The sequence below is a fragment of the Culicoides brevitarsis genome, chromosome 3 (genome assembly GCF_036172545.1).
Source record: "Culicoides brevitarsis isolate CSIRO-B50_1 chromosome 3, AGI_CSIRO_Cbre_v1, whole genome shotgun sequence".
In the NCBI taxonomy this organism is placed as follows: Eukaryota; Metazoa; Arthropoda; class Insecta; order Diptera; family Ceratopogonidae; genus Culicoides; species Culicoides brevitarsis.
This window is the reverse complement of record NC_087087.1, coordinates 10,040,271-10,168,065: the sequence shown is the minus strand read 5'-3', so window position 1 is coordinate 10,168,065 and position 127,795 is coordinate 10,040,271. Positions and strand designations below refer to the sequence as shown.

At 27.6% G+C, this 127,795-nt stretch overlaps 15 protein-coding genes and 1 long non-coding RNA gene across 25 annotated transcripts; 9 read left to right on the top strand and 7 right to left on the bottom strand.

Moving 5' to 3' along the window:
- Positions 1 to 5,271: 5,271 nt before the first annotated feature.
- LOC134835176 (protein FAM161A) lies at positions 5,272 to 7,388 on the top strand. The gene is made up of 3 exons (XM_063850047.1): positions 5,272 to 5,942; positions 6,005 to 6,178; positions 6,236 to 7,388. The coding sequence occupies exons 1-3, from the start codon at positions 5,272 to 5,274 to the stop codon at positions 7,386 to 7,388; spliced, it is 1,998 nt and encodes a 665-aa protein (XP_063706117.1).
- A 1,494-nt stretch (positions 7,389 to 8,882) lies between these two features.
- On the bottom strand, positions 8,883 to 11,155 carry LOC134834611 (transmembrane protein 192). Its single transcript, XM_063849344.1, has 3 exons — positions 10,835 to 11,155; positions 10,616 to 10,748; positions 8,883 to 9,697 (listed from the first exon to the last, which is right to left on the bottom strand). Exons 1-3 carry the CDS (start codon positions 10,909 to 10,911, stop codon positions 9,182 to 9,184), a joined length of 726 nt encoding a protein of 241 aa, XP_063705414.1. The 5' UTR covers positions 10,912 to 11,155; the 3' UTR covers positions 8,883 to 9,181.
- Positions 11,156 to 11,233: 78 nt separating this feature from the next.
- On the bottom strand, positions 11,234 to 11,940 carry LOC134834612 (large ribosomal subunit protein uL23m). The gene has a single exon (XM_063849345.1). The coding sequence runs from the start codon at positions 11,758 to 11,760 to the stop codon at positions 11,302 to 11,304; it is 459 nt and encodes a 152-aa protein (XP_063705415.1). The 5' UTR covers positions 11,761 to 11,940; the 3' UTR covers positions 11,234 to 11,301.
- A 1,060-nt stretch (positions 11,941 to 13,000) lies between these two features.
- On the top strand, positions 13,001 to 15,893 carry LOC134834845 (synaptic vesicular amine transporter). Its single transcript, XM_063849637.1, has 3 exons — positions 13,001 to 13,723; positions 14,854 to 15,681; positions 15,737 to 15,893. Exons 1-3 carry the CDS (start codon positions 13,151 to 13,153, stop codon positions 15,827 to 15,829), a joined length of 1,494 nt encoding a protein of 497 aa, XP_063705707.1. The 5' UTR covers positions 13,001 to 13,150; the 3' UTR covers positions 15,830 to 15,893.
- Positions 15,894 to 18,008: 2,115 nt separating this feature from the next.
- On the bottom strand, positions 18,009 to 51,985 carry LOC134833392 (uncharacterized). The gene is made up of 4 exons (XM_063847701.1): positions 51,514 to 51,985; positions 22,716 to 22,782; positions 19,828 to 20,068; positions 18,009 to 19,205 (listed from the first exon to the last, which is right to left on the bottom strand). Exons 1-4 carry the CDS (start codon positions 51,820 to 51,822, stop codon positions 18,938 to 18,940), a joined length of 885 nt encoding a protein of 294 aa, XP_063703771.1. The 5' UTR covers positions 51,823 to 51,985; the 3' UTR covers positions 18,009 to 18,937.
- LOC134834470 (zinc finger protein 846-like) lies at positions 44,504 to 47,752 on the top strand. The gene is made up of 2 exons (XM_063849166.1): positions 44,504 to 45,385; positions 46,386 to 47,752. The coding sequence occupies exons 1-2, from the start codon at positions 44,753 to 44,755 to the stop codon at positions 47,310 to 47,312; spliced, it is 1,560 nt and encodes a 519-aa protein (XP_063705236.1). The 5' UTR covers positions 44,504 to 44,752; the 3' UTR covers positions 47,313 to 47,752.
- On the top strand, positions 48,820 to 51,146 carry LOC134833678 (probable cytochrome P450 6a14). Its single transcript, XM_063848086.1, has 2 exons — positions 48,820 to 49,961; positions 50,651 to 51,146. The coding sequence occupies exons 1-2, from the start codon at positions 48,860 to 48,862 to the stop codon at positions 51,064 to 51,066; spliced, it is 1,518 nt and encodes a 505-aa protein (XP_063704156.1). The 5' UTR covers positions 48,820 to 48,859; the 3' UTR covers positions 51,067 to 51,146.
- A 1,556-nt stretch (positions 51,986 to 53,541) lies between the features above and the next one.
- LOC134834040 (peroxisomal acyl-coenzyme A oxidase 3) lies at positions 53,542 to 57,935 on the top strand. Of its 2 annotated transcripts, XM_063848555.1 has the most exons (7): positions 53,542 to 53,859; positions 53,921 to 54,207; positions 54,261 to 54,305; positions 54,820 to 54,933; positions 54,993 to 55,738; positions 55,804 to 55,848; positions 56,834 to 57,935. In XM_063848555.1, exons 1-7 carry the CDS (start codon positions 53,783 to 53,785, stop codon positions 57,599 to 57,601), a joined length of 2,082 nt encoding a protein of 693 aa, XP_063704625.1. In that variant the 5' UTR covers positions 53,542 to 53,782; the 3' UTR covers positions 57,602 to 57,935. The 2 variants fall into 2 exon arrangements, with proteins under 2 accessions (XP_063704625.1, XP_063704626.1); XM_063848556.1 differs by lacking the exon at positions 54,261 to 54,305.
- A 319-nt stretch (positions 57,936 to 58,254) lies between these two features.
- On the bottom strand, positions 58,255 to 63,568 carry LOC134833259 (sodium-independent sulfate anion transporter-like). 2 transcript variants are annotated; one of them, XM_063847522.1, is made up of 12 exons: positions 63,459 to 63,568; positions 62,518 to 62,666; positions 62,270 to 62,461; positions 62,160 to 62,209; positions 61,147 to 61,560; positions 60,169 to 60,538; positions 59,857 to 60,107; positions 59,296 to 59,347; positions 59,166 to 59,228; positions 59,015 to 59,097; positions 58,690 to 58,813; positions 58,255 to 58,633 (listed from the first exon to the last, which is right to left on the bottom strand). In XM_063847522.1, the coding sequence occupies exons 2-12, from the start codon at positions 62,639 to 62,641 to the stop codon at positions 58,407 to 58,409; spliced, it is 1,950 nt and encodes a 649-aa protein (XP_063703592.1). In that variant the 5' UTR covers positions 62,642 to 62,666; positions 63,459 to 63,568; the 3' UTR covers positions 58,255 to 58,406. The 2 variants fall into 2 exon arrangements, with proteins under 2 accessions (XP_063703592.1, XP_063703593.1); XM_063847523.1 differs by having other exon boundaries at positions 62,518 to 62,661; positions 63,459 to 63,560.
- A 1,946-nt stretch (positions 63,569 to 65,514) lies between these two features.
- LOC134835175 (nucleosome assembly protein 1-like 1) lies at positions 65,515 to 66,661 on the top strand. The gene is made up of 3 exons (XM_063850046.1): positions 65,515 to 65,878; positions 65,951 to 66,399; positions 66,461 to 66,661. Exons 1-3 carry the CDS (start codon positions 65,515 to 65,517, stop codon positions 66,659 to 66,661), a joined length of 1,014 nt encoding a protein of 337 aa, XP_063706116.1.
- Positions 66,662 to 66,694: 33 nt separating this feature from the next.
- Positions 66,695 to 70,732, bottom strand: LOC134833834 (uncharacterized). Its single transcript, XM_063848292.1, has 4 exons — positions 70,371 to 70,732; positions 69,050 to 70,314; positions 67,439 to 67,526; positions 66,695 to 67,122 (listed from the first exon to the last, which is right to left on the bottom strand). The coding sequence occupies exons 1-4, from the start codon at positions 70,538 to 70,540 to the stop codon at positions 66,759 to 66,761; spliced, it is 1,887 nt and encodes a 628-aa protein (XP_063704362.1). The 5' UTR covers positions 70,541 to 70,732; the 3' UTR covers positions 66,695 to 66,758.
- Positions 70,733 to 72,946: 2,214 nt separating this feature from the next.
- Positions 72,947 to 80,257, top strand: LOC134834338 (uncharacterized). 3 transcript variants are annotated; one of them, XM_063848967.1, is made up of 4 exons: positions 72,947 to 73,074; positions 73,963 to 75,245; positions 76,531 to 77,370; positions 78,655 to 80,257. In XM_063848967.1, exons 2-4 carry the CDS (start codon positions 73,974 to 73,976, stop codon positions 79,846 to 79,848), a joined length of 3,306 nt encoding a protein of 1,101 aa, XP_063705037.1. In that variant the 5' UTR covers positions 72,947 to 73,074; positions 73,963 to 73,973; the 3' UTR covers positions 79,849 to 80,257. The 3 variants fall into 3 exon arrangements, with proteins under 3 accessions (XP_063705037.1, XP_063705040.1, XP_063705038.1); XM_063848970.1 differs by having other exon boundaries at positions 72,956 to 73,058; XM_063848968.1 differs by having other exon boundaries at positions 72,966 to 73,390.
- Positions 80,258 to 82,816: 2,559 nt separating this feature from the next.
- LOC134833644 (ras GTPase-activating protein-binding protein 2) lies at positions 82,817 to 88,806 on the bottom strand. 2 transcript variants are annotated; one of them, XM_063848041.1, is made up of 4 exons: positions 88,573 to 88,806; positions 87,894 to 88,063; positions 86,641 to 87,805; positions 82,817 to 85,202 (listed from the first exon to the last, which is right to left on the bottom strand). In XM_063848041.1, the coding sequence occupies exons 2-4, from the start codon at positions 87,986 to 87,988 to the stop codon at positions 84,816 to 84,818; spliced, it is 1,647 nt and encodes a 548-aa protein (XP_063704111.1). In that variant the 5' UTR covers positions 87,989 to 88,063; positions 88,573 to 88,806; the 3' UTR covers positions 82,817 to 84,815. The 2 variants fall into 2 exon arrangements, with proteins under 2 accessions (XP_063704111.1, XP_063704113.1); XM_063848043.1 differs by lacking the exon at positions 88,573 to 88,806 and adding an exon at positions 88,425 to 88,561.
- Positions 88,807 to 105,716: 16,910 nt separating this feature from the next.
- On the top strand, positions 105,717 to 115,108 carry LOC134833317 (ecotropic viral integration site 5 ortholog). Of its 5 annotated transcripts, XR_010162117.1 has the most exons (11): positions 105,717 to 106,265; positions 109,675 to 109,964; positions 110,036 to 110,299; positions 110,359 to 110,788; positions 111,614 to 111,774; positions 111,885 to 111,920; positions 111,997 to 112,655; positions 113,466 to 113,583; positions 113,651 to 113,752; positions 113,971 to 114,089; positions 114,309 to 114,430. XR_010162117.1 is itself a non-coding variant. In XM_063847598.1 (10 exons), the coding sequence occupies exons 1-10, from the start codon at positions 106,061 to 106,063 to the stop codon at positions 114,483 to 114,485; spliced, it is 2,442 nt and encodes an 813-aa protein (XP_063703668.1). In that variant the 5' UTR covers positions 105,717 to 106,060; the 3' UTR covers positions 114,486 to 115,108. The 5 variants fall into 5 exon arrangements, 3 of the variants coding, with proteins under 3 accessions (XP_063703668.1, XP_063703669.1, XP_063703670.1); XR_010162118.1 differs by lacking the exon at positions 111,885 to 111,920; XM_063847598.1 differs by lacking the exon at positions 113,971 to 114,089 and having other exon boundaries at positions 114,309 to 115,108.
- A 1,901-nt stretch (positions 115,109 to 117,009) lies between these two features.
- On the top strand, positions 117,010 to 119,589 carry LOC134833494 (ADP-ribosylation factor-like protein 8). Its single transcript, XM_063847817.1, has 4 exons — positions 117,010 to 117,242; positions 117,648 to 117,802; positions 117,864 to 118,025; positions 119,053 to 119,589. The coding sequence occupies exons 1-4, from the start codon at positions 117,120 to 117,122 to the stop codon at positions 119,171 to 119,173; spliced, it is 561 nt and encodes a 186-aa protein (XP_063703887.1). The 5' UTR covers positions 117,010 to 117,119; the 3' UTR covers positions 119,174 to 119,589.
- A 5,949-nt stretch (positions 119,590 to 125,538) lies between these two features.
- LOC134835770 (uncharacterized) lies at positions 125,539 to 126,004 on the bottom strand. Its single transcript, XR_010162226.1, has 3 exons — positions 125,901 to 126,004; positions 125,790 to 125,840; positions 125,539 to 125,729 (listed from the first exon to the last, which is right to left on the bottom strand). It is a non-coding gene; the product is annotated as an uncharacterized LOC134835770 (long non-coding RNA).
- Positions 126,005 to 127,795: the final 1,791 nt, after the last annotated feature.

Below are 127,795 nucleotides of genomic sequence, written 5' to 3'. Positions count from 1 at the left end.
AAAATTAAGATTTGAACGGGTTGATATTTTGTAAAAAAAAAGTCCTTTATAAAAGCAATTTTTCGAGTAAAACACTCTTGGTAATAGAAAAAATCAATCATTTAGAACATTTTATACTAAATTTATATGTGTCAGAGGAAAATGTAGATTGCCTTCATACAAAATATTCTTGCTACGTCACTGCAAAAATTCTAAAAGCTTAATTGAGCTTCTATTCCAACTTATTAATCAGCAATAAGTTTTCAAGAATCTTTATATGATTTTTTTTAAATCTTTTTTAATAGGCGAACAGCTTGTAAAATAATTTTTATTTAATTTTATACGATTGTTGTAACGAAATCCATAAATATATCAAACGTAATTTTAAATGAAAATTATTTCATCAATATTAGTCAAATTGACTTTTTCCTTCATTTTTCTTGCCTTAATTAAATTATGAGGCACATTTTTCACTGATGATCCTTTTTTATATTTTTTGTAAATTTTGTCACGTAATTCATTAATATATTATAAAATATTTCAATTTTTTCCTTATTTTTTAATAAATTATTAAGGATTTGTTTGACTTTCACTTCATTTAATTTCTAACTAATTTTTTAGTATTATAAATTAATTTTTTATTCAGTTCAATTTTTTTTTATTTCATTCCCGACCGAATTCAGCGACAAACTAAAGTAAAGTTGCTCAATTTTCCACATATTTCCAATATATTTTTGCCTAATTAAATTAGTGGCGATTTTCAGTTTGACCCATACTCGAACACTCACGAACACACACGGGCAATCATAATCCATCAGACATGATATAATATGGAAAAGAAAAGTAAATAAATGTAAAAATACATCCGTTGGGTGACAAATAATCGAAAAAAGTTTACATTTTGTACATTTTTGTCTCGTCGACGTCGTCGTTCAGTTACATAATTAGCGAGTTCATTGCTTCCCTGGTTTTTCTTCCACAATAAAATAGTGACACATTGTCGATGTGATTGTTCTGATGATCCAATTAATTGAAGTGTTTTCGATATCTGTCGACTCGAGTGTTTAATTGTGATCAAAGTTGTTCCATTTCGTGTCTGTCTTTTAGTTTTGCACTTTTTAATTGAATTAAAGGAGCAGAGAACGGGAATTAAAGAGAAATATTTTCTCATCGTCACAAAATACAGACAACGACGACAATGGTAAATAGTGCGAAAGGTAATAATAGGGACAAGAGCATGTTTGAAGCATGCATCAAACAAACATCGTTTCGCTTGTAATAATAATCCATAAAGTTTAAATGATGATCGCGAAAACGTGTCATCTTCATTGCTGTTGTGGCATGTTTTTTTTTTGTTCGTCGAGATGAACATGTCTCGCATTGATGCTCGTGTCCTTTGACATGACGTGGGCTTCAAATGTGGAAAGAGAGAAAAGTTTGTTGTTGTTTGGCGAAGATTAGATGTTGTGACGTCTGTTTTTATATGTTCGTATCAGATAAAAGGACGTCATAAAATGTTTTATCAAAGTTTAAAAGTTGTATTTTTTGATACGAAAATGCGTAAATATGAAAATACTCTTTGTTTTTCACTTAAAATATTAATTAATAAGAACCTTAAGAATAGTTTTTATATGTCAAAATTGTTAAACATATCTAAAAAATAGAAAAAGTAGTCGTCTAAAGAACGACATTTATTTTAATTTTTTCGAATTTTTTTTCGTACTTTTTTTTTCAAGTTTTCAACCAAATTTTGATGGGTTTCATTTCGATTTTTGATCGATATCTGTCGACTCGAGTGTTTAATTGTGATCAAAGTTGTTCCATTTCGTGTCTGTCTTTTAGTTTTGCACTTTTTAATTGAATTTTTTGAAGGAGCAGAGAACGGGAATTAAAGAGAAATATTTTCTCATCGTCACAAAATACAGACATATGAGGAGCAAAAATCGTACTTTTTTTCTCACGACAATGGTAAATAGTGCGAAAGGTAATAATAGGGACAAGAGCATGTTTGAAGCATGCATCAAACAAACATCGTTTCGCTTGTAATAATAATCCATAAAGTTTAAATGATGATCGCGAAAACGTGTCATCTTCATTGCTGTTGTGGCATGTTTTTTTTTTTCGTTCGTCGAGATGAACATGTCTCGCATTGATGCTCGTGTCCTTTGACATGACGTGGGCTTCAAATGTGGAAAGAGAGAAAAGTTTGTTGTTGTTTGGCGAAGATTCAATTTTCAACCAACTTTTGAATTTAATGATCGATTTTTGATCAAATAAAAAAAAGTAGATGTTGTGACGTCTGTTTTTATATGTTCGTATCAGATAAAAGGACGTCATAAGTTGATTTTCATTGATATCTGATCGATTTTTGATATAAAAAAAAGTTTTTATCATATGAGGAGCAAAAATCGTATTTTTTTCTCAAGTCAATTTTCAACCAACTTTTGATGGGTTTCAAAGCTAAAATTTAATAAATATTCATTCTAAAGTTGATTTCCATTGATTTTCATTGATATCTGATTGATTTTTGATCAAATAAAAAAAAGTACGATTTTACCATTTGAGGAGCAAAAATCGTACTTTTTTTTTCTCAAGTCAATTTTTATATGTCAAAATTGTTAAACATTTTATCATATGATCGGTCAATTTTCAACCAACTTTTGATTGGTTTCAAAGCTAAAATTTAATAAATATTCATTCTAAAGTTGATTTTCATTGATATCTGATCGATTTTTGATCAAATAAAAAAAAGTACGATTTTATCATATGAGGAGCAAAAATCGTACTTTTTTTCTCAAGTCAATTTTCAACCAACTTTTGATGGGTTTCAAAGCTAAAATTTAATAAATATTCATTCTAAAGTAAATATCTTTTTTGATCATAAAAAAAAGTACGATTGGGTTTCAAAGTCTAAAAAAAAAAAATTTAATAAATATTCATTCTAAAGTTGATTTTCATTGATATCTGATCGATTTTTGATCAAATAAAAAAAAGTACGATTTTATCATATGAGGAGCAAAAATCGTACTTTTTTTGTCAAGTCAATTTTCAACCAACTTTTGATGGGTTTCAAAGCTAAAATTTAATAAATATTCATTCTAAAGTTGATTTTCATTGATATCTGATCGATTTTTGATCAAATAAAAAAAAGTACGATTTTATCATATGAGGAGCAAAAATCGTACTTTTTTCTCAAGTCAATTTTCAACCAACTTTTGATGGGTTTCAAAGCTAAAATTTAATAAATATTCATTCTAAAGTTGATTTCCATTGATATCTGATCGATTTTTGATCAAATAAAAAAAAGTACGATTCGTACTTTTTTTCTCAAGTCAATTTTCAACCAACTTTTGATGGGTTTCAAAGCTAAAATTTAATAAATATTCATTCTAAAGTTGATTTTCATTGATATCTGATCGATTTTTGATGAAATAAAAAAAAGTTTTTATCATATGAGGAGCAAAAATCGTACTTTTCAACCAACTTTTGATGGGTTTCAAAGCTAAAATTTAATAAATATTCATTCTAAAGTTGATTTCCATTGATATCTGATCGATTTTTGATCAAATAAAAAAAAGTACGATTTTATCATATGAGGAGCAAAAATCGTACTTTTTTCTCAAGTCAATTTTCAACCAACTTTTGATGGGTTTCAAAGCTAAAATTAATAAATATTCATTCTAAAGTTGATTTTCATTGATATCTGATCGATTTTTGATCAAATAAAAAAAAGTACGATAAAGTTGTCATTTTCAACCAACTTTTGATGGGTTTCAAAGCTAAAATCTAATAAATATTCATTCTAAAGTTGATTTTCATTGATATCTGATCGATTTTTGATGAAATAAAAAAAAGTACGATTTTATCATATGAGGAGCAAAAATCGTACTTTTTTTCTCAAGTCAATTTTCAACCAACTTTTGATCAAAGCTAAAAAATAATAAATATTCATTCTAAAGATTTTCATTGATATCTGATCGATTTTTGATCAAATAAAAAAAAGTACGATTTTATCATATGAGGAGCAAAAATCGTACTTTTTTTCTCAAGTCACTTTTCAACCAACTTTTGATGGGTTTCAAAGCTAAAATTTAATAAATATTCATTCTAAAGTCGATTTCCATCAAAATCTCCTTGATTTTTAAATAAATAAAAAAAATTTTTTTGGGGCACAGCGTCACTGACACACACACACACGACAAGTCGAATTTAATACCGCATTTTTTCTTCGAAATGCGGTAAAAAAAGGACTAAACGTATACCATTTGTTGAGGTTTTCCACTATTTTCATCAATTGTTTTTGAGCAGTTGCACTAAATTTTGTTTGTAAATGATATTTTAAGTATCAGCCGCAATTTCCAACATTTGAAAGTAAAATTGGACAATTTTGGAAAAAAATCGATTTTTTTATATAAGAGGAAAATCCTCAAATCTACACTGAATCTTCAAATGGCTCCTGTACATTGGAAACGCAAAATTTTGAAAAAGTCCAAAACAAAAGTTGTTTCTAGTGCCAAAACCTTCAATTTGAGACGGTGAACCGTGATCTAGCTTAATTTTGAAAAATTGGTATGTGAGCCCTCATAATAAGAGGATTTTCAATAATTAAAATTCTCAATAATTAAATTATCATAAATTTTTATTAAATTAGAGAAAATATTTTGATTAAAAATTATTTAAATAAATTAAAAATAAATAATTAATAATAATTAAATTGAATAATTTGAAAAAAATAAAAAAAAATAATTCAACAAAATCAAAATGGTAATAATGCTCTAAATTATTTTTTTTTAAAATAAAAAAATCTTTCATCCTTCAATTTCATGAAAAATCTAACAAAAAAATTCTTTTTCCTCGTCTTGCGTGCAAAATTCCCTCCTTTTATCCTCAAATCAGGTCAATTTTCGTGTGTGTGGAAAATCCTTTCGTTCTTCATTAAAATATGCCGTAACACGTTTCCTGTAATAACTTATTATGAGGTGTCATGGAATCCGTTTTTGTAATCAAAAATCAATCAAAATGCAACAAAATCTTGCTCGTCGTTCGTCGTTGTGCCAACATGACCTATTTAAGAAAATATTGCATTAACTGCATTTTGCGTCGTGTGCCGTTCGTTTACAAACAAAAACTCTTCCATTCATAAATTTCCGTGTAGCTCAAATCCTTTTTTACGCATGTTTTTCCCTTTTTTTTTGTCGTTACTATGGCGCCTCCAAAGTTCCAAACAAACACTTTTTTGTTTAATTTTTGGAGTGCAAAGGATTTAATTAGGGCCAAAAATTAATTTTTAAAATGTTTTCGCACAATTATTCCGTGTTTGCGAGTTCGTGTGTGAAGCCGCCGCTGCATTCGGTGACAAAACTTCCAAATCCGTCGTATCTCAAGCCAAAGTGCGTCATGAAGGAGGGAAAATCATCAAAGTCCAACTTGAAAAAATGCAAAAAATTCTCGAGTCTCTTGTCACTGACGGCAGAAAACAACAATTTTTTGTCCCTAAAAGACTTTTACGACAGCATCCCGGACTACAATGAGCTCCATCACCTGTCACAATGCGATTTTTACAAGGAAATTGACACACTGAAGCGCAAACGGAACGAATTGCGTTCTTCCATCTTTGGCGAAGACTACTTCCAGGTGTGGAATAAGGTTGAAACGCCCGAAATGACGCCTCTGCCATGCACCGAACCGCCTTCCAAGGGCTCCTCGAAGCACTTTAATGACTTTCATGCGTACAAATTTAGCGAATATTCGCCGCGCGTCACAAGTGCCGACCCAAAAATGAAGTCAAGTCGCAAGGGAAGTGCTAAAAGTGTCCGGATCGAAGCAGATCCCGTGCCTTACATCACGCCGAACGACGATAATCCGACGCGGATCTTCAAAAAAAGCCTTCGCGCCAAGTCAGCAAGTCCGGTGAGGGAAAATCCGACGATTACTGTGACGGAACCTTTTAAAATGACCCAAAGGTGAGTTTTTTTGAACCTGAAATTAGAAAAAAAAATTTTTTTTAATTTTTTTTTGCTTTTAGGGAAGATCAACAAAAGACATTTGACGATCTGTTGTTCGAAAGCAAGGAATTTTTGACACCTGAGAAGACAATTCCTAAATTTAGCTCCTCTCCGAGTCGAATAAAGGCGAATCCAGTCCCAATTACGTCAAAAATCCCGCTTTTTAAGCAAATTATGGAAGATAAGGAACACAAGTTAGTTCAAAAATTAAATTTTTCCTCATTTTTTGTTAAAATTTTACCTTTTTTTAGGAGTCAACTCGCGAAATTAGACTCTGCGATGGAGTTAAATGCCCAAATCAAGCCCTTTGGATTCGATAACGGGCCCGATCGACCTCATAGTCGTTGCCTAAGCCGCAGTCTTTCCTCGCCGCACATCAATTTGACGCCCGAACCACCCTCCAAACCGTTCAAAGCGAGTCCCGTGCCCAAATCCTCCTACAGCAACTATTTCCAGACGAAAATGTCCGAAGAGGAGTACTTCCGGAACATGAACAAACGCATTCGGGCCGAAGAATTACTCAAAATGGCAACGTTACCGCCCTCGATGAAGCGTCGCGAGAAAAGCGACAAAAAACGTTACGAGCATTCGTGCAGCAGTCAATCACTAAAACGCCCAAAACGGAAGCGAAAAGGCAAAAAATCGCGAATTTCCTCTTGTAGCACCACAAAAACGTCTAATAGCAGCATTTCGAAGCCCGAGGAATTTATTACGACGTGCCCGCATCCCTTTGACTTGATGACACGCAAGCGATCGGAAGCGAAAAGTGAACGTTTGAGGAAATCGACGACGACACCGACAACAACTTCGTCAAAAAGTTCGTTTGATTTCCTGAAAACGACGCAACCAAGTCCCCTTTATCCCGTGAATCGACCGAATCTCGCGGCGACACTTCGTTACGAGCACAGCAGGCATAAAATCCAGGAGCTGCAGGAACGGGCGACATCTTCGTTGTCCGGAAGCACTGTCCGTCCGTACCGATGGAACGTTCAAAAGACGCCGGGATGGCAATCGCTCGCGATGGATCCAACGCATGCCGAGGAGCTTCAATTGCGTCTTGCGACGAGACGCGCCGAGCAAAAATTGCGGCAAGAAGAGTACAAAATGTCGAAGGAGCTGATGATTCAGAGGGTGAAAGCGGCGCCATTGTTGCTTGAAGGTCCCTCGCATTGGGGTCCAAAAGTGGGGCAATTGTCGCATCATTGCGGCACGGAAAATTCTGAGCGAAACAGGAGGGCAGGAAGTGCCGCACGGAGACCAACGTCAAGTAAAATGAGCAATTATTCGAGCACGAATAGCAAAGCGTCGTCGAGTCAAACAGCGACGAAAGTAAATTTGAATTTGAACGGGAAAAGTGAATTTGACGATGATTTTTACGATAATAGCAATAGTGAGATTGAATAACGTAGGAGTAAAAAGTAAGGGATGAAGTCTATAAAGTAATTTTGACAGTTAAAAATTTGACAATTATGAAATTTGAAAGTTAAAAGTTTGACAGTTGAATATTTTTTTGTATGATTTCGATTTTTACGAGATTTGAATCGATTATACAAACAAAAGTCTTAAAAATTATCAACAAAAAGGTTAAAATTTTAAATTTAAGCAAAAATTATGACAGCTGTCAAACTTGATTTGTTCAAAAAAATTATGACAAGTGTCACGAGTTTCGCTAAAATTTCAAATATCAGTCTTAAAAAAGTCTTAAAGAATTTTTCGAATAAAATGTTCAGTAAATGTTACGAAAATTTATCAAAAGTTAATTTTTGAATTTAAATTGACTGATGTCGCAATTTTTGTTATGAACTAAAAATTTTGACAGGTGTCAAAATTTTAAAATTTACTTATGAAAATCAACTCAAAATGTAGAAATTTAACTAAAAATAGCTAATGAAGTAAGGTTTGAATATATATTTTTAAAATTATTCGAAAATCAATCATTCGAGCAAAATGTCATATTGACAGATGTCAAAATTTTTGTTAAAAATTTCTTATTTTTCTTAAATTTCTTATTTAACTTAAATTTCTTAAAATTTACGTTCAAATATTAAAACAAGTTCAAATATCACTCTCATAAACTCTCATGTTCAAATAAACTCTCATTTTAAAACATTTGACAGCTGTCACAATGTTCACTACTTAAAATCTAAAATTTTGAGAAAAAATTTTTTTAAAGAATTTTAATATTTTGAAAAATAACGATTATAACCTTAAAATTTTAAATAAATTTAACTAATAATTAATATTTTATCAAAAATTTTGACAGATATTAAAAAAAAATTGACAGCTGTCAAAATTTCTGCTGAGCTCTTAAATTTCAGCAGTATGATTTTTTTTTGTTTCATCAAGATTGAATCAAAATGAAGATCTAAGAAAATAAAAATGACAGCTGTCATATTTTATAATATGAACAAATTTGACAGCTGTCAAATTGTTATTAAAATATGACATGTAAGTTACAAAACATAACAAAACAGTCTTTTTTTAACAAATTTTTACTAAAATGAGCTTAAAATTGATCAAAAATGAGATTTACAAAGAAATGTAAAAAAAAAATATAATGACAGCTGTCAAAATTTTAATTAAAATCCAAAATTTAGAGCAATTTAAGGCAAATTTAAAATAAAAAATGCTATAAATTTTTACTTTGAGTTAAATTTGATAAAAAATTTGTCAATTAACAAAATCTTCTATGTCAAAATTTTTAAAAAATCTCCTTGTTCATGAGTAAAAATGTCTAAAAATCAAACTTTTAACCAATTTTATCTCAAAAAATAATTTAAATTTCTGAAAAAAAAATTAAATTTCATATTTTTACCTTGTCAAAATTATTTTAAGACTTGTTCAGTTAGAATTAGGAAAGTAGGAAAAAATAAGAAGAAGGTAGACACCGAATTTATATCTAAATATTTAACATTTATTTAACTCTTTCTCTCTTTTTCTCATACTTAATAAAGTCTTTAACCTTCGGTTTTGATTCTCCAACATTTAACTTGAGGAATTTAGTCTATGTGTTATCAAAAAGGGAAACATTTTGTAATAATATTAAGCAATATTCATCGAAATAATAAAAAAAAAATAGTTAATGACACTCCACATTTTGTATGATACAAAAATAAATCGTGTAAATCAAAATTCATGATTAATTAATTACTTTTTCTCTCACAGCTCGTTTCTCTCCAAAAAAAAAATTATTTTTTTTAAATCTGTTGCGGCGGCAAATGAACTGTTTGCACTTGCGACGTGAGCTGCAACAATTTCTGGCTGAGTCGAATGTTGTGATCTTTCAAGTAATTTATGAGATCCGCTTGTTTCTCGAGCAATTCCATCGTGTCGGCATGCGAATGGGTCAAGCCGACTAATCCTTCGCCCGATAAATGTCTGCCGCGGAGAGCATCCGGTTGGGGCTTGGCATTATTGAATTTGGTGACGCGACAGATGTACGACGTATGAACGATGCCCAAAATGAAGGTTTCGACGATGGAGAATGCCGTGGCGTAAATGACGGGCGACAAGAAACCCACAAAGAGACACTTGATCCAAAAGTCTTCGCCGTACATTTCGTGCATGAGCGTTTGAACGCCGAGGAAAATTGCGCTCCAGGCACTCACGAGATAGAAAGCGACGGATTTTTGGAGATGTGTGGCACGATGGAAGTCGTGATAGCCGTTCATGCGGAGGCGATCGTGATGTTGACGGACAAAGTAGTCAAATATCTAAAAATAAAAATAATTTTTAATTAAAAAAAAAGTAAGAAAAAATTTAAAATCAGAGCGCTTTTAATTTTTTTTTAATTATAATAAGTTAATTAGAATTTAATTTTTAATTAATTATTAAATAATTTTAAATTTATTTTATTTATTTAATTTATATTTAAATTAGTAAAAAAATTAAAAATTACCTTGAGTTTTGAGTTTCTGATAACTTTTCAAAAATATTTTTAAAAAATTGTCTTTAATTTTTTTTAATTATAAAAATATTATTTTGCAAGGATTCAAAAATTTCTCTAAATTTTTTAAATAATTTAATTTTTGTAATTTTTTTTTATTAATTTTTTTAATTTGAATATTTTTTTAAATAAATTTATTTTTTTTAATTAATTAATTGTTTCAATATTAATTTAAAAATTTTTATCATTAATTTTTCATATGAAATAATTAAAATTAAAACGATTTTTGAGAATTTTTTAAATTTTTTGTTGATTTTAAAACTTCTACATTAAATTTTGAAAATTTCAAATTAATTTAAAAAAAAAAATTTAATAAAATTCAAAATTTAAAAACTTTTGAAAAATTAAAAAAAATCAAAGGAAATTTATTTAAGAATTTTTTCATAAATGCTCACTAATAATTTAAAAAAAATATTTTTTTAAACCGAAATTATATCAAAATTTCAAATTATATCAAAATATAATTTTTTTTACCAAAATTTTCTCAAAATCAACTTTAAAAAAAAAAAACTTGACAAAATTCCAAAAAACGGCAATTTTTAATGAAAATTTTAACTTTTTTCATATTTTACCTCATTAAATTTTAATTTTTTCAAGAAAAAAATATCAAATAAAATTAAAATATTTTTTTCTTGAAAATCGGCATTTTTTTTACTAAAAAACCCAAAAAATAATAAAAACTTACAAAAGTGATCACCCAAAAAGCGACCCTTAAATAGACCATGACAAAATAAGCCTTGCATCGATCCTTATCCTTCCACGTAGCAGCCAAAACGACACCCGTAAACGAAATTATCGTCGAAATAAGCAAATGAAAGCTGCAAAAAAAAGAGGAAACAATTGTCAAAAAATGACCTTTTGGGTTATCATCACTCGTTTGAAGCGCAAAAAATCGCATGTTTACCTGAACAAAGGGACCGTTCGCAACTTTTTGAAGGAAGTATCTGCCTCGGCAGACAATATTGGCTCTCCATCCGACATAATTTACTTTTTTTTTGGGTTTTATGTAAACAAAGGACTGCGACGATGATTCACTCGAATTTTGTTGTTGACAATTTTTACAAATTTTATTGTTGATATTTCGATTTTTTTATAGTTTTTGGCTTTTTTGAGACAATTTATTAATTAATTTTTGATTTTGAAGCAATTTACGTGATAAATTGATGAAAAAACACAAATTTTGTATCGAAAATTAGCAAATTAGTTTTTTGCTGCGGAGTTTTGTTTTGTTCCGTTTTCTGTCTGTTTCGCATTTCTCGTTGCACAAGAAAAAAATGCATCAGCTCGGTACTCAAAGTTCGTCTTTTCATAAAAAAAAATATTTTTTTTGCTAAAAATTATTTATTTAACTAAATTTTCGACGAAAAAGCCTCAATATGAGAACCATCCAGGCAGATTTTTGCGATCTTTTTTCGTTTCGACGTATTTTTTGTAATTATCGTTCATGTCTCTAATCGCTTTCGACTCTTCGCTGCGCTGTTCTGTCATCTTCTTTTCCGGAAAAATGTCGGGAAATTCGAATTTCATGTCTCGCGGCAGCGTCACGTACGCAAGTTTCTCGTCGTCGTCCTTGATAATCGTTCCAACGCCTTGTTGCCGACGCACTTTTCCCAACGCAATGCGGGTCCGAACGCGTTTCACCGGAACTTCGTAGATTTTCTCGAGGTAATTTTTGATGTCGTGTTTCGTCATTTCCATGCTGCACGAGAACGTCACGACATTTGGCGGTTGATCGTGTGCGGGACGCACAATTTTCATCCAAAAGTTCGGCAGGAAGACTCGGAGTTGCGGATTGCCAGCTTTGTACAGCGGGTAAAGGCGAGATGACATTTTTTTTTTTTGCTTTTTTACGGTTAGTGTCGCTGGATTTTAGGGGATTTTGTGTGTAAATTACACAAAAGGCGACGGTGAGAAGTTTTTAAGTTGATTTTTGTCTCAGAATTCAATTTTTAAAGAATTTTTTTGATTTTTTGTGAAATTGAAAATTTTCATGTGTTTTTGTTTTGACTTTTAAGCTTCGTTTTCAGTTCATTCGTTTATTTCATTTTTCATAAGTTTCAATTTTGGTCGAAAAAATTTAAATTTTACAATGGATTGAATCCGTTACATATTTTAAAGAAAATTATTTAACGGAAAGTCTCCTGATATTTCATGAAATTTAAGTTCAATTTATTCAATTTGGTTTTATGCATAAATAAAAATCTCTAAATTTATTAAATCAAATCGATAAAATTTTCAAAATGTGAACTGGGTTAAAAATTTAAAATGTGTCTTGGGATAATTTTTTAAAATATGCTCTGGGTTAGGTCACGTGGCTTAAATAATTAAAAAATATTTTTTAAACAAATTTAATTTTAATTTTTATTAGGTATTAATAAAAAAATTAAAAAAAATTCTAACTAGGTACTCAAATTTTTTAAAAAAATTAAAATAAATAAAATTTAATTATTCTTGTAAAAAAATTTAAATTATAATTCGAAAAATTTATTAAAAGAAATATAATTTAAAATGCACAAAAAGCTGAATTAATTATTAAAAAAAATTAAAAAAATTTTTTTTTTAATTTATTAAATTAAATAATAATTAAATTAAAATTAATATTTTAACAAAAAATTTAATTTTATTTAATTAATAATAAATTAAATTAATATTTTAAAAATTTTAATTATTTTTTAAATGAAATTATTTTATTTTTTAATTAAATAATTTTATTATTTTGAAATTATTTTTCAATGAAAATAAATTAATCTTTTTAAGTTTCAATAAATTATATTTGATTTAAATATATTTTTTTTAATTTAAAATAAAATTATAATAATAAATTAAAAATTTTCATCAAAAAATTACTATCAAAAATTAAAATCTTTATAATTTTTCGAAAAATCTCTGCTTTAAAACACTTTTTCTGTCATTTCCATTTCAAATTCCTTCACAGACAGTTTTCCCTACGTTTCTTTTGTTATCTCTCCATACCGCACATCAGCCGACACTCGCGCGAAAATTTTTTCTATAAAAGACGTGTCGCATTGTTTTCGTTTTTCATTCGATTTTCCACTGCGTTCGTGTTCGTTACACTTTTTTTCGTGCGTTTCAAATTTAAAAAAATCATTCATGGAAGATTTTTCATCAAAATCGCGCGTTTTTTCCAAATTTTGAGCAAAAATCGAGTAAAATTCCCGCAAATCGTGAAACTTTTCCCACCGAAAGGCGTTTTTTGAGGATGTCTCGCTTCGAATTCAGCTACAATATGTTTCAGATGAAACACGCGGAAAGTCGTCTTTTGGTCGCAATTATCGTGTACATCTCGCTTTTTCTGGACAACATCTTGCTCACGGTAATTGTGCCAATTTTGCCGGATTATTTGAGCAACGCGGAGAAACTTCCCGCCAGCGTCGTGTACAAAAATTACGACATGCATTACGTGTCGCAGGTGATGGGCGAGACAATTCTTCCCGCAGCAGCAGCAGCAACAACCAAGAATAGTTCGTTGAATCAACATATCGAGCAGGGCACGAGCAATGTCAGTATGGAGGATTTGAATGATGAAAATGCCTCGATTGGGATGCTTTTGGGCATTAAAGCAATAATTCAGTTGATTTTTAATCCGATTGTTGGAGGACTCACGACGAAATTTGGATATCGGTTGCCGTTGCTTTTTGGCACGGTGAATTTGTTGGTAGCTTCGTTGGTTTTTGCCATCGGACAGTCGTACTGGAGTTTGTTTTTTGCACGAGCTATTCAAGGAATTGGTTCGGCGTGTCTCAATGTTTGCGGAATGAGTTTGATTGCACATGTAAGTAAATTTTTAATAAATAAAAAAATTATTATTTGTGAAGTTTCGACAATTTTAATTTAAAAAAAATATTTCAAAATAATAAAAAAATTATTTATTTATTTTTTTTTTAATAATTTTTGACTATTAAATAAATAAATTATAATTTTTTCTCTTGGAAATTTAAATAATTTTTTTCTAATTATTTATTTAATTTTTAATTATATAATTAAAGTTTATTAATATTTTCAGTTTAATTTTTTTTAATATTTTTTTATTTTATTTATTTTTTATGAGTCAATTTTTTATGACTCAATTTTTAGTTTTTAAAAAATTATAAATTTATTTATTATATAAATAAATTATATAAATTTTATTTTTGTTTATTTTTAAATTTTGTTAATTGTTAATTAATGTAATTATAAATTTTCTTTATAAATTTTCACATTTTTATTTTATATATAAATTTTTATTTTATTTAAAATATTTTTTTATTTCTTATAGTTTTTATTTATTTTACATATTTTATTTATTATTATTTTAAAAATTTATCCAAACAAATTTTATTTTTGGTCAAACATAATTTAAAGTTTAATAAAATTTTTATAATTAGTTTTTAAAAATTATCAATTTTTATTTAAATTAATTTTAATTTCACTTTAATTTTATTTTATTTTAATTTTATAAAAAAATAAATTCCTTAGTCATAAGTTTAACTTTTAATCAACTTTTTTTCCCTTCTTTTTATTTTTAAAAATTTCATTTAATTTATCTTAAAATATTTTAATATTTTTTCTTTCTTTTTATTTTTTTTAAATATAAAATTAAATTTTAAATATTTTTTAAAAAATAATCTATAGCATAACGTTCAAAAATAGCAAAGAAAAATATTTTTTTAAATTAAAAAAACATCTTAAGAATTTAAAAATTTTCTTATTATTTCCTTTAAATTTTTGATTTTTTTTAAATATAAAATTTAATTAAAAATAATTTTTAAAAAATTAATCCATATTATAACTAACCTTCAAAAAACAAAAAAAAAAATTAATAAAGGATTATTCAATTCTTAAAAAAATATTATAAAAAAATATTAATTATATTTTTAAACCAAATTTTTGATAAAAAATGATTTTTTAAATTTTTATTCGCAGCTCTACCCAGAAGACGAGAAACGTTCAAAGGTAATGGGAATAATTCTCGGCAGCGTAGCGTTAGGAGTTCTCTTCGGCTACCCCTTTGGCGGCTTATTATACGATTTTGCCGGCAAATCTGTCCCATTCTACACCATCGCTGTCGTTCTCTTCCTCAATTTAGTGCTTCAAATCAACTGCATCGAGTTCCACGTTCAAACCGAGTCCGGAATTGGCGGCGAAACATCCAGTTGGTGGCCCCTGTTGTCCGATCAAACAATCACTTTAATCGCTTGCGCCATCTGGATCAGCACGTCGGCGATGGCAATACTCGAACCGTGTCTCCCAATTTGGCTCATGCAGAATTTACATCCAAAAAAGTGGCAAATTGGCACCGTTTTTGTGCCCGATTCGCTGGGTTACTTCCTCGGAACGAACTTTTGCGGGTCCTTTGCTTATCGACACGGACAAATTCGAATTGCCGTGATTTCGTTGCTCATCGTTGGATTGTCGTGCATTTTGATACCGAACGCCTCGTCAATTTCCGGCTTGTTAATTCCCCATTTTGGACTCGGATTGGGCATTGGAGCACTGGATTCGGCGCTCGTTCCGTTGCTGGCATCTGCTGTCGATGCGAAATTCACGGATAACGATTCCATTTCGAGCAATTCGATTTCGAATTATGGCGCTGTTTATGCCATTCAACAGATGGCGGTGAGTTTGGCGTATTCCGTGGCGCCCATGGTTGGCGGCGAGATGGCGAAATTGATTGGATTTCCGTGGCTCATTCGACTTATTGGCGTCATTAATCTCAGCTACGGACCATTTTTCATGTACCAAAGCTTAAAGGTAAAAATTAAAAAAAAAAAATTAAATTTTTAGTAATTTTTTAAACTTTTTTCAGGCACCTTCGATTAAAAAAACAAATCATATTTTGTTGAGATCGTCAGACGGTAGCGAAGACTCGTACAAGCGGTTTTACGATACAATCGACTAATTTTCCACATTTTCGCACAATTTCAGAGATTTATGTTGTGAAAAGTGTGTTATGGAATTAAATTTATGATGCTGTTTGAAACACGTGATTTTTTTTTTATTTTTCAATACGATGGTCTATACGTGAGTTTTTCACACAAGAATGGGCAATTTCTTATCATGCGGTGACAGTCAAGAGCAGTTTTTTAAATAAAAAGTCACATGGTTAAAGAGAAAAATGTGAGAAAACATTTTTTTCTCATGTGAAAAAATTTTTGGAAAAATAATTAAGACAGCTTTTTAAATTAATTTAAACTTAAAAAAAAATCATAAGCAAAAATTCAATTTTAAATCCAAAATAAGCAAAGTTTAGGATATTATTTTTAGCAAAAAATAGATATCACTTTTATATAATTTTTTTTTGTTCATTTTAAAAATAATATTTTTTTAGCTTTTATTTTTTTATTTTATTTTATTATTTTAAATATTTATATTAAATATTCTTTATTTTTTAGCAATATTTTTTTTATTTTTTAATTGTGTGATAATTTTTTTTAATTATTAAACAAAGTTTAAAAAAAATCAAAAAGAACTTAAGTTTTCAAAAAAAAAGATCAATTTTTAAATGTAAGAGATACAAACGAATTTTTCAAATTCATTAAAATGCGGAAAAATTTTATAATTGTTCACTGGGACTATTTATAACCTAAAAATTTCTTTACATTAAATGAAAAATTTAAAAAAGTTGGAAAAAAATTATTTAAAACAGTAAAAAAATATTTTTTAAAATTATAATTACGTGAATTTGAGCGCAATTAATCATAAATTGTTCAAGATTAGAGGAAATTCAAAGAAAAAAAGGTAAAAACTATCAAAACTAATTGGCCGGCGTTTCTTTGTTTACATTTTTTTTCTGTTTAGAAACTTGCGAATAACAATGGATCATCCCAAAAATGTCTTGATTCCAAAAAAATGTGAAAGTAAGAAGTAAATTTAAATTTTTTGTATTAAATTTTAATTTTTAACAAAATTTTTCAGCTTTGATGGACTTTTTCGAACTATTGGAGCTACGCAAATTTTTTCTTCGTCTGGATAATTTACATATCTTACAGACAAATTTTAGAAAAAAATGTAAATCTGAAAAAACTTGAAATACGATCAAGTTACGCACATTTAGGAGATGACTTAATGATTCCTTTGGAGACAAGAGGCAGTGCCCGAAGATGTACGAGATGAGAGCCTTCTTCCCGGGGGTTCCAGACGTTAATTGGAAAGCGCCAACGAATCGTGACATTTCGGCGTGGAAATTCGTAATAAATGTGGATTTGTTATGCAAATTAACCAATTTGAAAGCAATAAATTTGGTTCAAATTCAAAAACTTACAGATGCAGATGTATCAAAGCTACAAAAACTCGAAAATCTTGAATCCATAGACGTTAATTGGTTGGAAAATAGTTCAAATGTTTTTAGTTTTCCTGTAGAAAAATTGAAAACTTTGGAAATTTTCAAAACTTCAATAGGATACGAAGTGCTATACGAACATTTTTTGGATAAGAAATTCAAGGTTTGCTCAATATCTGATGGCAATCGCATCACAAACTCACAAGATGTCAATTTATTTTTGGAAAAATTAAATCAACAGAATCATATTACTCTTGAGAGTCTTGAAATTCATGAATTCACTATAAATATCGGCTTGATTTCAAAACTGCTCAATTTGAGGAAATTAGACTTGAAAGTTCAAAAACTCAAAAAAGATGATTTAATTAAATTGCAAAGCTTGGTAGGCAGCTATTTATATGCGAGTCCAATGTCCACAATAATTATTTCAGGTGTTGAACATGATGAAGTTGCTCTTCTAAGTTTACTCAAAAGCTTGGAAAAACTCATTTATTTTGAATGTGACTTACCGCTTAATACGGATTTTTTTTGATAAATTGGTTCAAAAATTGAATGAAAATCGATCGGAACACCGCCGAAAGCTAAGTGTGTGGATGTCGTGCACCGATATCGATTTCGAAGAAAATATACCAAAATTGAAAAATTGGAGTCAAAAAAATAGAGATTTAATTGAAATTTTTTTTCTTGATGGAGAATAATTTAAATCAATAAAACACAAAAAATTTACTTCTTCAAATACAACATATACTTTTTATTATGGTATTTTTCTCATACTAATCATTAATTTTTTTTTACCAGTATCATCCTAAACTTATTGAATACTTGAATATTTTTTTGTAATTTTTTTTAACCATCCTAAATATTCATTTTTAATACAATTTATTATTAATAATCGAGAATTTTATTTTTTTTTTTTGCATTTTTAAACTCCTAAGTAAGATTCTCAATAAGGTTTGTATTTGAAAAAAAAAAATTAGAACAGACACACACATTTTTTAATGGTATTTTTTTTAAATGTTTAAAGACATTACGACACAGAAAAAACTGCTTTGGGTATAAAAATATTGGTTTCTCTCTTTGTTTTCCTACGAACTATTTTTTATTTGCTTACTCGTGTAATCATTTCTTTTGTTTTTTTAAGGTCATCTCAATCATAAATGCGTCCCTAAAATTTTTATTGACGTTTTTTTTTTGAGTCTTTTAATTTTAATTTTTTTTTAGAACGAGCAAAGATAATCGAAAGTCTCTAAAATGCTATGATATTTAAATTGAGAATCTTTTTTGGCGACAAATCGCGTGTTTATTGTATAATTTCCACTTAAATATATTTTTTTTTTTGTATTTGAAAAATTCTGATCTGATATTAATTAACAAAATTATTCTAATAAAATACTTATTTCCAACATGACACTGCTTGCTTGGAATCTTCCTATCATTAAATTTATTATTTTTTTTTAATTAACTAAATTTACATTTGGAATCAGAAACTTAAAAAACAAAAAAAAAACGAAAGCTGACATCACAAAAAATTATTAAAAATTACATTAAAATTAAAACTTAAATTCTACCCTTTCTGAAAGTGGAGAAATGAAGCCGGAAGAAATTTGTGGGATATTTAAAGCATTTTTTTTAATAATTTTTTTGTTTTGCGTTCAAACAGGATTAAAAACTGCACAGCAACGCGTGTGGCGTCTTAAAATTTAAAAAACAAAAAAACCGAAAATCGACTTATTTCGTATCGATGGTGTGTTTTAGCTTTGCACGTGCATTCAAATATTCGGGACTAATGAAATGGTCGTCCAGCTCATTCTTGTTTTCCTTCTGCGAATTTTCCAATCGTTGAGCTCGTTGCATTATCACCTTTGTTAGTTCATTTTCGATGGTTTTCGGGTTGTGGTCTTCCATTTTCTTCTGTTGCTGCGCCGCAAATTGGCGTTCCTTTTGCTTCTCGAGCGCACGTTGCAACTCACTTTTTTGGTTCAAGACGTTTTTGCCACTAAAAGAGATTTGAAAAATAATTAATTGTTTTTGAAAAATTTTAAAATTAATAAAATTAAAAAAAAATAAAATAATTAAATTAAAATTAAAAAAAAATATATATTTAATTAAATAAATAAATTTAATTGTTAATAAAAAAAACTATTAAACTAAATTAAATTTATGTAAGTAAAATCAAAATAAACTTTTAAAATTTTAAATTTAATTAAAAAAAAAAATAATTAAATAAATTATTATTTTAAATTAATCAATACTAAAAAAATATTTTTAATTAATTAAAAAAATAAATTAAATTATATTTAAATAAAAATTCAAATAATAATTTGATAATTTAATTTTTTATTTATTTATTTTTTTTAAATTAATATTTATTATTAAAATTAAAATAAATTATTTTTTTTAATTCAAATTTATTTTTTTTTTTTAAATTTTATTAATTCAATATAATTCAATAATAATTTTAAAAATTAATTTAGTTTAATAAAATTTTATTTTAAATTAATTGATTTTTTTAATTAATTTTAATTCAAATAAAATTTTAAAATAATAATATTAAATAAAATTTTACCTAATTAAATTTCAAAATAAATTTAATTTTTAGATTCGAAAAAAAAACTTACACTTTTTGGTTAAACATGAGTTCGCGATGCAAACTTTGGCGATCCGTAGACTCCAAGCACGGATTCACGAGCTTCTTTGGCACGATAAGTCCTTGAGCATCGGTAATTACGTGTGGCGGTTGCGGTGAGGACATCATCTTGTTCCGATCACTTTGGTCTAAATATTCGGTAGAACTGCTCGTCGACGACGATTGGTGGTCCAATGAATTATTACTGCGTTTTGTCGATGGATCAAATTCAACTGCAAAAAAAAATAAAAAAAAAAATTAGAAATTATTCACAAAAAAAAAAATTTCCGTACTTTGCTCAAACAATTCAATTTTATCTCTTATCACAGAGCGTGTCGACGACGGCGTTTCCCTTACTGACCGAATGCCATACATTTTTTTCTTTTGTTTTTACTGAGATTCAGGCAAATCGATATCAGGAAACGCAAAATTGCGTCTTAACCCACATCCAACGAACAAAAGAAATGAAAAAATGTTAATTAAATTTGTTTATTTTTTTTTTCAATTGTCGACGAGAGAACAATGGACTCGGATGTAAACACATCGACTTTACATGAAACACTGAATTAATACTTGGCTGGCTTGACTAAATGAATTTGCGACAATGCAAATAATAATACACGGCACATGTATGACGACAATATTTATGTCATTTGTACACCTTTGTTGTTGTTGTTGTTATGATATTATTGGAAAAAATACAAAAAAATTAAATATAAAAGATTTTTGTGGGATTCAAATTTTGAGCGTATTTTTACTTGAATTTGATAAAAAAAAATAAAAAAAAAATTAAAAAAAATTTTAATTTTTTTTTTCGTTTTCAAAGCACTTTTAATTTTTTCTCGAATTAAAAAAAAATATATTAATTTTTTGAGACTCTTGAATTATTTTTTCCCGATTTTTTTTTAAATATAAATTTTTAAATATTTTTCATGAAATATTTTATTTTTTCCCATTTTCAAATTATTTTTAATTTTTTCTAATGTTTTGATTTGTTTTTAATTTTATTTTAATTTTTTATTTAAAAAAAGTTTTTTCACGTTTTTACAGATTTTTAATAATTTTTTTTTTTAAATTAAATTATTTTTTTCGAATTCTTTGTACTTTAGAATATTTTTTTTTAAATTTAATTAAAAAAATTAAAAAAAATTATACACATTTTTAAGATTTTTCAAAAGCCTTCTTCTTTTATTTTTTTTTTATAAAAATAAAATAAATAAAAAATTAAATAAAATATTTTTTTTATCCGTTCAAAATTTATTAATTTATTTATTAATTTAATTATTTTTAATTTAATTTAATAAAAATTATTATTTTTTTTAATTTTCATGATTTTTAATTTTTAATTAAATTAATTTTTTTTCGACAGACACAATTACGGGCAAAAAACTTTTTTTTTCAAAATTCTTTTAAAATCTGAAAAAAAATCTATAAAGCCCCCCTTTGAATGCACAGAATAAATTTTTTTGGACGCTGACAACACTAAATCTGATCTACAGCAATTTTGGCGATTTTATTTTTCAATTAGATTATTTTATGAGACCTTGACAAAGCATCGTGATGCGGCTTTTTTACAACAAAAATAAAAAAAACGAGGGAGATCCCTTCAAATCGTTATTTAGTGACACGTTTTTGCATAAACGACCATTCATTCATCATTATCATGCAGCGTTCAGTAGAAAAAAGAATGTTAATGATGTTAATTGGATAAGTGGATGTTTGTCTTTGCTTTGCCATGCTCGGCACACACCATTCGAGCAGTAAATAAATGAATTAGTAAATGATGAATGTTTCAAAGAGATTACGTTCGTTGGACGCAGAAGGGCCATAAAATGCTCAACTTGCAAAAAGATGTTTTTGGGGGAGACACATGTGTAAATTTGGTAAAGTTAATGCCATTGCCAAAGAAGTGCAAGAGAAGAGAGGATGAGAAGTTTTAATAGATAAAACATGTTTATTTAATTCAATTCATTAAGCACGAGAGACAATTTTTTACGGTTTTGTGTATTCTTGTTGAATGGGGAATTGACTGATTTTTGTTAGAATATTTGCAAATCATGAGCTGTTTTAAGTTAAATGGAAAAATTATTATTGAAAAAATTTTAATTAATTAAATAATTTTATTAATTTAATTTTTTAATTTTTTTTTTATTGAAAATTTTTATTTTTTAGTTAAAAGTTAAGATTTTTTTTCAACATTTACTAATTTTTTAAAAAAATATTTAATGATTTTTTTTTAATTTTCAGACGAAATTTTATTTTATATGGAAAGAAATTTTTTATTTAAATAATTTATTTTGAATTTTGTAGCAAATTATTTTCGAGCATTTATTTAAAAATAAAAAATTATTTTGGATTTGAAAAAAACTTAATTTTTCAAAAAACTTAGTGAAAACATTATTTTAAAAAAATTTAAAAATTAAAAAACAAAAAATTGAAAAATAATTTTAAATTTTTAGATGAAATTTTCACACAATATTTTTTTATCACAACAAACGAAGGATTTTCAAATTTTTATTTAATTTAAAAAAAAATTATTTGAGTTTTTATTAAAATTTAATTTAAATATTTTTTTTATATTTTAATTTTATTATATTTAAAAAAATATTAAAAATTTTAATTTTAAAAAATATATTAATTTTAATGAATTTTTTTATTATTTATTTTTTTTAATTATTAAATAATTATTTAATTAGTTTTAATTAAATTTAATTTTAAAAATGAATGAAAAATATTTTTTAAAAAATTAAAATAATATTTTAATATTTAAATTTTAATTTTTTTTTTTTTGCATTAATTTTAATAATTTTTTAATAAAAAATAAATTCTTGATAAAAATTAAATTTGACAAAATCTTAAATAAAAAAAATTAAAACTCACCTGAATTCTTCCTCAACTTCAATCGATTATGAAAGAAGTCTGCTAGATGTTTCTCAGTCTCTGTTGTCTGCAACGAAAAAACAAAACAAAGGCAAAATTTTTAGTATTTATTACTCATGTGTGAATTAATAAAAAGAAACAGTTCAATGTATTTCTCTAGACTTGTAAATTTTCTTGTATTTTAAAACAAATAATCAAAAAAAAAAATATTCCATAAATTTATCTATTCCCGAGGTTGTTACACCAAACGAACAAGAAGAACAGTAAAAATAACTGCAATTTGTTTATAAATACATAAATTTAATTATTTCTGGAATCTCGTCAAGATGCGACGTTCCTGCAGCGCAAATTAGATTTAGAAGGAGTGTTTGTTGTTTTTATGGTAATTTCATGCTAATTTTGCGAATCAATTGCACTCGTAATGCATGAGAGGCGGGCGTTTGTGTCTGTTTTGATGAAATTGAGTCATGATGCAACATTAAGTTCATTATTTTTTTTTAATTGATTTTTCACACCAAAAAAAGTAAAAAAAATCGTAATTCGTGCATTGCGGCGTTTCCGTCTCTTACGCGATGCTCTTAGCGATAACTGCCTGCCTCGATAATAATTTTAATGAGTTTTCGATCAAATTTGTGTTAAAACTCGATTAAGAGCAAGACAAAATTAGGGAAACAACTTAACATTAAAATCGCTCCATATCGTTACATAATTTTCACATGTCGATCGTTTTTCGAACGAGTTTACATGATTTGAATTACTAAATCGCCATAAATAAAAATTATTATTTAATGAAGAAAAAAAAAATAAAACCGCGTACATAAAATTTGTGTTTTTTTTTTCTATTTTGAAGTGAATATCGAGTGAAAGTGATCTCGTTACCACTTACTATGATTATTTTGTGATACATTTTTTTTCATTATTATTCGCTTGATAACGCATTTTTATCAAAGTGCTGTGAAAAATTTACATTTCGCGGATGATTTTTTTATTGAACAATTTTAAAAAATATTTATTTAATTTTTTAAAAATGTTTTTTTTTAAAAGTTTAATGAAAAGCGAATTTTTTTTAGCGAAAAAATTCATAAAATAATTTTTATGAAAAATTGAAAAATTTTAAATAAAATTTGGATCTATTTTTTATTGTAGAAAATCTTAATTAAATTAGAAAAAATCGAAAAAAATAATTTAATAAATTTATTAGTTTTTAAAAATAAATAAATGAATTAATTTTCATTAATTAAAAATAAAGAAATAAATGATTAAAAAAAATTAATTAATATTAAATACATTTTTACTTAAAATTATTGAATTTTGAAAACATTAAAATTTTATAATTAATTAACAAATTAATTTTATTTAAAAAAAATTAAAAACTCAATTAAATTATTTAGGTATTTAATAATTTTTTTATTTAATTAATAAATAATTTAATTGAGTTTTAAATTCAATTAGCAGTTTGACTTTTTTTTTGTTTTTACGAAAATTGAATTTTTAAAAAAATTCAAGTATAAAATTTATCAATTTATTTAAAAAAAAATGATAAAAAAATTTAATAAAAATAATATAAAAAAAAAATTCAAAATATTTTGAATTAAAAAATAAATAATTAAAAAATTAATTAAAATTAAAAAAAAATAAATAAAAAAAAATAATTTAAAAATTTAATAGTTAAAAAATTTTTAAAATAATTAATTTTAATTTTAAAAAAATATATTTTAATTATTTTAATTAAAAAAATAATTTTATTAATTTTTTTTTAAATTTAAAAATATTTTTAAAAAATTTAAAAATTTTACAATAATATTCTTTAAAATCGAAACAAAAAAAAATAGCAAAAAATGTTTTATAACAAAAAATAAATTTTGCACAGTCCACAGAGTCAAATTAACAACTACCAACTTGAGTGAAAACACACAAAAAAAAAGACGACGACGAGACAGACTAATTTATTTCATTTCGTGACATGAATTGACGAGGAAATGAAATTGATTAACGAACGAATAAAATTGGCGACGAAAAAGTTGACGGAAAAGCAACTGGACACAAAAGTGTGAGAAAGTGGAAAAAGGGGGAGGAGACATGCTAATTTTCCATCCAGGAAGTTGCCGTTAGCTATTAATAAGCATTTTTCGGGCGGCTTTATTAATTTTTTTTATTAATAGAATCGACCTGGATCTTATCACAATCGCATTGTATGGTAATTCTACACCTTTTTTTCGCGTAATTTCTGCGTCGTCGTTCGAACAACAATGCATTCCATTATGTAATGTGCGATAATTATCTGAAAGCGCTATTCAATTGTTGTTGTTGTTGTAATTTGGAGAGAATGAAAAACAAGTGAGTTGGACTAATTACTTCTAACGTTATGCGATACCCATTAACCTTGTCATAAAAACGTCTCTCGTTAACGTGATATGTGAAGAGCGCGCAATAACTGTATCTGATAGTCAATTGAGTGTGATGGTGAGTCAAGCCGAGCCAAGCCAACAATAACTAGCTAAAAGTTGTAAAAAATGTAAGCAATATTAATGAAGTGTATTGCAATGAGGGAATGAGTTACAGAGTGTAATGTTAGTCGGTTACGGTTATGTGACCTTTTGAGGTAATCTAGCATTTCTAGACAACATTGAGGGATTTTTTTTCGTTTCGTTTTTGAAATTTGATAAGAAATCTTGAGATTTTTGCACTTTTAAATTTTTTTCAATGAAATTTTTTTTTACCCACTTTTTAATAAGTTCCAATAAGTTAAATATAAAAATTATTTTATTTTTTTTAAATATTTTTTTTTTGTAAAGTATTTAAATAAATGAAATTATTTTTAAAATTTATTTACATTTTTTTAGTTTTTTCTTCAATTTTTATTTTTTTTAATGAGAAATTTTCTTAATTTTCTAAAAAAAAAATAAACCTTTCAAAGAATTTATTTTATATAATTTTTTTCTTATTTTTAAAAAATAATTCAATAATAATTTAATAGTAAAAAAGATTTTTTTAAATCAAATTTATTTTTATTTTATTAATATTTATTTTTATTTTATTTTATTTTAATTAAATAAAATTAAATATTTAATTAATAATAATTATTTAATAAATAATAATTAATTAATTAATAATTAAATTAATAATTTTTAATTTTATTTTAATAAAATTTATTTTTTTTTTAATTTCAGAATTTCAATGAGTTTTTGTCCATTTTATGGTTTTAAGTTTTATTCTTTTTTTTTATTTCAAAAGCACATTTTTTTCTAATTCAAAGCAAGTAAAAGAATTAAAAAAATTTATTGAAAATTAATTTTTAAAAATCTTTTATCGGTGAGAAATATTTTAAAAATTTAAAAATTTTAAATTTTAATTATAAGTTTTATATAATTTAATTTAAAATAATTTTCTTTAAAAAAGACAACCAATTTTTATTTTTTTAAATTAAATTTGACTCCCTAAAAATTCTCATAAATAATGGAAAATTGATTAAAAATATAAAAAATGATTAAAAATAAAAAAAAAATAAAATTCAAATATTTTAAATAAAATAAAATAAATAATTAAATAATTTTTTAAATAAAAATTTTTTTTTACAAAAAATGCTCCAAAATAGATTCTCCCAATTATGCAATTGTATCAAATTTGCACAAAAACCTCATAAACCACAACCCCTTCATGTTCAGTAAAATTACAATTTACATACCACGCAATAAGTGACATCATCGCCAACCCACAGAAAATCTCTTGTGACGTCATAAAGTTACTTCTTTGTTACTTTTTGTTGCGTCATTTCTTTCTTTTTGCCACCCTTGTCTATTTATTGCGCGCCTTCAAAAAGTTTTGTTTTCCTTCAAGGTCATCGAATTCCTTCTTTTCCGATACAAAAACAAACTTGCACGCGTAAATAATTGCCTTGCTCGATACTTTTTTTTTCATTGCGACGACTCGAGGTCTTCTTTAAATACCGCCATAAATTTGCACAAAAGACAATCATGAATATTTTATTTAATTTACTTTTGTTCACTTTTCGTGTTTAATTTCACGATTCGCTTATCTCCTTCGCTCATCGCCTTTGGAACGTCAACAAAGACGACGCTTATCTTTTGCGAACGAAGAAAGAATGTAAGGAATTCCGTTGAGCAAACAGTTATCTTGGTAGTACACCTGTACATCGAAATTACCGCAAAGCAAGGTCAGTGTCTCCTATATTGCGGATTATCGCAATTTCAGTGGATTTTTCGAGATTATTGCGTGTTTGGGAAACATTTCCTTGAGATTTTCTTGCAAATTGCTTTTTTTCGTCCTTTTAATGCAGAAAGATGCAATTTTCAGTCAAACACGAGCGAGAGAAAAAGAGAAAGAGAGCGACAGGGGAGTGTGGGCGATGCACAGAGTTCAATGTCATCGACAACTGCCGTTGTTTTGTTGAAGTGAAGTGCAAACTCGTGTCATGAAAAAAGCGCACGTGGAGCAACAACAACTGAAAATTGGGTCAAAGCATTCGGACAAAGAAAGTGCAACTCAGTTGCATGTCTCGAGTTGATTTGTCGAACAAAGGTCAACCGCAGATCGATATTTGTTGAATTTTTTACAATGAAAGGTCATTTTAAACAAAAAAACATGAAAAATTGGAGCACTTTTCATGGTGAAATGTTTAGTTTGTCGTGAAAAGCGAGTTCAAATGCATTTTAGAAGAACGCGGATGTAAAAAGTTAAACTTAGAAATGTTTCGAATGTTAGAAATCCACGAATAACAAACAGAAAACAGCAAATGGAAACAATTGCATCTCACATAACAGCGGCAGATGCGGGTTTTCTTTGTAATTTTAACTAATTGTTGGGAAGTGTGTCGGTTTGAAATTGTTTGACGTCGAATGAAGTCTGTCTGTTTTAATATAAATTTTATTTCTGCGAAAAAATTATCAATTTTTTAAAATTTATTAATTTTTTTCAAATTTTCTTAATTTTTTTAAAATAATTTTTTAATTTTAATTAAATTCATAAAATTAAATTAATTTATTTAATATTTATTTTTTAATTTCTGAATTTTATTTTATTTTTTATTAAGATTTATTTTATTTTTAATTATCTATTTTTTATTTTATTATTTTAAATTAATTAATTTCATTAAATTTTCAGTTTTTAAATTAAATATAAAAAAATTAAATATTAAAAATAAAAAAATATTAAATTTAAAAAAATTAAAAATTATATTAAACTTTTTTTTAATATAATTTATTTTAATTTTTTTTAATTTTATTATCTTCATTTAATTTAATTTAATTTTTTTATTAATTTTTTACTTTATTTATTAAATTTAAATTCATGAAAAATTCAGTTTTTTTAATTTTCAAGCAATATTTTATTGTTTTAAAATTTATTAAAAATATTATTGAATTTTTTTCATGATTTTTCATTACCGCATTTCGAAGAAAAAATGCGGTAATATTTATTTTTTTATGAATTTAAATAAAAAAAATTTAAAAATATAAAAAAAATTATTTAATTCTTAAAATATTTTAAAAATGACACAAAATGCGCTATACAATAAAAATAACTACCAACCCACACTTTTAATATTTATTTTTCTTTCTCTTTCATAATGAATCACTCTTCCTTTTGTTGCATTTCTCGTGAAAATGATTCAAAATAAACACAACCAGACATCGGTTCAAGTCAAAAAACCGACAAAAGTCTTGTTAGATAATAAAATGAGTAAATTGAACTTTTCGATTTCAATTATTTTCATTATTGCGGTTCAAATTATTAAAAAAAATTATCGAAAGGTGAAAATCGTCGGAATCAAACCACAAATTGATGTAATTTTTTTCCTATTAAATTGTGGTTTTTTCATTTTTTTTTTCATGTTGCACCGAGAGACGATGACATTGCCTTGCCTCGCCTTGCCTTGAAGGAAATTTACATGCGACGACACGGCATCGATCCATCTTTCATACCCGGCGGAAAATTTTATAATTTTATTAAAAAGCAATTTAATATTCTGACGAAATTTCATCTTCGAAGCAGGTTGCTGACCCAAAACGAAGAAAAAAACGTTCCACGAAGCAATAAATTGCAAATGTTTCCATTAAGAGGTCGATAAACACTCGAAAAAAAATCAAAGCAAACATTTTTTTGGCGATTTCGTTCTTTTATATTTTTTTTTAATGGAATCTATAAACAAAATAAAAAAAAATTACTGAACTGACGCAATTTTCCATGCGATGCGAAATTTTAGGCATTTACAACGAAATATTTATTGAAATATTTTTAATTACAAATCGTAATAATTTATGCGTGTAAGCAATAGTCTCTAAGTTATTGCGCGCATAAAATTACGATTATTGTGAAAGATTTATTCAGAGACATGGTTTCCATTAAATATTTTCGACATTTATAGTTCAGGGTCACCTGAACAAGAAGAACGCACGTCAAAGAAGAACGATGATGTCATTTTTAGTCCAAAAAAATTATGATTGATGGATCGTTCAACCCGAATCGTGCCTCAGGTAAGAGAAAAAAGTGTCGCCATGCGAAAGAAAATTCAATTTGACGCCAAAAATAGGCTAAATGCGTAATAATTGAAAATATTTCCGCACAAGTAAGCATTGATTTTCGATTTAAAATTGCACAACGTCGAGAAGAGGCCTTTTACGTACAAATTGCACACGTTTGGATTGGGTTATAAACATTTTTTTTAATGATTATCTGGAATATGTCGCATGTAAACATCGTTTGCACATACCGAGCATTGTGGTTGCGACACGATAGAAAAACTATTTTCATACAAATAAGGAAATGATAAACATTTTTCCAACTAGTCACCATATTTAGCAATACTACTGGAGGGATTATGGCGAAAAAAAAGTAAAGTTGCACCATGAAGTGAAAAATTTTATGACACTTGGGTAAGTTTTTAATGGATTTTGACGTCTGTCTGACAGCTGTCAAAGTTAAAATTCTACTTTAGATCTTAAGAATTTACTTCAAAATTTAAAAAAATTATTATAAAAAAATTTAAGATAAAAATTTTGACAATAATGGCTTTAAAAAATTTGACAATTGAGGTTTAAAAATTAAAAAAGATGACATTTACTGTCAAATTTTGACGTTTAAAAATTTTTTTTCACTATTTTGACATTATAAAAGTTAAAAAATTATTAAAAAAGGGAAATGTTAATAGAAACTTTACAAAAACTTGAGATTTATTTTTTTTTGACATCTGTCAACTGTCAAAATTATGACAGCTTAAGAAATTTTGTTCAAAAGTGCTTTATTAGAAATAAAATTGTTAAATTTTTATCAAACTGTTGCTCAAAAACCTTTCAATGCTAAAAAATTTTTATAAAAAATCATAAATTTTAATAAATGTCAAAATGACAGCTGTCAAAAATTTAAAAAAATTGACAAGAACTGTCACTTGAATTAAATATTTTGATATTTTTTGATTTGACATTTATTGATTTTTTGATGAATTTATAAAATTCTACTTTAATTAAAAAATTTAAATTCGAAAAAATGTCAAAATTTTGACAGCTATAATTTTTTGACATGATTTTGTCGTTTTTTTTATTTTTTTTATTAAAATTTTATTTTTAGATAAATATTTTTTTTTTTTAAATATTTTTCTCTGTGAACAAAACTTTAGAAAATAATTCAAAAAAATGTTTCAAGCTGTCAAATTTTGTAACTGTCAAAAAATTCAATTCAAATTTTTACCGTTAAATTTCGACAAATTCTCTCAACTTCCAAAGATTTCATAAAAAATGCACTTTTCAATTAAAAATTCTCATCACAGAAACTTTCTACAAAAAATTTCCAATAAAAAAATAATTTTTTAACGTGATTTGTGGCGATAATTGAACAATAACATCAGACACCGGCTCATCGATTGCAGCTGAATTGAAACGTGTTTGGCACAAAAATCACGTAACCCGTTGTTGTTTCGTTCACGGAGCCAGAAGTTTACGGAAAAACTGTTGAATCGACATCGACACGTGGTAAAATGGGGGCGAAAGTAAAAAACACACACGCAGGTGACCGATCGATTTCTTTCTAATCGACGCGTGTTTGCGTGATATTCTGATAACTTTCTTGCTTTTTTTTTTGGCGAACGATGCAATCCAATTACGCGAACATTTTTACTTAGGTGATTAAATGAGGGACCAAGTGAATGACCTACCGCCATCAAAGTTGACATGTGTCGTCGCTTTTTCTATTTTTAGAGCGGTTTTTACTACTTTTACGCGCAAATATTGACTTAGGCGTCGTTATCAGTGGTCAGTTTTCGTTTTTGACGCAAGCCCATCACGGCATGACGAAACAAATGTTTAAGTAATTGAGGAGCAAGTCCGCGCTTCATAACACAAAACGCAATATTTTTTTAATTGTTTATTTAACGCATCGTGTGTTCACTCAACATTAATGGGTTTTGACATATTGCAATTTTTTTTTGCTCACAATATTTTTGTTTACATACTTCTGGTTCGTGAAGCGCGCAATTTTTTCACAATTTTTACAATTAAACAGATGTTTTTTTTGTTTGAGGGATTTCCTGATGTTTTGTTTTGATTTACGAGCGTGTTGTAGGTCTTTGGGTCAGTAATTTGCACGAAAAAAGACAAGAAATGGGCCAAATTTCATGCAATTGTTATGAAAAAAAATCATTAAAAATTGCATAATTTTGTTTTGAAAGGTAAAAATTTGACAGTTTGATAATTTTTTGAATGAAAATTAAATTTTTAAACTGATTTTAAGAAATTTTTTCTTATTAAACTCGAAAAAAAAATTCAAAACTTTTGATTTTCATTTAAAAAAAGTAATTTTTAGAAGAAAATAAACAAATGTCAAATTTTTGACATCTGTCAAATTTTTGACAGATGTCAAAATATTTCTAAAATTGTAGATTTTTAAACAAATTTAATTATTTTTTAAAATATTGATTAAAATTTCTTTTCAAAGATTTTAAGATTTCTAAGATTTTAACAAAAAGTGTCAAAATTTGACAGATGTCAAAGTTTTTGGCAGATGTCAAAATTCTTGCTAATTGAATTCAAAATGTAACTTTTTTAAATAATTTTTAATTAACTTTCTAAAAAATATTTGACATTTGGAAAATAAATCATTTGAAGTCTAGTTTTTGACAGATGTCAAAAATTTTTCTAAAATTTATTTCTAACAAATATTTTTAAAATAACCCTAAGTTAATTTTTAAAAGAATTATGTATTTATGAAATAATTTGTTTTTTTGAAAATATGAAGTAAAACTTTTTGGAAGTTGACTTAAGTCAACTTGAATTAATAAAAATGTCAATTTTTTTTTGAATTTTTTTTTTATTTTTTTTTTATTTAAAAATAATTTTAAGTTGACTTTTGAAACTTATAGAATGTATATTTACTTAAAAAAATTCAAGAAATTATTTTTCGTTAAAACCTTTAAATTTAGGTCTCACAGACCTCCCGTACTTCAAATTTTGCCGCTAAAAATGACGTCAATCTCTTCAATTTTCTCGAGATAAACAAGATAATAACTTTTCATGTAAACGCGCCATTGTGACTCCATTTCTTGTCTCGTCTTGTCTGTTTTGATAATCACTCGCGATGTAAACAATTAAAAAAGATAAACAACACATGCATCACGACTTCATTTCATATTTTTATTTCTCATTTTATTTAAAAACAAAAAATACATTAACAATAAAATTTCCTCATTGCAATATGAAATTCTTCAAAAAAAATTACTTAATCTCTGTTTATCAATAAATTTCACGACCAACAAAACCAGTTCAACTTCGCCGTTAGAACCAGAAATCATAATTATTAATCGGTACGACGAAAAATTGCATGACTCGCGGACATTTAAAGTAACAGTTTTCATCGCAAACTTGAACTATGCATTCAACTTATCATTACACTCTTTTTCCGTTATTATTATTATTTTATTGTCAGTACACGACTTGTATGGAAGCTGTAAATAAACACATACTTTTCAATAAAAAAAAAAGTAATAATAATCTCCGTACTTGCTATTATAACGTAATAACTTGCAAAACTACTTTCATTTCAATGCAATGTGTTTTTTTTCTTCATTTTTGGAAGCTGTTTATTTCGCATTGTGTATCTAATTTGATACTTTTTATTTTATTATTTTTTGATTGTTGGAAGTTGTTTTATGTCTAAATCACATTTCCATGAATGCATAAATTCAAGTTACACAAAAAAAGTGTGAGAATGCCAGATGTTGATGACGACAAAGACGAATGACGATTAATATCGTTGCATTTCTGGTTTGCATTGTTTTTTGTGTAGATAAATTCGGATTTTGGTTCGAATGATTTTGAATAGAAGAGGAAAATAAAAGATAAGCGGTTTTATCTCTTTTTGTTGAGGTGAATTGGAATGAAAAAGCAGGTCGATTTTTCCATAGTGATTTGGAAGAAAAAAGTGAGAAAAAAAGTGAAAATGATATTTTGTACGACCTCCTGCTGGCTTTTCTATCTTTAGATAGTTGACAATAATGAATTTGATTTTGGTGAAGAAAGTTATTGTTTTGAGAAGTAAGTTTGGATTTTGATAAAAAATTTTTTCAAAAGGAGTCGAAGAGATTTCAAGTTTTGGCTTTAAGGCTCAAGTTCTGAAGAGGGATTCTTCAAAAAAGGTCGAGGTAAGTTGAAGTATAATATTTTTTCATTATTTTAAGTTATTTTTTGCCTATTTAAGAGTTCAGAGTTCAAGGACAAAATTATGTATAAAGTCTTAACATTTCATCTTTAGCTTCTTGATGTCTGAGGATCAATAGGTAAGTCTCTTTAAAACAAAAACTGTTAATTTTGATTTTTTTTAAAGCTTTAGATTTCTATGGACCCCAAATTTTGAGGATTCTGAAGAACAAATAACTAAAAGCTCTGAAAGTTCATCTGAAGGAAGAAAATGTTCTTTTATATCATTTGATCGTTCAGCTTTACTTATCAGTACAATATTTATTTAACCAGGACTTAAATTTATACAATAAATGACATCAATTAAAGGGACTTGATTACTAACTAATCATAACATTTTATACATAGAACTTAATAAATAGTAGATTTCTTCTTATTTGACGACAATTATTACATTATTGGACACACTAATAACTACTCAAATACTATAATATCACAGCTCACGGGTCTTCTCTCATTTGGCGGTTTACTCATCAGTACAAAATCTTCCAATAAATTCAGTTTTTTACAAAGGAGCATCACTTTTCAATGAATTGACTACAACTTGTGATACTTATGTATTGGCATTGACTCAACTAAAAAGGAAAACCTCATCGAAAGATTAATCAGGACTCGAAAGATTTTCAATGGACCATAACAAATCTTTGAACTGAAGCAATACCATCTTCAAATTTAACTTAATTTGAAAATTTTGATTTAAACTTCTCTAAAATGTCAACTTGAATTTTAAAACTAACTCTATTTAAGGGATAATTTATTTCCAGTAGAAAAAAAACTATGGGAATATACCTAATAGAATATAAAAGACATGCCATATGTCTACAAAGTATATCTTACACTAACTTGGCTTAGTATACCCTTATAAGAAACTTGACCAACCTTATAAAAAGTAACAATAAAACCGTCTAGAAAACTTTTAAAAGGAGCAGACTAAAAACACAAAAAAACGACCCATACAGTTAACACCCAATTATGTGACAATATTAGCCAATTTTCCAACCTTGTAAAAACAAGACATTCTCGTCACAAAAGTTTCTAGACAACTCTTGGCACGCCAAAACGGAAAACCATCCAGCCAACCAAAAGGAAGAAAACGAAATAAAAAATACGGAAATTAACACTAATTTAATACTCGAGTCTCTTAACTAAGCTACAACATGCCAGACGATGACGACTCGCAGAATGAACCGAGAAAAATAAAATCAATAAAAAATAAACAACAATGCCCTTAACAACCTGCGTCTCAATAGACGAGTTCTACGAAGTACATTCCTACAGGAATTCCTACTGCATTTTTGTGCGTTGTTGTCTCGATTGAATCAACAATTTATTCGATCCATTAAGAGACATAAAAAGATGATGAATGAAATGACAGACTGAAAGAATTCATAAACAACGACAGATGTTGCTCTTACACGAAGCAGAGAAGAAGGAAGAACTAACCTCTCTTTAACCTTGAAAATACTTTTATCCAAGTATCAAAGACGTACTAAACCAACACTGAAACCGCACCTGAACGAATGTTTTATTCATCAAATCGATTTTTTGTTGCTTTTTTTTATTACATTTACGTTAAATTACATTTTCCTCTCACACTGTTTAGGAAATGATGCTGAATGGTACGCAGCCTGCCTTCTTCCTCGTACCCCAGATTTTTCAGTTCCCGCAGACAAAAGGCATTGAACGAACATTAGTAGATGAGAGCGCTGCAGTCAATGAGCGAGTGCGAGATGAAAATTGGGGGAGGCATGTTCGGTTGGCGTATAGAAACAAATTCAAGGTCGTTGTATTGTGAGAGAGAGATTTTTTTTTGGGCAGAAGAGAACGAACGACCTTGATGAAGAGGATGTACTGTACATGCAGCGAAAGGAGTTTAAGGACAATCAACTCATTTTTAATGGATGCGGATTTTCCTCGAATCTACTCATCGTCTCATCGATAATGGATTTCCGTAAGCTTTTCACTTTTTTTTTTCATTAATGTCTTATCTCACGAGACGCATAACCATGTAATAAGAGGATGTACCAAACAAGAGACTTGAATTAAACAAGCCGTTTTGTTTGTTTGTCGTCAGGTTGTCATTATGATAAAAGGTACGAAAAATACATAATTTTAATTCCAACTTTTGAACCGTGTGAGTGAAAGAAGAAACAACAACTTTCGAACGTATTTAACAAACACACAAAAAATGACTAGATATTATTTTAAATTATGATCCGTGTATTGAATATCATATATCTGCTTGGTTGGTTCGACGCTATTATGTTATGTCTTGTCTTGTCTGTTGTTATTTTGTGCTGTATGGAAATTGAAACAATGGAAAAAATGTCGATTTCACAAAAAAAATAACATAGAGACAGTAGTAAGTAAAGTTATTTACTTCCAGAAATACAAGACGTAAGAGAAGAAGACGTTAACTAGTTTTTTACTTCTTTCAGATGCAAAGTTGTTTGTTTATCTCGTGGTTATTGTCAGTGCTTTGTGAGGTATGAAATGATATTTAATTATGATGATGATGAAGATATTGCAGCAATAGCCAGTCATCGAAAGTGCAACTCGTGTAATTGTTTCTATGAAGAAAGTCATTTTAATGGGTTTTGAGACCCAAATTGACTTCCAACGACTTTTGATGAGAATTTTGAGCTTGTGTTTTAGCTCTATTTTATGGCTGATAAAGCCAGCAAATAGTAACACAAACAGGCAGTGCCCAATTTCATGTGTTTTTTTATATGATCAAAAATCGTAGATTAAATAGTAATTGCAAGTGTATGTTACGAAACTTCCGTATCCGTGTGCCGAAATAGTGTCGATCCATTGCTTCTTGAACACACCAGGAGTGCCATCAAAGATGTTACATCCTCCAAAAAGATTGTTGTAAAGGCACATTGTTTGCTTTGATTGAACTTCAAGGAGCTTCAAATATGTGGTAATTTTTTAATTCTTCAAACTTTAATTATTCCTCAAAAACACAAACTTCAAATATTGCTTGAGCATATTGATCATATATTTAATGCTAAAGATGAGCTTCAGATATTAATTCTCTGTTTGGATGAGGGCAAGAGACAATTTCATGTATAAAGATATCATTTACGGATGTTTTATGATCCAAGTTGCAATATGGATCATTTTACTAATGATACAAATCATAGTTACTAATCACCATCAAATTACTCCAAAGCACCTTTAATGGATCAAAAATTACAATTTAACGACATTTCCCATCAACTTCTGTCGCAAAACGCCGCAACTTAGAGACAAATAGAGGAAATCCATTATCTACTTAGAAAGTACTCGTTCCAATTTCAAAGAAACAAAGCACCGACAAAACTCCAAAAATCCACTCATGTGTGTACTTGTTCCTGTTTCGAATTACCATACAACAAAAAAATGATGACCAAATATGTAATTACGACATTATATTCACGAACAAGTATTTCATGCATATGGATATCAGATATCATACCAATTACTCGTTTGTAGTGCCCATCAATTATTGCTCATAAAAACAATTCGGTAGATTTTCTTTTAGAGATTTAATCGTGACTGAAATATCGATTTTACGAGAATTTATTTGTTGATCCGCCATAAAGTCTGTCGCCGCCAGTCAGTCAAGGTTAACAAATTCGCCATTTATTTAATTACCACTCCTAGAGTTCACACCTCGGTTGGTCAAGACCAAAAGCCTCATTCACAGCGTCATTTGAATAAATTGGACTTAAGCAGGTCAGTAGTCTACATAATTATTGTTTGCTGATGATTTTAATTTATGCGATATGCGATGAGGAAAGCAAGTGCGGTAATTAAAATAATCATAATTTAAAACTTGTGAAAAAATGTTGGTTCATGCGTTGCTTGAGCATGAACAAAGACGTGCTTTCTTTGCGAAACCAGTAAGAAATTGAATTTAGTTCAATACGAAGTAAGCTTCATTCATGCAAGTTGTTGTTGTCTCGGGCGAACCCGCGTCAGACTTTAATTGAGTGACATTCAATGAAGATGTCTGTCTATTAAAGTGAATTAATTATGGGAACAGATTCAACACCATCATGCCAGTTCATTATCATGAGAATGTGTGACAATGAAAGAACAAAACGTTGTAATGTAGTGTGGTTTAAATGGATGAACAAAAAAAAAATGATATAAAATTACAGCATCACATGGATAGATTTGTACTTCTCATTAACACGATACGCTCTGAATATGGAAGATAACACGTGTTTTTGTTCGTTTGATCCAATAATGTGACGATCAAATGGTTTCATGTGTGAATGCATAAAAGAATTTTGTGTTTTTTTATCCAGCACCGGATGCATGTTGTTGTTTTTAGTGCAACCAGTTTTATTAAAGTGATAGACGGGAATACATTTATTTGAACTTGACGACCTCTAACATGATACGGGAGCACAGGAGTCTCAGAGGTTAGCTTCACATCACCCGATATCAGCATTTCATCGTAAAAAAATGGCATGAGATTTTTTGATGACTTTGTGTTATTTAGGCCTAAACTAGTCCAAAAAACCTAAATTTAAAATTCTAGAACGAACCAAACGGATTTTAGACATTTTTTAGTGCATTTGGGTATATAAAAGTACCTCTTTGACACACTCGATCTCACTAAAAATGCATAGAAAAACTTTGGTTCGTTCTAGAATTTTAAATTTAGGTTTTTTAGACTACTTTAGGCCTAACTAATGCAAAACCATCAAAAAATCTCATGCCATTTTTTTATGAAATGCTGATATCGGGTGATGTGCTTGAACATCTTTGGCAAGACCCATGTTGAGGATAATTTTCAATATGATGCTTTGAATCTGAAACTTCCAATTGAATGATCTTAGAAATTTCGAAAGTATTTTTAAAAAATTTTAAACTCACGAGCTTCTATTGAGCTCAAACGAAGCATTGATTTCTCAAAACCTTCTTTGCTCAAAGAAACTCAGAAGTTGAATCTAAAATTAACCTCAAACATGAGATTTTTAGATTCATAATACTGAACTCCTTTGGAAATCAAAAGTTTTTAGGAAATAAATGCTTCTGTTTGAGATCAATGGAAGCTCGTGAGTTTTGTTTAATAGTTTAAAAATACTTTTGAGATTTCTAAGATCTTTCAAATGACTTCTGAAGCTTTAGACTCTTTTAGATATTTTTTATGTTTCTTAAATCTATTTATTTAGATGTTATTTAATTGAAGTTAGGACGAAGACTAAATTAAATTTTTACATCTCGAAGACAATTCATGAATGACAAGATTCGTTCAGGTTTCTTAGATTAGTTATTGAAAGCTCATAATAAAGTGTGTGACCTCAGTCACTACAAAAGTCTTTAAAGATCTTAAAGCTCAATGAATCCTTTGAAAGCTCAAATTACGTTTCAGTCAACCATTAATAACCTCGTGTCTCAATAAAAACCTACTTAATCACTTGAAAAAAGCAAACAACCTTATCATTGCACTATAATAAAAAGTCACTTTTTGTTTAAATTAACGTCAAAAAATAACAACTTTATCATGTTTGTACACAAATTTGTTCTGTTCTAGTTTGTTTACCTTTTAAACGGCATAAACTCTTTGAAACTTTTTTTGTCGTCGTTATTTTTTGCCATTATAATTACTATCATCACACACTTTGTAGCAAGTGTAGCTAAAAATCTCATCGCAACCTATTTTTGTACATTAATAAAAGCACATTTCCCCGTCTTTTTTTCCTTCCCATATTTTTCATCTATTTTAAGGCCAATAACCCTCATGTTCATGCAAAAACTGCAAGTGCTGAAGGGACCTACATAGATTATCATCCATCACATTCCAGAATAATAATAAATGAAAGTAATGAGAGGATAAAAGAAAATTTAATGGGAAATCGGGACTGTTAATACTTTTATGAGGAAAGAATAAAAGTGTGTCATATCTTTGTTCGAGCAGATTCCCTTTTATCACCCTTTTGCATAAATAAATAAAATGGAACAGGTTTTCCCCCAATTACTTGAATTTTTCCATTCAAGCACGAAGTTAACAGTTGTGCAGCGTGCAAAATAAATAGGACGAGGATTCTTTATCTCATTTCCGTGCCATCTTCAGGCACGTGTACGATACACATCTTTAGCGCGCCATAAATATGCGGATAAGCGAATTTGAGTTAACCGCATTTTGGTTCATTTCCCTTTTACTTTTGCTCGATTTGTTTGCAAAAAAAAAAACCACAAATTGTTGTAATTTTGTGTTGGAAATTACGAACTACAGGTGAAGTTTCTGAGGACTTTGAACTCTGTCACATTGCTGGAGGCGCAATTCTAAACACAAAAAGTAATCAAGCGTTCTAAGAGCTTCAATGAAGAACGGGTTGTTTGCACTTTGTGTCACAATAGAACCTTTTTGCATTCATTTTTTTGTGAAGAATTAACAGGAAAAAGCAATAAAATTGCACAAAAGACGGGAATTGATGTCAAATCTTCGAAGAAGACTTTTTGAGAAGGTTCGAAAAAACTTTTTACTTGAACTTAAGAAAAAAAGTTTGAAATATTTTGACTTAAAAGCTTAAGTTCAAAAATAAGTCAATGGTCAATTTTTAAGTTTTGACATTTTTTTTTGGAAAAAAATCAATTTTTACGAAAAAATAATTTTATATGTCAAAAAAAAAACATTTTGAGAAAATTTGTTAATTTTAAGATTTTTAAGTTGACTTAATCGACTTTAAATTGAGAAAAATTTAAAATCATTCTTAAGTAAAAGTCAATTAAGTCAACTTAAAAATCTTAAGTTGCAACTTAAAGTTAATTTTTTCGACAAATTAAAATTATTAAAAACAAAATTTATTTTTTTTCCAAAAAAAAGTTTAAAATTTATGAGCTTTTGACTTATTCTTAAACTTAAGCTTAAGGCAAAATATTTCAAATTATTTCGCTTAAGTTTAAGTCAAAAATTTTTTTCAACCCTTCTCGAATTTTCTGAAAAAAAGACGCAATTCCAGTTCACTTTCATTCAAAATCGCAAATTTTTCATGTATTTGGCGCAAATTGGGCGCAAATGTAAACAATCCAGCATCAGCAGCACCAGATGATGTGACGTAGTTATCCTCGTTGAAGGACGCTGCGAAAACCGAGAGAGAGGATTCCCCGTTGCGCATGCTTCCGACTTTGATAAATGGTCCTTTATCGTCTACTTCTACGTCTTATCTGAGCTTTGTTGTCGTTCTCGAAGCACGCTCTCATACTACTGCCTCGAAAACCAAAACACAAAAACGTAAATAAACAAAAAGTTTCATCTGTTTTGGAATTCAAATGTGAAACGAGACACGTTCAAAAAAATTTTTGTTTTTTCATTAATAAGCCAAAGTGTGACGTTGATGAGTAGAATTTCACAATGACTCTCTTTCAAAATCACACCAAGCTGTGACTGAATGTTTTATTGACTTATTTATTGGTTTAGCTCGATAACGATAAGAGCCCGTGACGCTTTTATTTTTAATAAATCATCAGTTTAATGAATGAGTAATTGACGTCTTAATAGAGGAAAGAAGTTATTTTTAAAGCAAATTTATGATGACACGATTTTCGTGTTCAATCCTTTGTTCGGTCCAGAGAAAGACGACAAGTGTTGTTTTGTATTTTTATTAAAATGACTGCTGATGATGACAAATTTTATTTTATTTATTGCAGTTATTATTAATGAAATGTCTTGTTTGGACATGTTTTTGGAATTTTTTAACAAAATATTTTTCTTTTTAATTAAAGTGTGGATTGAAATGTTTTTTAAACTTAAAAAGTAAAATAAAGTTCATAGACCTAAATATTTTTTAAAAGGGATTTTTGATGCCAAATTCAGCTAAAATAAAATTTTTAACATTAAAGCTTTAAATTTGAGCTTTTTGATAGTTTTTAAGCAATTTTTGATAAAATTTTTAGAACTAAATTTTTAAGTTGAGTTTTTTCAAAAAATGTTTTGAAGATCATTTGACTGAAAAAGTAGATGTCGCTGTTGAATTTTTTTTTCATACAAAAATTAAGAAAAAATTCTATTAAAAATATTTTTTATAAATTTAAAATTATTCTCAAACTTAAATCCTTCTTTTACAATTAAAAAAAATGTTTCTTTTTAATTAAATTCAATTAAAAAAGGATTTAAAAAAAATGAAAAAACAAAAATCTATAAAATTTTGATCTATAGAAAAGATCATAAAGATCTTCAGCGTTGCCCCAGTTTACATTTAGCAAATTAAATGTGCATTGGGAATTATTAACCTCAAATAAATTTTAACAAAAATCAATTTTTCAGCTGATTTGAAGCTTTAACTTAAAGAAATTTTCAATTTTCAAATAAAATTTTCAGAATTTCAGGCTAAAACTGATATTTATTTTAGAAATTCATCAAATTTTTAATCTAATTTCATTAAAATTATTCTTTCTGAGAAATTTCTTTATGGAAAGGATCTGAATCTAATTCTAATTGATGAATCATAACAAAAAAAAAAGAATGTTTCATAAATTACAAGTTCTGTCGGAAGTAACCACACCTCCAATTAATAATTTCAAAAGAGAATTTTTTAAAAGATTTTTTTTTAATAAAAAAATTAATATTTTACGTCTTTTGATATTTTTTTTTGAACAAAATTGTTCATCTTTGATTAAAATTCCAACAAAAAAAAATCAAGAGATAAAAAAAATAATTTTTCAAAGCTTTTTATCTCTCGAAACTTCCTGCCAAACACAATTTTAAATCATTTTCTAATAATTGACCGTGAACTGAACCTAAAATCTGAACAAAAAAGCAACAATGTCGACTACTAAACATTTAATTCTTTCAATAAATAAAAAAATAAAATAAAATTTACATTTCGCAAATAATAACCGTTACTAATTATGTTTAGTTCAGTTCAGTTCGTTCAGTTGAAAGACAGAAAAAATTTCCATTTCTTTCGTTTTTTTACTTGGCACGACAGAGACAGAAACTACGAACTAACTATTAATAGTAATGACTTTTGAAATTGCGTCAAGCTTAAAGATAACGTGAAAAAATTGTAATTGTAAGAAAATATTCAAAAATATTAAAAATTTAAATATTTCAAACTCACTTTCAGTGTCAAGACGATGATTTTTTTTATGATGACGTCGATGTGGCTTGAATCACGTTTCTAAAAATATTATTTGCTAATCTCTCTTTTAGCACAAAACTTTTTTTTTTAAATAATCGTGGATTTATTTTGTTTGCAACTTGATTTATTTTTTGAGATAAAATTCTCCGCGTGTCTGATGATGAATTTTTTGATGCACACAACTTGTTTTTTTTTTATTTCTTGATTGTATCTCGTTCTTGCAGGTAGATTTTTTTATTATTTTTTTTTTTTGTAACGAACTTGTTTTTCTGCTTATCTTCGTTTTTTTTTTAAATTTCTTCCTTTTATTAATTTTTGTGGTACACTTTTTTATTTTATTTTTTGGTTACTTTGTTAAAATTCTACGCCGTAGCGCTTCATGCACTAATTTCCGATCAAGAACGTCTGATGAACTGTATTTATGTTAGTCAACTGATTTTTGGATTCCAAAGCAACAACGTTAGAGGCACGGAGAGTGGAATAACAAGTGTGTGTCGATACAGAATTGCGTATAAAAATCTGTACGGCAACGGGTTCTCTCTTGAATTTTAGTTTTCTCTCTTTTTGTTTTGATTTTGAGAGGAGTTGAAAGGCATTTTTTTAGTAGAAAAAATTTTTTGAGCGGATTTTTGTGTCTGTTTGAGTTAGAAAAATGTATAAATTTGTAGATTTTGAATTTAATATTTTTTTAAATTTTTTTTAAGTCAAGTCAAGATAATTTTGTTAAAATTTTTCGAAAATTTATTTTTATTTAAAAATAATTTTTTTTAATTTTTTTTATAAATTTTTTTTACTTTATTTTATTATTATTTTTTTTTTAATAATATTTTTGATGTTTTTTTTAAAAGAAGCATCTTTCTTAAAAAAAACATTTTTTGTAAATTTTATAACTTTATTTTATTTTTTTTTCTTAACAATCCAGTTCTTTTTAATAAAAAAAAAATTAATTTTGATTTTTTTCTAATTAATGTGAATTAATGTTTTTTAAGTTTTGAACAAATTATTTCTAATTATTAATTAATTATAAAAAAAAATTAATGAAAAATATTTTTAAGTTGTTAAAAAAAATTTAAAGAAAAAGAGCTCGAATTTTAACATATTAAATATTAAAAAAAAATAAAAAAATTTTTTCAAGAAAATTGCCAAATTTTTTCTTAAAAAAATCAGAAATATTGTTTAAAAAAACAATTAAATAAAGTAAAAGAAATTTATACAAAAAAAAAGAATAATTGAATAAAAATGCGCTCAAGTCAATTTTTTCTAAAAATATTTTTTTTATAAGTTGATATAAAATTACTCGTCATTAATTTTTATTAAAAAAATACAAGAAAGTCGTTTTAATTCAAATTAAAAATAAAAAAATAAATAATAAATTTAATTAAAATATTAAAATAAAACAAAATAAAAATTATTAAAATTCAAATAATTTTTTTTTTTCATTAATATATTTTAAAAAATGTAAATCTCAAGATTTTTTAAATTAATAATTTAATTAATTTATTTATTTTAATTAAAGAAGCAAAAAAAAAAAAAAATAAATTAAAAATATTTTTATCGAAGAAAAAAATTCTTTATAAATTTTCTAAACTTAAATTTTTAATTTTTTTTTTTTTTTAATTTTTAGAATAATTAAATATTTTAATTTAAATAGTTATCAAAAAAACAAAAAAAAAATATTTTCCATTAAAATCAACACAAAAATCCAACGTCTCTCATAAAATTTTTAATCTCAAATCTGTCCCTCTGTTATCGACAAACGGTACTTTTACCTCACCAACACTACCAAAGCCTCTTTATACGTTCGTTACCACTTTATGCTCACTTGTTTTCATCCGATTTTCATACAAAAAACTTTCAACTCAAGTGAACCCACACTGGTTCCCAACGTATTTCGTGCTCAACAAAATTTTTGTTGTGTTGGTAATGTACATGTCGTCGTAAGTGTAGCGAGCTATAGTTATATGCCACAAACGTCATTATTGATCCAATGAAAAATGTCGGAATAAGAAGTAGCGAAAAAAAAGATACCGGGCTGTCTCACCTAAAATTCGCTGTGAAATCTCGCGTACCAGGCACTTCCATTTGCGAAAAGCACCCAAAGCCACTCGTGAATTTCGGGAAAATCATCAAAAACGCCCCGCGGCACGACAACACGCGAAAATTGTGAATTAGAAAAAAAAAGTGGAGCAGCCATATTCGAGTCACACAAGAAAGCAATTTTTTTGACATTTTTCGGAGACGATGCCGCAAAATGGCATTCAAAACTGAGGTTTGGTACAAGAAGCATCTCGTCAATTATCACGGCGTCGATTTGTCGAATATCGCGCATTTTCTCGCCAACTTGCAGCAAATTGACGCCGAAAATTCCAACAACGATGATCCGAGCAACATTCTAGAGAACTTGGAGTCGGCACTGTTGGAGGATGCCCAAGCGGCGCAGCATCAACAGGCGACGGCAGCAGTAACGGGAGCTCCGTCAGGCGTCATGGATCCGGGAAATTTGCTGTCTCACGTCCCGCCGCCGCCGCCGTCGCATTTGTCCCATCATCATCATTCGTCGCATCCGCATCCAGCAATTCAGGCGATGTCGAGTTATCAGGCGATGGATGCGGGAATGGGTTACGACATGAATTTGCCGTCGCAGCAACAGCAGCAGCAGCAGCAACCGAGAATTAATAACAACAACAACAACAATTGCGAGGATGAAGTAGGACAGTCGAGTCTGGATGTGAGTCAAAGTGTTCAGCAAATGAAGAAATATGGCAAAGATATGGATTTGCTCACGAAAAAAGTGAAAAAGGACAAGGGCGAGAAGAAGCGGAAGGTGTCGGTGTCATCGAAGAACAGCGAGGAAAGTGCTAATGGGAAGAAAAAGAAGAATAAGGTGAGATTTTTTTTAATTTTTGGCAAGTGCAATTATTAAAAATTATTCCGTTTACATTGATTTTCATTAAAAATTATTTTTTTAAATTATTTTTAGTCAAAAAATTATTTTAAATTGTGTAAAAAAATTTCAAAAATAAATTTTTATTTTTTTCATCATTTTTTAGCACATCTTTTGTCTCTAATTAAAAAAAAATTATAAAATATTTTTTTTAATTTTAAAAAAGACATTAAATAATAATTTTAATAATCAAAAAATTTCAAAAGCATTAAAAAAATTAAATTAATTAAAAATTTAAGTTTTTAGTTTTTGACTGAATTTTAATCATTATTTTGAATAATTTTTTATTAAAAATAATTTTAAAAAAATATTTTTTTGAATTAAATTATCTAATTTTTCAAAAAAAAAAAATAATTTTCTTAGCTTTCGAATTTTAAAATGTTTTAATTAATTTATTTAATTCAAGAATAATTTTTATCCAAATTTAATTTTTAAAATTATGTTTAAATAAAATTAATAAATTTATTTATTTATTTTTTTTTAAAATTCTTAAAATTTTAAATTAAATTTTATTAAAAAAAAATAAAAAAAATAAAATTTTTAAATTAAATGATTTATTAAAAAAAATAAAAATTTAGAATTTTCAATAATTCAAATTTTATGATTTTCAATTATTTTTTTTATAAATTTTCATAAATTTGAATATAAATTTAAAAAAAAAATTAATAATTTTATTTTAAATACAAAAATTTAATTAAAGATTTTAAAAGTGAATTTTTAATAATTATAAATAAATTTTGAAAATTATTTTATAAAAGTTTTTAAAATAATAATTTAATTTTAAATAAAATGTTTAATTAAATAATTAACTTTCTTTAAATGATTTTTTAAATAAAATTAATTTAATTTATATTAGTTTTAAATAATTTAAAAATTTTTTATATTTTTTTTTAAATTTTTTAATGATTTTAATCAAATTTAATATTTTTTCTCTTTTTAGGTCGAACGAATTTTCACCGAAAACCACGAAATAAAATTGGAACTTCCCGCATTTTCCGCCGATGACAGCAGTGAAGGTCCCGCTGCCCTCAAAAACCCTTTTCTGATCGAATATTTGGCAAAAGAAAACCAAGAACAGCCCGGCAAATTCGACCAACTTCTCGAACTCTCCAAAAGCATCAAAGAAAACAAGGAACAACAAGACGACTCGACGCTCATCGAATTCCACGAAAGCCAGATCGTGACACTAACCGAGAACGGCGAACAAAAATACGGTTGCGCAATTTGCGGCACGACATTCCCGAAGCGTTTCAGCGTGGCGCCGCACATTTTGCGCGTTCACGTCAAGAAAAAGGACAAAATTTGCCAGTATTGTCAGCGCGGATTTACGGCAACGGGCGACTTGACGCGCCACATTCGCACACATACCGGCTTGAGGCCCTTCAAGTGCTCCTACGACGGTTGCAAGTTCGCCTTTATCTCGTCGGGCGACTTGCACAAGCATTTGCGTCGTCATGCCACGGGCCCCGAAAATATCCCGAAGCCGAATGTGTGCACGGTGTGCTCGAAAGCCTTCGAACGTGCGTTTGACTTGAAGCGACACATGATTCGGCACCAGATGGAACGCGATCCCGAGTTTGGAGGCTCGTTCAAGTGCGAAATTTGCGAAAAACGCTTCGCACGCAAGGATCAATATCGGAACCATACATATCGGCATCTCGGCTACAAGCCGTACAAATGCCCGGAATGCAATAAGACATTTAGTGATGCCAGCAACTACAACAAACACGTCAAAATCCACTCGAACGGCAACAATCCGCTCGTGTGCGACAGTTGCGACAAGGAATTCAAGAATAAAGTTGCCATCTCGAAGCATGTCCTTACGTGCTTCAAGAAACACGGCAGCGCGCCGCAAAACAAAAAATAGAAGCAAAAATGGTTGATATTAAACATTAAATTAAAAAAAGCAATAGCGAATGAAGGGAAACCAATGCGTGATAGAAAAAAGTTTCAAAAACTTTTAGGAATGTAATTTTAATTAAAAAATTATATTTTTTTTACCAAAATTCGACAGTGATGAAAAAACGAGCCGCCAATGAGCGGAAAAGGCACGAAAAAATCAAAAAAATTGGAAGACTTCAGTATCTTATGTTAAATAAAGAAGAAATATGTTAAACTTAGTTCATAAGAAAAGATATCCTAGTAATTGATAAGCATTTAAGCACATTTATAAGAAAGAAGAAGAAGGTCGTTTCGAGAACGATGAAAAAAAAATGAAGTAGAATCAAAAAATTGAAGTAAAAAAAAATATTGGCAAAAAATATCCACTTTGTATAATAAATCTACATTATAAATTGCAGTTTTAACGTTGAGCTCAATAAATTTGATCAAAAAATTAAAAAAAAATTGAAGTTTTATTTTAAAAGTTTAATCAATTTAATTAATTTAGTAGTAAAATAAATTTTAATTAATTAATTAATTTAATTAGATTTTGTCTCAAAAGATTTTTTTTAATACGAAAAAAAAATTGAAAAGGTACTTTTTCACATTTTTATGTGGTAATTATTTAAAATTAATTTTCAATAAATTAATTTTATTTTAATTTATTTATTCAATTAATTTTTTTTTTAATTTTTAAATTTTATTTTATTTTTTTTTTTTAATGTTGGTATTTTTTTGAAATTAGTTATTTTAACCTACATTCTGAAAGTTTCGAAAAAAAAATTCTTTATGTAAAAAAATTTGAAGAGGTAAAAAAATTTGAAGAAAAAATTTATGTAAAATGCTAAATTATTTTGAGGAATTGTTTAACAACAAAAAATTATAAAATAAATAGAAAGGAAAGACAAGAAAAAATCAAAAAAAAAAAATATTTAAAAAAATTGATGAAAATAATGTAAAAAAGTAATAATATTTGATGAAATTTTATTTTTTTTATTTTACCTCAAGAAATTTTTTGAATTTTGAAATTGACAAAAATTTAAAAAAAAAAAAAAAAAAAATTAATTAATTTAAATTAAATTTGATAAAAATCTAAAGCAATTCTAACACTTTTTACTCTCAAAATTAATTTTCTTATTTTTTTTTTAAATAAAATAATTCTCAAAAATAATTAAAAAGTTATTTTTTTTTAAATTTAAATTTAATTTTTAGTTTTTGTTTGAGTTTTTGCTACGTTTTGCCTTTTGTTTTTAATTTTTCTAAATTTCCTTAATTTTTTTTTTAATTTATGAAAAATCATCTGATTCTTCTTGAAAAATATGCATTTGATGAACTTGATGAATTAACATCACATCGATACAAAATTGCGTCATATTTACGAAATTCTATCTATTATCTCGTATAAACTTTGATTTTTTGTTTACTTTACTCTTCATTCGCGAATAAAATACTCTTTCCATTCAAAACTACGCTCAGTATTTATTTGCCTGGCAATCTGTTCAGAAGTTAATTGATCGTAACTTTATCGCCGCGATGACTTTATCGTTGACCTTGTCGATATTTTACGCATTTTCGGTAATTTTTGCACTTTTTGGAGCTCTTTACCTCTACGCGCAATGGAATTACGGCTACTGGAAACGAAAAAATCTTCCATATTTGAAGCCAAAATTCCCATATGGCTCTTTTGTGTTTGGAAACAAGTCGAAACACATCTCAACTTACTTACTCGAGGATTATGAAAAGCACAAATCGCAAAAATGTCTCGGCGGATTCATGTTTTTCACACCAATCGTGATGATTTTTGACGTGGATCTCGCAAAAACTGTCATGGGAAAAGATTTTCAGTATTTTCGAGATCGCGGCGCTTACGTCAATACCCGAGATGATCCCTTGTCGGGCCATTTATTCAATCTCGAAGGCGACAAATGGAAAATAATGCGCGAAAAACTCACCGCTGTCTTCACTTCGGGCAAAATGAAGTACATGATGCCGAATATCGTGAAAATCGGAGAAGAACTCGTCAAAGCAATGACCCAAGAAGCTAAAATCGACGCCACGATGGATGTGAAGGAATATTTTGCGCGTTACACAACTGACGTGATTGGGACCTGTGCTTTTGGTATCGAATGCAACAGTTTCACAAATCCCGAAGCGCAATTCCGACAAATTGGAAGAAAAGTCTTGAAAATCAGTCCGTTTAAGCAAATGTTCACGTTCAAATACAAAAAACTCTCGAGAGCACTTCGATTGCAACTTTTCGCCAAAGATGTCACGGAATTTTTCGTCAGTGCCGTGCAAGAAACTGTGCGATATCGCGAGGCAAATAACGTTCAAAGGAACGATTTTCTCGATTTGATGATAAAATTGAGGAACAAAGAAAAGTCAGATGATCCCAAAGATGAGGAAATGCCGGGATTTTCATTAGCGGAAATTGTTGCGCAATCTTTTGTCTTTTTCCTTGCGGGATTCGAGACTTCGTCGACAAATATGTCCTTTACGTGCTTTGAGTTGGCAATGAATCCAGAAATTCAGGAAAAAGCAAGAAAACACGTTCAAGAAGTACTTCAAAAACACAATAATGAGTTCACTTACGAAGCAATGCAGGAGATGAATTACTTGGAAGCCTGTATTAATGGTAAAAAATTTCAAAAAAATGACTTAAAATGTGACAGATGTCAAGTTTTTTTATGAAATTTCAATTTTTTTTAAAGATTTTTAAGCTTAAAATTCATTCAATCTGTAAAAGTTGTATTAAAAAAATCTTAAAATTCTTTAAAAATCGAAATTTTATGAAAAAATTGACAGCTGTCATATTTGAGTTTTGAAATTGAATTTGAAATTCAAAAAATTATTTCAAAATTTCATTAATAGATAGTTTGAATTAGAAAAAAAGCAATTTACAAATTTTTAACGGCCAATTTTTGAATTGACATTTACGAATTTTTTGTAAAAATTTACCAATTTATATGAAAATTTTAATTTTAAAAAATTTCTATTGACTTTTTATAAAGAAATTATGAAAAATTTAAGATTTTCTGAAAAAATTAGATAAAATTAAAAATTACCTAAAATTGGATTCAAGACTCACAAAAATCTCAAAAATACAGAAAATCTTAAATTTTTGTTAATTTTTTGATGTAAAGTCGATAAAAACATTCTAAAATTAAAATTTTCATGAAAACTTGTCAAATTTTACAAAAAATTCGTAAATGTCAATTCAAAAAATGACCGTTAAAAATTTTTAAACACTTTTTCGTTAATTCAAACTAAAAGTTAAGTAAAATTTTAATTTTTCTCTCAACTAACTCAAAATAAAATCCATAGAATCGCTTCGTAAATACCCTCCCGCTCCATTTGGCTTCCGCAAGTGTTCCAAAGACTACAAAGTGCCTGATTCGAATTTCGAGATAAAAAAGGGAATGACGATATTTTTGCCATTCAATGCTTATCACATGGATCCCGATGTCTTTGAGGAGCCCGAAAAGTTCATTCCCGAAAGATTTTTGCAAGGCGAAGATGGAGCACTGAAAACTCCTTATGGATGGATGCCATTTGCTGATGGACCTCGAATCTGCATTGGAATGCGATTTGGCATGATGCAGTCAAAAATTGGACTTGCTTCGTTGTTAATGAATTTTAAGTTCAGGGTGTCGAAAAAAACGGAAATTCCGCTGAAATTGAACATGAATACGGGAATTTTGCAACCACTTGATTTGTTTTTAGATGTAGAAAAGTTGTAAAAAATTGATTTTGTGAATGAAAAACTGGATAAAATAAATAAAATTGTTTATAAACTGACCAAATTTCAAGGAAAAATTACTAAAATCAATCAAAATTTGTTCAAAAAGTTCAGATTTTGAATGAAAATCGGAATTTTTTGTCTTCTTGTCATAAAAAAATTAACTTTGAAATTTAACAATTTTTAACAAAAACTTGCAAAAATTGAACAAAACCTCAACAATTCGTCATCACTCAATCACACAAAAGCCATTCACCGTCCTTATCATCGTACTTTCCCGTCACAAACACTCCCTTATCGCATCGTACGATGTCATTGATCCTTATTTACTATCCTTTTTACACACCTTCGTACCTCCATCGACACACGCGACACGTTCACACGAAAATTACTAAATAAGGACATGAATGAAGTCCTTTTGTATTGAATCGAAAAAAAAATCACTCACCTTTTTCTCGTCCTTGTCCTCATCGCTCACTATTTTGTTTTTTGGCAGCGTTCCGTAGCCTTTTTTGTTGCGTTCTGCATTCGCGGTGCTCGAAGCCTCGATTTTCTCGAAGATATTTTCCTCACTTTTTGAATTTCGCTTCGTTTGACTCTTCGCGGTGCTCATGGATTCGCTCGGTTCGGAGTCTCGACGAATTTTCTGCTCGAATAATTTGGCGACATTGCGATTCGCGTGAAACGGGAGGACGATTTCTGCTGGATTTTCGATGTCTTTGTCCTTGTTTTGCTTCAAAAATTCAATAAATGCCATTTTCGTTGTTTTTCTTGCTTCTGCGAATTTGTTATGGTTCGAAAGTGTCTCGTTTTTCACTGATTTCTGCGAATTTAAAGGCACAACCGCGTTCGAAATGTAAGTCGAGGGATCAAAAATGGAAAAATTACGGAAAAATGTGCTATTTCATTCACGAAATAATTTATTTTTGCGATTTTTTCGACCGGTTTAAGGGAAAAGGGCGTTTGTTTTGATCCTTTAATGGGAAATGTGAGACGAATGAAAGTGATAAAATGGACTTGCCTTCATGCTAATTCAAAAATATTTTAGAATTTCGCCGCATTTCCGGTTTAGAGGCGCTATACCGGAAGTTTAAACTTCCAAGTTTTCTATTCAAGTTGGATGAGAGGCTTGGATGGAATTTAACATGCGACCCAATTCTCATCAAAGTTGGATGGATCGGATCCAAGTCTCCAATCCAAGTCCCCCGTCCAAGCCTCGGATTCAACTTTGATGAAAATCAGTATTTTATTTTATAAGGGACCCAAATTTAACGTGATTTTTTGAATTTATTACTGAAATCTTAAACAATTCTTATTAAAAATGGTCTTTTACATAAAAAAAAATAAATAATTCAGACGAGAAAAAAATATAATTTATTTTTTTATTCCATTTTTTGACGTTTTTACACGATAACATTGATTTTTCATTATAAAATTTTTAATTTTTGTAAATCAAAATATTAAAAATAATATTTCCCAAAATTAACAAATTTAAAAAAAACTCAATTTTTTTTTGTTTTAAATTTTGAAAGATTTTTTTATTAATTTTACTTTAATTTTAATGTAAACTGCATATTTTTATCATTATTAATTTTTTTCAACTAAAAGTGTAATAATTAGATTTAATTAATTCAATAAAATAATCCTGAAAAATCAAAAAAAATTAACCGTTTTAAAAAAAAATTGACCAATCTTTGTAGATTTTTTTGCTCAAATTTTGATTAGCATTTTTACGTAAAAATTTTGAATTTTAAACGAAATTACGAATTTTTTCAATATTTTTAACAAAATTTTTGAGAATGAATAATTTTAATGAATTTTTATTAATTTATTTTTTAATTTTATGAAAAATTATTTAAAATTTGTTTAGAAAATTGCTACAAATTAATGGAAAATATTGTTCTATTTTTTAATTATTTTTTGAAAAAATTATTTAAAATTTGTTTAATTGTAACGGTTCTATAAATAAATTTTCTTGGAAAAATGATGTTCCATTAATTATTAGCATTTTTTAATTTGTAACGGATTTTTTTCCATAAGGTAATAATTAAAAAATCTCAAAGTTTTAGAAAAAAAAATTAAAAGAAAAAAAAATTCTATGTTTGAATCAGTTCAAAAATTATTTTTTTTTTTAATTTAAAGAAAAATATTTATCCTTCTCAATTTTTATGATTGATATTCAAAACTATAATGCAAAACCTTAGCTTTATTTATGAAAAAATTTTTAACATTTTTTTAAAAAATCTTTGGTTTTTTGAAATTTTTTGTATTTTTTATTCCTATAAAAAAAAATAATTAATACTTATCTGAAAATTTAAATAAAAAATCTTTTAACAAAAACGATTAGCGCCAATTCCAATTCCGTAAAATTCATCAAACCCATTTTCTTACCGTTTCTTAAATGTGATTGACATTACCTAGTTCCACATTCAAGCTATTCTCACTGCAGAAATTATTTATTTTTGTGTCGAGTAAACATAAATAGTAAATGTTTTGATAACGAAAAGAACGGATTTAAAACGCATAAATTGATAAGAAAAATATTCTAAAAATCCCTCCACAGACAATTATTAAGGATCAGTACCAAAAATCTCAAAATCATTATAAATTCAAAAATTTATGAAAAATTATTTTAATCACTATCATCTCTGGACTTTAACCTTCGAAGTACAATTTAGTTTTTTTAGAATATTAATTAAACATTGAAGTTGCAAACAATGCAAGGTGAAGCAATCTTTGAGAATAAAGATATTTTCCCTGATTTCCCGACGACGGGACCGTTAGCGAAATACAGGTGAGTTTTCTGATTTAACATTTTTGCTTAATTTTTTTTATCAAAAATTATTTTTTTACAGATCTTCAGCAACTTTTGATTGGAAAAAGTTAAAACTAATAATTGAAGATGAAGAAGCACTTTTATTTCGACAAAGAATTTTCAACTTTTTTCGAGATCATCCGTATTTCGTGAGGAAATTGGAAGAATCATTAACGATGGATCAACAACGGCACTTGGCCTCGAAACGAATGTTAGTTGGATTTAATGAACATTTTTTTGGGGTCGATCAGTTCATACAAAGGCCAGATTTGTCGTATCATTTTGTTAGTAGCTTAATGGCTTTTTGTCCGAGTTTCGCAATTAAAGGTATGAAAATGTCATAATTTTGTTAACAAATATTTTTAAATAATTTTTTTTAGTAACTTTGACATTTGGAATGTTTGGAAATGTGTTACGAACTTTAGGTAAGTTTGATTTTTTTATTTTTTAAATTTTAAATTAAAAAATAAATAAAAATTAATTAATTTATTAGATAAAATTTTATTTAAAAAAATAATTTATTTAATTTAATTAATTAATTATTAATTTTATTTATGTAATTAAATTTTTAATTAATTAAAAAAAATTAATTAAAATAAAAAATTAATAAAAATCAAAATTTAATTTCAAATTAAATAAAAAAAATTAATTTAATAATTTAAAAATTTATATTTAAATTATTCAATAATTAAATTAAATCAATTATTAAACAATTAAAAATTTATTATTAAAATTAAATAAAAAATTTAAAAATTATTTTTTTTTAAAATTAAAAAAAATAATTAATTAAAAAAATTGTTAATTAATTTAAAAAATTATAAATTAATTTTTAAATTTAAATTTAAAAAAAAATTAATTAATCAACTTAAATTTAAATTTTTCTTAAAAAAATTAAATTAAAGATTTTTTTTTAAATTTTGTTTTTTTTTTTAAATAAAGGTAACGAAAGGCTTTATCAATATGTCGAAGCAAATGAAAACATGGAAATTTACGGTGCCTTTGCTCTAACGGAAATTTCCCATGGAACTAATGCCAGAGGAGTTAGAACCACCGGTAAAACTTTCAATACTAAAAAAAAATTTAAAAAACTTTTTCTTACTTTCCACTTTTAGCAACTTATGACGTCAAATCAAAAGGCTTCATTATGAACACGCCAGATTTCGAGGCAGCCAAATGTTGGGTTGGCAATTTGGGCAAAACTTGCACGCATGCCATCGTTTATGCCCAACTTTACACGCCCGATGGCAAAAATCACGGTTTAAACGCTTTTTTGGTCCCGATCCGCGATCCCAAAACTTTGCTTTGTTTCCCGGGCGTTCGAGCAGGCGACATGGGTGAAAAAATCGGCTTGAACGGCGTTGATAACGGCTTTGTCATGTTCGATAATTACCTGATTTCGAAAGATATGCTGCTAAGTCGAACTGGCGACGTGACAGACGACGGGAAATTCGTCACTCCGTTTAAGGATAAAAGTAAGCGATTGGGAGCGTCGTTGGGAGCTTTGTCCGGAGGTCGTGTTTCGATTTGCGGAATTGCTTCGACATATTGCACGAAAGCAATAACGATCGCAATTCGGTATTCGGCAGCTAGAAGACAATTTGGGGAGGATTCCGAGGGGAATGAGTTGCCAGTGTTGGAATATCAGTCGCAGCAATTTCGGTTGTTGCCGCATCTTGCTTCGACTTTTGCTTTGAATATTTTTTCGCATTGGTTGTCGGTGCAGCATGGAGATATGTTTTTGAGAACGACACTTGGGGAGAAGTTGCCGCATGTCGGGATGGAAATTCATGCCTTGAGTTCGGCGTGTAAACCGTTTTGTACGTGGGCAGCTAGAGATATCATTCAGGAGTGTCGAGAGGTAATTTTCTATTTTTTTTTTCATAAAAAATTAATAATCTTTTTTTTATTTTAAACATTTTTTAGGCTTGTGGAGGACATGGTTATTTAAAAATTAGTCGTTTGGGTGATGTAAGTATAAAATAAAATTATTCAAGCTGCTAAAAATTCATTTTAAAAATTTTTTCTTATTCATTCAAAAATTTATTTTTTTTTTAATTTTAAGAAATTTTTAATGCATTAATTTAATTTTTTTTTAATTTTTGAATTAATATCATTTTTTTTATTAAATTGTCAAATAATTTTTTTTAATCAAAATTAATTAATTTATAAATCCAGAAAACGATCGAATTATTTTTAATTAATTAATTATTTATTTTTTTAAAAATTTATTTTTATTTCATTTTTTATTTTATTTTTTTTTATTAAGAAAAAAATAAAAATTAAAAAAAAAACTAAAAAATATAAATTAAATATATATTTTTCAGATAATGATTTTTATTTATTTTTTTTTTCAATTTTGAACTTAAATTATTCTGAAATTAATTTTTAATTGTAAAATCTTAGGAACAAAAAATAAAAAAAAAATTTCTTAGATTTAAAAAAAATAGCAGATTTTGTTTTGATTTTAATTAGTAAACAAAGCAAAAAATAATAATCTAATTTTATTTAAAATTTTATTTTTTAATTTTTTTTTTATTTTTTTTTTCTTATTAAAAACATTTAAAAAAAATAAACTAAAAAAAAATTAATTAATTAAAAATAATTCGATCGTTTTCTGGAATTAAAAATTGATTAATTTTAAGTAAAAAAAATTTTTTGGCAGTTTAATAAAAAAATTACATTAATTCAAAAATTAAAAAAAAATTAAATAAATTAAATGCATTAAAAATTTCTTAGATTTTTTAAAATTTTAAGTAAAAATTAAAAAAAAATAAAGTAATGTTAATATTCAAAAAAATAATATTTAAATTTAAACTAATTAATTAATTTAAATAATTTTAATTAATTAAATTAAATAATTTTGATTAAAATTAATTTTTATTAATTTTTTAACAAAAAATAAATAATTAATTAGTTTATTTTAATTATAATTATTTTAAATTTATTTTAACAGCTCCGCAACGATGCAGATGCAAATTTAACTTACGAAGGTGAAAACAACGTCCTTGGACAACAAGCATCAAACTGGCTATTAAATGTTGAAAAACGCAATGCTTTCGGCGAGGAATCCCCTCTGAATTCAGCTGATTTCTTACAAAACTACCGCGCAATTTTACAAACAAAATTCCCAACAAATAATTTCTCTGAAGCAACGTCCTCGAAAATTATTTTGGACTCATTAAATTGGTTGTGTGCCTTTACTTTGAACAAAACGATCGAAAAATCAAAAAAAATACAGAAAAAATCATCCGCTTTTGACTTGCGAAACAACATCCAAGTATTTCATGCCAAAACTCTGTCAATTTGTTACGCCCAGAGGAACGTTTATCGCGTTTTTTACGATTTTGTGAACAAACTCCCGAATTCCAGTGAAAAAGAGGCACTTCATGACTTGCTTGTGTTGTTCGGAGCTAATTTAATGCTCCAAAATGCAAGTTTATTCTATCAAGGAGCTTATTTCAACCGTTCTGAGGACATTCAGATTTTTGAAAATTTGATCACCGAGCAGCTTTTGGGAAAAATTAAAAATAATTGCATTGCGCTTACGGATTCCATCGCTTATCCGGATCATGTGATAAACAGTTGTCTCGGGCATAGTGACGGAAATGTTTATAAACACTTGAAAGCGGCGTTTTTTGATAATCCAGCGACGTTTGAGCGTCCCCAATGGTGGGAGACCTTGGTGCACAAAGATAAGACAATTTTGAATGCTAAATTGTAAAAAGTTGTCTTTAAAAGACAATATTTGTTGTTTTTGTTGTGAAAGATTTGTCTTTGAGACAATTTGTTGTTTTTTTATCTTAGGAGAATTTTAGAAAAATATTTTTATTTTTTTAATGGGACATCGTTTATATGGTGAAGTGATAAATTATTATTCCAAAAAAATTAATAAATAAACGAAAATGTTTTAGATTTTATTAAAAATTAAAAAAAAAAAAATTTTGTAGGTAAAATAATTTTTCTAAAATAATTTTTTTTATTGTTAAAATAATTAAATAATAAATTCTTAATTAAATTAATACTCCCAGTGAAAAAAAAATAACTTAAATATTGAATTTAGGTAATTTTAAAATATTAAGATTTATTTAAATTTTTGAAACTTCAATTTAAAAAAATAATTATTTTTTAAAATAGAAAAAAATTATCAAAATATTAATTTTTTAATTATTTAATTTTAAATAATTTTTTTTTAAATTTAACAGTTTTTAAAATTTAAATTTTTTTTTAAATTTAATTTTTGTTTAAATATTTAATTTAATTAAATTTTTTTAATTTATTTTTTTAATCAAATAGTTAAGTAAAATTATTTTTTTTTTAATATTTTGTTTTATAAAAAAATTAAATTTGTTTTAATTAGTTATTTATTTTTTTTATAAAATCTAAAACATTTTCGATTATTATTGTTATCAGCCTTATTAATTATAATTTTTTATACAGCAGCTAAATAAAAAAAAATAAATAAATTTTTTTGTAAAATAATTTTAACTAAATTTGTATTTTTTCAATTTTTTTGCTCATCAACTAATTCAGACTACACGTGATTCTCTTCGATATTTGCACAAATCGATGGCATTTTCCAGAATTTCATAAGTATAAAATACGTGAAAGTCTAGTTCGGCTCCTTCAAACACGTTTGCCACACTTGGTTTTAAATTCAAGAAATAAATTGGTTGATTCCGTGATTCAAAGTCCTGCAGTAACATTTCAATTGCTTTTGCAGCTGTGTAATCTGCGCCATAAATGTGAGTACAATCTGCCAAAATTCGTTGTTTTAATGAATTATTTTTAAAAATAAATTAATTTATTTACCAATAACCACGGGAGTTTGAAGTTTGATGCCTTGTTTGTTAATTAAGTTTCGCACGTAGTCCACAGATGGGAAAATTAGACATCTGTCGGGCGTAATAAGTAAGTATTTGGTGGCTTTTGGAGTCTAAAATTATATAAAAAAAAATATTAATTTTTTTAACTCACAAAAAATAATTAAAAATTAAAATAAATTAATTAATTAATAAATTAAAATTGAAATTAAAGTAAAATAAATATTTTAATTTTAAATTAATAAAATAAAATTTTTTCAATTCAAATAAATTTAATTTTTTTTTATTTTTTTTAATTTAATTTAAATACTTACACATCTCTTTTCCATATGAATTTTCGGTCTTGCAGCATGGTATAGTACAAAAATTACGTTAACTCCGATGCCCAATAAGATACCTTAAAAAATAAAATTACCTCGAAAATTACTATTATTTAAATTAGTTAAAATAAAATTATTTCCTTACCAATTTCCAAAGGTAAAATAAGGCACGCTAGAAAACAAGAAATTCCAGGAATCAGGTCACTTCCTAAAAAATAAAAAATATTTAATTAAAAAAAAAAAAATTGTTTTCCTGTAAAAATTGTCATATTTACTCTTAGATTTCCACATTGGCGTTATGACATTAAATTCTATCATGAATATCACCTGAAAAATTATTTAAAAAAAATTATTTAAAAAATAATTAAATTTTTAATTAAAAATAATTTTTGGCAAATAAAAAAGCCTTCAATATTCACATTGAAATTTAAATTAATTTTAATTTAAATTTAATTTTTAGAAATTATTTTAAAAATTCGACACAAAATAGAATAAAAAATAATCTAAAATTTGCCAACATATTTTTCTAAATTAATCTTTATCAAATTTTAATTTTAATAAAATTAAAAAAAAAATAAATAATAAAATAATTAAAATTAAATACTTAATAAATAAATTAAAAAAAAAATAATTTGCAAAAAATTTTAGTAAAAAAAAAAATTTATGTCAAAATTGTCAAAAATATTTTAATTTTTTCTTATTTTTTATATTTTTTTTCAAATTTTTTTAATTTTGATTAATTAACAAAAGTAAAATTAAATTTAATCACTTTTTTAAAAAATTTTTTTTAAATAATTAATTTTTTAAAAAAAATTAGAAAACTTAAAAAAACTTACCGCTGCTATAATCACTGCTCCCAACGCTGCTTTTGGAATAAAAGTAAAATACGGCGTGAAAAATAGCAATGCCAAAATCACAAGTACTCCTGTATAAAATGACCCGAATGGCGTTCTAACTCCCGATGCATTATTTACTGCTCCACGACTCAATGCTCCATTTCCCGGATAACCCAAACAAAAACTATTTGCGATATTAGCAAGTCCAATAGCGATCAGTTCTTGTGTTGCATCAATTGGTTTCCCATTAGCTGTTTAAAAAAATATTTTTTAGCTTCTCAAATTTGAAAAAAAAATCTTAAAACAACTCACCAAAAGCCTTACAAATTGCCATATTTTCCAACAAAGCAATCAATGGAATAACAATAATACCGGAGCCGAGGAAGGAAATCATATCGAAAAATGACTCATATTCCTGAATTACGTGTCCTGTCTCGTTTTTGACTTCATCAATGCTAAAAGGAGGAGCCTGAAACGTTGGAAGACCACTCGGAATATCGCCGATAATTTTTAAGGAGCCTTTGTAGCCATTTTGAATCAACGCATGCGAAATTAATCCAGTTACAACTACAATAATAGCATTTCTAGCGGTTGCAATAAGCCAAAATATTTTGTTCAGTACTTTATGATACCAAGATTTTTCGTTGTCATCTTCGGGACCGAATTTTATGCTGGAAAATTTCTAAAAAAAAAATTAAAATTATTTGAGTTTTAGAGCTCTGAAATTAAATTTTATACTAATTTTGTTTAAAAAAACAAAAAAAAAATTAAAAGGAATTCAGATAAAAATTTTCTTCTTAAAATTACTCTTTTCAAAAAAATTAAAAAAAATCAAAAAAAAAAAATTAATTAATTTTTTAAAAAATATAATTTTTAAGATTTTATATGAAAACTTTAATATTATTGATTTTAAAATTTAACTTTAGAAAATATATTTTTTTTTAATATTTATTCAACCGAAGTTTAAAGATTTGTTAAGTAATAAATTCTCATAAAAAATTTAGCAAAAAAAAAAATTAAATCAAATATTTGGTCTAGATTTAAGAGATAAAAAAAAATAAATTATAAATTTAAAATAAATTAAAAATAATTAATTATAAATTTTTATAAATTTAAAATAATTAATTGAATTATTTTAATTTTAATTAATTAAAAAAATTAAACTTCTTAATTTATTTTTTTTTAATTAAAAATTTAAAGTCGAAAATGAATGTTGAAAAGAAAAATAATTTCCCATATAATTTGATGAATTAAAAAAAAATAAATTTTCGAAAACATTTTAAGACTTACCCTCATAAGCAACAGAATGACGATACAACTGCACCCCATAACGGTATCTCCAACTCTAATATTGTGAATATCCTTAAAAATTGATATCCATATTTCCACAAAAGTATTTCCCTTTGCTCTTATGCCAAACAAATCCTTAACTTGCGACGTTAAAATAATTAAAGACACCGCACTTGTAAATCCTGAGCCTACCGGTCCACTAACGAAATCAATTAAAAATCCTAATCCTAAAATTCCCATAAAAAGTTCAACGAATCCCGATAAGAAACACAACAAAACAGCTTTTTGCCAACTTCCGCGTGCAATTTGAAACGTTAGAAGAGACGCTATGGCCGTCGGACCCATTGGAATATTTTTGTCGGAACCGAAGATGATGTAGATAAAGGAGCCGAGAAATGAGCCGTAGAGCCCATACTGAAAAAAATATTTTTTAAATGTAAAAAATTGAATTTTAAAAATTTTTAATTTAATTTTAAATTTATTTCGAAGTTTTTGTCCCAAAAGAATTTTTTCAAAAAAAAAAGCTTTAAAATAATTTTTCAAATTAAATTGTAATTAATGAATATTTATAACTTTTTTTTATTTTTTAATGTATTTTTATGTATTCGTTAACTTTAGAATAAATTAAGAACATTTTAAGTGGCAAATTGTTAAAAAAAAATTTTAAAAAAATAATTTTCTTGAAAAAAATTGTTTAAAAAAATTTATTAAAAATTAAAAGATTTTTTTTTTTAAATTATAAGAATATCGAGAAAAATTTAAAAAAAAATATTTTTAAAAAAATTTTGAACTTTTATGTTTTTATAGATCCCTTATTTATATTTTTTTTTATAATTTTTTTAAATATTTTTTTTAAATATTTTTTTTAATTATTTTTTTAATATTTTTTTTTAAAAATTTTTTTTTAAAAATTTTTTTTTTTTTTTTCCTATTATCTATTTTTTCGGGCACCTTTCGGGCATGGAACAAAAACTTCGTAAACATTTAAATTTAAAAAAAAACTTGAAACCTACTTGTGGATCTAATCCAGCAATGCCAGAATAAGCTAAAGCCTGAGGAATAACTAAAAAAAATTTTTTTTTAAATATGATCCGATGACACAATTTCAATCAAAAAAATTTACTTGTCAGTCCAACCGTTAATCCAGCAATTAAATCACCAATTGCATCTTCCATGCTATATTTTGGCAGCCAATTCAAAATCGGCATCCGTTTATACAACATTTTCTTTCTAAAAATTTGTCTGTACTTTCTTTGGCACCAATGTCCCGTGTCTTTTGCGGTATCTATTATGGAAACTCGTCGCGTTTCCGTTACTATTGATAAAAATTTTGAAAAATTTTCTCCTAAACTCTTTGAAAAAATTTCTTACGTATAAAATCATTTGAGCCCCTAAATCCAGGAATTTCCTTGGCAATATTTAATGAAGAGTGTGAGACTCCATGAAGGCTGTACGTTCCCAAATCTGGGACTGATAATGTCTTTTTTGGATCCATGTCTTATTTTTTTTATTAAACTAAACTAAAAAAAAATATTTTTTTTTAATTTTTATTTCATTTAATTTTTTATTATTTTTATTTTTTTTAATTTAATTAATTTTTTTTTAATAAAATTCGTTGCGGTTTCTTTGAAAACTCAACCTTAAATAACTCAATTCATATTTTTTTACAAATATCTTGTTTATTTAAATTTTTATGACTGATTCACGTGCTCTTTGCAGCTCCAAATCTTATCTTTCCGCTAAAATGACATAGAAGCACGTCAATGTTCAAAACTATAATTTTTTTTTTCTTTCAAACACTTAGTTCCGAGATAATCCGTTATCTTCTGATACAAACTACGAGAAAAAAAATAGTAAACAGATGAAAAGTGTCGGAAAGATGGAAATGTACTGCCACAAAGTTCAAATGCGCTCAACTAATGTTTACATATAGTTTTGTCATACAAGGTAGCCAAAGACAATTTTTTTTTTTGCGAAAGTCAAGGGCAAAAAAAATGTAAAATGACTATTTATAATTTCTTTTCTTTTTGGCAAGTCAAGTACCCAACTAGATTGTTCATTCATAGATAAGTTGTCGTCTATTGTTGTTTATTAGACAAATTTTTAGTGCAGGGATTGCGGTACAGTCTATGTTTATATTATTTTTAGGATACATTGATCGTTGATTTTTTGTAGATCATTATTTTTTAAATACTTCCGTTAATTACTTAAGCATTGAGAAATTTCAATTTCACTACTTTTTTATTACTTTCACTATTTTTTTTAATTTTTTAAATTTTTTAATTTTTTTTTATTTTATTTTATTAATTTACCTATTTTTATTTATTTATTTATTTTTTTTTAATTATTAAATTTAATTAAATATTAAAAAATGTCTTTTTTTTCTTTTCCGAGCTCACATAGTACGTCTTATTAGTTCAACCGTTCAACGTAAACTACTGTACTTTTATTTAAAATAGCTCATATCCGACTTGTATGACACTGTCTAAGTAAGATTTTCCGATAGAATCTTTATTAGGCGCAAATATGCACTTTAAAAAATATAATGAGAGCGCGTTACTTTTCACAGAAATGACTGATTGAGATAATTAATAGGTACAAGTTTATGTTTGCCAATATTTTTTTTTAACTTCAAAAATTTTGAAATATTTTTAAAAAAATATTTATTTTATTTTTAATATTTGATTGTTCAAAGAGTGATGTTTGATCACCTGTTTAATGTCTCAAATTCAGTTCGGAATAGTTATTTTTATTATTTTAACAGAACTCTATTTTCGGCTTAAACAAAGGTCGACCTCAGGTATGTGAAAATGACGTATTTTTTAATTTTTCAATATTTTATGAATTTATCTTAATTTTAATCTTTAATTTATAATATTGCTGATCAAAGAGATTTAGCTAACAAAAGGGCCTTCGGGTGTTACAATTATCGAAAAATATTTTGGATTTCATGACCTTAAAACATTAGAAAAGAAAGTTATTGAGTCTCGAGCGATATAAAAATTATATTTTTAACAAAAGTTTTTAAAATTCTAAATTTTTTACTCATCAATTTTGATGATCAATTTTAATAGTTAAATTTTTTACTCACAAAGGTAACTCAAAATTTTAAAACGATACGAAGGAAGAATATTAAAAGCTAAGCTTTCAAAAAAATTTAAAAAAAGCTCTCAGAAAAATAATAGTTTAGAAATTCGGTCTGCAAAAAAATTAAAAATGATTAGAAAAACAAAAAAAAAATTAATCCGAAAATGATAAGAAGGACTAATTTTTTAACAGAAATTTATTTAGCTTTTGTAAAATATTCTGCTAATGTTTTGAAAATTATTTTATTAACAAAATTAAACATTTATGATTAAAAATATGAAAAAGTTAGAAAAATTAGAAAAATTTTTCTTTGTTCAAAATTAATAAAAAAACACTAAAATTATAAATTATATTAGTGAAAAATATCTTGCTTTAATATACTGGATATCCCAAAATAATTTTTTTTAAATAATTTGGATAGAGGATATCCAAAAAAATTTTGCAATTTTTATTAACATCCTTATTTTATTATTTTTTGGCCCTAAAAAAAAAGCGCGGGAACCTCGTTCAAGGGAAATTTACAAAAATCATAAAGGAATTTTAATTTTTTTATGAGTAAAATTGGGAAATTTTACACTTTAAAAATAAAAATTTGTAAAATTACTTAAAAATTTGCTTAGTTTTTCTTTATCTTAAAGTAAAAAATTATAAATTTAATTTTGGGAAAAAAATTTGGATCCCGAAAAAAAATTTTTTCCATGTTCTTTTTAGTACCTTTAAAAATAATTTATTTTTTTTTGTGTAAAGCACTTTTTAAAAACTCACACTTTTTTTTATTTTTATTTAAATTTACGTCAGAGATATGTTGTATTGTTATTAAAATCCGTCTTAGAGAATCCGTTATTTATACGTAACTATCTTAGTATTTTTCTTTTGATAAAACACTTTTTTTTTGATGAAATGGTGGTGAGCAAATATTTTCATGAACAATATTTGGCCAGAGTTTTACGACTGTCGTCTTTGAGATATAACATTGTAAATTTTCATTCTGTTATTGTATCATGTGACCTATTATTATTTACCTTCTTTTGAAAATATGAGTAATCTCAACTCCAGCAATAATTTACGTAAAGGTAATTCAAATATTTGTATTGAATGCGAAACCTCTGCGAAAATAGATTTACAATTCTTATGAACAAAAGAGTTGATGTACTATGGAAACGCCTTGTACTTTTCATGACTTTTCCTCTTCTTTTGAATTTTGGATCACGTTAGCCTTGATTTTTAATTGTCATCAAATTTTTCAACGGTTTTTCATTCGATTTCTCATTTTCGCTCAAAATGGCTGAAAATTCTGTTCTCCCGAAACCGCTTGACTTGCAAGAATCCTTGAAGGATGAAGATATTTCCTTATCCGAATTTATGAGTCCCGCGAACTTCAAATCGCACCAATTGCAGTTCATGCATCGTTACTTGAACGCCATCATGAAGAAGCGGGATCATGAGAAATTTTTGCAGGAGCTTCCAGCGGATATCCATAAAAAGTTGCTGGCACTGAAAAAATTGCAACTCGAGACAATGGACTTGTCTGCCGAGTTTCACATGAAGGTCCATGAGCTGGAAAAGGAATATTTGGCGAAACATGACTCAATTTTCGAGAAACGATCGCAAATTGTGAGTGGCGATCATGTCCCTGAACCTTCCGAATGCGAGCTGAAAGAAGAAATTGCTGGAATCAGTCATCGTTTGAGTCGCGTTGACCTTGAAACGGGCAAAAATGACGCCAAAATCCATGGAATTCCGGATTTTTGGTTGACAATTTTCAAACTTGTACCGCAAATGGATCAAATGGTGCAACCGCATGACGAGCCAATCCTCAAATATTTAAAAGACGTTCGAATTCGCAGCGAAACTGATCCCTGTTTGTCCTTCACGTTGGAATTTCACTTTGCGCCGAACGATTTTTTTGAGAATTCGGTCTTGACGAAGGAATATTTCATGAAATGCGCTCCGGAGGCAACAACTCCCTTTGCTTTTGACGGTCCGGAGATCTTCAAGTCACGCGGAACGGAGATCCTGTGGAAAGAAAAGTCGAAAAATGTAACAATTGGCATGCGAGAAGTCGAAGGAACGGAGACTGAGGTGAAAGTTCAGTCATTTTTTAATTTTTTCTCGCCACCGGAAGTCATCGAGGATCCAAATCATCCGTTTTTCCATGAAGTTAACGTAAGTTTTAAATGAAAAAATTAAAAATAATTTTAAAAATTAAATGAAAAATGGATTTTAGGCAATTTTGGAAGCCGATTTCGAGATTGGATTTTGCTTGAAAGACCGAGTTGTGCCGAGAGCTGTCTTGTATTTCACTGCCGAAGTCAAGGATGATGACGACGCTGCCAGTTCTGACTCGGAAATGTCCAATTTGCAAGTCGTCTATGAACATTCCGAGGACGAGAAGCAAGGCGATGGCGACAAACCTTCTGAAGCCTAAAAAAGCGGAAGAAAAACTATTCGATTACTCAAATAATTCCTCTAAATTTTTATTAAATAGTAGTTAAATCTTGATTTTTCCGTTATTTTGCCATTTTTCACAACAGATTTTCCTCCTCGGCAACGCCAAAGTTCGAAATGACGCGACATTCGGGTTTTTGCAGCTTAAATTTCTCGATGCCGTCTTCCGTGACGTCTGTGCCGATGACATCGAGGAATTTCAAGCGCGGCGCGCAACTCGACAAATGTTGCAGCGCGACATCCGTGACTTTTTTGTAGTCGCGCACCGTAATACTTTCCAGCTGGGTCGTTGGGCTGCGTGGCTCCATGCGAATCCACACCAAACCGCCGCGTGCTCCGTCCTGCGAATGGCCAAAACTGCAAATTCCGCGGTCCGTAATCGCTTCGTTGAGAGGCCCCGGAGACATGTGCAACGGATGACTGCGTTGGAACTGGATGAATCTGTCGTAGAAGTGAAAAGGGTTGGAATGAGCGATACGCGCATACACTTCCGGCGAAATGCCCGGACTGCGTTCGCGTCTGTCACACATTTTGGCACAAAGAGAGAAAAAGCAAAAATTACAATGCAGTTCAAACATTTTTTGGCGTGATTGGCGAAAAAATGGAACATTATAACTTTTTGGTTTTTATCCATCAATGAGAAATGTGCAGATTTGTTTTGTTTTTGTGCTAATTCAAACAGTGACGGATCCAAATTCATGAAAAATTTTAAATTTTGGATGATTTTTGGATTCGTCAAAAATTTCAAGGGACTTACTGTACAATACGCGCTGGATTGACATCATCTCCGTTGTCGTTTTCGGCTCCTTCGCGGATTCCGCGTATCATTATGTAGTGTTGAACGCCTAAAATTAACAAAAATTGAATTTTAATCATATTTAAAAGAGAAAATAATTAACAAAAAATTTTTAAAAATCAGAAAAACTTAGAATTTCATGAAAATTTTCCTAAAAAAAATTATCTAAAAAGTAATTAAATTTAAATATATAAATAAAAATTTATAAAAATTAAAATAAAATGCGGAAAGAATAAAAAATTAAAAATTATTTAGGAAATTTTCAAAATTAATAATAAACATTATTTAATTTTTTTATTTTAACTTTTAAATAAATTTAATTTATTTTTTTTAATTTTAATTTTAAAATAAATTTTTTATTTTTTTTTTTTAATTTTTCTTTAAAAAATTTTTAAAAAGCTATAATTAAATAATTTAATTTAAAAGAGAAGCGAAAATAAAATAAATCAATAAAAAATGAAAGAAAAATTATAAAAAAAATCAACATGTTAAGAATAAAGAAAATATTTTTAAAAAAATTTAAAGAGTAAAATTTCATAGAAAAAAAAAATTAAATTCATGAAAAAATAACAGAAATTTGAAAAATCTTCAAATAAAAAATATTTACATAAAAATTTTAAAAAATGTTTAAAAAAAATTTCGGAAACTGTGAAAAAATCAGTTTTGAAAAAAAAATCCAAATTTGTTTTAAGAAACAAAATTTGGAAAAAAACTAAAAAAAATTCAGAAACATATGAACAATTTTATTTTTTTAAATTTTTTAAAAAAAATTTAAATTTTTTTGTGGAAAATAAAATTAAAAAATATAAAAAATATAAAAAAAAATAAAATAAAAAAACCTCAAAAATTCAAAGTCTTGAATATTTTGAAAAATAAAAAGAAAAATTTAAAAACAAAAAAAAATTGTTAAAAAATCAGAGTTTAAAAAATAAATTATTTAGGTATTTATAATTCAAAAAATTTCTTTATTTTTTTTTTTATCTTTTCTGCATTTTATCTTAATTTTGATAAATTTTTATTTAAATATCAAAATTTAATTCCTTTTTAAAAAAAATTTAGGATATTTTTCATGATATTCTGAGTTTAAGAAATTTGGGTATTAAGATTGAAACTTTTAAAAAATTTTTGAAAATTGTGAAAAAATTAAAAATTCTTGAAAACAGTGAATTTGCATATTACAACTGCAAGAAAGTCGAAAAATAAAATAAAAATTGAGAAAAAATTCAAAATTAAAAGTAATTCTCACAAATTCGCAAAATCTCATAAAATTTAAAAAATTAAAAAATTTATAATTTTTTTTTTTTTTTTTTTTTTAATTAGAAAAATGTTTGAAAAGAAAATTTTAAACGATTAAAAAATTCGAAAAGAAAATTCAGGAAATTAAACAAAAAAAAAAAATTTAAAGAAAATTCTTGAAAATTGAGAACAGTTGGAACAAAATTTTAAAAACTTGAATAATCAATGAAAATAATAATAATAAAAAATCCTATAGGTATGAAAATTTTAAATTTTAAAAACAAATTTAAATCAAAGAAATTTAAAAAAAATTAAAAATCAAGAAAAACTTCTTACCTCCATCTCCTGCTGGCGGATTAGGCGGCTCATTGGCATTCTGTGGAGGAGGATTTTCCGCGTTATTCTCTCCCGCTGGCGCATTTTCCTGTCCTTCCCCTTCTGCCGCCGCCGCCGCTGCTGGTCGATTTCCCTCCTGATTTCCTTCTCCATTATTCTCATTATTGTTGTTCTGATTACACATGTGATTATTTTGCAGCACAATATGAATAACATTTCGTCCCCGAACATTTTGATTCCGAATATTGATCCTAAAATTATCATTTCCCGCATTAAATTCCGCTCCTGCTTCCTGAATTTCCTCATCGTTTTCCGCATTTTCCTGTCTTACTTCCTCTTCTGGCGGCGGAATTTCCACATTTTGTGGCGCCCCGTCGCGAACTGTCTCAATCCTGCCGTTATTGCGACTCGGCCTGAGATGCAAATTGATCACTTGTCGGTCGGTGCGAACATGAACACTTGCGGAAATTGGATTCGTTGAACTCGTCGACGTTGGATTTGTTGCTGGAGGTTTCGGTTCGGTGCCCGACGTGCCCGGACGATCGCCTTCCGAGACATTTTCCGGTTTTTCCTCCTCCTTCGGCGCCGGCACTTGCGGACACTGCAGTCTTAGTTCTCGCAAATTCTTCGAAATGTTGAAGCACTGAATGTCGGAATCGGTGACGGGCGTGTCGCGCACATCCAACACCTCGAGCGCCTGGAAGCCGAAACGCGTCGCAATACTGCCGTAAGGAACAAAGTCTTTGAAGGAGGTGCAGCCGCGCAAACTGAGATACTTCAAATTTGGTATTTTGCTGAAAGCGATCAAATCGTGCGTATCGAACCAATTGCAACGTTCCACAGCCAGCTCCTCCAAATTCGTAAAGTGGAAATTGATTTTGGAGAAGAACGAGGACCGTGGATTGTTGTTACTCGTTGACAAGTGACAATTTCTCAAAGTCAATGATCGCAAGGTTGCCGGAAAATTCACCACCGCCACACGTTTCGAGTCCAAAAATGCATCTTCGACACACAAATTCTCAATTTTGGGGCATTTGGTGCCCAACTGTGCGATAAAATTCTCCGTGACAGTCTGATTTTTCCACTTTTCCTGCGGATAAAGCGTCACTTGGCCCCGAATTTTCAACGAACGGATCTCCGACGCTTGACAAACGTCGCGAAACAGTAATTCAATCAGCTCCGAGCAACTTGCGGGCTCCGCAGAAAAATCCACATCGACCCAGTGTGTGTGATCTTCGGCCAGTGTACGAAGACGCGTGCATGTTCTACAATTAAATTAATTAAAGTAAATTAAATTAAACCTAAAAAGCGGGACAAATACCTGGATAACTTAATTAACGAAGTCGAATCGAGATGCTTCAGTATGGCCAAGAGCATTTCGTCGCTGAAATCGATCAAATTGAATGTTTCGGCATTGATTCGTTTCGCTACTGGCTCCTCCGCATCCTCCAATTTGCGTTTTTTGTTCATAACATCTTCGGGGTTCTCCATTGTTTGGGATTTCTAGAAAGTTCCAAAGTCTTCTCTTGTTTTTATGGGATTTTTTTGTTAAATTGTGCCACGTTAGCACATCGCCTTGGAATGTTTCCAAGCTTTTTATTGGGGGTTTTGACGATTTTTTGAATTGTTTTTGGATTTTTTTTATAAAATTTTTTAAATTCTTAACTTTCACGGCGAAGTAATGTTTTTGATGTTTTCAATGACGTTTATCTGTCAAGCGAAATTAGGGTTGCCAAACGTCAATTTTTTAAGCTTTAATGTCCCCTGATTTTCTTTTTACACATAAAAATAAGAAAAATTTTGAAATTATCTTAAAATTATGATCAGTTTTGGAAATTTTTCTGATTTTTTACCTAATTAATATTGTTAAAATAAAATGTTAAATTATTAGATGAATTAATTTATTATTTTCAGATTTTTTTTACCCCCTCCGATTTTATCAAAAAATTTTTGGGGGAGATACAATGAAAAATTTTACATTTTTGGTTAAAAAAAATTACAGTTTTATTAAAAATCATGCAATGAAAACAAATAAAATCTAAGCAAATTAAACTAATAAGAGACCTTGAAAAAAATTAGATCACGGGATCTAAAGATTTTTTTTTCGAGTTTCTATTTTAGGCAATATGAAGCAACATTCTAGTTTAGTTTAGGTCAAAAAAACACGTTTATGCAAAAATTGGCTGACTTCTTTGTATTACATAAATATGGTATAATATTCAGAAAAGGTGTACATATTTTATACATTCATTATTATTGGGACAGAGAAAATGGAAATAGAGTTTTCTGTTCATTTATTTAACACACGAGGTTAATATGCTGTATATCGAGACTCTTATCTGACTCTTCAGACTTTATGTAGTCCATTGAAGATATATTAAAAGCTTCAAATTTAGAAGAAAATTTCATTATTTATATTATTCATGCTTCAACAAAGCAAGAAAAAGCAAGAGAGACTGAAAAACTCCCTAGAAATTGTTCTCAAGTAGGACTAAAGGAAGAAGAAAATGATGAGGTTTATTATTCTTCTTTAGACGAATCATATTTCCATAGTGAATTTAATGGCCTTGTGATGATCCTGTCTTCCGAACAAAAAATCTAAAAGATAAGAATTTGTATGCAACTATTTATATGCGAGTCCAATATCTTGAAAAATATAGTTAAAGATCATTTTAAAAAATGGGAATACTGCGGGGCATTATAGTTGAAACATGGACAAAGTTTTGCTGTGTAGAAGGGAAATAAAAATAATTGGATATGACTCTAAATATCCTAAATTGTGAAATTCATCTTCTGAAAGCAAGCTTAAAATAACAAATTTTTATTAATTAATTTATTATTATCGATTGTCGAATCTCAAGGTAAGTCAAATCTTCTTGATCAACATTGTATAAACAAGAGTTTACCAACAAAAAATACTAAAATAAGCTAATAAATGTTTTTCCATTGAATTCACTTTTGTGGGTGTACAAAAAGTATAAGTGCTTTTTTTATTCCGTCTTTTAATTATTGTTTAAAAATGTTTCCATAATTTTGATTTATAATTAATTTAAAAAAAAAACGAATTTCGGAAAGTATTATTATTGTGTTTTTGTCCAGACTCTAAGGGTTTATTGAAGTATATTGTGTCATATAATAATGCATAAAATGATCATCTAGTTATCGTTATACAATATACATGGAAACAAATGATAAAATACCATATTAGTAATTACATTCTATCATGTGTTCGATTTCAACTTCTCAAATCAAAGAAAAACTTATCTATTGTTTTTCGAAAGTCGAAATTTTTTAAGAAAAGTAAAATTAAAATTTTTAAATAGCAGATTTAAGACATGAAAAAAATAATTCAAGCAGATTTGGAGAAAACTTTGAAAATTACGAAGGGACAAAAAAAAGAAAATATTTCAAAATAATTTGAAAGTCTTTGAATTTAGATAATTTTTAAGACGTCTTAATTTTCTTTTAGTCGAAATTCTCCGAAAATTTGTTAAGCTCCCCCCTATAAATTTTTCACGCCATTAATCAATGACTCTTTTAGCCTTATTTTATCTTATCTCTTGATATTTGAATACCAAATACTTCAAAATTGAGCAAAAAAATAATTTTCTTTAATTTTAGAAATTTTAAGCCAATTTTGAAATTTTTCCCCGTTGTAAATCATAGCAACCCTATTCAAAAAATGAGACTCCCAAAATTGATAAATTCCAGATGGCGCTTCTCTTTCCCTTTCCAACTCGCCATTTTTGCTAATTCAACTCAACTCACCATACCCGCTAATTCATACGTACTTCCGTACGCTGTACATCTGCACAACGCCACGCTCTGCACGAACATACGCGCTGCACATCCCACACGCTGTACGAATTCTACGCACGCCACAGCCAGCACGCAACACACGAACCTGCTAATTCAACCGATTTTCCCAAATTAAAATCAAAATTCCCACATTAAATCGCAATTTTCCAGATTAATTGTGCAAAAACGGAGACCGCCGCCAGTGAAAAATGTAAATTAACTAGCGGGTAATATAAACTACATGAAATTTGTTGCTAAAATCGACAAAAAGCACGCGAAAACGCAAATTCAGAAAAATTTCGGAAATTCGTGCATGGATGGAGTTGGTGTGCAAATGAAATTTTTTTTGTAGTATTTTGTGTTGTTTTTTGTGGAAGACGAAGAAAACGACGAAGACGAGAATCGTAACCGGGCAAAGAGATTATTATTAATTATCACATCGGTCGCGAATTGAATTTCGACCCGCATAGCCGACGACGGACAGTTTTGCAAAGTGATTCGGGCTACGTAGGGAAAAAAATGTGCAAGAAAAATTTGAGCAAGGTACGAAGTGTGAAAAAAAAATCAACTTAGTGCTTTTTTGGTGTTTCTTTCCGTAGATTTCGAGTCATTTTCACTCATGCACACTCATTAAGCGCCTTTTTCCGCCTAGAATTTCAAGCTGAGGTCATTTCCAGCGTCAAAAATTTTCGTCGACGGAGTGTTGTTGCTGCTGCCGACGACGAAAATGACATCGGGCACGACGAAATGTTGAGTCATTCGCCAAATTTATCTGTTTTTATTGTTGGCGATCTAGTTTTTTTGCCGTGATTTACGATAATTTTACGATTTTACGCCAGTTTGCACGGAGAAAGGTGGCAATTTCTGTGACACACATTCCTCCCATGCTGCCATAGACACACACATCGCATAATAATATGTAATAATTAATAATACATTGATCAGTTATCTGTTGTAACACTCGTTTCGTACGTCGCCAACACATTCATCGTCATCAAACTCTTCATCTATCGCTCGCTTCTTTTTTTTTCGCATGTCGTACAGCAAAAAAATTGAATTTCCGGCCGCAATTTGCAAAAAAATGACTTTAATGCCGTTTTTTATTTCCGTTTTAGGTTCCTGAAAGATGCGAACATCTAGTTGCGAGGAAAATAACGCGGAGGTAAAAGGACACCTTCAAAGTGAATCCCATGAAAATCAACAAGTGAGCTCACAAAACAGCACCTCATCATCGACAACTAACGCAAACAACCACTTGAGTGACTCTAGCTTCGATTACGTCACCGAAACCGACCAGAAAACGTGTCGCGGCTGTCTTTGCCGCCAAAATCACCAAAAGTTCATCTTGCAAAGCAAGCAGGAGCGCCAAAAACTACCGGAAAACTTCCTTTGCGCGTGTGCCCCGGACGAAATTTGTTGTTGTTTGGGCGACGCGCCAGACACGATCTCGCCAATTCTCAATAATCCGCGGTACGAGAGTGCGGAAAATCGCGATATCGCCTTTAATTTGCTGAAAAACGCGAAACCGGTGCGTCCCGTGACGATAAATAAAGACCTGACATCGAAAAGGGTCTGCGATTCCGATTCCGACGTTGAAATTATCGAAGAAACTATCGAAGAACGAGTTTTTTTCAATCCAAAAGCGGTTGCATATAAAAATTTGCTGCTGCGACAAACGAAATTTTCGGCAATCAAGAAAATTGTGACGCAACCGCGTCCGAAACGAGCTCGAAAGGAGATAAATTTGGGTGAATCTGTTGCGTTGCCGGCCTCAACGAAGGGCAGAAAACGCAAAAGTAGCGAATCCGACGAATTTTCCGCGACGAAAATCAGTCGCACCGAATTTGTCGATTGTGGTTCGACGACCGAAAGTCACCGGAAGTACGACGAAGACCCGAAACCGTGTTCCAGCACGACAAACGACACCTTTTTGCAACAAGGCAGCAGCACAAACGACGACAAAACGATGTCGATGTACGATTATCGCTTCACCGATCCGCAATTGCCGTCGTCAACGAGTTATTATTCATCCTCGACAAATGCGACAAAGACTGGCGCCACAGAAGACCAGCAAAATTCATCGAATGCCACGACACAAAATCTGCTGGACTCGAACAAAACCATTGCGACGCTTTGTAACATTGGGAATTCGTGCTATTTGAATTCCGTGGTGTACACGTTGCGATTTGCGCCACTTTTTCTGCATAAATTGCACCATTTGATCGAGGATATGGCGACGATTTATATAAAATTGAATCCGACGAAGCACAAGTCGTCGTCACTTGGGCGGAATGTCTCGTTGTGGCAGGGACACAGCGGCAGGAGTTGGAGCAGCAAGGATTTGGCGTCGCTCGGAAGTATTACAGGGAATGATAGTGTGCCGAAAAATAATCGATTGGTAAGGAAATTTTTAAAATTTTTGAATATTAGCAATTTTGAAAAATATGTTACTTTGAATCGAGTTTGATTTTTTCAAAAAAAAATTAAGAATCGATAATGTCATTTTTGAAAATTGAAAAAAAAAATATTTTGAATCTTTTAAAAATTGAATAATTTTTTTATAAATTTTTACAACTTTTATCATTTTATGTGAAAATTTGAAAAATTTTTTAATTAAAAAAAAGTTTAAAAAAAAATTAAAATTAAGTTTAAAAAAATTAAAAAATCACAAATTTAAATTTGATGAGCTTTAAGTTAAAAAGGCGATTAAATTTATTTTTTTGTAAATATTTTTAATTTTTATGCTATTTTTAACTTTTTTTATTCAGGATTTTTTAACTCAAAATAGAAGAAAAATTAACCAAAAATTTTAAAATTTAAAATTTTTAAAAAGTCACGTGACTTAAACTTTTTGTTATTTAAATTTTAAATTTTTTTTTTAATTTTTTTAAAATATGATTTAAAGGCAATTTCTCTTTTTTGGTTCTTGAATAAAAAAAATGTATTTTTTGTGGATTTTTTGCTATTTTATTTTACTATTTTTCTGAATTTTTCGGAAAACAGTAAAACTGAAAATATAAAATTTAGTTGTAATTTCAAACACTTCAAAAATTAAAAAAAAAATTAGAAAATTTCTAAAAAATTTTAAAATAATATGAAAATTAACTAAAACGTAATGAAGTTAAAATTAATTTTTGACAATATTTCAACATGTTTGTCACAATATTTTCTTATTTTAATTAATTAAATTAATTTTAGTTTAAGTCATTCTTAATTTTGAGCTCAAAACTGAAGGAAAATCTAGTTAAAACTATTCAGAATTAAAATTTTTCATAAAAATTTCAAGAAATTTTTATAATTAAAAATATTCGCTTAAAAATATAAAAAAATATTAATTTAAATAAGTTTTAACAAATAAAATAATTTTTTAAGCTTGAAATTGATCAAAAACTATGGAAAATTTCTTTAGATGTTTTTTGATGGTCCTTAAGCTTGAAAATTTAAAAATTTTGATATTCAAACAAAAAATTGAAAAAAGTGTTTTTTTCTCTTAAAAAATTGAAACTAAAAAAACTTGAGGAAACCTTTTTAATTTCTATTGAAAAATATTTCGATTTGATACCAAAAATCTAAAATTTTTTAATATTCATGAACATTTTTCACCAAAAAAATTTAAAAATTGTTCTTGCCTAAAATTTAAGTTTTTTGATAATTACTTACATTTTTTTTTCTATTCCTTATAGATTGTGACGGAAAAACTGCATGAACTCTATCAAAACTTGCACAAAAACGAGTCCTCCCTGAACACGGAACCATTCCACGCGGGCACCTTTCTGCAAGCCATCCAAGAGGTCTGCTCAATTTTCGAGGGCAATCAACAGCAGGACGCCCACGAGTGTCTCATGTGCATCCTCGACAGCATACGGGAGACTTGCGACACTCTCGCCACCGCAATTATCGAGCAGCCCGAGCAACTTCTTGCCGAATACGGCTTGGGAAGTCTCATCGAGGAGACACGCGCCGCCGACGAATCGCTCCAACAACAATCCACGTTGCAACAGCTGCAGCAACAAGTGTCCAGCGGATCGAGTTCCAGCAAGGGCTTCGGCAAATTCCTCTCTCGCAAGTCCAAACGGAAGAAATCCGATGACGAAACGACGACGACAACAGTGGCAAACACGTCGCCCGTGAATCCCGATAAACCGCCCGAGAGTCCGAGCAAAGACAGAAATGCGGCGGGCGATGCGGCAGAAATTTTGAATAATCACGAGGAAGAGGGATCGTCAACGGCAACGTCGCCAACGACGACAATCGACGCGAAACTAAGTATGAAGAATGCCATATTGAAGGTGTTGGCGGGCGAGCAGGATGTCAACGACAAGCAAAAACTGAAGGAAAATGTCTGCAAGCTGCTCGGGCTGAATTTCTTCTGTGAGGACTTTGAGGGCGTCACGGTGTCGTCCATCAAGTGTCTGACGTGCGAACAGGTGAAAACTCTCAAAGAAAAAATGATTGACATCTCTGTGCCTATTACTGGACATGAAAATCCCGATTCCATGAGTAATCCACAATCTTTCTTTCAAGTAAGTAATTTTTTTTATTTTTTTTTACATTTAAATGACAGCTGTCATAATTTTTTTTTTGTGAAAATGTAAAAACAATTTAAAGATTTTTTATATAAATTTTTTTTTTTAATTTAAAAAAACCCGAAATTGCTTAAAAATTAAAAAATTTTTGACATATGTCAAATTTATAATTGTCAAAAAATTGACAGCTAAAATTATTTTTGAATGAAGACACATTTTTGAACAAATTTAATTTAATTTTTTGGCATTTTTTGTTTAATTATTTTGAATTTAAACCATTCAATGTTAAAATATCAACTAGTTAGTTAAAAAAAATCGAGCTGTCAAATATTTAATTGTCAAAAATGACATTTTTAAGTTTCTTTTGGAAAAACATGAGAAAAAATATCTTAAAACGTAAAATTTTAAATAAAAATTATCTAAAAATAATTAAATTTAATCCAAATATGAGATTTTACCAAAATTTTTGACAGCTGTCAAATGTCAATTTTAACAATTTATGTTGATTTTTTCAACTTTTTAGGTTTGTTAGCTTTTTTAAATTGTAAATTTTCACATTTTTTATTAAAAAAGCCTTCTAAAGTGCTCAGAATTATCTGAAATTCAATTTTTCTGACAGCTGTCAAATTTTCAAATTGTCAAATAATTCCGTCAAATTTGAAGATACTGAATTTTTATCTCTTAGTTTTACTTTTAGATAAAAAGTCAAGAAGAATGAACTAGAATCATCAATAAAATTTTTGAGATTTGATACAAAATTTTGACAGATGTCAGACAAATGCCATTTTCAAGAGTTTTTTAATATAAAACTTAAATTTTTGTTAGCTATTTAGTGATTTTTTTTTCTCAATTTTTGTCTTAATTTCCTTTAATATTCAGAATGATAAAAAATTGAATTTTCTTGTCTTGTCTAAATTTGACATCTATCAATTCGTTTAACTGTCAAAATATAAATTTTTAAGAAAAATAATCGTATGATGTTCGATTTTTTAAAAAATCTCAGAAAATCATTAAAATTGGTCTGAATACAAGAATTCATCAAAAATTTTGACAGGTGTCAAATTAATTTAAATTTTGACAAATGTCAATTCAAATAATTTTTGATAGAATTTTACGTTTATTTCAATTTTATGAGATTTTTTTTTATTTTTTAATTAAAACTTATTTTTAGAACTAAAAATTTGTGGTTTTTTCGTATTTAAATAAAAAATGACAGCTGTCAAAATTTTTAAACTGTCAAAAAAATTTAAAAAATCTAATTTTCTAATTTTTTTTTTGCAGAATTCGTGCATAACCAAAGAATACTTCCGCGGCGAGAACAAATACCGCTGCGAAAACTGCTTTGGCTACACGGAGGCAATTCGTTCAATTACTTATGAGATACTGCCGCGCCTGCTGGTGATCCACCTGAAACGCTTCTCGGGCGGCATGGAGAAAATCAACAGCTACATTCCGACGCCGTTCACGCTGAAATGCTTCTGCAACAGTTGCTTCAATCTGCCGGACGAGGAGAAGCTGCACATCTACAAGCTGTACAGTGTGATAACGCATGTCGGCGCCACGATGTCTGTCGGGCATTACGTCGCCTACACATGTGCCCTCGACATCCACAACGAGTACCGAACTTGCACAAATGACCGATCGAAAATCGCCACGCTCTTCCAGCAGCAGCGAAATGGCGGCGGCAACGGCAGCGGCGACGCATCAAACGACACCGCATCTAGTCAAACGTCGGGCAGCAATTCGTCACTTGCCGCAAACAACGCCGCTGGGACGACACAAAATGGCGCCATCACCGACAAAATTGCGAATAAAACGTTCAAACGGTTCTTTTTCAGCAGCAAGAAAGCCAACAGCAGCAACGACCTCAAATCGAACTCGTTCAAGTCGAACGTGAACGGTCTCGTGAACAAAGTTGTGGCAAACGGCATGGAAAAACTCAACTTGGGCATCAATAATACGACGGGACGCGTACTTGGCAGCAGTAATGGCACAAGTGCCGCCATGTGTCAAGGTCAGAAATGTTGTGGCATCAAAGAAAACAAACTCGTGAGCAATAATAACGGGACATCCTTCGTCAGTTACGTCAACGGAACGAATCACGTGAATGGCAGCAACGGCAGTAACGGTTCGCACACGGAAATGGATACGCTCGCAGCGCCCCCTACAACCAAACCCTCATCGAGTGACTTGTCAATCGCGTCATCCAGCAACTCGTCGACCAATAATCACGTGCCGGATGACGATTCAACAGTTACGAGTACGACAACGGCATCGGCGACAATTTCTCCCGCTGCGGCGACAAAAATGGCGCATGTCTCCAATATCACGCAAGATCACTGGTACATGTGCGACGACGACAAGATCAAGGTGATGCAACAACAACAATTCGAGGAACATCTGTCGCCCACACGGAAGAACATGATAACGCCGTATCTCCTTTTTTATGCCAGGTTCGATGCGCATCCCCTTTAAAATTACTTTTTTTTCGTTTGCACACTTATTAACTGTGAAAAATTAATGCATATAGTAGTTAAGGATATATTTATATGTAATAATGTATGAACCTGAAAGAAATGTTAAAGTATTAAGTATTATCGTTTTTCAGGATAAAATGTAAGAAATTTATGTTTTTGATGAGAAAAAAGAAAATGGCGGGAAACCGTTCGATATTGAATCAAAAAAATCGATGTTTGTTCAATAATAAATTAAAAAAAAAAACTAAAATAATCGCCTTATAAAGGGCCTATCTTTTTTGCAAAAAAACAAAAAAAAACTACTAATTCCAAATTAAACGTCGCATTTTTGATTTTTCTCTTATTTACAATTAATTAAAATTAACCTAAAAATTTTGTACATAAAAAAAATCACATTTTGTAAATGTTTTGTTATTGCATATCCATCAAAATTATTATTATTATTAATTATTAAAAAAATGTATATTTATTATCATAATAATCATTAAAAAAACCTCTAAGGTAACAAAAAAGAGTTAAACGTTATTAAAACATATTTATCATTATAGAAACTGCGACATTCGAGGAGTGTCCCAAAACAAAAATAATTAAATAAGGCCCTGTGTTCAATTTTTTGACAGTTGACAGATGTCAAAAAAAATTTTAAATAATTTTTTTAAACTCAAAATTAATTTTTAATTAAATTTTGTATTAATTTTTAATTAAAAAAATCAATTTTTAGTTTAAAAAAATTTTTTTAAATATTTTTTGATAAAAATTTTGACATCTGTCATCTGTCAAAAAAAAAATTAAAAGAACCGTTAATAAAACAAAAATAATTAATAAAAGAAAGACCTTTTCCTATTTACTTCTCCATCATATAAGTGAAAAAAATGACCTTTGTACCTTTTGATACTTACAACAATAAATAAAAAAAAAACAAACAAAAAACTTAGCGGATATTCTTTAGCTGAAAATAATTAACGGACAAACTCTCTTTCTTTCTTTTTTAATTAAAAAACAAAAAAAAAATATGAAACAAAAAAATGTATTTCTAGAAACTTAAAAACAAAAAGAAATTGGCTGTTTAAAAAAAATGTTAGAAATTAAAAAAGGGTCTTAAAAATAATTAATTGTAGAAAATTGCTTGCAAATAGAATGTGGATTGTACTCAAAAAAAAATTTTAGGGAAAATAAAATTAGAATCATACGTAAAATTTTAAAAAATTGATCGGACCCCAAAAAAATGGTCTAAAAAATTGATAAACAAACAATAGAAGAACAACGGAAAAAAATTATATGAAACTTATAAATAAATATACGAAAGAAAAAATACTGAAACAGAACAAAAAATGAAAGAAATCTTATTATTTGGAAAAAAAATATTTAACAAAAAAAACTGAATTATATAAAAAAAGCATATAAATCTGTATAATACATGTTATAAAATGGTTAGATGAATACATTTAAAAAAGGAAACTTATTAAAAATAATAATAATAATAAAACAATTTAATTGGAGTTTTATTTGAGTTGTCCATGATTTTTGTTAAATCTAGAGTTTTCAATTCTTTACGATTTTTTTAAAGTTTCGATTTTCAAAAAATAAAATCTTGAATTTCCTTGATGAGTTTAGAAATTTTATTTCTAAAAAAAAAATTAACAAATTTCGAAATTAAATTTCTAAAAACATTTTTTATTCAAAGGTAAAAAAAATCTTCACGATTCTTAACAAATTTTATTTTGTTTTTTTTTTAATTTTCTTCTGTGAATTTTTAATTCCGATCTTCGAAACTTCGAACAAGTAATAGGATTTTTTCGAATTTTAAATTTTTGAAATTGTAAAAATCATAAGAGACTCTCATTTCACTTAATTAAAGAGGTTTTATTTAGAATTTTCAAAAATTAATTTAATCTCAATTTCACGATTCCATGAATTTTTTTTTTGAGCCATCGTGAATTTTTCGAAAATCTTCAAATTTTCGAAAAAATAAATCTATAAAGTTTTAAAAATTGATGAAGTAATTTCGAATTTTTAAAATACTTAAACTTTCTTAAGCTTGCATAAAATTCTAGAAATTTCCTAAAATTTTTGAATTTCGAATTGCCAAGTAATCTTGAATTTCTAAAAAGTTTCATTTATTGAGCCTTCATAAATAAAATTTTCGAAAAAAATTTAAAATTTTCGAAAAGGAAAAAAAATCCAATGAATTTATTTCGAATCTCTACATTTTTAAATTTTTTTTAACCTCCGTCGAAAATATTTTTAAAATTAAAGGAAACTTTTTTAAAATTTCAATAATTTAATTTTTTGCCACTAATAATGTTTAAATATTTCAAATTTTCGAAAAAATCAACAAAATTTCGAAAATCGATAAAGTAATTTCGAATATACAAAAACTTTAAAAAAATTTGAGCCTTCATCAATTTTATGAAACACTTTTCAAATTTTCGAAAAAAAAAAGATTTTTGAAATTCGAAAGTTTTCAAATCATCTATTTTTTTTTTAATAAAATGTTTCAAAAGCCTTCATAAAATATTCGAAAAATTTTTCATATTTTCAAAAAAAAAGTCAACAAATTTTCGAAATTAAATTAAATTCCTTAGAATTTACAAAAAGTTTAAATGTTTTGAGCCTTCATAAAATGTTTTCAAACTTTCCAAATAAATAATGAAAAATTTTCGAAAATCGATGAAGGTATTTCAAAATCCGAATTTCCACATTTTTGAGCCTTTAATTAAAAGTTTTCAAATTTTCTAAAATAAAAACTATTTTTCATAATTCGAATAAGTAATTTCGAATACGTTAAATACTTTCAATAGCAATGTTCTTTTAGAATTTGCGAAAAAAAATTTCAATTTCGAAGCTTATCGAAAAATTTTTTGAACATCAAAGAAAATTTCGATAACCTAATTACTTAAAAAAAATAAAATAAAAACAAATCTTTTTGTAGATAATTTATTCACTTATGCTGCTTGCCTTTATTGTTCTAGTTTTATTTCATTTTTTTTTTCTTTTTTTTTAAATTAAATTTTTCATCATTTTCGGGGCAAAGGGGAATTTCTTATAGTTGGGAGTTAGAAACGATACTTTTCTACAATGTTTTTTTTTTAAATGTATAAATACAGCATAATAATGATGCTTTATTCACGTTAATTTTATATGAACCTATAGAGAGAAAATAACTAAAAATGGATGATGAATGTAATGTTCAGGGATCATAAATTAATTAAAGATTTTTTGTGATTTTTTTTTTGTTGTTTTTTTTTAATATTCTATATTTTTTTTTGTTTTTCCTAAATTACGACACCAGAACCTGAACGATTCAAAATCTCTGTTGTAGTAGACTTTTCATTTAATATTGGCACGATCCTTGAACAACAAACATCTTGTTCTTCTTTCCTTGTCATTTCTAATTAATTTTATTATTTTTTTTTTAAGAATACGTTTTTTTTATTAAAATGAATTTTCTTTAATTAAACAGCCTTCGTTCAATGAATTAAAGCTGAGTTGAATGTCTGACTACAATTACAAAAAAAAAAAAATTAAAAATACATTAAAATGTAAAATTTTTTTTTCGCCTGGAAATTTTTTATTTTTTAAATTTCATAAATTTTTCGCCTGATTGCTTCCACGTTTTTTTTTTATTCAGAATTCAACTCAACTTTTGAGACTTTCATCATATATTTAGTATTCTATTAAGTAAGTTTTCAAGTTTTTTTTTTGACAAATCACCACAAATTAATTTTTTTTCTTGCTTTGATTTTTTTTTTTGAAGAAAATTTTTTTTTAAACAAAGTACGGTTCGTACATCGATCGTCACAAAAATGATTTGTTAAAGTTTTCTAATTTTTTTTATTATTATTTTTTAAGAATTATTTAAAACATAAAGGAAAATTTGTTAAATTGGCCGTCAGTCGCAATCTTTTTTCTTCCTAATGTAGTAAGATTTTTTTTTTTTTAAGAAATAAAAAAAATATTTTTTTTTTAAGAAATGCGCTGTCGTAGTTTGGTCGAGCCTTTGTTTTAAATAATATATAAAAAAAATTGTTAAAATTAACATTTTCTGAGATAATTGCGTAACAATTTGATATTACACCTACAATTACGAGCCACACACACACCAAACTCTATTTTTTTTTAATTATTAAATTTTTTTGAAACTTTTTTTTTGTATATTTTTTATTTTTATTTGTGTAAATTGTTGTTTGAACACAAATTTATTGACGGGGGACTCGATGTTGTTGTGTTGTAAAATTAAAAAAAATTAATATTCGGGTTTTTTATAATTTCCAGGCACATTTTGTTTTTTTTTTGTTGCTTCTTAAATATTTGTTTTTACATCATAAACTAGATTAATTTTATTATTTGTTATTTTGTTGTTTTTCTTTAAAAAAGTACATAATAATGTTGTCCTATCTAGCAGTAAAGGGTTAAAAAAATTTTTTCATAATACTTAATTTAATTATTTTTCACACTTTTTTAATTTAATTTTTTATGATGTGCCACAAATTTGCTGTTTGAATGTTTTTTTTGATGATGATTTGAATTTTTTTTTTTATGAGACGTTGTGTAAAAATTTATCATTATATTTAATATTATTTTATTTTATTACTAAGCGCATGATACTTGTTGATGATGATGTGTGGAGAAAAAAATCGTTCGTGTAATATATGAGAGCTAAGCGACTATCTCAGATGTTTTTACGAACAAAGTCTTTTTTTTTGTATTTTTTTCTTGCTTTCTTGGAAGAGTGATTTATTCTATAAAATGATGTCGATTAATTTTTTCTGTTAATTTACGAGGGGAGAAGGAGTAGGAAATATTTTTTTTTTTAATGAATTTTATCCCTAAATTTTAAATTTTCTCCTTGCTTGATTTTTTTTTTCATCTTTTCTACGTTTAAATTTAAATGTAATTTTTTTGTGTGTATGTGTGTGTGTGTGTGTGTGAAATTTGTATGTAATGAGAGAAAAGTTAACTCTATTAGTTACGACGATTATAGGTGTTGTTGCTGTTGCTCGCGTTGCCGGTATTGCGTTGTCCGAGTGGTTGCCTTTCCCGATCCCGATTGAAGGTGCCGCGATTTTGGCCACCGAGATTGCCTCCGGTGCCGCCGCCGCCTGCGTTGTTGTTGTTGCGTGTCTGTGTCGTGTTTCTGTTGAGGCCGGAGCTGTTGCTGGGCCCATTGCGATTCGACTGTCCGTTGTTCAAGCCGTTGTTGAGGGTGCGTTGTGTGTTGCCGCCCAAGCTATTGCTGTAGTTTCCGCCGCCAATGCGACCGCCCGTTTCGCCAGGTGCCCGAGTGCGTGTCTTCTTCTCCTCGACATTCAATTTTTGACCGTCTGGGGCGTTATCGGGGAAATACAATGGCTGTAAAGGGAGAAAAAAATTTAAATAAATTAGTTTTTTATTTTTTAAACAATTGAAATTGAAACAAATTAAAAAATAAAATAAAAACAAAAAAAAAATTAATTAAAACATGAAAGATAATTTTAAAAAATTTTTGCTCGATTTAAACAACTTAAAAAATATTTTTGCAAAAACTTGCATATTTTTAAAAATTTTCAAAACATTTCATCGTCAAATAAGTTGACTTGAAATTATTTTTAGCAAAATTTCAAATATTAAATTTGAAAATTTAAATTCCTTAAAATTCCTCAGTTCCTTAAAAAAGACAATTTTAGTTGCAAAATTTAAAAAAAAATCAAATTAAATTGTAGAAAATCAAAAAAAAATAAGTTTTTATGAAAAATTTGCTAAAATCAGCCTTCTTCAATTAAATTTTTAATTTAAAAAATTTTTTTAATCAAAATATGGTTAATTTTTCAACTTGTTTTTGGCTCTTAAATCTAAATTTCTTTAATAAATAAAAAACGAGAAGAACTAATGGAGAAAAATAAATGAAATTTTTAAAAATTCTTCTGAAAACGATTTTTTGCTTTCAATTTTTCTAGTTTCACATTGAAGAAAAAATTTTTTTTCAAGTATAAAAAAAAAATTATAAAATTTTCAACTAAAAAGGGTCTAAAATTAATGAATTTGACTAAATGAAATTTTGAATAAATGTTTAATTAATTTTTTTTTAAATATTTCTTAGGTAAAATTAAAATATAAAAAGTAAAAAAATCATAAAATTTGAAAAATACTTTTTTTTCCCCATGCTCCATTTGAAAAGTCGAAAATTCAATGGGGCAAAATAAAAAAAAAGTTAAAAATTTCATCAAAATTGACCGTTTTTTTGGTCTTTTTCATATTTTTTCAAGGAATTTCACAAAATTTTTGAAAAAACTTTCAAATTTTAAGAATTTTTGAATTAAAAATCCTACTTTAACATGAATTTCCTTCTTTAAAATTTAAAAAAAAAAATATTTTTTAAAATTATTTGAAAGTTATTCTTACGAATTTTTTTTGTTTAAATTTTTAACTTGAAATATTTTGAGATAAATTTTAAATTATCAAATCTCAAAGTAGAAATTTCATAAAATCAACTAAAATATTGATGAATGACAAAAATCTGTTAAAATTTTGTTATTTTATATGAAAAAGTGTTTCAAATTTTTTTTTATTTTTCTGAAAAAAAGTTTTTGAGACAAAAAGCTCTAAATAAATTCAAAAATTAAATTAAATTAAATTAAAAGAAAAATTAAATTAAATTTTTTATATTTTTTTTTTTTTTGATTTTTAAATATTTAAATAGAGAGACAATAAATTTTTTATAAATTTGGAGCTATAAAAATTTTGAGAAAATTGATGAAAATCAAATTTTGATTTTTTTTTGAAAAAAATTAATTTTTAAATAAAAACTCACCAAATTAGCGAGACATTCTTGCACTGCGGCAGCATCTTCGTACGTGATAAATCCATAATTTGGCGGAGGTCGTTGCCCCGGTACCTTTGGTTGGCCCTGCTTCGACAAGATGCGTAGGTCAACGACAGTTCCGAAGCGACTAAACAACGCCTTGAGCTCCTCATCGCTGGCATGATGCGGAATATTGCCGAGGAAAAGTTGCTGGTTATCGTTAAACTGCTGATTTTGCGGCACGGTATTCGTGTTACTGGTGCGCCGTTCGCGATTCTGCACATTTCCACGTGGCGGCAACGACTGTTTCTGCGACAATCCGGGTCCCGTAGCGCCCAACGGCGGATCAAAACGCGTCGAATCGGGGAATTTGTTGGAAGAAGGAAGGGGCGTTGCTGCTGCTGCTGCAACGTTATTGGCAACTGGCGGCGGAACAACTTTCGACGACATACCGCCCGACTTGACCAAATTGGACCACGTTTTCGGTTCATTCGATGCCGCAACGACAGGTTCGGGCTTTTCCTCGACCGCAGCCGCAGCACTTTCAAAGACATCCGGTTCGGGCGTGGGATCGCGTTGCATTTCCGGCTCGGCAGCGACAATTTCCGCCTCGACAACGACACTTTCTTCGACGACAACGGGCGCCGCAGCAGCTTCCTCGTGCCCGTTAAGTTGTTGCGCGGCGGGACCCGTGGCTTGTTGTTGCCCGTAGTCGGGCAGAACGTTCGGCGCCGACGTCAAAACGTTCGAGGAATAGTAGATGGTTTGCTGGTTGATCAATTGCGTGGCTGAATGATCGTCGTCGGCACGGGGAATTTCATCATCAGCCTCCGAACGACCATTTTCCTCGACATCGTCTTCGGAGTAGAGGTCCTGGTAGCGGAAAATGTCGTTATGCACGTAGTACTTTTTCGGCGATTGCGCTGCCAGCACGAAGGTTTGCGTGAAACGACGCATCGGCATGCCGGAATTCGACAGCTCGCCCGTTACTTGAACGACAACGCCGCCTCCCAATGTCGCCTGCGAGTCCACTTGACTGATTTTCGCATGGCAATCGCGGAAATTCAACTGTTGGATCTTGTTATGGATCTGCTTCTGGCCAACAACAGTCGTCGCGTTGCGATTACTGGCATCCAAGCCGCCATGCACGAAGCTCGAGGAGTTGTTATAGAACCTGCGACGCAGAAAAAAAAACAAAAAGATAATTTTTTGCATTTTTTTGTGATAAGGCGATGACTAATCGCACGGAAAATGCGTCTTACCTGTGCAAGTGATCGGGCGCCTTGTTCAACAGCGTGTAATATTGGCGCACAAACTCGCGGCCGACACATTGGGGAGTGGGGAGATCCATTACCATTTCCTATCGGGTTGTTGAGTGGTTTTTTTCAAACGTTTCCTGCACAAATTCTCCGGTTGCGATAATTTTTTTTATCTGAAACGACACGAAACACACAAAAGTTGAGAAAAAAAATGTCCGCCATCAACAAAAAAAAAATTCCTGTCGCTCGCGAGAGTAAGCCGAGTGCCCTTAAACACGCAAATTGTCGCAAAATGCGTGAAAAAGTGTCGCTGCGACACAAAATGCACGCATTTGCACGAATTACGCGCCTTTTGGAGGCCAAAACGCCAAAAATGGACATGAATTACATGCAAAAAGGCAAAAACACATGTAGAGGTTATACAGTATTTTTGTATATGGCGTCTGCAGTAGCAGCCGAAGCAGCCTTACGACAAAGGGCGTTCTTGCGAACGGGCCTTGCACGCGCCACTGCCGCCATTTTGGGACAACTTGCCTGCGATCGATGCCTTTGATAAAATATTCGGGTAAAATTTGATGCCGAAACTTGCAATTTTCCAGCGAAATAAACGCGTAATAAGCCTTTCTGCACTGCACTGAGCTGTATGTACGCTTCACACACAGAATTTTCTGTCTCTCCTTACCTTATGATTGGGAACCTCGGTACGGCGTGTATGTCTGTGTGTGTGTGTGTAAAATGTTGCGAGTTTCTCGAAAAAAAGGAGCTTTTTGGCGTTCCGCTACGAGTCACACGTCAAAATTCACGATTTTCTGCGTTAAAAGATCACAGTTGCGGTGATTAAAGTTTTTCTGGAGGTGAGTTAAATACAATTTTCGCGTGTTCTTCAGATTTTAAATTGCAAGTGGCGATAACGATTGTTACGTGGGTCGATTTTTGTCCCAATAGGCAATTTTTATCGCTGCGACGCGCGTAGGCTGTATGACGGTCTGTAGTGTGTGAGAACGGATATTTTGTGCAGTGGGACGTCGTAGAGCCGGTAATGCATGAATTAGCGTGGAAGAGAGGTAATTTATCAATTTCATTCGTCTCACGTGAATTGGCATGGGAGAATTGTGAATGGCAACACTGATGAATTGAATTAGTGTGAAGGCGATTTTTTTAAGGCGCGCTATCAGGGATTTTAAAAGACGAACGGCTGGTAGTTTTTTAATTAAAATTGTCTTTAAGTCTGAAGTATTTCCCGAAATTGAAAAATTTATTGAAAATTAAATTTGGTTTATAAAAAAAATTTAATTTCATAAAATGAATAAATATCTATATATTAGAAATTTTTAAAGTTTTTTAAAATAAATTTTAGCTTTTTAAAAATTTTTGTATAAATTAATTTTGAATTGAAGAAAATTCATGAAAAAAATCAAGGATTACCTGCATCGTAAATTTTTAAAGAATTTTCAGAAAATAAACTTTATTTTATTAACCTCAAACTTTGATCCAAAAATTTAAATATTTGTTTGTTAAAAAAGTTTGTTAGATCTTGACTTGAAAAAAATTTCATGACCGTGTTAATTTTTTTTTTTTGAAAAACGGTCAAGGAAAATTTTTTTTTTTATTTCTTGTTTTCGAGTTTTTGTTGGAAATGGGCTTCTCGCGCAAAAATAGGCTTAAAATTGGTCAAAAAATGATTTAAAAAAATCAGAGTTTAAACCTCCAAATAAACTCAATAGTATCGACGCAAAAATTCTAAAAACTCGTATGAATTTACTGGCAAAAGTAATTTTTCAAGTGTATTTGTACAAGTTTGTACTTATTGTAGACAGTCAAATTTACATTCGTTTGAAAGATATGATTCAGAGCTACAAATTACAATAGCTCTCAATGCATTTTGCGCAAAAATAAATTTACAGGAGCACAAAAACAAATTTACGTATTTTTTTACGTATTTTTTACGTATTTTTTACGTATTTTAAAATCTGTCATTTTAGTTACAAAATTATTTTTACGTGTGATATTTCAAAATTTCACAAAATTTGCATTTAGCAGTAGTTACTGCTAGATTAGCAGTAATAAGATCTAAGTTAGGCACTATAAGAGTCAGGCTAACCACTATTAGAGCTAAATCAACATTGTTTTAAGAGGTAAATTGGCATGGTCTACCCTGTGATAGCCCGATACAATGCTAATGTTACTCTATATTTTTCTGGGTGTTGAAAAGGGGGGTATTTTACTAAAAAGTACGTCTTTAAAATCCGAATGTCCCTTTTTATCCGACGCCGTAAATGGATGGCGCCATACCCCTCGAAAATAGGGTTGCCAGAAATTGTCCTTTTTAAGAAATCTGGCAGCCTCATTCTGTTCATTTTGTCAGTCTCTTCATGATTGTCGAACGGGAAGGTTGATTTTTTTGTCCGTCGTCGTTTAAAATTTTGAATTTTTACTGATTTTCGTGCAATTTTAAACAAAAAACACTCTTGAAAACGACGGGACGTGAAATTATCAAAAGAAAATTTAAAAAGATTCATTTAAAAAAAAGGAAAATTCTTGAAAAGAGAAAAATCCCGTTCTTAATTGATGGGAAAAAATCAAAAAATTATACCGAAAAATATGAAAAACCACAAATTTTAAAGGTTTTATGTGATAAAAACGTAAAAATTATCAAACAAGTGCTAAAAAATTCACTTTGCACAAAAAATAAGAAGATAAAAAATAGAAAAAAAATTCTCTCACTGTTTTGATGAATTAAAAAAATTATTTTTTATTAAAAAAAAAATAATAAATCATCTCTCATAAATTATCCGGATTATTTTTAATTTAAAAAAAAATCAGGTGAGTAAATAATTTTTTTATTATTTTATTTTATAAAAAATAATAAAATAAAATTAAAAAAAAAAACAAAATGGTCCATACATCACACACAGAAGTGCATGCTGGAAAAATTATCGATTTTCTTGTGTTTAGAAAATTTTTCATTCAATTTCTTCCATTTTCTCCCATTTTTAAGGCGTTAAAGGAAGTTTTCACTTAAAATTTGAGCGAATTTAGTCGAAAATGAGTCAGAACGTGAGATGTACAGGCAAAAAAACGACAGCGATGAGATAATCAATTGAAAATGTTTGCATGTAACAAGTATATCGTGTCTTAATTGATGACGACGACGATGTCGAATGTAAACAGACATAAAATTTTATGGACTTTATTGAGGGTATTTTGCGATAAATTGGTATTTTTAGGGACTGACTTGAATTTTTTATGATTTTTTTTCTTATCAGACTTTAATTTCTAACAAAAAAACTTAAATTTTTTTCTTGATATAAAACATTCAAAAATGCATCTGCTGCATCTTGATTATCGGAAAAATCTAAATTTTAATTTTTTTTCGAGTCGAAGAGAATTTTGAAGCAGAGCCAAAAACTAAATAATAATAATTTTCTGCCACATATCGCCCGTTGTTCCAATAAGAATTAATTATTCATGGTAAAAGCATTCATTGGAGTTCGTTCCCTTCGCCGCAAAATGTTGCAAAAGGTTCGAGAAATAAACAAAACAAAGCTTCATGGAGCAACAAAAGGGGTCATTGAACGAAATCTCTTCTTTCTCGCTTTGGAAATTTACGAAACGAAAGTTATCGATAATTAAAATTATTTGACGTTATTATTAGCGAGCAGTTTTGTTAATTTGCATATTTTGGATGGCTTTCGAATGTGTAAATAGTGCGAATCATTGAAAATTCGCTAAAAAGATGAATGAATGTTTGATTTGATGTTGAAAGATGCTTTTTTAGTGGAAAAATAAATAAAAAACTGATTTTCTTGAGCAATAAGGTGAAATTTTAGCGAACACAAGAAAAAAACAAGTTTATCGATTAAACAAAAAAATTGCGATGGATGTCAATAAAAGTGTTATTTCACGTGAAATATGGTTAAATTGCGATGCATGAGGAAGAAAAATTGATTTTTTGTAAGAATTTTTAAGCAAAGTTTGGCTCATTGTGAATTTTTTTGTGAATTCAAGGTTTTTTTGAGACAAATTGAAGTTTAATTTAATTATTTTTTTTAATTTTAACTAAATGTTTTGTTTTTGAACCATTAAAAAAAATATTGTATAGAAATTAACCTTTTTTTCATTAAAAACTGTTTGACATTGAAATTTTGACAGATGTCAAGTTGAAATGTCAAATATCATTCTTTCTTTGTCATTAATTTAAAATAATTAAAAGAAAAAAGCAAAAAAATTCTTAAAATTTTAATTTTAAACGAAAAATTTTTTAACTGTCAAAATTTTGACAGTTCAAAATTTGACAAATGTCATAAAATTTTATTAAATTCGAATTTTTATAAAAATTTTGATATTTTTCAGTAGCTTTTAGTCAATAAAAACTTGAAAAGTAGAAATGATTTAAAATTTTTACTGAAAATCAATTTTTGATTAGAAAATTTGACATCTGTCATCTGTCAAAAATTTTCAAATTTTGAAAATTAAAAATTTTTAAAATTAATTTAGAATTATAGTTTAAGATTCTTGATAATTTAAAAGTTTAAAAGTTTTTTTTTTATTTTTAGAAATATGAAATTTTTGAATAGTTTTTATAAAATTTAACAAATTAAGCAATTTTTGAGTAAAATTTGTCCCATTTTAGCCTTAAATTCTTCTAATTTCTCCTTTAAAATCCACAAAACCCAAATCCCTTTTCTTTTTATTGAAACCACTCCTCTTCGATTCCTTCGCTCATACCTAAATTTATCGACTGATGCATTCATAAATTTCGTCTTCAGGCATGCGATAATCCAGTTTCCTTCACAAGATGCAAAGAAACAGGCCGGCGTTGAGCCATCAGCTCGTAAAAGTTATGATAGCTATAAATTTTGCGACTCCGTGTGTCCTTTTTGTGTCATCGTTCATCGAAAGAAATAGTTCTTCTTCTTATTAGTCTTATAGTTTTTCATGCCATGACAATAAATTCCAGCAGCCAGCAAATAAGAAGACGACATTTTGCCAAAAAAACACAAATTTACGATAAAATATTAAATTTTGTCACAAAAGACGTCAGACTCGATGATGATGATCTGTTTTCACGTGAAAAATACTCAGAGGAAAATAAATTGAAACATCTTTTCCTCTTAGAGAGAGCGATAAAGAAACCGAAACATTAGGCGAGATATAAATAAAAAGTAAAAATAAATGCATCTGTCTTGTTGATGATGACTCTTTATTGGATGAATGGTCTCTGATGAACGGCAAAACGACGAAGAAAACGGAAGAAAAGTCGTAAAATTTCTTACAAATAAAAATAAACATTTAATCGACTTTGTAAATGTTAAATGTGGATTTTCTCGTCTTTCTTGTAAACATGTGAGAAAAACAGTGATCTGTCTTGACATCTGGCTTTTTTGATCGTCAAAGAGTAATCGGATGGCGCTAACCTTTATGGGATTGTACAATTATTAAATCTTTTGTAGTAAAATTTGCTTTAGGTGTCATTTGAAGGTCATTCACCTTGAATTGGTATTTAAAATCGCATTTTTGGCTGATCTGGATGAGTTTTAGTGCAGAAATTGATCAGATTTTGATAAATTTTTATAAACTTCAAAATTTTTAGTATTAAAGAATCATTTTAAAGGTGCATTAAGCCATTAAGTAACAAAAACTATTGAAAATTAGTTAGTATTGGTCGGGAGAAGACAAAATAAACATCAAATATATGACTGAGAGATCAATTCCAGATGATTAGTTAAAGTTTAAGAGTTTAAAAATTATCAGTAAAGGAATTGATTTTAAGTAAATTTTGTCAAATTTAAAGAAAAAATTATTTTTTTCAACTTAGGCCGCTCCAAATTTTTTTCTATTTTTTTGTCCCCTGCCCCATTTCAAAAGCCAAAAATCCAATGGGGCAAAATAAAATTACCATTTTTTGTATTTTCCTTACTTTTTCAAGGAATTTTCGAAAATTTTTTAAAATATTTTCAATTTTTAATTTTTTTTTTTGTGCTGAAAATTGTATTTTAACATGAATTTTCTTCTTTAAATTTTTTTTCAAAAAAATTATTTTTCAAAATTTTTTGACAGTTATTTTTATGAAAATTTTTAACTTTGAATAAAGATCAATTTTAAATTGATTAGATACCATAAAAACATATAAAATATTCATTAAAGACCAAAATTTGTTAAAATTTTGTCATTTTGTATGAAACAGTATTTCAAAAATTTTTTTTTTTTGGGACAAAAACATCAGAAAAAATTTGGAACGGCCTTATTGGTAAATTTTGAGGCTAAAAAAATAATTTTTAACTCAAAAAAGTTAAATTTTTCATGAAAATTCAAATTTTAAGTCAAATTTTTGATATTTCTTATGTAAAAATTATTTTTGTAAAAAAATATTTTAATTTTTATTTCAAAAGTATTTTTTCGTAAAAAAAAATAAAATATACAAAAATAATTCTACAATGAAAAAAATATCAAAAATTCAGCTCAGAAATAAAATTTTTATGAAAATTTTAAAAATTTAAGCTAAAAGTCTTTTCAATTTATTCCTCAAAATTTAGCAAAAAGCCCAAAATTAATTTTTCTTTAATTTATGGATAAAATTTCGTTAAAATCAGCCCCTTTTCTGATAACAACTCTCGTTTTGAATTTCATCTAATCATCTGGAACTGCTCTCCCAATCGTACATTTAATGTTTATTTTATCGTCTGCCGGCCAACAATAACATTGTTCTAAAAAAGCATATTTATCTCGCAACAATTTTTAAATAAATAATTTTATTTTATGAATATTCTCTCCGTAGTTTTGCTGCAGATAAACTATAAAAATACACCGACAACAACAAAGTGATGATGCCTATGAATGAAAGTGGGTCAAATTAAAATAATATTTGCTACAATTTCTCGTTCCAGCGATGATTCGGCGAGGAACAGACTCAAAAAAAAAAAGTAGCAAAAAATCATTAACAAGAGAACAAAATTCCATCAAAACGCCCACTTTGGCTATTAAAATTTTTATCATCATTTATTATTACAGCGTACTTTTCAAATGTGTTTTTGTGTTCTGGACAAAATCTAATCTCTAAATTGCGTTGCATAACGCGTTGCATGCATTTGCTCGCATGTTAACTTGCGAAATATTATGCAGAAAATTAGAACAAAAACAATGAAATTCAATGATTTAACCTTGATAAGCATTGCTTCTTCACTCTAATTATCTCTCGTGAAACTCTATATTTTCACTTAGTTTTCTTTACATTTCAGTACGAGTGACGCCAGATGACACATGACACGATGTTTGTTCGATCAAATTGACAAAAAAAAAAGCAAAAATGTCATCTCAATCGGTCGGAGGTTTAGAATTTCATGCCATTATCTCTATTTTTGCCATTATTTTCGTATTTTTTTACGATGAGAAATCAATTTTGGTCTCTTTTGTAATGGAAATTGCAGAGTTATCTTCGGCAGCAGCATGACATGAGAAATGGACGAAAAATTACCATATTCTATTGTTTGGAGTTGGAAAAAAAATGTGGAGAAATGATGACGACACTCATGTTTGCCTCTCATGTGTCGCGTGTGAAGCATGTTATTTGCACATATTTGAAAAGCATTTCAGAGAATTCATCGAAAAAAGTGGTTTTACGAGATTCTGAGTGTCAGTCTGTTTGGATTTGGATTGAATTAACTACTACCAACTACAAAAGAAGTTAAATTACCAAAATACTGAGGATTCAAAGCAATCTAATGGATTTAATCAAAGAAATCTTGAACTATAGTCAATAAACTCATCATTTAAACCAGATAAACTATTCATGAAACGATTAAGAACTTACTAAAAATATTCGAGATCAATCCAGATTCAATCAAAATGTAATTAAGAAACATCAATCCAAGGCAAGGGTCACACACTTCGTCGCGACGCCGACCACATTAGCAGAAGAGCTCTTTTCTGGAATCCTCAAGGTTCAAGGCGACGCGGAGCTCCTCGCAAAACCTGGAGACGAAGTATGGAGGCCGAAATTCGAACTATTGATCGCAATTTCACCATGCGATCCATCGCTACGTTGGCAACGAACCGCCAAAACTGGGGGGAAATCACCGCGACCCTATGCCTCTGAAAAGGGGCGAAAAGGAATTAAGTCAAAGTAAGTCAATCCAAGGCAATTAGTTCTAAGAAATTGGGAAAAATTGTTCGACAAAGCATTGTTTAAAGGAATTAGACAAAATTCTACAATTTTACTTCAAAAATAAAAACAACTAAGGATCTAGATTGCTAATTTATACGCAGAACTCTTTGGTAAAGCCAACATTGGTTATAAGCAATTCTAAGAAAATTCAGAATTAACAAGAATTTCTGAATTGATTGAAAACAATTAGAAGCCGATTTTACATTTCTATCATCGATAATGAACTTTCGTAGAACATTTTTTGTAAAAGCCAAACACTTTTTATAACCAAAGATGAAAAGACCCAAAAGTCATTTAAAGAAGATACTCCTAGAAGAATCCTGAAAATTATAGAAGATCGTGAGATTCGAAAATTCACAAATTTATCCAAAAAATACGCCCAAGCTATGTATTTTACGACAACTTTCATATCCCATATATTTTTTCCTGTTCCATGTTCTAACCCATCGTACAAAGTCTCATGAGATTAATAACATAATGAACGAGAGAAATTTATAGAAGAAAAAAGCACATAATGATATCATTGTTAGCAAAAAAACAAAAAAAAAATAAAAGTTCTGCTCATTAGCAACGACAATTTATTTAATAGAGAAGAAGACATGGCAAGACGGATCGAGGTGTGATAGTTTAGAGACACGAAAATTATCGTGGAAATGGGGACACGAACTGCAGGTGACAACTTTTCACTTCCATTCAATGCTACTTCACGTCACTCAAGACCTATTTCTACCAAGTCGTCAAACGATCATTGGACAGATGATTGATGGAGGAGTTTTTCAATTAACCTAATGAATATTGATTTTCTATAAAAATTATACAAGGAAAAAAATCATGGGAAAGGCAAAAAATCAACTAATTAAGCCATTAATCTTCCTCATTCTTAAATAGTTCTTGAATGTTGTAAGAATCGAAAGGGAAATTAGGTCATTTTCTTAAAATATAACGCGCGCCTATTTTTTGATGTTCTTTCTTTGATTGAATAATTTTCTATAACATGCTAGATAGCATGGCACCGAAGAAAAATATGAATTTAGTTATGAACGAGTCTAACATAAAATGTTTGCCATTTCTTTACGATTATTTGAACCTCGCCTAAATTCCTCAAGTTTTTTTTTAAATTAAAAAAAATCACTTTAATGTGACATTATCTCATAAAAAAGTCATTTTCTCATCACTCAAATGTCAAATTTTTAAATTAGATCAAACAATATCGAAAAAAAAACTGTGTGAAAGAATGAGAAAGTTACACCTGTTTCTAGCGAAAAGCGACGTAATATTTATTAACGACACTAATGTGAGTTTACCGGTAGCGTGCTAACAAAAAATTAACCGTAAATAACAACAACAACTACGAAAACTGTACTCTAACCACAATAGCGAAAAAAAAGTGAACGAGACCTACAATAAAAATTCAAGAGAACAGCGAATTAATATTATATGGTTCGCTTGCGGTTGTTCAGCTTCAGGTTGAATTATCATGTCACACCTTAGTCTTTTTTTTTTGTCTCAGTCTCTTGAACTATTTCAAGACAGATTTGCGTAATTGACCTTTGCAGAAATATTTTGGAAATATTGCATAAACCGTAAAGGAGAAATTTAGACCTTTTTTTTTTGGTTTGGAATCGAAGGTTGAACAATCGAATAATGATTGAAAACGCCCTGCGGCAATAAAGGAATGTAACAGCGCAACATTTAACCTCCGGAACAGCACATCAAATATTTATCGCGCATCATGAAGTCACGAATATGTGGCGAATGGATTGTGGATAAATTGTGTTTCGAAGATTGAAAATTGATGGATTTGAAAATACGTAAAAAATACGTAAATTTTATTTTGAAAGCCCATTTGATGATTTTTAAGCTTGAAATTGATCAAAAATCATACAAAAGTGCTTTAGATGCCTTTCTGATGGTTCTTAAGCTTGAAAATTGAAAAATAAAAATACGTAAAAAATACGTAATTTTTATTTTGAAAGCTCATTTGATGATTTTTAAGCTTGAAATTGATCAAAAATCATACAAAAGTGCTTTAGATGCCTTTCTGATGGTTCTTAAGCTTGAAAATTGAAAAATAAAAATACGTAAAAAATACGTAATTTTTATTTTGAGAGCTCATTTGATGATTATTAAGCCTGAAATTGATAAAAAATAATGGAAAATTTCTTTGGAAGTCTTTTTGATTTTTCTTAAAGAATTGTCCAGACACGAAAGTTTTATGATAAAAGCTTTAAGATCGTGAAAACATCATTCTTTGAGAAAAAAGATCTTGAAGCTTAAGTTTAAAGCTAAATAAGTTGCGAAACATCAACTTCTCACAACGAATAATGTGCGATATGGGTCCATTTTAATTCCATTACGATTGACTGAACTCTTGATGAAAGGCAAAAATTGACGTACTTGAAAAGTTCTGAGTAATCGCCTCAGTGATTGATGGAATGAACACAACTTGTTTAAATGCCTTCAAAAAACTCAAAGAAAGCCGCTCATTTCTATCGCAGATTTCTGTTTTTCATTTCAAATCACTTCCATTGAAATCATAGAAGAGAGACCAAGAAATATGGTAGATAGATTAATTTTCAAACACAAGTCAGCATTCAATTGATTCGTATCTCTCTCGTATTTATCTCAACGTACTTGTTAGTCACTTGCGGCAACAATGTGGCGCATAAAAGTTAATTGATCTACTTACACACGCAAAAAAAAAAGTTAACCATAGAAAATCTTTGTTAACAAGGTCGTGTCGTTCGCGAAGAGAGGAGAACCCACGAAGCATAACTTTAATGTCAAAGATTTTTTTCTTATCATCTATTTTTTTTTTGTTTCTTGTGTGGCGAGACGACAAGTACGGGCGAGCGATTAAACTTAATTAAAGTGGATGGAGTTTATTGCGTTATAGTTGATTATAGCTGGATTGGATTAAAGACTTCTCGCGTTCGCGTTCAGAAGAGAGTATGTACTATAAAACGATGTTTGCTCATGCATACAAATTATTTATAGATTAAATTAGCTCGATGTTTATATGGCAAGAGAACGCAGAAAAAAAGGAAATTAAATCGTTTATGCACTAGTTGGTGGTTTGATTAAAAAAGTTTTGCACCTTCTTCGTGTGGATTTTTGTTTTTTATTATTGATGAGCGTGTGTTTGGTACTTTTTTAATGAGAAGATAATTTGATCAGAAAGTAATTTGGGTGATCAGAAAATGACTTTTTTGGGTTTGAAAGATTTTTTGTTGGGCTTATGAGGCTTTAGAAGGCATTTTTCGAGGTCTTGCTTTGATTTTTTAGATTTTCAGAAAAAAATTTTAAGTTTTGAGTCGATTTTCGATTTTTTTAGGCTGTTTTCGGTATTTTATAGAGATGAATTCAAGTTTAGGCTGTTTTCGGTATTTTAATTAGCTGATATTAATTTTGTGACTCTTAGTTAGGTCTCAATTTCTAGAATTTTGGGCTGAAATATTATAAAGAAGTTAAAAATTATCAATATTTGCTTTAAAAAATTGTTTTTGAAAAACTAAAAATTTACTTACCATCCTTTAAAAATAAATTTGAGAAATTCAGAACCAAATTTGAAGCTTCACAGGCGAGTTTAAAGCATATTTTTTCTCCTCATTTTATTCCAACTTCTTTAAAAATTTTCAAGTCTTCTCAGCTATTTTAAAATTTACATTTCATCGAAGCAGTTACGAAAACCAACCAATCTCCATATTTGCGGCAATTAAAGACGCAGCAAAAGATTTACAAAAAAATGTATAAAAATTAAAAATTGCTCCATTTTCTGAAGATCATTCAAAGATCTGATCATATAATAGATCAGTCCAAATTCTAACCTCAATTTTTTTCTTTCTACTCTTTTAGTTAAAAATACTCGAAAAATTATAATTTTGACGATAATATTTGTATATTAAAATAAATATTTTCGAATTTAAATGAAAATTATCGATTTTTTTTATGAACTAAACATTTTTATTAACTTTTAAAATTTTGGCGCCTTTTTTGTGATATGGCTTCTTTTTTAGGGATGTCAAAAGCGATTCATAAAAAAAATCTTAACCTAAAAATATTTGCTTCAAAAAATGTCTTTGAAAAACTAAAAATTTACTTACCATCCTTTAAAAAAATTTAAAAGAAGTTCAGAACCAAATTTGAACCTTCACTGAAGAGTTTTAAGCATATTTTTTCTCCTCATTTCCTTCCAACTGCTTGAAAAATTTTCAAGTCTCCTCTTCACTTCACTCAAAGTCAGCTATCTTAAAATTTACATTTCATCGAAGCAGTTACGAAAACCAACCGATCCCCATATTTGCGGAGCACTTCATGTACATATTCAACTAAACCAGACAATAACAAACAACTTTTTTTGTTGCCATTCAATTTATGGAAATAGTAGAAATGTTGCAACAATTCGCAAGCAGCAAATAACAAAAAAAAAATCCAGTCTTCTCATATTTTTCATTATTATTCCATTATTTTTGCACCACTAAATGTTCGTTTCCTACATCGTTTTACAAATTGTTATAAATCCATTTCAAATCTGTTGGTTTATCAGGCAAAACGTAACAAAGATGCCTTGAATGGAATGCCATTAAAAAAATACAGTAATAGAGTCCAAAGAGAGAGAGAGAAAAAAAATAATTACGATAATTTTCCATTATTACGGTACACTGCGATTCTCTTTGTACGACGACGAATTACGTTGGTAACTTTCGTACTATTTTTGGTCTACAATCGTGTGTGCGGTATCGACAATAAATTTTACAGAAACTTGTAATGTTGAAAAATGTTATTGAACTCTTCGCTCTTCTGTTATTGTGTCGTGATGTTTGAAATTCAATTCAGAGTTTCGTGCGTGTCTGTACTGCTTTTGTGTGTCATTGCAATATTTAATAAATAAATAAATAAAAAAATACAAACAAATAATAATGACGAGTGATTTTAATGTAAATTTGACATATTTGGATAATTTTTTTGTCTTTGAGAATAAATTAGGGACGGTTATGGTTTCGTGACGCGAAAAAAATACCAGGCAGTGACATTTGTTTGGCGCATGGTTTATCAAAGGTTTGATAACCTGACAAGAATTTTACTTTTTTTTTATCATGAAAAATGAAAAAAAAAAAAAATTTTTTTAATTTAAAAGTTCTTCAAATTTGAAAAAATTAAGAGATTTGACTAAATTAAAAAGTTCGGAGTTTATCTTTAAACATTTTTGTTAAATTAGTGAAAATTCTTAACAAAAACTTCTTAACTTTATAATACCTCAACAAAAATTAAAGATAAAAAAAAATATAAAAAATATATATAAAAAATTCCTCCATTTTGAAGATCAGTCAGAGATCAGATCATAATAGATCAGTCAAAATTCTAACCTCAAAATTTTTCTTTTTACTCTTTTTGTAATAAATACTCGAAAAATATATTTTTCACCATAATATTTGAATATAAAAATAGATATTTTCGAATTTTAATGAAAATTATCAATTTTTCTTGATAAATTTAACATTTTTATTAACTTTTATGATTTTGGCGCCTTTTTTGTGATATGGCGTCTTTTTTAGGGATGTCAAAAGCGATTCATAAAAAAATCTTAACCTCAAAAATAATTTACGATTAAAAAGTGTTCACTTACCACATCCATCAACATTTAAAGTTAACATTAAAATACACCTCTCGTCCCGCCAACACTTCTAATTTTTAATTCATGCGAGTTGTCGCGACCTTATTTGTAAATCTCTTTGTCTGACGCGCAACTCTTCACAAATTCAAACAATTCTCGCGAACTGCTTAGCATTTCCGAAAGGCTCGTGTCTTTGAACTAAATTTTCCTTCAACAAAAAAAAAAATGTGCAACAAATCAATTCTAGGTGACAAAATTTTAATTTCAAAAATCTTGTCTTCTCCAAAAAAGCGCCATCTTGAACAGCGGCTCACTTTCGCGTATGGGAAGTTGTCGACCTTGCTGCGCGCCTTGTTTGGCGTGTCTTTGCATGTTTGTTACTTTTCTGACGTGAGACAAACACACATTACTTGACCAACGGTGCAAAGTGCTCCTACATGCACAAAAGTCGTGAGAATTCCGTCGACGACTCGTGTGAATGTTGTAAACATCGAAAGAGATGCGTTTCCAGTCAAGAAAGTCAAACAATAGACTTTTTTATTATAAAATTAAATTATTCAACAATCCAGATCCAACAAAAAAAAATTATTTTATTACAAGTTGTTGGTGCACACCTCCATACATTTTGTGCTCTCGCGACTTTGAACAATTAGAATTCAACATTTTTCTTTTGTGTTTGGGAATTTTTTTTCAGCAGAGACAGTTGTTGGATTCATGTTTTGATGCCTGTTCCAAGGTTGTTGCTTGTCTTGTCACTTTTAATGGTGACGATGAAGTCATTACTACTATTTTAAATATGATAGATGTCGTACAAGTGTACTGTACTGCGATGCAAATGTCTCTTCATTGTTAATATTTATTATTTGGAGACAGAGGATTTAGCGTTAAATTTTGTTTGAAAGAAGAAAACATTAAAAGATTTAATTTTTTTGTTAATCTTGAGAAAAATGAAGGCCAAAAAAAATATTTTTGAGGTTAAAATTTTTTATGAATCGCTTTTGACATCCCTAAGAGAGACGCTATCACAAAAAAGGCGCCAAATTGAAAAAAATAAAAAAAATTTAATTCATCTAAAAAAAATGGTAAATTCAAATTCGAGAAAATCTATTAAATTAAAATTTTAAATAATTTAGTAAAAATATACTTTTTTTATGTATATTTTACAGAAAAAGTAAAAATAAAAATTTTGAGGTTAGAATCGACTGATCTTACAAAATTTATTTTGAAAAATGGCGGGATTTTTTAATTTTTTTCTGAAATGCATAAGTTTTGGATCCCATTTATAAAATTTTGACGAAAATTAAAAATTATTAAAATTTTTCTAAAATAAATAAAATTAAATAAATAAATAAACTTAATTAATTTTAACGTGAATAAAAAAAATAAATAAAAATGTCAAAAATTTTTCAAATATTTTAATAAATTCTTTGATTTTTAGTTAAAATATAATTTTATTACATTAAATTTTGGCTAAAAATCAAAATTTTATTGAAAATATTTAAAAAAAAATTTTTTCTAATTTTTTTTTCAAGAAAAAAACCTTGATTTGCTCTATAACTCGATTTTTTTCACTCCGCCGCTCGTAATTTCTCATTCAAATCAGTTGTAAATGCGATTTTTTCATCTCATTAACCAGCCTCTTTTACATTCAAAATCCAGAAACAGAATCATACTTTTATATGTAACGACAAAAAAATGGTCTACTGCACGTTCATTGTCACAGCCTCTGAATTATTCGACATCCTAAGCCGGAAATATGGAAATGTATATGCAGTGTCACGTCTGCCACCTATTCAATTGTAATGTAGAATCGACGCGGTGCCATTTCTGCTAAAATAAATAAAAAATTATTACTTTTTTTCTCTTTCTGCCAGTTGAGACGATAAATTATTTTAAATACACGCTTCTCGCATAAAATTTCAATTTTTTTTTTCGTCGCAGTTGCAAAACGAAAGAAAAGTCCCGTTATCATCGATATTTATTGACAAAACCTAAAAATAAAAAAAAATGTTACTTTTGCTAATTATGAGGCGTTGTCGCTCGTCGTCGTCTTTTGTTTGTAGTTCATCAATGTTTGTCAATTAATTTTTATAATTTGTTTGTTTTTTTTTCGTACAAAATATCGCATTACTTCCATGTTATTGCTTTTTTAATCGGACAATAATAATAAAAAAAAATTTAAAAAATTAAAATATTTATTATTTAAAAAAAATAAATTTTTGCGACGCATCATAAAAAAATTTAACACCTTATCTTTGCTAATTTTTTGTTTATTTATCGAAAAAAAAATGACGCACAAAAAAATTCATTCAAGAAAAAAATTTACAAAGAAAGCTTTTCAAAACAAATTATTAAGGTCATTTTTCCGAATGGATGCCCCAAATAACGCTAAAAACGTCTATTATTACGACACATAATCGAGAGTTATTAAAGCGAATCATGAAAAACAAAAAAAAAAAATGAAGAAAAATATCATGCTAGTAAATGGGCATGTGAAAACAATTAACAATTAAATATTATTAAATGCGTATTTCAGGAAATAAAAGACAGAAGAAAATTCACACGTTTTGTTGCAAAAACAAAAATAAAAAATAAACTCTTGTTTGAAGAAGAATTTTACATTTTTTTTTCGTTTATTTATTTTTTTTTAGAAAAAATAAAGTATTAAAAGAGTATAAAAATGTTATTTATAACGATGTTGTAATAAAATAGTCGTCATAAATTTCATGGAGAGATGTTTTTAGGTGAACTGTAATAATAAATAAAAGTTTGTTGGAAAATATAGTTTCGGGTTTTGATGTTTTGTTTTATGAGGGAAAATTGATCATAAATATATTTTTTTAAATTATGAGTTAAGAAAATGATTTTTGTAGCAATAAAATATTTAAAAAAAAATTAAATAAAAAAAATAAATTAAAATAAAAATTTTAAGCTCCTAAATTTTTTTAAAAAGTTAAATAATAAATTTTTTATAATTTTTTAATTAATTTTTAATTAATTAATTATTATTTTAATTGCCTATTCTATTATTTTTTTATTAATTTTTTTAACAAATTTAATCTAATTTAATTTAATTTAAAATTCCAAATAAATAATAAATTTTTTAAATAAATTTTTACAAATAAATATCTAAAATATTTCAAGTGTAAAAAGCTTTGCAAGAATTTTTTTTGAATCAATTGTCAAATAATAACTTAAAAAACTTTTTAAAAAACTAAAAAATTTATTAAAATTAATTTTTTTGAACATGTTTGATTTTATTAAATTAATATAAAAAAATAAATCAATATTTAAATTATTAATTTTTCTTTGAGAAATATTTTTTATTAATTTTTTTTCGATTTTTTATAAAATAATATCTTAAAAATTAATAAATTTAATTTAATTAAATTAATTTATAAAATAATCTATTTAAATAAAATTTATTTGATAAAAAATTAAATAAAATAAAAAAATTTTTGAAAAAAAAAAAAATTTAAAAAAAATTATTAAAATTTAATTTTACAGCTTAATTAGCTGACAAAATTATTTGATAAAATTATATTTCAACAATATTTAAGGAATTTTTCAAGCAACAATTTATTTTTAATCTCCTTAACAGCGCAAAAAATCGTTCATCATGATTTATATCGAAATTTTCAAACGATTTCTTGAAGATACCTTTCTAAAAATGCCAAATATTGGCTTTAAGCTATTCGAGATTTTGTCTCACGAATACTTTTTAATAATTTGACAACCAAATTTAACTCTACTAATGATTAAAAAAATATTGTTAGTCACTCAAATTAAGATATTTTAACAAATCTGAAGAATTTTATCTCAAAATTTACTTTTTTATATAAAAATTTGATATAAATCTTCTAAAATATAACATAATAAAAAAATTACAGATAAATTCAAGTCAATAAAAAAATATAAAAATGAAAAATTGACCCATTTTCCCTTGAAATCGTAATTTCCCAGCAATATCTCTTGTGTTTTGCCATAAATTCCAACTTAAACCATAAATTTTTATTTATTTTTTTATTTTTTCTCTCTCTTTTCAGGAAAAGTTTTTCAACCACTTCGGAAGCACTTTCGACAAATCGATATAACTTCACCTGGAAACATGTAATTAAAGTTTTGACGACTGTAATTGCCGGCTGTCGAGCACAAAAAAGCACCAAACACGAATTTTGCAGTATTAGTTTTTTTTAAAGCACAATCTAATTAAATTTCTTCTTCGCATGTGACCGCAACGAAGAAACTACAACAAAAAAAAGTGATTTATGTGCAATTCTTTTATCATTTCCCAACAACAAAAATAAAAGAAAAAGGAAAAAATCTCGGCAAAAGAGAAAAATTTTCATCATTCATCATCAAAACGACAATTGAGGAAATCCTGGCAGCAAAATGACTCTCTCGACATCGGAATCGGACAACAACAACGTGCGAAATATGGAAAATGAGTCGATACCAACGGCAGAGTTGCAGTTGCTGGCAAAACTCGAGGCTGCCAATAAACTCATCGAAAGTGACTCGAAAAGCTTGAATTCGTTGCAGAGTTCGGCGCACAGCAGAAAAAGCTCCGACACGAGTCAAATTAGTTTGAATTCTGGTGAGTAAGCGACTTTTTTTTTGTTTTTTTTTTTTTTTTTTTTTGATTGGAGATTGTTGAAATGTATTCACATGAGCGCGATGTGTGTGCAGTCACTTTACTTTCTTTTTTGAAAGTAGAAAGAAATTTGAATCTTTGTTATCGAGCGAGCGTTGTTGCCTTTTTTTGTTTGTTTTATTCGAGAAATGCATTATTTCTCGTCTTTCAATCGTGACGTGTGACAAAATGTTGCATTTTATCTTCTTCAATTGAGAAAATTGCTTTTATGAATAACTATGAATTCATAATTTTTAAGAAATTTTACTTTACTTTAAGATATTTTCTGCTTAAAAGACGCTTTAAGTTCAAAAAAAAAATTTTCAAATTAAAAAAATTAATAATTTTAATGGAAATTTTCAAACGTCATATTCGTAACTGTCAAAATTTTGAATTTATAAAATTTTGAAATAATATTTTTTTTCATGATAAAAATGTCAATTTTGCTTCAATTGTCAGAAAATAACCTTCAAATTCATTTTAAAAAAATATAATTTCGTGAAAATATCAAAAAATAATTATTTCAATGACAGCTGTCAAAATTTTTTGTCAAAGTTTTAATTTTTTAAAAATTATTTTTAAGTTAAATTATTCAAATTTTTAAATTTCTTAAATAAATAATAAAAATTTCTAAATAAGCAATTTTAAAATTTAAAAAAAATTAACGATCTGTCAAAAAATTTAAATGTCAAATTCTTAAAATTTTGACAGTTTTTTTTAAATAAAATTTTAATTTTTTTAAACACTTTTTAACAATTAATTCTTTAGATTATAAAAAACTATCCAAATTTGCTAAAAATTTCAGATGTCAAAATAATTTAAATGTCAAAATATTAAAATGTCAAAATTTGACATCAAAATTTGACATTTTATAATTTTTAATATTTTTTTTTCCTTTAAATAAAATAATAAAATTTCAAATTGTCGTAAAATCTCAAATCGTAATGCATTAAAAATTAATATTTTGGACTTAAAAGTCAATTAAAAATTTCTTTGACAGATGACAGCTGTCACAAATTTTAATAATATTTCATATTTTTAAAGAGTTTTATCAAAAATTAATAAAGTTAGTTAAAAAATTTTAAGTTTTTATTTTTTTTTAAGTTTTGAATAAAATTTACTTGAAATTTCTTAATTTAAAAAAAATTTGACACCTGTCATCTGTCAAAATTTTGACAGGTAAATTTTATTTTATTGAAACTTAATTTTTAATTTTTAACAATTTTATATCACTATCTAATAAAATAATTAATTTCTGGCCTTATTGATAAAAAAAAATTAAATTGCAAAAAATTTTGACATCTGTCATCTGTCAAATTTTTGACAGCTAAAAATTTTTTTTTATTAAAATTTAATTTTTTTACAACTTTTTAACAATTTTCTATCACTATTTAATAATTCATTTCTGGCCTTCTTGATAAAAAAACTTGACATTGCAAAAAATTTTGACTCGTGTCAATTTTTCTACTCATTAACCCATTTAGCAACAATTTTCTCTCAAACGGAGACAACAGCTGGCAAAGACAAACACTTCTTATTAAATATTTACCGAATTGAATATTTTTCGCAATGTTTACCGTTTTCTTGTTTTTTATTTTTTATGAACCGACATGAATTTAACAAAACCTGTTTGTGACTCATTCCGTGCATTCCTTCAAATTATGCAAGAAACAGAACACTTGAGCATTGAAAAAATCTACCTGTGTCCATCTCTCGTCAATAATTTTGTCTTTTTTAGTCCAAAACATTGACCTACAATCAATAAAAAAAAGTTTTTGGTCACCCTCACTTCGTCAATTCTCTCTCAAAATGCCACAAAGCTCTCTGGAATTACATCAACAAGTAAATTTCATTCATTTAACGTGCTTGTGTGTGTTGTTATTTACGAAAAAAAATAATAAAACAATAAACAAACACCATGAAAAACGGACAAAAAGCGAGAGAAACGAGAGAATTTCGTCACAAACACAACGAAACGCGTCGATATTTACTTTTTAGAGTCAGCAACTTTCGTAATAATATCACTTTTGAAGTTATGTGGCTCTCGGTGTGTGTTTGTGGAAACAGATAAACCTGATTTTGTTTTGTTATTTCACGTACGTGTCGTCGTCGCTCGTTGCTCGTCGTTGAGTTGCATGAATGAGCAATGCGAGAATTTTTCTAGTGTGTGTCGTGTTATTGTTAAAAGTTGACGTGAAAATTTAATTTTTTTTTGCGAAGTTACTTGAATTTTGAGTGAAATCCAGTCGAGGAACGAGATTTTCTTCGATGGACAGCTGGAAGGAGAACGAAAACGAGGATTTCTGGGAGAGATTGGTCGATGGTAGGTCGATGAAAACACGTTTTAGTGCGTTTTGTTACACGTTTCGATAATTAATCGGGTGTTTTGTGTGCATTCACGCGACTCGCGATGATGCGATGAACATTTGGGAAGTGACACACATTTCGAGATATCAATGAGATTATTCATTTAAAATTCGAAAATAATTAATTTAGATTTTTTTGAGGTTTTAAAAGAAAAAAAATTAAAAATTTTAGAAGAAAAATTATGAAAAAAAATATTTGTCAATTTTTTTAGCATTAAAAGGAGGAAAATATTACAAGAAATAATTTAAAAAAATTGGATTAAAAAATTTAATTAGTTGCATAATTTAATTAATTTATAAAAAAATTATTTAATTTAAAAAAATTAATTTAAATTTAATTAAAAAAAATTTGAGCTCAAAAAAATTTTTTAATTATTTTAAACTTATTTAATTATTATTTCATAAATGTTTATTTTTTTTAATTTTTTTTTTTAAGAAAAAATTAAATAAAAAATAATTAAATTAAAATTTTATCTTTAAAATAATTAAAATTTTAATTATTTTAATTTAAAAAAAAATTTGGAACTAAAAAATAATTTTATATCTGTTTTTAATTGTTGAAATTATTTATTTTTATTTTGAAGCAAATTTAGAATGATAAAAAAATTGAAAATATTACGAGAAAAAAAATAAAAAAAAATAATTAAAATTTAATTTTATTTTTAAAAAATAATTTTCGTAACTTAAAAATTATTTTTAAAATATTTCAAATTTTTTATTTAACTGTTTAATTTTTTTTTTTTTTTTTTGAAGAAAATTAAAAAAAAAAAATAATTTAATATTTTTTGTGTTTTAAATTTAAAAATATTTTATTTTTTTTTGACAAATTTTGAATTTTTAAAGAAAAAAAAATTAAATTTGAAGAAAATTATTTTTTTTTATTTTTTTTTAATTAATTTTTCAAGCTTTTCAAAGAAAATATTAAATTTAGAAGATTATTTAGAAGAAAAATTATTTAAAAAAAATAATTTTAATTTAAATTAATTTATTTTTTTTTATCATTTCAGGTGCTTCCTCCGCCGGCGAAGAAGACGTTTGGTCCGCATGGGGCTCCATCGTTGGCGATTGGGAAGCTGCCCAGAAGCGCAAAAACCCTTCCGTGAAGGATTTGATACGTCGCGGGATCCCGCATCACTTTCGTGCAATAGTCTGGCAATTGTTATGCAACGCCGCCGACACCGACAAAAAACAATATGCGGAATATATCAAAGCTACTTCGGCCTGCGAGAAGGTTATTCGACGCGATGTCGCCCGCACCTACCCCGAACACGAATTCTTCAAAGAAAAAGAGGGACAAGTAATACATTTTAGGGACTTTGCTCAAATTTGCTTGAACTCCGTTCTTTTTTTGCTTTTTTTCCCCTGCAGGAGGCCCTTTTTAACGTCATCAAAGCGTATTCGTTGCACGATCGCGAAGTCGGTTATTGCCAAGGTTCCGGTTTTATCGTCGGACTGTTGCTGATGCAGATGCCGGAAGAGGATGCGTTCGCTGTGACGGTGCAAATTATGCAGGAACACAAGATGCGTGACATGTTCAAGCCTTCGATGATCTATTTGGGACTTTGCATGTATCAATTGGAGAATTTGGTGCAGGAGCAGATGCCGGATTTGCATGTTCATTTTCAATCTCAAGTAATTTTTCAACTTTTTCATTCAAAAAAATTATTTTTTAACAAAAACTTCAATTTTAGGGTTTCCAAACGACAATGTACGCATCAAGTTGGTTCCTCACGTTGTACACAACTGCCCTAAATCTGAGCATAAGTTGTCGTATTATGGATATTTTCCTCAGCGAAGGCATCGAATTCATCTTTAAAATGGCTCTGGGACTTTTAACCATTGGAAAAGAGACGCTTCTCTCCTTGGACATGGAAGCGATGCTGAAATTCTTCCAAAAAGAGCTTCCGTTGAAGGTTGAAGCTGACGTTGATGGTCTCTTCAATCTCGCGTTCCAGCAGAAAATTAATCAGAAGAAAATGAAAAAGATGGAAAAGGAATATGCGGACTTACGGAAGAAAGAACAAGAAGAAATGGTCGAGCTGAGACGATTAAGGAGCGAAAATCGACTTTTGAAGAAGCGAAATGAGCTGTTGGAGGGCGAGAGTGCCGAACTTGCAGCACGTAAGTCGAGATTTTTGTAAATCAACGAAATTTTAGGAAAATTCTTCATTAAAATTTTTAAAATGTGCATTGGGATAAAAAATTAAAATGTTTATTAAAGAAAAAAAATTAAATATTTGCATTGGGATAAAAAAATTTAAAAGTTTATTTAGGAAAATAATAATAAAATTTTGCATTGGGATAAAAAATTTTAAATGTTTATTGAGGAAAATAATTAAAAATTTGCATTGGGATAAAAAATTTTAAATGTTTATTGAGGAAAAAAATTAAAAATTTGCATTGGGATAAAAAATTTAAATGTTTATTGAGGAAAAAAATTAAAAATTTGCATTGGGATAAAAAATTTTAAATGTTTATTGAGGAAAAAAATTAAAAATTTGCATTGGGATAAAAAATTTAAATGTTTATTGAAGAAAAAAAATTAAAAATTTGCATTGGGATAAAAAATTTAAATTTTTATTGAGGAAAAAAATTAAAAATTTGCATTGGGATAAAAAATTAAAATTTTAAATGAGGAAAAAAATTAAAAATTTGCATTGGGATAAACAATTAAAATTTTAAATGAGAAAAAAAAATTAAAAATTTGCATTGGGATAAAATATTTAAATTTTTATTGAGGAAAACAATTAAAAATTTGCATTGGGATCGAAAAATTTTAAATGTTTATTGAGGAAAAAAAATAAAAATTTGCATTGGGAGAAAGTTTAAAATGTGCATTGGGACGAAAATTAATAATTTTTACATGGAAAAAAATAAAAATACGAAATTTTTAAATATTTTCATGAAATTTCTTAACAAAATCTCATAAAATTCAATTTTTTTCAGGGCTGGTCCGTGGTCAAGTATCCCGTGCCGAGGAAGAAGAAACAAGTTATGCCATTTCATCCGAATTACATCTCCTGAAACGTTCGCATTTGGAGATTTCGCACCAATTGGAGGTCGCTAACGAAGAAATTCGTGCTCTAAGTTTGCGACTACAGGAAAATGTAAGTATTTTATTTAAATTTTTAAAAAAATTTATTCGAAAAAAAATCGTGGGTGTTTCAAATTTACCAAATTTTTATAATAACCGGCGATTATTATTCACTTTTTCAAGCAACAACCGGAAAGTAGAGATAATTCTCTCGAATCTGTAAGATTTTTGTCTAGTTTTGCACAAATTTTGTCTTTTTTTAGCCAAAAATATTAAAATTTATCTTTTTTTTTAGAACAATTCACGTCAAAACTCCATCGACGAATTATGCATGAAGGAGGAGGCGTTGAAGCAACGCGACGAAATGGTGTCATGCCTGCTGGAGGAACTAGTCAAAGTGCGTCAGAGTCTCGCCGAGAGCGAAGATACCGTACGCAGTCTCCGTTCGAAGATGCAAGAGCTCGAGGAGGACAAAAAACGTTTGCGCGAAACGACAACCGACAATTCCGTGGCGCATTTGCAAGACGAGCTCATTGCCAGCAAGTTGCGTGAAGCGGAAGCAAGTTTATCGTTGAAAGATTTAAAACAACGCGTGCAGGAGCTAAGTACGCAGTGGCAACGTCAATTACACGAACACAAGAACGAAAACGCGCCGGCGCCCGATTCGACGCCCAAAAAGTTGGGAATCCCGTTTTGGGGCGATGCGGGCAAATCGCAAGAACATGCCGCGAAATTGGAAGAGGAACTCATGACAACGCGAATTCGTGAGATGGAAACGCTCACGGAACTGAAGGAGCTGCGACTTAAGGTGATGGAGTTGGAGACACAGGTGCAAGTTTCGACGAATCAGTTGCGTCGGCAGGACGAGGAACACAAACGCGTCAAGGAGGAACTCGAGGAAGCCATTCAGCGGGAACGTGACTTGGCGAATAAGGCACGCGAGCAGCAGCATAGGTGAGAATTTTGCGATTTTTGTGTGAAAAAATGTCGTTTTTGACGCGTTTCGATGGAAAATTTTCGTTATTTAGACGAAAAATTTCTGAAAAATTTTTTTTTTTGCTTGATTTGGATTAATTGAATTAGATTTTGTGCCTTTTGAAGAAAAATTTTAATTTTTTTGACTAAAAATTATTTTTATTTTGCTTGTTTTGGATTAATTGATGCCATTTTTGTGCCTTTTGAAGAAAATTTTTAATTATTTTGACGAAAAATTTTTAAAAATTATTTTTATTTTGCTTGATTTGGATTAATTGAAGTAGATTTTGTGCCTTTTGAAGAAAATTTTTAATTATTTTGACGAAAAATTTTTAAAAATTATTTTTATTTTGCTTGATTTGGATTAATTGAAGTAAATTTTGTGCCTTTTGAAGAAAATTTTTAATTTTTTTGACTAAAAATTTTTAAAAATTATTTTTATTTTGCTTGATTTGGATTAATTGAAGTAGATTTTGTGCCTTTTGAAGAAAATTTTTAATTTTTTTGACTAAAAATTTTTAAAAATTATTTTTATTTTGCTTGATTTGGATTAATTGAAGTAAATTTTGTGCCTTTTGAAGAAAATTTTTAATTTTTTTTGACTAAAAATTTTTAAAAATTATTTTTATTTTGCTTGATTTGGATTAATTGAAGTAAATTTTGTGCCTTTAGAAGAAAATATTTAATTATTTTGACGAAAATTTTTTGAAAATTAATTTTTTTTTTGCTTGATTTGGATTAATTGAATTAGATTTTGTGCAATTTTTAATAAATTTAATGATTTTTCAGGTACTCTGACTTGGAGTCCCGCATGAAAGACGAACTCATGAATGCCAAAATTAAGTTTACCGAACAGAGTCAGCACGTAGCAGAGCTAAAACAGGAGATTTCGAGGCTAGAAACGAAGGTAAATCCCTCAATTTCTCATTTTTCGATAAAATTTCCTTAAATTTCATCAAAAAATTCTTTTTTAGAACTCCGAAATCCTCGCTGAAGGCGAACTCCGGTCAAATAATCTCGACGAATCGGATCGCGTACGCGATTTACAAGACAAAGTTGCCGATCTGCGAGCTGAGGTATGCATCCAACGGTCGTTTTTCACACCATCTGTAAATATCTAACACCACATTTGACACGACACTTGCCTTTTGTTGTGCAAAAATTAACATATTCACAACAATCGTCTTTTTGTTTAAAAAACTATTTTTTTCTCACACTAACACTCACAAAATTTAACGAAAAATCGATGCTTTTACTAACAAAATCACAAAATTGTACTAAATTTTTTATGTAGTTTCCGACGCCAATCACGAGTCCCGAGACTGAGCCGTGGAAGTGGATAAGCTAAGCGTCTTAAAATCACATAAAATTAAATTTTCGCAAAATTTTTTTCGCACTCACGTCGTTTTTCAGGTCATTAAATTTTTCTTGTAAATTTTTTAAAAAAATATTTTTTTTTGTGCATGAAACCTCTTTGAATCACTTTTAAAAAAATTTTTTTTTGTTTAAAATTTTGCATGCTTTATATCAATTTTTTTCTGTGTGTCACTTGCATGTCTCCCATTTTTTTATAATTTTTTTTTTAATCCGTAAAAAATCAAAATTAATAATTTTTTAAAAATTTTTTCACAGTTGGCAGCAATAAAATCTCGCGGTACGACGATAAATCTGAAGAAAATGAAGAGCAACTCCATCAACAGCATCGACTCGAACGAAATTGACTTTAGTGAGATCCAGTTATCGACTTCGACAACGACTCCCGTGCGCAAAGATAGTGTCGCGCCCCTGCCAACGACTGCTGCTTCATGATTCTTTGGAATTACTGATACTCCTAAATTGATTGTAAAAGTATAAAAAATAACGTTTGTAGCATTAAAATGTAGAAAATCGTAGAAATTTAAGACGTTCAAAGGAAAAAATTACTTCTATTGTTTGAATATCGTGACAATTTTATATTTAAAAAAAAAAATAAGAAAATGCAATCTAAACACAGGTAGAAAATTTTTGAATTTAAAAAAAAAAACAAAATATTTTTTATTGGAAAGTCAAATTTTTGACTCCATAAGTTGCCAAATTTTAACTTTTTATTTAAAAAAAAATTCAAAAAATTACGAATTTTGTTTTAAAAAAATATTAAAAATTATTCAAGTACTTATAAAATTAAAAAAAAAATATTTATAAAAATTAAATATATGATAGACCAAAATTCTAGACCACACACAGATACACACCACATATCTAGATAAGAAAAAAAATTTGATGGGAACGTCCTCAGGTTAAATTGACGCTTCCTTTGGTGTTTTTTTTGCGTTAAACATTCCATTTCTAATCATCTATCCTGTATTATTTTTTTTCTATTTTTAATTTTTTTTTATATTTTTAAGATTTTACGTACTTTTTGTATTATAAAGAAAAAAATCCTAGTCTTTGTATCTTCCATTAATTAATTAATTAATAATTTAAATAAAAATAAAAAATAATTAAAAAAATAATTCTTTGTTAAAAAAAAAATTACGAAAAACCTCATAAACACACAAATTTTTATAATAAATATTAATAAAAAAAATAATTAAAAATTGAAGGAGAAGAACGAAATTTTTTACATGAAAACCACACGTGGGACAGACTAATAAAAATAAATTAAAAATTAATAAAAATATCAAAATTTTTAGCGTTAAAAAGGCAAACGTACACTATTTACTACTAAATAATTAATATTAAAAATATTAACGATACACACAAAAATAAAAATAACGTTTATGTTGCATGTTGCATTAAAAAAAAATATGATTCTAAATATATTAAAATTTTAAATAATATATGAGGAAGTAAAATTAATAATTATTATTACACATTTTGACGAAGATAAGAGAGATAAAAAATAAATAAATAATTGTATTGTGATAGAAAATTAAAAAAAAAGTAATGAAGATAAGATTTTACTCCGTATGATAAATTATTGAATACTATAAAAATTAAAGAGTATTTGTGTTAGATTGATTGAATAAAAGTAAATAAACAATAAAAAAAATATTGATTAATAAAAATTTATGATGATGAGTTTTTTTATTATTATTTTTTTGGACATGGAAGATCTTTTATTGTTGTCAATAAAATGATAATAAGGTAATTTGGAGATATATTTTGGCACGAAATATGATGAAAATTCGATTGAAAAAGGTAATTTTAGTAAAAAATTGTCGTTTTATGATTATATTTTACAAGATATAGGTTTAAAAATATTAACATTTTTGAGGTTAGATTTCGCAACTTGTGATTTTTTTGTAACTTTAGACTTATAAAACATTTTTCTTTCAGTTTTTTATATTTTTCAACACTTTTTTCTCCTTTAAGAATTACATTAAATTTTTATATTAAATTTAAAAATTTTTTGAGGTTAATTTTTACAAAGTTTTTGAGGTTAAACTATTTTCATGTGAATAGCTGAAAATTTCTCAAAATATTTAAAATCCAAAAAATTTTTTTATTATTTTTCTATTTTTCAACTTATTTGACTTGAAAACCTTTTTTTTAAACATTTTTTTTAATATTTGAGGTTATATTTTAAAGATCGTGATTTAGTGCTTTGAAATGATTTTAATTTTTCAATTTTGTTATTTCAATCAAATGTTATTTTTTTTTGTTTAAAATATTTGTTTTGTTTTTCAATAATTTGTCTTAAAAATATTTAAAAAAAATTAAGATAATTTTTGAGGTTAGATTTTTAAAATTATAATTTTATTTTTCACGTTTCTTCAAAAAAAAAAAATAAAATAACTAAAACAGAAATTTTCTTCCAAATTTTTCAAATTTTAATTTTCGTATCTTTTAACTGTCAAACCTTTTTTTCTAATAATTTTCTTTGAAAAATTTGAGGTTATATTTATTGGATCGTGATAATCTTTAATAAAATTTAAATTGTAATTTTATGCTCAAAAATTAAAAATTTTTTGTTTTAAAATATTTTTAAAAATAATTAGTCTTAAAAATATTTTGAAAATATATAAAAAATATTTTTTGAGGTTAGATTTCAAAATAAAATTTTAAGGTTAAGTTTTTCAAATATTAATTTTAATCCTCATAATTTAAAAACAAAATCAAAATAAAATTTTCTTTTTAAATTTCAATGTTCGTCAAAATTTTTTAATTAAATGTAAATAAAAACACTTAAAATTCCTAAATTTAAAGATTTTAACAGATTTATCACAAATTTTCAAAAGATCATTCCTACTGTACAATTCAAAATTTTTACATTTTCGCATAGGGCCTTTAAAAAATTCCAAAATGCGTATTGGGTTCCCTTGACGTTTATCACTTTCATTCGTCTCCGAAATTAAATCCGAACGAAAAAGAAGAAAAAAAAATTGCAAGGAAAAAATAGCTGCATTTCCCGAGTCTCGTCTGCCTATCTCTGTTAATTAGCTGTTAAGGACTGCCGCGACAATGTTTGCGTTAATCAATAGAATACTGGACTGGTTCAAAAGTCTCTTCTGGAAGGAGGAAATGGAGCTAACACTCGTCGGGCTGCAATATTCTGGCAAAACAACTTTCGTCAACGTAATTGCTGTAAGTCTTTCTTGCCTTTGCTGCCGTGTTTCGCGTAATACGAGACTTTGTGACGCGCCTTTTGCTGAGCTAACAGATTCCAACGAAATCCGGTTGCGGGTTGTGACTCATCCGATTTTTTTTTATCAACCTTTGGATTTCTTTCTTCGTCGTTCGTCATGCAGCTATGGGCGTATATGGGGAATTTATTATTATTTATGCATCAGCAGAGATTTCTTTGACCCCCATAAAGCTCAATTACGAGAGCAACGCAACAAATTGCATAAAAAGTGAAGATAATCGCGGATTTTTATTGTTACACGTCACACAGACCCACAATGCTCGTGTCGATGCTTGGATTATCATCATTAACCTTGATATTGATTTTGCCGAAAAAAATGACATTTTTTTTCTTTTCTTTTGTAGTCGGGGCAGTTCAGTGAGGACATGATACCGACAGTGGGTTTCAACATGCGAAAAGTGACGAAAGGCAATGTCACAATCAAAGTCTGGGATATCGGGGGTCAGCCGAGATTTAGATCGATGTGGGAGAGATATTGTCGGGGTGTGAATGCGATTGTGTAAGTTTCCATAAAAAATTCGAAAAATTATTTTTTTAATGAAATTTTTGATTTTTTGTAGGTATATGGTAGACGCAGCTGATTTAGAGAAAATGGAAGCATCAAGGAATGAATTGCACTCGTTGCTGGACAAGCCACAGCTGGCTGGCATTCCTGTGCTTGTGTTGGGTAACAAACGTGATCTTCCTGGTGCCCTTGATGAAACTGGTTTAATTGAAAGAATGTAAGATTTTTCTTCTCTTTTAAAGGGTGCTTTAAGTTTTTTTTTTTTTTTTGTGTGGTTGAAAATTTTAAAAAGTCGAAAATTTTACCAAAAATTCATGTAAACATTGAAATTTCATCAAAGTTTGTCGTTTTTCGACGATAATATTTTTTTCCAAATTTTTCGATGTCTTAGAATCAACCTTCAGGAAGCAAATTTTTATTTTGCGAAATATAAATTTTTATATTTTCAGCTTAATTTTATATTTTTATAATTTTTATTAATTTAGACCTTTTTTAACACAAAAAAAAAATATTCCCAAAATATTTTAATTAAAAATTTTTCAAACAATTTTATAAGTAACTTTTCATTAAAAAAAAATCTAATTTTTTATTATTTTTAAAAAAATTAACGAAAATATGATAAAAATATTTTCAATTAAATAAAATTATAGAAAATCAAATTTTTTAAATAATTTTTTGAAATTACGAGAAAATTATTTTAAGACACAAATTAACACAGTAACATTATTTTTAAGTATTTGTGTATTTTTTTTAATTTTTTAAAAATATTTTTTGGTTTTAATTAAATTTTTTTTCATTAAAAAATATCCAAAAATTAGAAAAATGAAAATATTTTGAAAAGTTTCATCTTAAAATTTAAAAAAAATCATGAAAAATATAAAAATTGTTAAAAAATTATAAAAATTATTTACCTTTATTGAGAAATTTTGTGAAAAATATTTTTCAATGAAATTAAAAATTATGAAATATATTTTTTAGTTAAAAAAATAATTATAATAAACCGAAAACGACGAATTCTGAACTTCTTTTTCCTTGCCTTTATTAATAATAATTTTTTCTACAATTAAAATTTTCTACAACGACAAATTCTGAACAAATTTTTAAACATTTAAAAAAAAATTAAAAAATTATTTTAATTATTAATTTTTCTCTATAGTTTTTCGACTTTTTAAACAGAAAAAATAAAAAAAAAACTTAAAAATATTTTTTAAACAATTTCTAACCCTCAAAATTTTTCATTTTAGGAATTTATCTAGTATACAAGATCGTGAAATTTGTTGCTACAGTATTTCATGTAAGGAAAAGGATAACATTGACATCACATTACAGTGGTTGATTGCTCACTCCAAGAGCCAAAGTCGTTGAATTACCGTTAAAAGTTGTTCCCCGCCATTTCTCCCGCCATCCCCATTTCACACAATTTCAACCTCATACCATCAAGCCATCAAGTACTGTGTCCAAAATCTGTCTATCACACATCTAAAAAAATTACTATAAAATTATCCGTATGTTAGAAATTTTCCGATATTATTTTTTTTTTCGTTCAATTTCGAGCAAAAATAGTGCAATGCTGTGCAGAAAATAATCGTAATAAGTGCTATTTTTATCGACGTGACTGTCAAATTGCCTAAAAAAATTTTTGTTCTTTTTTTTTTACTAAATCGAATCAAGCTAATAAATAAAAAAAGTAATATGTCTAAGTCAAAAAAATGCTAAAAGAACACAAAAAATTTCTTTTGTATAAAAAATTGTTAGTTACACATTAAAAATGCATATTTTATAAAAATAAACAAAAAATAAAAATAAATGAACGACAAGTGTTATAAATGAATATCAAATCAAATAAAAAAATATATATAAAAAAAAATTAAAGACGGAATTCGAAAAGAAAGGAAAGAACTTTTAAGACAAAAAAAACGAAGACTTACTTTTTATTCTGGAATTAAAATGGAACAAAAACTAGGATTAATCTTGTAAGACTCTTTGATTAACTTAACAAAAAAAAAATCGCCATCGACAAGCGTCTTTGGAAATATAAAAAAATCTCTTTAAAAAATAAAATATTAATAAATTTAAAAATAAATACAAAAAAAACTGATTATCTTATAAATAAAAAAAAATATAAAACTAAAATGTTTGTGACAAAAAAGATTTAAAAACGCTTTATTATTATGTTATACTTTTCCTTAAAATTAAAAAAAAAATTATTAAAAAATCATTTTTTGGACTGGTTCTCATTTAAAATTTATTCGAGAAAAAAACTTATTTTGTAATTAATTTTTGTAACAAAGCATACCATAAACTGTAATTATTTTACTATTATTATAAGTTTAAGCCAAAATAAAAATTAACGAATTATCGAAAAATTTATTTTTTTATTTTTTTTTATTATTATTCCACAGTTGTTAAATAATATCTTAGTAAAAAAAATATATTTTATTTGCGATGAACATATAATATGACGAGTTACCTACAATTGTAACTTTTTGTATTCAACAGAAAAAAATAGATCTACAAATTATTGTCATCACACACTGTTTTATATATGAATGAATAAATAATATAATAATAAAAATTGCAAAAAAAAAAACAACAAAAAATAAATCAATATTCTCAGTAAGTGAACATAATAAATATATCAAATAATAAAAAAAATGAAAACAAACATTTGGAAGCTGAAACAATAAATTATATATCTTTGTTTTATTTCAAATTGGAAGCTCTCACATATTATTATTAGTACTTTTATATTGGGAAGGTGAGTTATTTATGATGTTTAATATTCTTTTATCGTATTTAAATATTAAATTTATTGTTGACTACTGGAATTACGTTTTAATATTCGTGGCTATGTGTGTAAGAGTCATATTTGTGGTTAATGATTAATTTGTGAGTTTTTATGTTTAATGTTGGGTGGGATATTATTTTAAAATATTCTTATAATATACATAACTTATTAAATAAATAATTAAAAATATTAATATTAGAAACAATAATTATTATTAATAATATGAATTTTAATTTCCTTATAAAAAAATATTATTATTATTAATTTTGAATTAAAAATATACATACAAGTTTAATATTTTCAAGAATTTTTATTATTTTATTTTTTTATGTTATATTTATTTATTTTTATGTTATATTACTATCATATTACTTCAAAAAAGTCAAAATTAAATAAGAAAAAAAAATTTTAAATAAAATTTAATACTTTTTTTTTATTTAAAAGACTTGAGTAATCTCAACTGACAAATATTTTTTTTTAATTTATTTTACCTAATTTAAAAAACAAATTAAAAGAATTATCAAAAATGCAAAAAAAATAATTAAATTTTTGATGATTTATAATTAATTATAATTAATTAATAATTAATTTATTTATTTAATTAAATTAATTTAATTAGTATTTATATATTTATTATATTTATTTTTAATTATTATTAAATTTTAATTTTTTTTAAATTTATTTGATTTATTTTTTAATAAAAATTGAATTTAATTAAAATTAAAAAAAAATTGTTGAAGAAATTTTGTTAAAATTCATTTAATTGTTAAAATTTATTTTGTTTTTAATTTAGTTGAAAGCAAAGGAGATAAATTAAAAATTCAGAAAATTTTCTTTGTAAACTTTTTAAAATTGAAAAAAAATTATTGACCTTTAACTTAGAAAAAAATATAATTTTTATCTCATCTCATTAAAACTTTACGAATCTTCAGAAGTTCTTTTCACCTCAAAAAGGCGTAATAATTAATAAACTTCAAACAAACGCATGAGAACTTTTTAGGACTTAATGACTCTTTGCCACCTTTTAATAACACAGCACTTGAAGGCACGCTCAAAATGATGAGCTTCGCACTTCTGACACGAAAAAAAGCCTCAACTCGATGATTAATGATCCCGCGCTTCATTCGTACACAAATTCAATCAATCAATAGAACGGAAACGAATATGATAAATTATAATTTTTATTTTTTGAGTTAATTGTCGAGCGTGACTTTAGTCTTTTTATTTTTTTTTTTAGATAACAATCGCTATTCACATGAAAATTAGTTCTTTCGAAAAAAGGATGTTTTTAAATGGAAACAAAGGAAAGTCAAAGATGCTGTCAGATCATATCTGGTTTACTTCCTTCCATCAAAAGCATCATTTAGCACCTCATCCAGGAAATAATTTCCGATAATTCACTCCATAATTGAATAATTGACGTGCAATAATTCGAGTGAATGGCAAAAAAAATAATTTTTTCACACCTCTTCTCCTGTGTGCGAAAAGACAGAAAATTACAAAAACGTGGAATTTTTGCGCGATCGAACATCATTATTAGCGATATCGAATCGAATCAAGCTCTTCATCATATTTTTCAACTTTCCAAGAACGACTCGAATCATGTCTTGAATACAATTAAAATAATTTTATTTCATTAAAAGAAACACAAATATTGCTGTTATTTTATTCCGAGTAAATATCCGAAAAAAAAAATAAATTATGTAGTTAATCATGAAACGAGAGAGAAAAAACATAAAACTGTTAAAAGTGAACACATTTATCTTTTCAAAAGGCTCGATGTCGATTGAATACTAATCGCGGAGCTCAAATCATTGCGGGTGGCTCGAAACGACACACGAAATAGTAAAGATGCAGTCAGAATGCAAGTGAATGAATTTGTTGTACGGTTTGCATAAATTAAACTCATAAATAATGCTTAATTATATAAAAATTCGTTTTTGATGCTCGGCGATGACGAACGATGCATTTTTAGGTGTTTTTTCGAATGCAGAAGAGGTGATTTGATTTTTGAATGAGTCGATGTCTGATTCGTTTCCGATCTTTGAAAATATTTTCGAGTGTAGTTTTTTGGATGAGTTGTGAATTCGTTAGAAGTTTTTTTTTGTGTGATGTATGGCGATTGTTACAAATCACTTCCTTTAAAATTATTTTTGATGAAAATATTTTCATAATTAATTTAAAATACGTTTAAAAATTTGCTTCAGTTTAATTTTTAAAAGATTTATTTTTTTAAAATAAATTTATATTTTTTTTAAATTTAATTAAAATTTTTATTTTATATAACTTTAATATTTTTTTTTTAATTTTTTAGAATTTAATATTTTATTTATTAAAAAAAAAAATTTAGTATTTTTCTATTCGATTTGAATTAATTAATATTTTTTTAAATAATTTTATTTTTATTTATTACCGTATAAAACTTGAATTTTTGACAAAATTAATTAAAATAATAATCCTTTAAAAAATTTAATTTAATTTTAAATTTTAATTTAAAAATTAAATTTACTAAATTTTTTATGTCCTTTTTAAGGCCCTTTTAAACAAGAATTTATTTTTAAAAAGTTCCACGAATTTTTTCTTGTCAATTCAAAATTTAAAAATTTTTAGTTAAAGATATTTTGAAATAAAGGAATTTTATTAACTGAAAATTTTTAAATATTGAAGAAAATCTGAAGAAAAAAATGCTTTTAAAATTTTTAAGAGGGTCATTTTGGTGGAAACTTAATTTATTTTTTTATTTTATTTAATTTAATTTTATTTTATTTTATTTTACTTTATTTTATTTTACTTTACTTCATTTTTTTCATTTTATTTTTTTTTTATTTTTTTTATTTAATTTATTTTATTATAAATTATATATTTTATTGTAGTACATTGAAATTAAACTTTTTTAAATTTTGTTTAAAAAAAATTTAAAATTTTTTATATTTCAAATTTTTAATTGAAAAATTCCTTATTTTTATTCTATCAAATGTAATTTCCTTTAATTAAACTTAAAGTTAATTTTCTGTTAAAACACTGAACCTCTTGGCGATAAACCATCAACGGAGTAGAAAATCATCCAATTAGCTAATAATAAGTCTCTCATAAGTCTACTAACGCAGCAAAATGTGTGCGAACAAATCCAATGTCAATCACTACTTTACGTCTTGCGACTGAATGAATGATCAAAAAGTAATTGCAATCATTTATTGCCATTTGACCATCAAGCGATGCGATTGCAAGCGAACAACCATCAGTCACTCTGTGTGTGTGTGTCACTTGCGGAATATTTATTGTAATGCCAAGCATGTTCCACGGTTTTTACTTTTCATTACAACGTTTTTTTTTCGTCTGTTTTGCCGCGCTTTTAACACTCCGTTCCCGCAACAACGCAAAAAAATTTTTTTTTTTCAAAATTAATATTCAAATTATGTTTTTTTATACGATTTTTTCCTTATTACGAGGCATTTTATTATTCACTAGAACAATATTTGCATCAAACGCACCGCAATGCATTTTTCGTTGTGCGCGAAACGTCTTCTAATAATGTTGTTGCTTTTTTATTGCTACAAATACTTTAAAGGTAACAGTTAACAATAAAAGTATAATAAAACTTTTTTTTTCATAAATAAACGATGAATAGATAATAATTTCGCATAAAAACGATTAGTAATGCTTTTCTTTTGTAAAATATCAAAACGATCAAATATTAAGTTGTTTATGCAAAATAACAACAACAACAGCAAACAAACGGGAAAGGAAGGGAAGTGCATAAATCTTGATATGTTTATAAATGTAAAATAAGTTGTAAATGATTGTGTGTGATAAATTTACAAAAAAATTCATAGATTTTATATGATTAACTTTTTTTTCTGTATTTAATTTTATTGTGCGCTTCCATTACGTTACATTTTAAATTTATTATGGGTGGTAAGGTAGTTTATTATGTGTGAGCAATGTTTGTTTGCTAAGTAGAGAAAGCAATTGCGGTGCGGAGATAATAAACTATAAAAATATACGTTATCAAAGGAAATCTATTTCTTTAGTTCAGACTTGGTTTTAACGGTTTTTGAACTTCCTTTAGTCGTAAAAATATTTATTTTAATTGAATAAAATTTTTTAAAGTATGATTTCGTATAAAATTTTTATTCAATTTATTTAGTAATAGTTTTTATTTAAAATAATTATTTTTATTTAAAAAACAATTTTTTAATTTTAATAAAAATTTTAATTATTTTTCATAAAAAAATACAATTTTAATTCTATATATTTTGAGATATATTTTTTGCTTAATTGATTTAAGATTTATTATTCAAAGTAATTATTATAAATATATTTAAAAAAAAATTAAAATAAAAAATAAAATTTTAATTATTTTTTTTAAATTTTCATGCAATGAATTTTGATACAATAAAAAATATTAATTTTATATATTTACTTTGAGAAATAAATATTAAAAATATGAATAAATGAAAATATTTTAAAAAAATTAAAGTATATATTAATATTATTATATTTATCATTAAAAAATAATTTTGTTTTTTATAATATTATAAATAATTAATATTAAAAATTAAATGAAATTATTAAAAGAAAATTTATAACGAATAATATATTATAGTATATAATTCATTAATTGATTTATATATATTTATTTATTATATATTTAGTTAAAAAAAATAAAAAAAAATAATTTGTCTTTTATATCCCTATAAGAAAAAACCATGTATATAGATATATCTAATTTTGTGTATAAAGCTATACTAAAAGTATGTATATTTATTGTGCGCCTAACGTGAATTTTAAATTTATTATGGGTGGTAAGTTAAATGTGTGAGCAATATGAAGAAAAAAAGGAATTAGATATATCTTTATACATGATTTCATACATGGATTCATAGCTATGGTTTTATACATGGTTAATGGTTTTGTCTGGATAATTTGGGCTCCTTTTGCAGGTTTTTTAGGTTTTCATGCAATTTAAATTCGTTTTTCACTTTACTTAAGTTCATTTATTTATACAAAATTTTTTTCGAACAATTTTTTGAATTATCTGTTGCTGAAATCCTTTCTGTAGATTGGGCTGACTCGTCGTTACAATACAATTCATCCTAAGTGATGCCGGCAACTATATTTGTCTAAAAATACCTAAATTTGCAAAAAAAGAAAAAAAAAATAAAAATTTCGAATATATAAAAGTTTACTTACCATACGAGAGCCCGAAGTTTTTCCATCTCAAGTTACCATGTAGAACAGGATCTAATAGAGAAAAAATTTTTTATATCAAACCAAAATATTGCAATTTTTATAAAATCTTACCTTTTATGTTTGTCCTACAAGACAGGAAATTTCATGATCAGGGACAATTTTTTTAATATTTTCTTTTAAATTTTTTTTTTCAAAAGTAGGTACATACCTATTCTTACATTTTTAAGGTTTTTTTAAAAACTTTTAAACTCACATTTTTTATATTTTTTTAATTTCACATTTTTTTAAATTTTTGTTTCAAAAAAAGCTTGTCCTCTCCCTTTGAAAGTTTCCCAAAGACTGCCGGCAATTTGAACAACTCTATGTATATTACTATGTATATAACTATAGTAATATACATGGATATATTATACACATTGTTGCAGTTTTCTAAGTTTAAATATCCCCGTGTATAAAACTATATCTAAAATATGTATTTATACACCTCGATATACACGATTACTTTTGGCTCAAAATTACCATGTATAAAACCATATATAAAACCATATTTTAATACATGACACAATTGAACTATAGATATATCAATGGATTTATACATATATTTATACATGAATAGCGCCTATAGTCACTTATACATGTATTTATACATAGTCCATATTTCCGATAGGGATTATTTTAATTGATTATTAATAACAATTAAATTAATTAATTAATCATTTTTTAAAAATTAGAAAATTATTTGTGAATTATAAAAATTTAAAGAATTAAAAAAAATTAAATTTAAAATAAAAATGAAACTTTTTTTTAAAATAATTATATGATGAAATTAAAATATAAATGGTATAATGATTACAAATAATTTTGAATTAATTTTTTTAACAAATAGCAGAATATATTTTTAATATATTTATAAAATTTACACAAATTTAAATATAATTTCGGTTCGTTTTAATTTTCTTATGAATTTATTATATATATATAATTTTTTCTGATACATAATAATTAATATACAAATTTTACAATTTTTAAAACTTCATAAAAAATATAATTAAAAAATTGCAAAGTTAAAAAATATTATTTTATTAAAGTTATGTATTTTAAATTATTTTTTAAATAATTATTAATTAATAAATAGTTTTACTTTTTTTTAAAAATTAAGTTATTATACAGCAAATTATTATTAAAATTAAATAAAATTTTTAATTTTAATTAAGATTAATATAAAAATAAATTAAAATCAAAATTTTATAAAAAAAATCATTATAATATTTTTATTAATTATATTAATTAATTGATTATTAATCTTTATAATAAAATTTAAAAAAAAATATTAAATTTACAAATTATAAAAAAATTATTTTATTTTTACATAAATTAAACATTATTGAAACAAAACATAGTACCAACTATAACTTAAACTAATCAAGCGACAAACCACACACAAATGGCAATATCACTTAAAAACAACTTGTTAACGTCTCGTCATTTGAATTTATTCCGTTTGCGAGACAATTGAATTGGATTGCGTCAAAAAGGAAGAAATAAAGTAGAAAAACGTATAGAAAGAAGAAAAAGACTAAAAAAAAGTATCACCCAAGAGTTGTGCTGTTGTCAACAGAAATTGATTGTATTTTTTCAATATTCCATTATCTTGTACGCGACACAAATTGAATTGAATTTGATTAACTTTTATTTCGTATTCCCCTGCAATTATCGTGAATGAATGTGAAATAAAAAAAGAAACTTGAAAAAAACTTTGCTCTTTTTTTTATTTATTGTAAAATTGGTGGCGCATGCATTTGTCCATTTTTAGTCATATCTTTCGTGTTCTATGATGATAAATTTAAAAATAAGAAAAAAAGTGCAAGATCATAACAAAAAAAAGCAAGAAACAAATATTTATACGTGAAAAAAGTCAATAAAACAAATATATATACGCTCCGCCTTAACCAATCATTTCACTTTATCATTTATTTATTTATATTTTTTTATACATATGTGTGTTC

Excerpts from the sequence above, each read along its gene's own strand:
- LOC134835176 (XM_063850047.1), top strand. The coding sequence starts at position 5,272 with ATGTTTTCGCACAATTATTCCGTGTTTGCGAGTTCGTGTGTGAAGCCG. Across the intron at positions 5,943-6,004 it reads CCTTTTAAAATGACCCAAAG|GGAAGATCAACAAAAGACAT; the intron begins GTGAGTTTTTTT and ends TTTTGCTTTTAG. Across the intron at positions 6,179-6,235 it reads ATGGAAGATAAGGAACACAA|GAGTCAACTCGCGAAATTAG; the intron begins GTTAGTTCAAAA and ends ACCTTTTTTTAG.
- LOC134834611 (XM_063849344.1), bottom strand. The coding sequence starts at position 10,911 with ATGTCGGATGGAGAGCCAATATTGTCTGCCGAGGCAGATACTTCCTTC. Across the intron at positions 10,749-10,834 it reads CGAACGGTCCCTTTGTTCAG|CTTTCATTTGCTTATTTCGA; the intron begins GTAAACATGCGA and ends TTTTTTTTGCAG. Across the intron at positions 9,698-10,615 it reads CTTTTTGGGTGATCACTTTT|ATATTTGACTACTTTGTCCG; the intron begins GTAAGTTTTTAT and ends TTTTATTTTTAG.
- LOC134834612 (XM_063849345.1), bottom strand. The coding sequence starts at position 11,760 with ATGTCATCTCGCCTTTACCCGCTGTACAAAGCTGGCAATCCGCAACTC.
- LOC134834845 (XM_063849637.1), top strand. The coding sequence starts at position 13,151 with ATGTCTCGCTTCGAATTCAGCTACAATATGTTTCAGATGAAACACGCG. Across the intron at positions 13,724-14,853 it reads GAATGAGTTTGATTGCACAT|CTCTACCCAGAAGACGAGAA; the intron begins GTAAGTAAATTT and ends TTTTATTCGCAG. Across the intron at positions 15,682-15,736 it reads TCATGTACCAAAGCTTAAAG|GCACCTTCGATTAAAAAAAC; the intron begins GTAAAAATTAAA and ends AACTTTTTTCAG.
- LOC134834470 (XM_063849166.1), top strand. The coding sequence starts at position 44,753 with ATGGCATTCAAAACTGAGGTTTGGTACAAGAAGCATCTCGTCAATTAT. Across the intron at positions 45,386-46,385 it reads GGAAGAAAAAGAAGAATAAG|GTCGAACGAATTTTCACCGA; the intron begins GTGAGATTTTTT and ends TTCTCTTTTTAG.
- LOC134833678 (XM_063848086.1), top strand. The coding sequence starts at position 48,860 with ATGACTTTATCGTTGACCTTGTCGATATTTTACGCATTTTCGGTAATT. Across the intron at positions 49,962-50,650 it reads CTTGGAAGCCTGTATTAATG|AATCGCTTCGTAAATACCCT; the intron begins GTAAAAAATTTC and ends TAAAATCCATAG.
- LOC134833392 (XM_063847701.1), bottom strand. The coding sequence starts at position 51,822 with ATGGCATTTATTGAATTTTTGAAGCAAAACAAGGACAAAGACATCGAA. Across the intron at positions 20,069-22,715 it reads GAAGTTGAGGAAGAATTCAG|TTGAATTTGATCCATCGACA; the intron begins GTGAGTTTTAAT and ends TTTTTTTTGCAG. Across the intron at positions 19,206-19,827 it reads CTCATGTTTAACCAAAAAGT|TGGCAAAAACGTCTTGAACC; the intron begins GTAAGTTTTTTT and ends AATCTCTTTTAG.
- LOC134834040 (XM_063848555.1), top strand. The coding sequence starts at position 53,783 with ATGCAAGGTGAAGCAATCTTTGAGAATAAAGATATTTTCCCTGATTTC. Across the intron at positions 53,860-53,920 it reads GGACCGTTAGCGAAATACAG|ATCTTCAGCAACTTTTGATT; the intron begins GTGAGTTTTCTG and ends ATTTTTTTACAG. Across the intron at positions 54,934-54,992 it reads CAGAGGAGTTAGAACCACCG|CAACTTATGACGTCAAATCA; the intron begins GTAAAACTTTCA and ends TTCCACTTTTAG.
- LOC134833259 (XM_063847522.1), bottom strand. The coding sequence starts at position 62,641 with ATGGATCCAAAAAAGACATTATCAGTCCCAGATTTGGGAACGTACAGC. Across the intron at positions 60,539-61,146 it reads TCATTCTGTTGCTTATGAGG|AAATTTTCCAGCATAAAATT; the intron begins GTAAGTCTTAAA and ends TTTTTTTTTTAG. Across the intron at positions 60,108-60,168 it reads GGCAATTTGTAAGGCTTTTG|CTAATGGGAAACCAATTGAT; the intron begins GTGAGTTGTTTT and ends TTTTTTAAACAG.
- LOC134835175 (XM_063850046.1), top strand. The coding sequence starts at position 65,515 with ATGGCTGAAAATTCTGTTCTCCCGAAACCGCTTGACTTGCAAGAATCC. Across the intron at positions 65,879-65,950 it reads TCATGTCCCTGAACCTTCCG|ATGACGCCAAAATCCATGGA; the intron begins AATGCGAGCTGA and ends AAACGGGCAAAA. Across the intron at positions 66,400-66,460 it reads CGTTTTTCCATGAAGTTAAC|GCAATTTTGGAAGCCGATTT; the intron begins GTAAGTTTTAAA and ends AATGGATTTTAG.
- LOC134833834 (XM_063848292.1), bottom strand. The coding sequence starts at position 70,540 with ATGGAGAACCCCGAAGATGTTATGAACAAAAAACGCAAATTGGAGGAT. Across the intron at positions 70,315-70,370 it reads TCGTTAATTAAGTTATCCAG|AACATGCACGCGTCTTCGTA; the intron begins GTATTTGTCCCG and ends ATTTAATTGTAG. Across the intron at positions 67,527-69,049 it reads TCCGCCAGCAGGAGATGGAG|GCGTTCAACACTACATAATG; the intron begins GTAAGAAGTTTT and ends TGTTAATTTTAG.
- LOC134834338 (XM_063848967.1), top strand. The coding sequence starts at position 73,974 with ATGCGAACATCTAGTTGCGAGGAAAATAACGCGGAGGTAAAAGGACAC. Across the intron at positions 75,246-76,530 it reads TGCCGAAAAATAATCGATTG|ATTGTGACGGAAAAACTGCA; the intron begins GTAAGGAAATTT and ends TATTCCTTATAG. Across the intron at positions 77,371-78,654 it reads ATCCACAATCTTTCTTTCAA|AATTCGTGCATAACCAAAGA; the intron begins GTAAGTAATTTT and ends TTTTTTTTGCAG.
- LOC134833644 (XM_063848041.1), bottom strand. The coding sequence starts at position 87,988 with ATGGTAATGGATCTCCCCACTCCCCAATGTGTCGGCCGCGAGTTTGTG. Across the intron at positions 87,806-87,893 it reads GCGCCCGATCACTTGCACAG|GTTCTATAACAACTCCTCGA; the intron begins GTAAGACGCATT and ends TCTGCGTCGCAG. Across the intron at positions 85,203-86,640 it reads AAGAATGTCTCGCTAATTTG|CCATTGTATTTCCCCGATAA; the intron begins GTGAGTTTTTAT and ends CTCCCTTTACAG.
- LOC134833317 (XM_063847598.1), top strand. The coding sequence starts at position 106,061 with ATGACTCTCTCGACATCGGAATCGGACAACAACAACGTGCGAAATATG. Across the intron at positions 110,300-110,358 it reads ATGTTCATTTTCAATCTCAA|GGTTTCCAAACGACAATGTA; the intron begins GTAATTTTTCAA and ends CTTCAATTTTAG. Across the intron at positions 113,584-113,650 it reads TTTCGAGGCTAGAAACGAAG|AACTCCGAAATCCTCGCTGA; the intron begins GTAAATCCCTCA and ends ATTCTTTTTTAG.
- LOC134833494 (XM_063847817.1), top strand. The coding sequence starts at position 117,120 with ATGTTTGCGTTAATCAATAGAATACTGGACTGGTTCAAAAGTCTCTTC. Across the intron at positions 117,243-117,647 it reads CTTTCGTCAACGTAATTGCT|TCGGGGCAGTTCAGTGAGGA; the intron begins GTAAGTCTTTCT and ends TTTCTTTTGTAG. Across the intron at positions 118,026-119,052 it reads ACTGGTTTAATTGAAAGAAT|GAATTTATCTAGTATACAAG; the intron begins GTAAGATTTTTC and ends TTTTCATTTTAG.